The sequence below is a fragment of the Notamacropus eugenii genome, chromosome 6, assembly GCF_028372415.1.
Source record: "Notamacropus eugenii isolate mMacEug1 chromosome 6, mMacEug1.pri_v2, whole genome shotgun sequence".
In the NCBI taxonomy this organism is placed as follows: Eukaryota; Metazoa; Chordata; class Mammalia; order Diprotodontia; family Macropodidae; genus Notamacropus; species Notamacropus eugenii.
The window spans coordinates 303,733,132-303,877,310 of record NC_092877.1 but is presented as its reverse complement, the minus strand read 5'-3'; the positions used below and the strand labels follow the sequence as shown (position 1 = coordinate 303,877,310).

At 38.7% G+C, this 144,179-nt stretch overlaps 2 protein-coding genes across 10 annotated transcripts; one reads left to right on the top strand and one right to left on the bottom strand.

Moving 5' to 3' along the window:
- Positions 1-81,692: 81,692 nt before the first annotated feature.
- On the bottom strand, positions 81,693-111,281 carry FASTKD2 (FAST kinase domains 2). Of its 3 annotated transcripts, none has more exons than XM_072617380.1 (13): positions 110,682-111,281; positions 106,157-106,206; positions 105,097-105,934; positions 102,225-102,328; positions 101,512-101,620; positions 100,773-100,896; positions 100,385-100,524; positions 94,518-94,690; positions 91,760-91,923; positions 87,633-87,851; positions 86,535-86,622; positions 83,817-83,931; positions 81,693-82,062 (listed from the first exon to the last, which is right to left on the bottom strand). In XM_072617380.1, the coding sequence occupies exons 3-13, from the start codon at positions 105,847-105,849 to the stop codon at positions 81,952-81,954; spliced, it is 2,100 nt and encodes a 699-aa protein (XP_072473481.1). In that variant the 5' UTR covers positions 105,850-105,934; positions 106,157-106,206; positions 110,682-111,281; the 3' UTR covers positions 81,693-81,951. The 3 variants fall into 3 exon arrangements, with proteins under 3 accessions (XP_072473481.1, XP_072473482.1, XP_072473483.1); XM_072617381.1 differs by having other exon boundaries at positions 110,569-110,692; XM_072617382.1 differs by lacking the exon at positions 106,157-106,206 and having other exon boundaries at positions 110,682-111,277.
- Positions 111,282-111,534: 253 nt separating this feature from the next.
- On the top strand, positions 111,535-143,684 carry MDH1B (malate dehydrogenase 1B). 7 transcript variants are annotated; one of them, XM_072617386.1, is made up of 12 exons: positions 111,535-111,683; positions 116,852-116,964; positions 123,747-123,881; positions 124,798-124,940; positions 125,856-126,355; positions 128,765-128,906; positions 130,141-130,304; positions 133,975-134,114; positions 136,778-136,829; positions 138,109-138,189; positions 141,340-141,402; positions 143,414-143,684. In XM_072617386.1, the coding sequence occupies exons 1-12, from the start codon at positions 111,662-111,664 to the stop codon at positions 143,440-143,442; spliced, it is 1,584 nt and encodes a 527-aa protein (XP_072473487.1). In that variant the 5' UTR covers positions 111,535-111,661; the 3' UTR covers positions 143,443-143,684. The 7 variants fall into 7 exon arrangements, with proteins under 7 accessions (XP_072473487.1, XP_072473484.1, XP_072473486.1 ...); XM_072617383.1 differs by having other exon boundaries at positions 111,563-111,683; positions 138,109-138,186; positions 143,414-143,568; XM_072617385.1 differs by lacking the exon at positions 141,340-141,402 and having other exon boundaries at positions 111,563-111,683; positions 138,109-138,186.
- The last annotated feature ends 495 nt before the right edge of the window (positions 143,685-144,179 follow it).

The window sequence follows — 144,179 nt, the reverse complement described above, 5'->3', positions numbered from 1 at the left end:
GGCAGGGCAGAATCTTGACTTGTGTCAGGAACTTGGTGGGTAGGAGAATGTGACACAGAAGAGGATGGACTAGGAACACACTGGAAACAATGTAATATATACATATATTCATATACATATGTATACATATACATATATACACACATATGGATACATATTATATATAACATACATATATACATCAATACATTTTCCCAAAGGGAAAAGAACTACACCTTATGAGTAAGAAGCATTTTTTTTTTCTCTAAGGAATGGTAATGTGAATTCACAGGTAAAGTCAGGTCAGAGTAGTGTCAATGTGAGTCCTGACTGAGAGCTATGGAAGTAGCTATTTGTCAGCTTGATAACAACAATAGAAAACTCTCTTGTGTTGTCGTATATGAATATAATGAAATATTGTTGTGCTATAAGAAATGATGAGTAAGTGGATTTCAGAAGTGGAAAATCTTATATGAACTGATGCTGAGTGAAGCGAGCAGAACCAGGAGAACACGGTACAAAAGCAAAAGCAACATTATGTGATGACCAGCTGTGGTAGACTTAGCTCTTCTCAGAAATACAAAAATCCAAGACAATTCCAAGAGATTCATGATGGGAAATATTATCCACAACCAGAGAAAGAACTGATGGAGTCTGAATGCAGATTGAAGCATACTATTTTCACTTCCTTTGGTTTGTGTTGTGTGTGTGTGTGTGTGTGGTTTTATTTTTTGTTCTGTGTCTTCTTTCACAACATGACTAATGTGAAAATATGTGTAACATGATTACACCTGCATAACCTATATCAGATGGCTTGCCATCTTGGGGAGGGGGGAGGAAGAAAGGGAAAAAAATTTGGATCTCCAAATCTTATCAATAATGAATGCCGAAAATCATCTTTACATGTCACTGGACAAAATAAAATACTATTTACATAAAAATAATTTTTAAAGAGGCTTCTAACAAAGGAAAAAGAAAGAAACTCTCTTGTGTTCCTAGTTTACGTATCTAGAATGTGACAGAGAGGCCCTTCTCTAATTCTTTTGAATCTTACTCCAGCCCCGGAATTCACCCAGAGGAACTATTCCCTTTCAACTTCTCCCTCTCATTTGATGGCTCTTCCCAGAATCTCCATTTATGGAGGGCACTGAGACTAGTCATGTCTCATTCAAAATATTCTTCTCCAGGCTGCCCTCTGGACTTAGTCTCCCATATCCCCATCCTGGGTACTTCTATCTTACCCCCTACTTTCTAGCTTCTTTTTTGAGTTGTCTTCCCTCATCAGAATGCAAGGTCCTTGAGAGCAGGGACAGTCTTTCTATTTGCATTTTCATTGCTTAGCATACTGCCTGACACTTAATAAAGGCTGACGGTTGATCTTCTGGTATTAGGTGAATACCAAAATATATGGATCCGTTACTCCTTACTTTCATTTTCTAAACACACATATCTCAATAAATCAATAAGCATTTATTAAGTGCCTACTATGTTCTAAGCACTGTGTGAAGTTCTGGGAATACAAAAAGAGGCAAAAGACAGTCCCTGACCTCCAGGAGTTTTAAAATCTAACCAGGGAGACAAGATGCAAACAAAGCAAGCTATATACAGGATAAAGAGAAAATAATTAATAGAAGGAAAGCACTAGAATTAAGAAGTGTTGGGAAATGTTTCCCGTAAAATTTGGGATTTAAGTTGGGACTTAGAGCAATCCAGGGAAGCCAGTAGGCATAGTTGATGAAGGAGAGCATTCCAGGTATGAGAGACAGCTGGAGAAAATGCCCAGAGTTCGGAGGTAGAGTGTCTTGTTCATGGAACGTCCAACAGACCAGTATCACTGGATGAAAGAGATCATGATGGGAGTATGAAGACTGGAAAGGTAGGAAGGGGATAGGTTATAAAAGGTTTTAATGCCAAGCAGAGGACTTTGTATTTGACCCTAGAAGCAATAGGAAGCTACTGGTGTTTATTAAGCAGTGGGGGACAGGAGAAAGGGACAGGAGTGTATGTGATATGTTGGACCTTAGTTTTAGGAACATCATTTTAGTGACTGAATGGAGGATGGATTGGAGTGGAGAGAAACTTGAGGCAGGCACAACCAACAAGTTGTTGGAATAGTCCAAGTGACAAGTCTGTGTCAGAGTATACATGATTCCTCTGACGATATCTTTATGCCACTTTTTTCTTCACAGCCTTTCATTGGTAATATATTGCAGCACTTTCATAACTGCTATTTTCCTTTGCTTTGGTCATAGGATAACCCATGACTGTAATCCTCAGAGATTTTGGCTTCTATGACTTGAAGTTTCATGGATAATGATGTTAAAAATTGAATCTTTGAGCAAGAAGCTTAGATCCCTTAAGAATACAGCTCAATCTTCCCAAAACAATGCCAAGAGTTTTCCTACTGCCATTTAATTCTGGGCCCATCTGATATCCACCCTTAGACTCTAAGATAGATCTAGCTATATCAATAGCAACAGTGATATAGATATACTTGCTGATATACCAGTTCTAATGAATTGTCCATAGAACTACATATCTATTCTGGACAAGACTTTCATTCACTTAGTTTTACCTCTGTGAATAACTACTTCACTGGAGTAATTATAGATCTCATTTAATAGGTTCTGCAATGTTAAGGGCCTTGATCAATCAGTACAAAGTAAACTGCAACCTGGAACATTTGGAAGACCTTACAATCTCTATGGAACTTCTTTTCCATTTGAACTTTCATTGGACATCCTCTGTGACTGTGTAAAATACCTTTTTCAAACATGTCTCCCTATTTTATGTCTCCCTTGATACAGATAATTAGAGAGTTATTGAATAAAATTTTATGAATTGTGACAACCTGTATTATTTTTATCCATGCTTGGGAGACACCTAGGGATTTGCTAGAGCCTGATTCTATTGGTTCTAGAGAGCTGATTATTAAATTTTCAGTGTGAGCATTTAAACCTCAGAAATTGGCAAATACTACTTTTGCTTGCCTTACTCTTTCATTGATTGTCTAGACTTAGGAAAACAATGGAGAAAATGTCAGTAATGGAGATTAAATTTTTTTTTTGGCAAGGCAATTGGGGTTAAGCAATTGCCTAGGGTCACACAGCTAGTAAGTGTCAAGTATCTAAGGCTGTATTTGAACTCAGGTTCTCCTGACTCCAGGGTCAGTGTTCTATTCACTGTGACACCTAGCTGCCCTAAAACTTTTTAAATTTAAATTTCATCTTTATTTTCAACTCCACATTCCCTCCCCCCACCTCCTCCTCACCCATTGAGAAGTCAAGAAATACAACAGCCATTATGTGTGTATGCATATATTTTATATATACATATATTTATATATACATACTATATATGTGTATATGTATATGTGTGTATGTGTCTATACATATGTATATATGTATACATATATATGCAGTCATGTAAAACATAGTTCCTCATTAGTTGTTGGGAGGGGAAGCAAGAAAAATAAAGGAAAAAGACACGCTCCTCACTGTAAGTTCTTCAATTCTCTATTTGGAGATGGATAGTATTTTATGTACCATGAGTCCTTTATAGTTGTGGTGGATCTGTTGTATTAATTGGTTACTAAGTCTTCCATAGTTGATCGCCCTTACAATATTGTTCTTACTGTCTTAATTGTTTTCCTGGTTCTTCTCACTTCGCTTTGCATCAGTTCATGCCTTCCCAGCTATTTCTGAGAACATCTCCTTCATCATATCTTATAGTACTACTGTGAATTACATGATTTTCACATACTCTAACTCATCCAGTCAATTTCCAATTGATAAACATCCCTTCAGTTTCCAATTCTTCACCACCATGGAAAGAAATGATGCATATTAAACTTAAACTTGAGTTATACACACATATTTTTCTAAAGAGGATCAGTTAAATGTTTACCATCCAGCCATCGGTCCATCCATACACCTTGTTGTATGAGATATTTTAAGGTGTTTTGCCCTACCAAATCAATTGTTTTTAGGGCAAAAGAAAAAAGTACAGTGAAATCTTCTATTCTTTATTCTTTCAGTCAATTATTTTGCTATAAAGATACAATCTGCTATTGAGCATCATTTAGAAAAGCTCCCTTCTTTTATCTTCATTAAGTATTCCCTCAAAATAGGTGTAGGTTCCTCTCATAAAAATTTTGTAGAGATGGAAAAAATCAGCACGTAAGACAGTAATTATTGATGCCTTCTTCACTTTATTTCTATATATTATATATCATATATATAATATATATTATAGTCTATGATTTTTTTCTACATTTATTTTCCTCATCTGTTTCAGACACCTTATTGTACTCAACCTTCAACACAGATTTTGTCTGTGTGTACATAGTCTAATCCAGTGAGTCTTTTCATCTTTGGTTTTTGGTTTGTTTGGTTTTTTTTACTATCATTTCACTGGATCATATCACAACAAAATCTCAGAGTTGAAAGGAACTTTTGTGTACATCTAATCAAATCCAAACTTGAAAAAGAATTCCTTATAGGCATGCCCAGGTCAGCCTTCAGACTGTGAAGACTTTCAATGGGGGATTCCCATTATTTACCATTCCTCTTTTGGATGGTTCCAATTGTTTGGAAGTTTGTCTCTATCCCTCCAAAAAAATCAATCCGAAATATGCCTTTTTCAAACTTCTACCCATTGCTCACATTCTTCCCTATGCTTCCAAAGCATATGTCTAATCACTGTTCTATGAAATGTCCCTTCAGTTACTTAAAGATAGCTACCACACTCTCCCTAAACTGCCTTTCCTCCAGGCTATTCAAACTATGCATAACTTTAATACCCTCCATCATTTTAATTGCCCTTCTATAGACATTTGTATTTCTACTTTTTCATTCATTCATTCACTGTGGATTGTGATGTCTAGAGTTCATTGCCATTGATGGAGAAAAGAGCTTATTGCAGAGCTCTTGAAATGCTTTCAGTTTCTCATCTGCTCATTATCCTTCCAATTTCATCTTCAAAGAAGAGGGGTTAAGGAAGGGAATACCAACTTATATAATTCCTACTATGTGACAGGTATTATTTAGCAATGTTATCACATTTGATTCTCACAACAATACTTCAATGGAGGTGCTATTTTTATCACCGTTTTACAGCTGAGGAAACTTGAGGTAAATAGAGGCTAAGGGACCCACACAGGATCACATAGCTAATAAGGGTCCGAGGTCATATTTGAAATGAGCCCTTTATGACTCCAGACCTAGCACTCTACTGTGCCAACAACTGTCTCTGCTGCTTAAATGACCTTAGGATGATCAAGTTCAGAGGTGTCTGTTGCCAGTTTTCTGGAATTTTTTTCCTCTTGTTATTTCACAAATCAATAAATCCTTCTACCATCACCCTCCCATAAGACATTAAATACAAGCTTCTATTCTAAGTAGTTGTTCCCTTTGGATACCACATTTCTCTGGTTGGAAAGAATATTAAGTATCTACTGGCTGAGATACTTTCTAGTCTCTTTTGGTCTTCTCATAGCAACATTCATTTTATTCTATTAAATTTCCTTAGGAAATAACTACAGTCTGTGCTGAGGTCTGTTCTTTTACCCACTTCTCGTGTGTGTGTGTCTGTGTGTGAATTTGTTTAAATAGATTAGATTGGAATTGCCTTCAGTTAAGCACTATATTACCTTCTCATTATTTTTTCTTCTAATTTGGCATGTTTAATGATTTTTGGGGGGATGATATAAATGATGTGAGAACAGCAGTTATCTCTCAGTGTGTCAGTTTCCCCTGCCCATCCCAGAGAGTAATCCTCATAACAAAGAATAAAAGAAATCCAATAAACTCAACATATTGAAAAAGCAATATTCCCCTTTCATTCCTATAGGGAGATACTATAGGTGACTATGATTTCCTGGAGGAAAATAAGACCAGAGTAGAGGGCAGCCCCCCAAAAGAGGCAAAGCACATTAAGGTACAGATCCCGGAGCACCTGTTCTCTAAACAGACTCCGAGCAAAGTGCCCAAAGGTGACCAACCCCATGGTCCAGAAGTAGTACTTTGTGATCATCCTTGAAAATATTTTTAAAATGTTTGTACAATTTGAATTAATGACCACATGGCTAATAGGTGTCCCAGCTGGGATTTAACTGAGGTCTCTTGACTTTCCAGTCCACTGCTGTACCTTTATGCTGTCCTACCAGCCCCAAAGAGAAAAGCAAGATGTTCTCAACAGAATTTTCCTAGCATGCTCAGCCTTGTGTAAGAAAAATTTCTTGACAATAGAGGGGGGAAAAAGAATACATTTTAATATAGTTAAATTCCCTTCTCCATTTAGTTTGTTTCAAATAACAGCAGATAAACAGAAGTAAAATGCTGTTTAGCGGGAGAGCAGTTAAACTACACTGGAAGACAGACAAGGGAACCTGAATCATTAATCTTTTCCACATGCAAATATAAATGTTCCTTTCCTGGTCATCTCATCAGGCATATGCTAGAGATAATTCTGTAAGTAGCAGCTGTAGTCTAGTGGAACAAGTCCTGACTTTAGAATTTTTTAAAACTTAGTTTTAAGACCTAACTCCTCCATTCACTAACTGTGATCTTGGGCAAATTTCCTGGTCCTCAACTGTCAAATGGGGATAGTACTTGCACTATGAATCTACCTTGAGGGTTTCGAGCATCTGCTCAAAACACTACAGAAATTCTCTCTTGCCTCTAAAATAAAATGGAAACTCTTCATAGGAATTGCCAGTTCCCTTCAAAGCCCAGCTTAGTTGGCACCTCCCAGAAGAAACTTGCAGTAGGTAATGATCTCCCTCCCAGAAATTACTTTGGATCTACTTGTATATATTATGTATTTATTGCTATGTGCACATGTTTTCCCACAAAAAAATGTAAGCTCTTTGAGAGTAGGAATTGCTTCAATTTTTTTCTTTGTATCCCCAACGCTAAGCATAGTAACCAGCGTGTAGGAGGCACCTAATAAATACTTACTGAATAAAAGAATGAATGAATGAATGAATCATATATACACTGTAAGGTATAAATACTATACAAATTTCAATTATTATTTTCTTTCTAATATTTTAGCTCATATTTTCTAGGGGCAGGGGACATATTTTAAGAAGAATGTAAGAAGAATGAAGAATTTAAGAAGAATTGTAAGAAGAATGATAGAATACCTCCAAGTCTAATGTACTAAAAGAAAAAAGAATTAAGATGAAATTCTTGAGTTCTAATTCCTATTCCCAGTTCCTATTCTTTCCTATTCCTATTGCTTATATGATCATTTAACCATATTATGATTCTGGTTTTTCATACATTTAGTGAGAAAAATACATTTTGGCTTGTGCCAGCCTCAGAAATGGATTCTGAGTATTTATCACCATTTCACCTTCAGGTCCTGAAAGAAATGCCCTTAGTTTAAATTGAAGGCTCTCCCATTGGTTGGTTCCTGAAATGCTGTGATTTAAGAAAGTTCATGTGAGGTAAAAGAGAACAAGGAGAAGAAATAGACAGCAAATTAAGACACACTGCCAAACATCTGGAGAAGAGAAGAAAAGAATTATGGGAAACCAGATGGAAAGAGTGCTGGCCAGATAAAAATGACAGCAAAGTTTCTTCAGAATGCATGAGTATCTGATTAGGTAAGAAAATACCATTTAATTGGAAAATGCTAATAAAATATGTGTTCTAAACAGTCTCAATATAGAAACATTCAAAATTTTTTTATCATATGTTTTTTGCCCAGAGTTAAGGTTTTACGATGCTGATTTTCATTTGCTAGCCACTGGGTGTTGTTTTTGGTTTGTTTGTTTGTTTATTATTTCCTGAGAGTTAGCAGCCCCTAGTTAATACTCAAAAGACTTATAGAAAGAGAGATCAATTGACCAACATTTCTGTGCTACTCCCATTAGCTAAAAGAAATCCCTGGTGAAACTACAGTATGAATGAAACATTGGATATATGGATTTCATATGGGTATTTGTCTTGAAACATTGAAAAAAAAAACCTTTTTTGGAATTAGCTGCACCTCTACTACAAAACATTCCTGCCTGGCATAATGCCCTGGGACAGTGAGAAACTCCTCTGAGGCAGCTCCCACAGTCTTCCAACACTGACACCTCCCAAAAAGGAAGCCACATGGATCAGAAGAGCAGCCCATTCTTTTTTTTTTTTTTTTTTGAATGAATTTTCTTGCCAATGGCTTGACATAAGAGCTTTAGGAGAATGAAGTCAGAGAGTCACAGGATCTCAGCTTTGGAAAGAATCTCAGAGGTCATTCAGTTCAACTCATCCTGGGAGCATAATTCTCCCCCCCTCCTATAACAATCCCCCAAATGGTCATCTGGCCTCTGTTTAGGACCTCCAGAAAGGAGACCTCATCTACCTCCCCAAGCAGTCTATTCCATTACTAGATATCTCCATCTACTACTACTATCTACATCCCACTAGATGAGAAAATCTTCCCTTATATTGAACCAAAATCTGAAACTTCAATGGGAGGACCCAAGATGGCAGAGTAGAAAGACACACATATGCTAGCTCCAAACCCACAGCCCATAAAATATCTGTAAAGAAGAACTCCCAACAAATTCTGGAGCAGCAGAAGCCACAGAACAACAGAGCAGGCGAGATTTCTGTTCCAGAGAGACCTGAAAACCTGACGCGAAAGGTCCCTCGTGCACTGGACCCAGAGCAGACCCCAGACCCAGAGCAGAGTGCAGACCTGCCTTGGATGCGTGGCACTGAGAGGAGAAGATCCAAGCAGGCTTCAGGGACAGAATCTCCAGCAGCCTGCAGGTCCCTCCACCCACAGGTGACAAGGGTCAGTGAGAGGGTCTCTTTGGCTAGTTGAGAAGGGAGTGGGATGTCCCCATAACTCAGGCCCCCTCGGGAGGCAGCAGCAGAGGTGGGAGCAGACAAGGGCTCCCCAAGCAGGCAGGAGTCCAGATCCATTGTTGAAGGTCTCTGCATAAACACCCTGAGGGAAATGAGCCCTGTGTGGTGGCCCTGCTCCCACCTGAGCACCTGAACTTAATCTCACACTGAATAGCAGCCCCACCCCCACCCAAAGCCCTGAGGCTAGGAAGCAGCATTTGAATCTCAGACCCCAAGCACTGGCTGGGCAGATCTGGAGGAGTGGTGGATGTGGAAAGAAAACTCAGAAGTCAAGTCACTGGCTGGGAAAATGCCCAGAAAAGGGGAAAAAAAATAAGACTATAGAAGGTTACTTTCTTGGTGAACAGATAATTCCTCCCTTCCTTTCTGATGAGGAAGAACAATGCTTACCATCAGGGAAAGACACAGAAGTCAAGGTTTCTGTATCCCACACATCCAAAATAAATATTCAATGGGCTCAGGCCATGGAAGAGCTCAAAAAGGATTTTGAAAATCAAGTTAGAGAGGTGGAGGAAAAACTGGGAAGAGAAATGAGAGACATGCAAGAAAAGCATGAAAAGCAGGTCAACACCTTGCTAAAGGAGACCCAAAAAATGCTGAAGAAAATAACACCTTAAAAAATAGGCTAACTCAACTGGCAAAAGAGGTTCAAAAAGCCAATGAGGAGAAGAATGCTTTCAAAAGCACAATTAACCAGATGGAAAAGGAGGTCAAAAACCTCACTGAAGAAAATAATTCTTTCAAAATTAGAATGGAACAGATGGAGGCTAATGACTTTATGAGAAACCAAGAAATCACAAAACAAAACCAAAAGAATGAAAAAAATGGAAGATAATGTGAAATATCTCATTGGAAAAACAACGGACCTGGAAAATAGATCCAGGAAAGACAATTTAAAAATGATGGGCCTACCTGAAAGCCATGATCAAAAAAAGAGCCTAGACATCATCTTTCATGAAATTATCAAGGAAAACTGCCCTGAGATTCTAGAACCAGAGGGCAAAATAAGTATTCAAGGAATCTACTGATCACCACCTGAAAGAGATCCAAAAAGAGAAACTCCTAGGAACATTGTGGCCAAATTCCAGAGTTCCCTGGTCAAGGAGAAAATATTGCAAGCAGCTAGAAAGAAACAATTCAAGTATTGTGGAAATACAATCAGTATAACACAAGATCTAGCAGCTTCTACATTAAGGGATCGAAGGGCGTGGAATAGGATATTCCAGAAGTCAAAGGAACTAGGACTAAAACCAAGAATCACCTACCCAGCAAAACTGAGTATAATACTTCAGGGGAAAAAATGGTCTTTCAAAATCTGAAACTTCCATTTACTAGCTCTGCCCCCACCCCACCCTCCTCACCCTCATTCCACTTCTGACTCTTTGGACTTCATCACCATACCTCAGGTGCTTTCTCACTTTAAAATATTTCTCTACCCCTTTTTGCTTCTCCAATTGGCCAGTTCTTCCCAGGACCTCCATTTTGGGAAGAGTCCAAGGCTGTGCTTTTGTTTTTCTTAATTTAGCCATAATTCCCCTTCATGAGTGCCTCCCCCACCCCTCCTATTTCAGCTCTTTTCTGTCTTCCCCCATTAGAATGTAAATTTGCTGAAGGCAGGAACCATCTTTTTTAAAAATAGTATTTGTGTCTCTAGCACTTAACACCAAGCCTAGCACAGAGTAGGTGCTTAAAAATTACTTGTTACCCACCTGCCTCTGGGGCTAACCAGAGTCTAATCTCTTTTCTACATGATATTATTTCAAAGACAGTAATCATAGGATCATAGATTTGGACTTCTACTTTAGAGAACACTTTAGAGGTGCTCTAATATAATGCCATCATTTTACAAAGGAAGAAACTGAGGCCCAAAAAAGTCATACAGGTAAGTAGAAAAGTCAGAGATTAAAATCCAAGTCTTTTGATTATGAATCTAGTATTTCCATGGCACTAACTTTGATTCTCTAAGTTAAACATTCCCAGTTTTGTTTTGTTGTATTTTAAATTTTTCTATTAACTCTCTTGAATGGCATAGTATTGAGGTCTTTTGATATTGTCTTCCTTAATTTCCTCTTCCAGATGCATCATATCTTTTTGATGTCTTTTCTAAAGTCTGGCACCTGGGATTTAACATAGGACTTAATTCTAGATAGTTCTGATGAAGGTAGATGACAATGGGATTATCATATCCCTTGTTTTGAACAAGATAATAGTAGGTGGTGTTTTTTTCTGGGGGAGAGATGGGAGGAGGAGAGGGACAGGGAAGAAGCTTGCCACATAACACTAGTGAAATCACATAGTGAACTCATAATACATTAAAGCCTCCAGATCCATCTTATACAGACTGTTATCTTGCCATATCTCTCTCACCCCATACTTACAAAATTGATTTTTTAACTCAAGTTCAAGACTTTGTATTTATCACTCCTCAATTTCTGGATTTGATCCATTATTCCAACTTGTCAAGCTCTTTGGAATCTCAATTCTGACATGCAACATGTGAACTGTGCCTCCCAGCTTCATGTCATCTGTCAGTTTGACAAACATACAATTCTATGCCTTCATTCAAGCCATTGATTAAAATGTTGAACAGAAGAGAACCCTGAAGCATTTCACTGTATTCAGGAGCTACTTCCCTCCAGGTAAAGTAAGGACATTGACCCATTAATCACAATGCTTTGGTCTGACCATTCAGCCAGTTGTGTATCCTTACAACTGTATTTCAGCCAATTCATATATTTCCATTTAGTCCACAAAGATATGCAACATTTGCCAAATATCTGCTAAAATACATCCACATACCATGTCTACAACATTCTCTTTAACTACCCATATAGTTATTCTACTAGCAAAGGGAATGGTGTTAGTCAGTAATGATTGTTCTTAATGGAATCATATTGGCTTGATGTGTTTGCCATTTCCTTTCCTGAATGCTCTTGAACACTTCCTTTCATAAAGTATTTTAGAAAATTCTAGAATGTTCTAGAATATCAAACTCACCAACCCATACTGTGAAGAATCATACAGTCATGGATACATACAGTCACAGGCTGTATCATACAGTCACAGGCTGGAAAAGAGATTTGAGGACACCAAATCCAACCTCCTCATTTGCAGAGGAGAAAACTGAGATGCAGAGATGGTCAATGGTCCAAGATTATCTAGAAAGCAGCAACAGTAGATAGAAGGGCTGAGACTGAATCTGATTCCAGATCCACCTTCTTCTTTTTAAAATCCAATCCATTTTCCTTTCTCCTCTCCAACAACACTCTTCCCTTCTTCGTAGTTTTGCAAAGATCCTAAAAAGCTTGAGCTTTTGCACCAAAAATTCTATTGGTACCTTGGGTCAGGGAATTTAAGCTCAGCTAGAAGCTCTATTACCATATCTTCATATCTTCATACCATAACTTTTCAATTCTCTGATAATGATTTTTGTTCTGTCCTTGTTGTTGTGTTTGTCCTTCATTGTCATCAGAGAAATGATGACATGACTTGCACTTGACTTTGTTTTGAGTAAGGGAGGCTGTGCAGGTCACCAGCCTCACTTCTCCTCCAGAGCCATCTGGATCCAGTGACCAGATATTCATCAGGATGACTGGAGATGTTCTGTCCTTAGGCTGAAGCTATAAGCAGAGACTTTGACAACAAAGAAACATCTTTGAATAGAGACTACATTTCATGTGGACAGCAGCAGAACTGGGTTGGGGTGAAGAAGTCTGGTGGCAGCAGCATAATGACACCTCCAGAAGACAGCCCTGGTCTCAGAGCATCACAGTTCCCTGTTAAGTCAAGTCAAATCAACAAACATTTATTAAGCACCTATTATGTGCCAGATCATGTGCTAAGCATAGGGGATGCAAAGAAAGGCAAAACAAAACAAAGAAACATACAAAAATGAAAACAGTCCCTGATCTCAAAAATCCCATGGTCTATTAAGGGAGAGAACATGCAAATACCTATTTTAAAACAAGATACAACTTTATCTTGGTTTTACAACTTAAAAAGCACTAACACCTTTGGGACACTCTGTATATATAGGATAAATCATAAAATCACTTCAGAAGGATGGGACTAAGATTAAGGAGGATTGGAAAAAGACTTCTTGCAGAAGGTTGGACTTTAGCTGAAACTTCAAGAAAGCCAAGAGGAGGAGATGAGGAGGGAGAGATTTCAAGACATGGAGGACAGCCAGTGAAAAGGCCCAGAGTCTGGGAATGGAGTATTTTGTGTGAGGTCAATGTCACTGGTAGGGAATAAGGTATAAGAAGACCAGAAAGATAGTGAGAGCCAGGATTAGGGGAGGGAAACCTGCACCCTCGAGGCTCATGTGGCCTTCTGGTTCCTTAAGTGTGGCCCTTTGACTGAATCCAATGAAGTTTGGACTGAAGTCCAATAGGAGAGAAGACTACATGATTCAGGTGCTAGCTCAATAATGATAGGGACTAGATCTGTGAGTTCACTGATCTAGGGAACTCCTCAATAAGGAAGGTCCTCTACCAAAGAAAACTGGCATCTTCTCTGCAACTTTAAGTCTTAAAGAGTTGTGTGGTGAATCAGAAGGTTATATGCTGGCGAAGGGCTGGGGAGGGCACTCCAAATGCTGCTTCAATTGTGTGTTTAAATACCAAAATATTAAATCAGGCTTTTCTTCCTGTAAAGTTGTAATGGTAGTTAAAAATCTTCCCCTCCTATTGATAGACCTCAGGTGGGGCTATTGAGGGAGGCTCGATTAGGGGAGGCTTGTTTCCTATGAAGGCCTGCACCTTTTGCTGATTGCTAATGAGACACTAGGTCATGAGGGGTCATGCCCTCTGGTTCTGAAAAGAGTATATATACTCTGACGGGAGGTTTTGCTTTGGGGTTAGTTTTGGAGGAAGGTTTGTATGACAGGTGAGACTCTGGGAAGTCACTAAGCAGCCCCCTGGTTTTGAAAACACAGATGTTGGTGCTTTCCCCTTTAGTAACTATGTATCTATGTAATTGTCTGACAAGTGGAAGCCTGTCTGTTAAATGTAATTAAAGTGTTTTTTGCCCCCTCAAAAGTTGCCTTTCCTTTTATAAATGCAGATCTGTGATAGCAGGCCCTCCCTGTGTATGTTGGGGTACTTACTGATACAAAAGTACACCCATATTAACTCCAGTTTTCAATGATGAGTTAGAATTAATAGAATAGATGAAATTATAACTCAAACCATTGAATATATACTGAGTGTTCATAACTTACATAAGTATTCCAAATAACAGTAGCCATGTTCTCTTCAAAGATAGGTTAGATAAGCATATCTGCAGATCTGATGATACATAAACTAAAAAATGAATAGCTAGTATTTTTGAAATTACTACAATCTGTGTTAAATGGTACTCAGAATAATGGAAAAATTACAGTTTTTCATAACGGTTAATTTAGATTTGATGTGTAAGTTTTTGCATACAATTTAAAATATGTACATGATAACACTATTTAAAATTCAGTTCTCGTATCTTGGGGCAAGAATACTACCTTGCTTTATATATCTTTAGATTATTGTAAGTCCTTTGCCGTTAATGGCTGTATTAATTGACAATGACTTTATGTAGAGAATTTAAGTAGTAAAAGCTGCGATTATATTGACTGTACAACCGACATAATACGCATGCCTTCTAACAAGTTAGTTGTATGCATAAAACTCAAAAAAAAATCCCTCAGTATAGAAAAACACATGTATGTATAACACATGTTCATATGTGTGCATGTGTGTCTATATCTGCATGTTATATATACATATAGGTATGTGTGAGTGTATCTCTGCAATAGACCAAACGTGCAGGAGAAATTCACTTGCGCCATGAGCTCACTCCCACTGAGTTGTGTCCTACTTTAAGTTCCTGCCTTGCTTTGCTTTCAGTGAATTTGCTGAAACTTGAATCTGCCAGGGTGAAATGAAAACAGGACTGCATAATTACCCAAGAGAATTTGGAGGTTAGATAAAGGAATATGTGCAGCTAAGTATAGGATGCATATTCATTCACTTTTAAAGTCTGCACCCCCCCCCCCAACTACAAACATTCTCCCCATTCCTCTCCAATTATCTCTATTCTCCCAATACCTCTAGGCCCAGCTCAAGTCCCACTTTCTCTGTGAGATCCTTCCCTGAACACCTCAGGTCATGGTCATCTCTCTCTGCTGTAATTGTCCATGACACTTATTGTCTTTACTATGCATGTGGTACAATAGTAAGACTACAGAATGGGGAGGTAAAGGGCCTAGGTTAAATCCCAGCTACTCTCTGGGATTACTATCTCTATAACTTTGGACAAATCACTTAACCTCACCTGTAAAATAAGGAGGTTGCGCTAGTTGACCTCCAACATCCTATCTAGCTCTTCTGCCTCTAAATCTATAACCCTATAGTTCCATGCTAACCTTGTCGTGTCTCAACTACATCTGAGACTTCATGAGGGAAGAGGCCATAGGCTGACCTTGTCAGTATCTCTTAAAAGGAATCATGCAGAATTTTACCCACAGCAGGTATTCAAGTGATTGTTGGTTGACAGATGGATATTTCCAGTTTAGGGAAGGTTTTGTTGCCCAATCTGACAAAAGAACTCAGCATCATAGCAGAGTTTATATTTAAATACACTCTTCATGATTTCATGATAGTAAAATAAATTACATTTATATAACTTCTTAAGATTTGCAAAACATTTTTTTTGCAACATCCCCAAGAGATTTTTATTCCATTTTATTTATTAGAAAACTGAGGCAACAGAGAGGTGTAGTGACATGGTTACATAGTTACATGTTTACATACAGCCTGTGAAATCTGAAACCAGCTCATAGAACTGATGAATGTTGAACTGTCCAAACAATCCCCCTTTATTTTACAGTTGAGGTACTGGTATTCAGAGATGTTAAAAGGAGCTTGTCCTGGCTCATACAATCCTATTAAATATCAAAGGATCCAAGTCAACACTCAAACTCAGGTCTTCTGACTCTAAATTCAGTGTACCCCCCACTACTGAATCAATGGGATGAATCTTTATTCTAAAGCTTCTTCTGCTGAACTCAAGATTTCAGAAGAAATATTCACTATTCATCAACTTGCACATTTACAATGAGCTTCACAACTGCTCAGCAGCATGTGGCAGTTGCCAGGAGTGGCAGCTGAAGACATACTGAAATCAGCAGTCACCTTGAACAATTTAAATTGGCCACGAAAAGAAAACGAGAAAAAATCCTTTTTCGTTTTGCTTTTAAAGCTTTGTTTTCTATTCTCCACTCCTTAAAGAGGTTGAGGCTGGAATGATTTTGGGGACAGTCAACTGTACTTTGAGTCAGCAGAGACCTGAGTGCATAGCCTGAAGCTTCTACCCACTATCTGAGTAACCACTTAACCTCTGCTTTCTGAGACTGCCCATCTTAAAAATGTGGCTAATGATTCTAATACATCCTGCTTTACAAGAGAGTCATGGGGATCAAATCAAACAACCTATATAAAATCCTTTGCAAACCATAAAGTCTGAGTTATCATTGTGATCCTTCTTTATTTATACATGATTCTTATAAAGACAAATTATTGATTTGTGATTTGAGAAGTTGAGCATTGTAAAGAAGAAATACTTACACTTTAGAAGAGGAAAATCATCGAAATTCTCTCATTTTTCAAGTTGGTTTGCTTTCATTCTCGTCGTTCCTTTAGCCTGCTGAGTTTGATTGCCAGCTGAAGAGCTGAAATGAACCTTAAAAAGTCCTTTACCTCTTTACCTGCAAGATCTAATCTCTTTTGCTTCAAAGTCAATAGCTGAGTGGAGACTAACCTGGCCACTCTAACAAATACATTACCAGATCTAACAAATGTAACCCTTCCCCTTTCCCTATTCACACATTTATAGACTTTCTGATGGATGCAAGAAAGAGTAAAGGTGTAAAGAGAGGACCAAAGTCCAACCAAGTGAAAGGCTGGTAATGGCCTCTTTTGGAAATAAATTCTGTTATGGAGAATAAGCTAGCGATCAGTCAACTCTTTGACCTTTAGCTTGTAATCTCCTTACCTGTCCTACTTTGACATTTTATTCTTTTCCCTCCTTTGTCATGACCAAATGGCACAGTGGGAAGAGAAATGAACAAAAGCAGAACTGGATTACAGATCTTTACTAGCTATATGACCAAGGGCTAGTTACTGAACTTCCCCGTCCCTCAGGTGCCTAATCTGTATAATGGGAATAATAAATGTTTGCCCTACCAACCTGAGGTAATTGTTATGAGAATCAGAAGAGGTAATGTATATGACAGAATCTTGTGACCATAAAGTGCTATGAAAATAATACTAGAATAATCCAGCACCTAGGACAGCACTTTATGCTTTAGTAGTGGCTTTAAAAATGTTTAGTAAGTTGAACAAATTATAAATTGTCAGATGGACTTCTGTGATTCTGGAGAAATCTTCTGTCATGGTCATCTTTAAAATCATCATCAACTTCATAGAAATTTTAATTGAGCACCTAACTACATTTAGGATTGTGCAAATGCTGAGTAAGGAGAATTACCCAGACATGGTCCCTATGTTTCAAGAGTTTGTAGTGAATACTAAACACACAGGCACAAATGAAAATGTAAAAGACCTAATGACAGCTTGGGGTAGTAGAGGGAAGCATTAAAACAATATACACAGTAGATGAAGTCTTAGATCTTTCCTTCTTTCCTTTCTTTCTTTCTTCCTTTCTTCTCCTCCTCCTTCTTCCTCTCTCTCTCTCTCTCTCTCTCTCTCTCTCTCTCTCTCTCTCTCTCTCTCTCTCTCTCTCTCTCTCTCTCTCCCCCACCCTCCCCATCCCTTCTTCTTTCCCTCTCTCCAACTTCCTCTCATTGTTACCTTTGAGGGAAAAACAAAATGAGTCTAATTTCTCTCCTTGAATACTCTTCAGGTATTTGAAGATAGACAGCACTTCCTCCACAAGTTTGCTCTTCTCCAAGCTAAATACCTCTAGTTTCTCTAATCAGTCTTGAATGGTGAAGACTGCCATCTCCTTATCCTTTTGGTCACTCTCTATTGAGTTGGTAATGACTTTCCTAATTGAACACAATAATTCAGATGTGTCCTGATCAGAGCAAAACACAGTGGACTGTTACCTATGTTATTGTGTTTGTTAGGTCTCTATAAATGTCGCCTAACATTACAATGGCTTTTTTGGCCACCATATCACACTATTAAATACTCATATTGTGCGCAAAATCTACAAAAATGACCACATCTTTTTCCAAAAGCATTGTTAAACTCTGTCAACCTATCCTGAATTTATACAGCTCATTTTTAACCCAAATCAAGACTATATTTACTCCCATTAAATTTCAGCTTGTCAGATTTTACCTCATGTTCTGGGCTAATGAAATCTTTTGGGCTCCTGATTCTATTACCTAATATGATGGCCATCCACAAATATTGTATCAAAAATAAGTTTGAGAAACTTGGCAGAGTGGATAGAGTACTAGACTTGGAGTTTGAATGATCTAGGTTCCAATATCACCTGCTTTAACTAATCTCATAGGATAAAGATGCTAATCTTTCCTGGTTACTCCCTTTAACCTCTCTGAGACTCAGTTTTGTCATCTGTAAAATGGCAATATTAATGCCCATGTCACAAAGCTTTTTCTTTCTTCCTTTCTTCTTCTTTTTCTCTTTCTCCTCCTCCTCCAACTCTTCCTACTTCTCCTTCCCCTCCTCTTCATCTGTCCCAGGGAAGGCTTAAATGAGATAATATATAGAAAGTGTTTTGTAAAGTTTAAAATACTAAATATCAGCTATTGTTATCATTTATCTATTTTGTATATATACCATGTCTACTTATCAGGAAACATGTATCCATTTTGGGATGGGGAGGGGACTTCTATTCCTAAGAAAACATTTAAATCATGTGATAGCTGCTTGTAGAAAACTCCTACAATTGTTATATTTTACATACCGAGCCTTGCTTACCCTTCCACACATTTACTGTCATCTCTGCAACTCTACTCTGACAATTTGAACTGAAGGAGCAGATCCATGGTGATCCAAATTGACAACACCCAAGAGAAGCGATCCCCTCTCAAGCAAGCCAGCACCTTTCAAGGAGTTAACATTCTGGGCCCAGTGACATACCTATCAATGCTTTCAAGGTGCTGGCAAGGTCTGTATCTTGCCACCTCTTGACGCATAATCATGCAGTACCACATTCACAGAGACACATGAACACCTGCTGTTCTGTTCCAGTATTGCTGGGCCTGCTACCTTACTAACTTGGAAATTAAGCCTTGAAAAATGTTGTCAAGGTTGTTTCTATTTTGGGACAGCAGTCTGTTCCTGTGGTGTTACAGGAAAATGGGCCAATGGAGTGCTGAAAACAGCTGAGGGGATCGGTAGGGCTTGCTAACGAGAAGAGAGGAAGCACATAGACATTACAGCTGTCAGAGGAAATTCAAAACAAAGAGAAAATGAGGAGATTTTCTTCTTCCTTCCAAAAATCTCCTTTGTAGTTATTTAGGCTGGGAGTGAAAGTTGTGTAACCAAGTCATACGGGGTAGAGAATCCAGGGGTTGAATGATTGTGCAGCCAGAAGGTACAAAGTATCAGCCTTACTGCCTTGCAATGAGTAAGCAAAAGTTTTGACTTTCATTGCTTCAACACAACGCTCCTGTATCGTAGGTGCTCATCCAATAGTTAGCTGCTCAACAATGTCTTAGAACTATAGTTATTAAAATTACCATTTCCTTCCAAGAGGCACCAACTCAAAATATTAACAAAAGCTCCCGAGTCGCTGAAGCACACTGACATGGGAAGATTGAATTATTCCATTAGTCATTGGGGGTATTACAGAGTTTTGAGGAAACAAGGTCCCTGTCTGGGCATCTGATCAGGATTCTTCTATTATCTCGTGCAATGCTGGATACTCCCATACTTCAGAAGACACATGATTTCTTTGGGATGCTGATACATCCCTTCCCAATACAGATCCTTGCTATTCCCTCAGGAGACAGGTTTGAGAGCTTTTGTGTTAAAAAAAAAAAAATCAACTCATGATCACCTATGTGGTCATGAGCCTTTCCATGCATAACTAGCCCAGAATTTAGATAAAAGACATTTCATTGTTAGGTCCAGGTTCATACTTGAAACTTTTCCAGCTTGTTAAAACTTGCTAAAATTTTCATTCCCCTGGCAATCTTAACCCAGGGTCACTAATGAGCCATTGAACTAGTTCTTAAGTGAAGGATGGATGGATAGATGTATGAATAAATGAATGAATGAGGGAAAACACATTTATTAAGTGTTTACTATGCTCAAGGCACTGTGCTAAGTACTGGGGATGCATTATTTAATTGTTTTTTATACCAACCATAGAAGCAGAAAGACCTGGGTTTAAATCTTGCCTCTGACACTTAGTTACCATGTAACTGAACAAGACTTTTAACCTCTCTAAGACTTGCTTACTGAGTCCTAAATGGGTCATAATTCATGTCAGTGGAGGGAATTCCCTACAGTGACAAAATCACAGTGTTCCCCCCACCCCCATTTGAAATATTTGTGTCCTAGAATCTGAAACTCAAACCTGGAATGGATCTCAGGGATCATTCTAGTGCACTTCCTCTTCCTGAAACCTGTCTCCTTCAAAAACATCCAGACAGTGGCTACCTACCTTTTTCTTAGACCTCTCTAGCCATTTTTTTTTTTCAGATTTATATCTCTCCCAGTAGAGATGCTATACTCTGACCTTCTCTTCTTCCCAAGCATGACCTAAAGATTAATGAGGTAGCTCCTTTTAAGTATATGCAGAGGGATAGGGAAAGTATTGCTGATCAGATTTGGTATTTAATGGGTGTGCCTTAGTGATATCTCTAATGAGTATCTTTCTACAGAGCTATTATAAACACAGTTATGATTGCCTTTGCTGTTACTGATGTCGCAAAGGTGTCTGTGCTTACAAAAGAGCTGAAGACTAAAATATAATTGTAGGAAAATATACACAAAGTAGAATTTGCCTTGATCTTCTCCTAAAAGTAGAAAAGACATAAACCAGAAATCTTAGAGATCATAATCCAGTGGCTTCATTTTCTAGTTATGGAGGTTGACATTTTCTCAAGGTCCTTTAACAGCTAGCCAATGGTAGACATGAGACTAGAGTTCTTGTCTCTTGATGTCTTGGAGAATATTTTTTTTCTACTACACCATTCTATCACTCTAATAGATAATGGATGGAAATGACTCCAAGGTGCAAGAAGAAACATTCTCTCTGACAAATTCCATTCGGACTTGTAGTTTTGTTTTGTTTTCATTTTTGGCTCTCAAATTCAAGTTATATACTTCCAGCCTTTGGATGGCACCTTCCTTTTCCTTTTATTCCACTAATTTCACCAGTCTGGCGTAAGTACATTCTAATACCCCTATCAAATTCTCCATTTGTGTGTGTTTGTCCTTCATTGCCAAAGAAGACCACACCATCAGAGAAATAATGACATGACTTGCACTTGACTTTGTTTTGAGTGAGGGAGGGCTGTGCAGGTCACCAGCCTCACTTCTCCTCCAGAGCCATCTGAATCCAGTGACCAGATATTCATCAGGATGACTAGAGATGACCCAGGATGAGGCAGTTGGGGTTGTGACTTGCCCAAGGTCATACAGCTAGTGAGTGTCAAGTGTCTGAGGTGAGATTTGAACTCAGGTCCTCCTGACTCCTGCACTGGTGCTGTAGCCACTGAACCACCTAGCTGCCCAACAATTCTCCCATTCTAAGCATGGATACTCCCTTTCTTGTTCAACCAAGACCTTAGATAGATTTTCTAAAAGGGGCTTTGCTAACAAAGAAGGGAAAGGTGGAACATGAACAGCAGGGCAAGTATTAGGAAGACCTTTGCACCTGAACCTTAGAGGCCTGGCTTTGAGTCCTGTCTCTGTCATTTTCTAGCTATATGTGACTTTGAGAGTCACTGAGTTTATCTGTGCCTCACTTTGATCATCTGCAAAATTGGCTTTATAATGTTTGCACTGCCTGTATCAAAAGATGGCTGTGAAGAAAGTACTCTATAAACCAATAAAGAGTTATGTAAATGGAAGCTCTAATGACTTCAGGGCTTCAACTATCTGTGATTGCTACACATAGTGTACGCTCCACAAGTGCAGATCACAACACCTCTCTGCCCTGGGAGACCATCTATGTGAGTTAACAACAACAAAACAACAAAATCCCAACCATTTGTCACTTGATAACCAACCCTACAGTGATGAATCTTTATATGCTTAGTTAAACTAGTCCTCAGATGACACAAAAACAGTCTGTCATCAAGCCTAGATATGAAACAGTTCCATTTGTCAGGACCTGCCAGAGCTTACATTTGTCTGTGACTCACAATCACATTCTCAAGACTATGAGACATTGGAATATTGATAAGGAGGAGGATAATAATGTAATATTTTACAGAGTATAGATTTAAATAATTTCAGAGTATTGACATTTTAGACAGATAGCCAAGACACTCCTGGGGCTATACCTGGTTTATCTCAAACTATTTTTAAAGTACCTACTATGCTCCAGGCACTATATTAAGCACTAAAGATATTAAGAGAAAAGTAAATGGTCCCTACCCTCAATGACAGAACGTTTAGATACTATCAGATCTAAGCTTGGTCTCACCATTTGACCAACTGCAATGCATCCATAGGAGAGGAACTTCCCTGTCATTGACAGTGATTTGTTATTGCTAGGTCATTTCAGTCATGTCTGACTCTTTGTGACCCCATTTGGGATCTTCTTGTCAAATATACTGGAGTGGTTCGTCATTTCCTTCTCCAGCTCATTTTACAGATGAGGAACTGACTTACCTGGGCTTACATAAGTGTCCAAGGACAGATTTAAACTCACAAAAATGAGTCTTCCTGATTCTAAGCCCACTGTTCTATCCACTGGGCTACCTAGCTGCTCCTCATTGACACTGTATCTACTATTAACTAGCTATTAATGACAGCTGTCAACACTGTCCTTACTAAAGCCAAAACCTACCTTTTGTTTCCTTTTATTAGATAACAAGATGACCTCCCATTCCTAAGCATTTTCTTTTAGAAAAAAACCTGGAAATGAATTCAGCTATGCCTATGATTTCAACAAATTGTACTCAGCAAAATCTGATTTTAAAACTCTTATGTCTGTTCCTTTTCCATCAGTATGCATGATATGGGCAGTACTAGCTGCCTAGGCTACAAGCCCTATCTATTTGTATATGCCTCGATGATTATTCAGAAGATGTTTCATGGGGTACCAAAGGCTCTGAGCCTCTGCACTTGTCCACCTTCAATCTCTGCTCTCAGGCCTGAAATACACCACTCTGCACCCAAGCTCTTAGCCTTCATCCCCTCAGATCCACACATTCATCACATCAGCTCTCCAAATACACCAAAGCTCTGTGTTTCCCTGCAGATCTCCTATGCTCACAATGAAAGACAGAAATGAACATATTGTCCCTCCAGTCATTCTCCTACATTCAGAGTATCCAGGTCAACTTGTTGCCATCTCCAAATCAAATACACCAGTCTTGGGGCTCCCTTTCCATGCCTCTAAATGCTTGCTCTAGAATTCTAATCACTTGCTTCCCATTCTAGCCTCTCCCATGGATGACAGGTAGAGAAGAAATCTTCCAGTGTAAGTGGGAACACTTGCATTCCTCTTACTTTCTGTCAATCCACTAGTAAATATCTGTTCTGTGTCTACTTCCGCTTTTCACCATTCCTCCTCAAATTCTAAGAGAATTGTGCTAGCTGGTGTCATCAGTCCTCTGAGGAGCTGTAAGGGATCAAATCTGAACTGAGGCAAATTCTCATTCAATACCGTTCCATGCTGCCTTCCCTTAGTATCCGAACACTACTCACTGAACATATTCAAAACAATTGTCGTGCCTCATTTTAACTCTAGTAATAAACTAAACTCTTTTTCCTCACACAGTTATTTTAAAATATGATCTAAGTGCAGCATCCCCTTTGGGGCTCTCTCTCCAAATATGGGTCCTCAGAGTGTGACTGACTACAGCTTATTCATCCAGGGATATAAGAGGTACTAGAGATAACCCTGGGAAGCTGTGGGATTTTCTACTGCTGTCTCTAAGTCCCCATTGTTGTGTTCCCCATTGATTATTAGCAGAGTTAATTAGCTTTTAGAAAGGACATCAATAAGTTTAGCAAGGACAGTTATTACAAAAACATATCCCCAAACGGGCACACTCTCCCCTAGCATTTTGTGGTTGATGTTGCTCAGTTGCTTCAGTGTTTCATGTCCAACTCTTCATACAGCATCTGGGGTTTTCTTGATAAAGACATTGGAATGGTTTACTATTTCCTTCTCTGGCTCATTTTACAGATGAGGAAACTGAGGTAAACAGGGTTAAGTGACTTGCCCAGAGTCACATAGCTAATTAAGTGTCTGAGGCTAGATTTGAACTCAGGAAGAAGTATCTTCCTGACTCCAGGCCCAGCACTCTCTCCATTGTGCCCCCTAGTTGCCCAAATGTTATTGAATAGAGCCCAGTGAGATTTGAATTCATGACCTCTGGTTTACAAGACCCACTGCTATAACCCCCAATCTATGGAACCTGATTGCCCCTGCACACACAAGATCTAAGAAATTTATAGAGCATATGTGGTCAATGGGCAAATTCATAGGTCTGGGTTAGAAGTTTTTTCTCCCCACGCAGAGTTCTCATGAAATCCAGCTCAGGTGCAGTTCTCCGATGAATCAATGTCATCACAATGGTCCTGAAGTTTCCTTTTCTCAGTGTCTAGTTTGTGCTTGATATATTTCTCAGTTCCTGATACACGTAGTACCATCAGTGGCTACTGCTCTGAGGACACTGGTACTAGATTTGGAGGATACAATTCCTAGTCTTTAGAAGGATCCCTGACATTCTAATCAGATTGATATTAATCTAGAGGTTGTTATTTCCTGAACTCGTAGGAAAGTGAGTGTCTTTAAGGGGGCGGAGTGGAAGATCTAGTGTCAGAGAGGAGAGAGAAAGAGAGGAAGGGAGAAAAAGAGAGAAGAAAAAAGAAAATGGGAGGGGGAGAAAAAAGAGAGGGAGAAGGAAAGAAAATAGAAACTCTCTCTTCTCCTCTAGTGATTCCTTCCATCACTAGATTGTCCTACTGCTGGAATGCATAATTCCAAACTGGTTTGCTGTGTTACACCAAAACTCAGATGTGGGTCTGATTCTTTCAGCTAGCCACAAGACATTTCCTATGTGTCATCATACGTCTTTATCCAATGATAAAAACACTTCACTCCTCCAAACTTAATTAAGCGCTTGTTCACATCTAATTTACGCCCTTGTTGGCTGATTCAGTCCAGTTGATGAGTCTTCTATGATTACATTAACTGGGTTGACAGTAGAAACCCACCCTTAATAGAAGTAAGTAGGTATGGGCAGTGTGGTGTGATGGTAAGAGTATGGACTAGGTGTCAGTGGTCCTAGGTTCTAGTCTCACCTTTCTCAGTAACTAGCCATTGGACACTGAACATCTGCTCTCTGGACCTGGTCTTCCTCTATGGTAAATGAGGCTGTTGGATCAGATTTAAAAAAAAAAATTTAGCAAGAACTTATTAAACCCCTGCCAGGCACCGTGCTAAGTACTTTACAAATATGACCTCATTTGATCCTCATAATAGCCCTGGGAAATAGGTGCTATTATTATCCCCATTTGATAGATGAAGAAACTGAGGCAGACATGTCAAGGAGCTTGCCCAGTCAGGGTCAAACAAGTAGTATCTGTGGTCAGAATCAGACTCAGATCTCCCTTACTCAGGTACAGAGCTCTATGCCCTGCACTGTCTACGGATTCTCTACAGTCATTTCCCACCCACTCTCACCTCCACCCCACCCCCTTTCTTGATCTCTCTCTGTCCATCTGCCTCTCTGTCTATATGTGTCTCTGTCTGTAAATGTCTGTCTCTGTCTCTCTGTCTCTCGCTGTCTCTCTCTCTCTCTCTCCCTCTCTCTCTCTCTCTCTCTCTCTCTCTCTCTCTCTCTCTCTCTCTCTCTCTCTCTCTCTCTCTCTCTCTCACACACACACACACACACACACACACCCCTCTAAGATTCTGATACTCTTTCTTCCAAAAGACCTTCCTCCCTTAATTTATAAAAAGGCATATTTCCTCCAATCAAATTGAGCACAGACTTTTTTTGTTTCATTAAGAATAAATTATCTGCCCAATGACCAGCTTGTTTCATTGTGTTCCAAGTGCATTCTCTTTATGAAAGTCCAAAATACAAACATGTGGGAGGATGGAAGAAGATAAGATGCTACTTTAGATGAAGGGATCAAGAGATTAAAACATCTGCAATTAAAATAAGAGTGGTGGAGAAATTATTTATAAACATTAACAGACAGAAAGGAGTCAGAGGGGAAGTGCATGCTCTCCTTATTCATCTCCCCTGTTCCTAATTCACAGAAATGTGAATCAATGCAATTTGTGCCCATCACAATTCAGGGGTACATGCATTTTCTTCGTGTACTCTCTAGCAATTGTTGCCATGATGTCTAGATAACATTCCTACAATTCCTGAGTCATGGTGCTTTATACTAATTTGGGCAAAACATCATATTTCAAAAATTAAATATTTTCATGAGCTTGCTCCAATAATATACTTTTGAGACTGGAATAATTTACTCAGATACAAAATTGGGATTGGTTTGACTCAACAATATAAAGTCTTGGGAGAATGAAAATGTACATTTGAGTTCCATTCAGTTTTATTGAACTAATCAGACCTGTTTTGCCTTTTATTAAATAAGCTAATAAAAAAAACCCAACCTCCCTGAAGTTGGAGGGCATGCAAATAATATTACAGAGGGTTCATTTTCAAATATGAATTACAGATTTATATTTTTAAATAAATAAGGTTACTATGGTGTAACTGAGAAGAAAAACAAATATTTCATTTGGTAAGGCAAGGGGAGGGTTTTTATGGTTTTTATGTTGTCTTGGTAGTTTTCTGGTTCTTATTTGCACTTATTCTTGAGGTTACTTTGAGACTTCATTTGAGGTCAGCTCTGAAATGAGTTTAGTCACTATGTTGCCAACAGGATTTTCTTCAAAGATCATCTCAAACAGAAATGTATATGTTATTGTTATGCCATAGCTACTTGCCAGAATGAATGGTCCCATTTATTTTGTGGATACCATCACACATCTTTTGATTTGAGCTCCCACCTAGAAACTGAGGAAAAACTTCTTCATATTGACTGGCACCAACTCCCCACTTTCACATATCTGGGCTGGAATTTGTTAGAAGGAAGTTTTCAGAAAAGACAAGAAAAATCAAGAATCATTTATTTTTTACTAGGCAAAGTATAGTAACGTAGTGTCCCACAGTGCTTCAATATCACATAGTTAGAATTAAGAAGTTTCTCTTGCTCCAAGTCCTTAGATAAGACATGGGCATCCATAAACTTTTTTTCCACTTTTTTGATAGCTACATTTTAATACAAATTGGTTTCCTTTGTAGTCATATCAATTTTATTTTATGCATTTAAAGATATTCTGAGAAGTGGTCCCAAGAAATACACACAAAAAAGTTAAGAATCTTAGTCTTAGTTAAAAAATCCATTCATACCAAGGATTTCTTGGTTATACTATCCTCTACATGCCTGTCTACATCCTAATCTAGTGTCTTCTGCATGCCTACCTCTATATGTAAATGGTCTGATGCTCTCCTACCTCTCACACCACATAGTAACAGGGGAAATTTTCATAGTCCCCTATTGACCTAGCTAATGTTTTCAGCTGTGCCATCAGACCCCATAGTTCTAGCAATAAGAAAGCATAGCAATCAGGGACTCTTTTTCTTGAGATTTTTCCCTGGGTTTGCAACTCAACTGACTCTGCATTCCATTCACATAGGAGTGAGGGCTACTGTTTGCTCACAGGATCACATTTTCCTCTTCTTTGGAGATGGGTTCCTGCTTTGAGATATAGGAGAGCTATCTGACTCCATTTGTGGGAAGGGCTACAGGAAACCCACCTCAAGCTTGTCAGCTTCTCTGTCTCTTGAAGTTTTTCTGGGTATCCCTTCCCCTTCTGCTCCAGGAACTAAAAAGGAATCCTTGATTTTCCTCCAATTTGCCCTCATTAGACAACAGGTGATATTCAATTCAATCACCAAGAGGCCTAAATGATAAATACTGTGCCATCAACTCGTAAAACATGAGCACTCTGAAATCCCATCAAAAATTTCCTATAATCCATATGAGGAAAGGAAGGGCAAAGTTCAGAAACCTTGCTCTAGCCAAGCAGAGCCCCAAGGAATTTGGAGACTTGCACTATTTCTTTTTTTTTAAGATTTAAAATTATTTATTTTAATTTTCAACATTCATTTCCACAAGATTTTGAGTTCCAAATTTTCTCTCATCTTTCCCCTCCTCTCCACTCCCACATGGCATGCATTCTGATTACCCCTTCCCCCAGTCTGCCCTCCCTTTTATCATCTCCCCCTCTTATCCCTTTCTCCTTTACTTTCTTGAAGGACATAATAGATTTCTATACCCCATTGTCTGTATATCTTATTTCCCAGTTGCATGTAAAGACATTTTTAACATGTTTTTAAAACTTTGAGTTCCAAATTCTCTTCCTTCTTCCCTCCCCACCCACCCCCATTGAGAAGACAAACAATTCAATATAGGTTATAAATGTATAGTTATACAAATTACCTCCACAACAGTCATGCTGTGAAAGACTAACTATATTTCCCTCCATCCTAAACTGCTTCCCAATTATTCTATTTTCTCCTTCAACCTTGTCCCTTTTCTAAAGAGTTTGCTTCTGATTACTCCCTCCCCCAATCTATCCTCCCTTTTATCATCTCCCCATTCTCTTCCCCCACTACTTTCCTGTAGGGTAAAATATCCAAATGAGTGTGTATGCTATTCCTTCCTTAAGCCTAAGCCAATGAGAGTAAAGTTCATTCATTCCTTCTCACCTCCCCCCTCTTCCCTTCTACTGTAAAACCTTTTTCTTGTCTCTTTACGTGAGATAATTTACCCCATTCTACCTCTCCCTTTCTCCTTCTCTCAATATACTCTTCTCTCACCCTTTAATCTTATTTTTTAGATATCATCCCTTCATATTCAACTCACTCTGTGCCATCTATCCATCCATCTATCTATCTATCTACCTATCTCTCTATCTATCATCTATCTATTTTCTCCAACTACCCTAATACTGAGAAAAGACTCATGAGTTACAAATATCATCTTTCCATGTAGGAATGTAAACAGTTCAACTTTAATAAGTCTCATATGATTTCTCTTTCCTGCTTACATTTTCGTACTTCTCTTGACTCTTGTATTTGAAAGTCAAATTTTCTATTCAGCTCTGTTCTTTTCATCAAGAATGCTTGAATGCCCTCTACTTCATTGAATATCCATTTTTTCCCCTGAAGGATTGTACTCAGTTTTGCTAGGTAGGTGATTTCTGGTTTTAATCCGAGCTCCTTTGACCTCTGGAATATCCTATTCCATGCCCTTCAATCCCTTAATGTAGAAGCTGCTAGATCTTGTGTTATCCTGATTGTATTTCCACAATACTAGACTTGTTTCTTTCTGACTGCTTGCAATAGTTTCTCCTTGACCTGGGAACTCTGAAATTTGGCTAAAATATTCCTAAGAGTTTTCCATTTAGGATATCTTTCCAGAAGTGATTGATGTATTCTTTCAATATCTATTGTACCCTCTGATTCTAGAATATTAGGGCAGTTTTCCTTAATAATTTCTTGAAAGATGATATCTAGGCTCTTTTTTTGATCGTGGCTTTCAGGTAGTCCAATAATTTTTAAATTGTCTCTCCTGGATCTGTTTTCCAGGTCAATGACTTTTCCAGTGAGATATTTCACATTATCTCCTATTTTTTTCATTCCTTTGGCTTTGTTTTGTAATTTCTTGCTTTCTCATAAAGTCATTAGCTTCCATTTGCTTCATTCTAATTTTGAAGGAGTTATTTTCTTCAGTGAACTTTTGGACCTCCTTTTCCATTTGGCCAATTCTGCTTTTTAAGGCATTCTTCTCCTCATTGGCTTTTTGGACCTCTTTTGCATTTGGGTTAGTCTATTTTTTAAGGTGTTATTTTCTTCAGTGGTTTTTGGGTTTCCTTTAGCAAGCTATTGACTCATTTTTCATGATTTTCTTTCATCACTCTCATTTCAATTCCAAATTTTTCCTCTACTTCTCTTACTTGATTTTGAAAATCTTTTTTGAGCTCCTCCATGGCCTATGACCAATTCATATTCCTCTTGAACACTTTTGATGTGGAAGCTTTGACTCTGCTGTCCTCTTCTGGTTGTATGCCCTGCTGTTCCTTGTCACTAAAGTCAGATTCTATAGTCCAAGTTCTTTTACAATGTTTACTCATCTTCTCAGCAAACACAAGACTCTGCTTCCAGTGGAGATGGAGGTTGGGGTGGATGTAGTGTCCTAGGCTTCAGGGATTTTGTATCAGTCACTGGATCTCCCACTGTCTGTGGGTCCAGAACACCAGACACAGCCTCTTCTGCTGCCGCTATTGTTGCCTCCAGCTACTACCACCACCACCCACGCTGTTCTGGTTCTGAGGCCTTGTTGTCCTCTTTCACTGAGGTCTCACACAGTTTTCCCACTGACCTTTTTGGTGTTTGTGGATTGAGAAGTCTGGAAACTGCCACAGCTGCCAATGATTCAGTTCCCAGAGGCATGCTCAGGCCTGTCTGTACCAGTGTAGCCCATGCTGGACTGCACTTTGCTCCCTGCCCTGTGTGAAAGACATTCCTGTGAATTTTCCAGGTTGTCTTGGACTGGGGATTTGTTTCACTCTGTCATTTTGTGGGCTATGTAACTCTAGAATTTGTTTAGAGTCATTTTTACAGGTATTTGGAGAGTTTTGTGGGAGAACTCAGGGAAGTCCTTGCTTTTACTCTGCCATCTTAGCCCTGTGCCCCAACTTGTACTCTTTCTTAAGGCAAGTGGTCAAAACTTGAATGCAAATTTTACCTAAACCACATTTCTATTGATAAAGTAGTAAGATGTTTCACTCTCTAGAAAAAATATTCATTTCATTCTTTCATCAATAAATTCAATAAACAATTATTAAATAGCTGTTATGTGCCAGACACTGTACTAGGCCATGGCAGGGGATGGTGGGGTCAGGGAAATACAAATACAATTAATAAAACAATCATTTCTCACCAGGAGCTCCCAACCAGAAATCCAACTGCATGATTATCCTAGAATGTAGAGATCAAAAAGACCAGAGGCTCAGAGAGATATCTAGCCTTGTCTTGCCTACCAAGCTAGGACTTGAGTAGCTTGGTGTAGTAGACATGGAATTTTACCTAAAGTTAAAAAGACCTGAGTTTTCATTCTTTCCTCAGACACTTATTATATGACCCTAGTTAAGCTACCTAACCTCACTAAGGTTTAACTTCCTTATCAGCAAGATGAGAATTAATATAACAATACATATCTCACAAGGTTATTGTAAGGATAGAATGAGATCATAGGTGTAAAGTATTTTATAAATCCAAAATCTCTTTATAAATGTTAACTATTAATATTTCTGTTATTATTGTTATTCAGTTGGTAGAGGCAGGTAAAGACAGGTTCTGAGATATATGAAACTCATATGTACTAACAACATGAACATTAATACCCAACAATAAAGGTCCCAGGTAAGGTGGCATATCTACAGTCTGCCTAATTTGATATAGTCTGACCAGTAGGGAAAGACCTGTGATAGGCAGGAGTCTGATCCACCAGGCAAAGGATGAGGGGGCAGTTCTTTCCCAGGTGATCCTTTACCTGCCCCTACTTCTTATTTCTTAGTTCTCCTTCACTGGGGAGAAAGTGACCATCCTTCCACCCAGTTTAGCACCTTGGACTTCCATGCCGATTATGGCAGAGTACTCTCACAAAAATATATACTGCCAATATAATAATGATATTTTCATAGGGATCCATTATTATTCTGTCAAGATTTACTCTATCATATCACTGCTATTACATATTTCACTTTGAGTAATTTCTTCTTTCTCCAAGAGGAAAAAAAATGTATTTGAGTCTTAAATGGAAACGAAGAACCATTTTTTTCTAATCCTTTCTTAGTCATTCACTCATGAAAGAAGGAAAGTGGTTGGTATACTCACTGCATTTGAAAGCTATATGAAAGAATGCCAATAGAGTACATTTCAAAAAAAAGAAATGGGACCGTTTTAAGTATTATTCTTTGGGAACTTGGGGAAAGCGGAGAAAGGAAGGCCTGAATGAGTACTCTCAATGGTGAGATGTGGAAAAGAAAGCAGGGTAGGGTGGAGCTCTTAGCAATTGGAGGTGAAGGATTAGAGACTGGACATAAGGTGATTTTTTTTTTTTTTTTTAGAATCAGGTGGCAGGTCTTGAGAGGAGACTGTAAGAGCTGAGACTTAGAGATCATGGAAACTATTGAATTATAAGGCATGGAAGACCTTGAACAGTACATTTGAGGTGTAGAAATTCATCCTAAAGGTGGCCTCAGTTGGGAATATCCTCAACTCTTCAGTCTCCCTCAGCCTCTCAATCCAGTAAGTCACCAAATCTTGCTATTTCAAACTCTTCAACAACTTTCCTATCTGATTCCTTCTCTTTAATCCCAGCCACCACCTTAATTCAAACCTTCATCACCTCTCACCTAAATTATTGCAACAGTCTCCCAACTCATCTTCCTGCTTAAAGTTTGAAAAGGTCAAGGTCACCCACTGCATCCTGGGCCACTTCCAGTCATCCTGATCTATACTGGCCACTAGATCCAGATGGCTCCAGAGGGGAAAGTGAGGCTTGTGACTTTGCACAGTCCTTCCTCACTTAAATTCAGTTCACTTGCATGTCATGGCATCATCTTCCTGATGTCATGTCTTCTTCGAGACTGAAGAACAAACAGCAGCAAGCAAACTCCCTATCTCAAGGCTCTTGTACTTCAGAACTGTTCAGTTTGTGCTTCTTTATGACCTTTCTGTTCTTTTCTCAGTGTACACATCCATCCATCCCTCACACTGCCACCAAAGTGACTTTCTTTAAACAGAGATCTGACTATGTCACCCCCTTACTCATACAACTCTGGTGGTTCCCAGTTCACTAGAGAATGAAATGTAAACTCTTCTGTTTAGCTGTTAAAGCCTGCACAACCCAGCCACAAGCTATCTTTCTAGTCTCACTGGATAGTATCCTTCTCCTGCATTCTGTGATCCAGCCAGACTGACCTTCCCTGTTTCACACACACACACACACACACACACACACACACATACACACACACACACACACCCCACTCCATCTCCCATCTCTGTGGGTCTTGTATGGGCTGTCCCCTATAACTAGAATGCAATCCTTCAGCATCAGTTCACAGAACCCACCTCTTCCTTTAAGGTATATCATCTTAAACATGTAGTCTTCCCTTTTTTCCTCTCTCAAACTCCCTTGTAAGCAACTACTTTGTATTTATTCATAGTTATTCTCTTTATGTTTATTTTTAATTTACATGTGTATATATAAATACCTACATGGTCACATGTATATATGTTATACATATATTGAGTATATGGGCACCCACATATGCATATGTCTTTTTTGTATTTCCTGTTAGAATATAAGCTCTCTGAGAGTAGGGACTATTTTCAATCTATTTACATCCTCAGTGCCTGGGGATACAGTGCCTTGCTCATAGTCAGAATTTAATACAAACTTATTGATTGATTGATGGAGCCTGTGAGAAGAAAGTTGTTTGCTGACTTTGGAGAGAATGTTATTTTACCTTGTGCACTGAAAATAACTAATAAACAAAGTCTTGCACCAAGAATCAGGAAACGAGTCCCAGTTCTAGTTCAACCAGTAACTAAGACAGATTTCATGATACAATGAAAAGAGCCAAAACTTTAAAACTGAAGGACCCATATTCAAATACCTTCTCTCTCCCACTGCCTTGTGATCTTGGGAAAGTCACCTACCCTCCCTAGATACTGATTTTCCCTTCTATAAAAGAACTACATTTATGATCCTTTATTATGGGGTAAGTTTCATTCTGGGCAGCTAGATAGAGTACCCTTCAGTCAGAAGAACCTGAGTTAAAATCCAGCCTCAGACATTAACTATGTGACCCTGAGCAAGTCACTTAACCCTGTTTGCCTCCATTTCTCATCTGTAAAAATGCTGGAGAAGGAAGTGGAAAAAACCATTCTAATGTCTTTGCTAAGAGAACTCAAGATGGGTTCACAGAGTCAGACAACTGAAATGTCTCAGCAAGGAGCACCACAAAGTCACAATCTCCTTCCACTTGAGTGTTCTCATCTGTGAAATAGGAAGAATTGACCTGGATTGCCTTTTTTCCTCAAAGGAATCTTGGGAAGAGAAAATGGCAAAGTGCACAAAGTGCTGTGAATGCTTTTTTAAATATTCCAAGCTAGATTATATATTTAAAATGTAAAAATATACCACCATCAATGTTATATATAATCAGCCGACTTCCATGTTTTGTGTATATCATGGTTAAGGACATAAGTAATACCTAAGGCAGGAGAAAAATTTATCACATTTGTTAATTAATATCTTACTTGCACGTCTGTTTATTCTAATCATTTGCTTGAACTTAGCTCTATTGCCATTGGGAGAATCATTAATGGCTATCAGTAAATAATCATGTGTTTGAATTTATGAAAATATCTTTAACTTTCCGAGGCTTACAAAGAACCAGGCTCATTCAATTGATCTCCATAATGGCTCTTGTAATCAAGATGTAGGATATTACTTAAATGGAGAAATTATTATCCTTCACAACAACACTAAATCCCACATCCTAATTAATGAATGTGCTAATTGTTCTTTCCTTTTCCACACATTATCTCCCATTTGGTCTTTAGTCAGTGATCTACCACATGCCATTATCCTCAAATGGAATATGTTGACATTGCTAAAGTGTTTTCCTGTTCTGCATCTAAGGTAATAGAGACAGAACACTACACTGGGCCCTCAGGGATCTTTAGAGCATTGTGAGTACTGGGTGGGAAAGCAATAGAGGAAGCCTAAAGAGCTATAAAGTCTGTGAGCCCCACCAAAGAGATCTCACTCAACAAAAATAAAAGTCCAAGTAGAGAGCCAATTTTGAGATAGAAGTTAGAAAGTTATGCTGGAGATCAAGATAAACGGAAAACCTAACATAGCAGAACTTAGCAAAAATCAACAACAACAAAAAATAAACTCCCTTATCACAAAGTCTAATTCAGTATGGGTTTCTTTTTCAAAACTCCATGTTTCTAGAATGGCCTTGGGACCTCCTTTCTAACATAGCATCATATAATTTCCTTTATCTAGTAAATGATGCTGCAGGTTGAAGAATGAAACAACAAAATATTGAACCCCTAGAACATCAGTTTTGGGGATCATGGGAAGGAGAGCTAGAAGGGATCTCTAACATTTAATTCAAACTTCTCCATAGACAGTTGAGGAAACTGAGGCCTAAAACAGTTAAATCATTTATTCAAAATCACACAAGAAATAAGTAATTAGCCACACTAGATTGCACAGTGAATAGACCACTGGGCCTGGAGTCAAGAAGATTCATCTTCCTGAGTTCAAATCCAGTCTCAGACGCTTAGTAGATATGTGACCCTGGGCAAATCACTTAACCCTGTTTGCCTTGGTTTCTTTATCTGTAAAATGAGCTGGAGAAGGAAATGGCAAACCACTCAAGTATCTTTGCCGAGAAAACTCAAATGAAGTCATGAAGAATCAGGCATAACTGAAAAATCACTAAAGAAAGTCATCAAACTCATATTCTCTGACTCGAAATCCAGAATTAATTCATTTTACTTTTGTAGTCCCTCCTACAAGCGTCATGGACCTCTGAGAGTTATGCTTCAGTTTAATTCAGGAAGCTTTTATTAAGCATCTACTATATAGAAAGATTGTATGACTCTGGAAAAGTCTATCTGACCTCTTGCCACACTTTAAGGTACAGAGAAGGTACTAGCTTGCGTGGACAGTTTTCTCATGTAGAAGTTTGCCTTTATGGATGACATTGCGGCTCCATTCCCTTTCTCTATTTGGAAGGCACTGTGCTCAAGGCTAAGGATTCAGAGACAGAAAAGCAGCCTCTGCCATCTTCTCCATTATGTTGTCCCCTGGGTAAGTAACTGTTTATAAGATACTTCATGGTTTTTATTCATTCCATCACCACTACCACTATCATCGTTGTTATCATCATCATCATCATCATGGCAAACATTTATCAAGCTCTTTAAGGTGTTCAAAATGCCTTCACATACATTATCTCTTGGGATCTTTAGAAAGTCAATGAAAATATAAAACATTTCATAAGCTTTTACCTTTTTGCCAATAATGGCTTTTAAATAGCTGCTGTGATTTCGGTCTAGTTTTGAAGTTATGTATTTCATTTCTGTTTATTATGCTATGGAGGCATCTATTATTTCTTTAGATAATGAGTTTAGGTTAAGTTATAGTGAATGACATGCATTCAGCCCACCATCTGCCTCCTTCATATGGCTATATTTCAGTGCTGGGACTGTTTCCTTTATGTTGGGCCACCAGTACACCTTCACTAGGTATGTAACCTGCTGGAAGTTCCAATAATACCACTCATTCACTTTTCACAGTGCATAAAACGTAATAAGTAGAATAAATACTTACTGATTATTTAATCTTCCCACTGTAGGTTACCTAGAAAAGAAAACCAAAAGAAGCAAATGAGGTTCAGTGGACACTTAGTACTTTTGATCAAATTCCTTTCAAAACAGACTAACTAGATATTCAACTTACCTATGGTGCCATATGTCCTAATAAAATCAGTTGTAATAAAAATCCCCAAGCCCCATCATGGTATGTAGGTGACTGCATTCTCAAAGGCTGGTCCAGTAGAGTACAATTTTTTGCTGATCTTATCAAACAGGGAAGGTTTTTAAAGTCTATGCCTGACCAAATAATAATATTAGCTAACATTTATATGGCACTTTAAGGTTTACAAAGTACTTTACATATAATACCTTGGTTGACCCTCACAACAGTCCTGTGAGGTGGATCTTATTATTCTCCACATTTTACAAATAAGGGGCTGAGAGATGTTAAGTGACTTTCCCAAGGTCACATAACTTAATAAGTATCTGAGCCAGGATTCAAACTCAGGTCTTCTTAACTCCAAATCCAGGATCCAATTCACTACAACTGAATGTCTGTCATCTGAGGATCAGTCTTACTAAGTTGAGAGAGGAGTTGACCCATCACTAATCTGGCCATAGGGACTCACAGTAACTTTCAAAGGCCATGTGATTAGTACAATGGAAAGACCTTTGGATCTGAATTTAGAGAATGTGGGTTTAAATTCCATCTCTGCCATGTACCTGAGTGACCTCAGTGGAACTCAGTTTATTCATCTGCAAGAAGTGTTAATAGCTACTTAAGATAGCCTCTAATGACCAGTTCAAAACTAATGATCCATTGATTCTACCAATTCATGAAGGGGTTTTGATCATAGACAGGGTCAGCACAGTAGCCCACCCAGCTAGCCATTTTGAAGGATATTTTCTTGGCAATACGAGACCAAAAAAGTAATTATGGTAGCTGGGGTAGTATTTCAAGCATCACCTAGTAGTTAACATCATATTTTTTCCTCAAAATATTCTATTTAATAAGACAGGGGAGCATGTAATATGTTTTAGAAATTTTTTCATAAAAATATGGCTCAGATTCACTTTTTGGGTTATCATTCCCAATGATGCCAAATAAATTAGGTGTTTTGTGAAACTTTTCACTCTCTTTAACTTTCTTTCCCTTTACACAGTTCAGAGGTAACACATGTGGGTAGATGATGAAAACTGGTCTTTGGAGAAATGGAAAATATATTCAGATACCTTTTGGTCATGTCCCATTCAAAGAATGATGACCCAGTCAAGGCTATTAGCGCAATAGTACATGTAGTTGTTGAGTACTATACATTTCAATTTCAATTTAATTTTATTATTTTCACTTAACAAAAATCCCACCTCCCCACATTGAAAAAGAAAGAAAAACAAAACCCTTGTAATAGATATACATAGTTAAGCAAAAAAAATTGTCCACATCATCTATGTCCAAAAATATATATCTCAGTCAGCACTGAGTCCATCATCTCTCTCTGTCGGGATAGGTAGCATATTTCATCATGAGTCCTCTGGAATTGCTGGTCATTATATTGATCAGATGAACATCATATATTTCTAAAGCATTTTCATACACATTATCTCAATGGAGTTTCACAATAGCACTGTGAGTTAGATATTCTTTACCCTCATTTGGCAGATGAGAAAACAATAATTTGGAGAATTTAACTTACTTGTCCAAGTTAACTAAGGTACTACTGATTGAGACCATAACCCAGGTCTCTTGACTTCTTGCTTGATCCACTGAACTGCATAGCCTGTTCCATGGGGATAACACTTTGGAAAGGTGCCCTAGTACACTTCGGATGGCTCATAGCCAGTATTGAGCATTACTTCTTGGAAAATGAGGAACAGCATGTGCATTGAAATCATCCTGTATTTCCTGTTAGGCTAAAATTCTCTTTAAATGTGCCAGGGTCACAGAATTTCCAGCTCAAAGCTTTATTTGGCTTTCAGATTGCATTTGATTGGTAATCATATCAAGGGTGGAGCTATAATAGATAGAGATAAAGCTATGCAGCATCCTTCATAGCTCATTTCCAGTGTGCTTGAATATTAGATTAATCCACAGCCAGACGCAAAGAAAAACATGACTAAATTGCTTGGAGGTAGGAGGAAATCTTTTGTTTGTCAAAGATTCTAAATTTTGGGTAATGATATGGAAGCCATAGCTTGATGTAATGAAAAGGTCATTAGCATGGGAGTCTGTGACTTGGGTATAAGCCTTGACTCTGCTACTAACTCCCAGTTCAACCTTCGGCAAATCATTTCATTTTTCTGAGCCTTGTTTTCCCTGAAATGAGTGATTTAGATTAGACAGCCTCCAGGGTCCCTTCTAGCTATAGGATAATATAATTCCAAGTCACTTGCATTTTCCCAAGTCTCAACATCCCTACCTATAAAGTGAGAGGGATAAAACAGATATTCTCCAATATCCTTTCTAGCTCTATCATACTCTGATTAATTATCTCTCCTTTTTTCACAGATCATAGATTGGTGTGATTTTTGCTGTAGTATTATAGCCGAGGCTCCCTGAACAATCTTTGTCTTCTTGGATAACTGATTGGTCTGGGAAGGGTTCAAATCACTAACTTAAAAGATGTATTTTTGGAGGACCTACCATGTACTCAAAGGGATATGTATTATTAGGATTCAGTATATAGACCAGATGACCTTTCAAGATCAAAAAGGTCTCTTCTACAATTCTACATAGCAAGCTTCCAGAATTTACTAGAAGCAACAGAGAAGGGAACTGGACCTGTGCTTTCATTGTTATTGGGAATTCCCAGATGAAGAAACTGCCTCTGACAATGGAGGTTGGCATCTTCTTGGCAAATGGTGGTTAAAGAGAGTTTCATAGCACACTGAGAGGTTAAGTGGCTTGTCTAGAGTCACACAGTCTGTGTGTGAGTCAGGTATCAGAGATGGGACTGAAACTCAGGACACCTTGACTCTGTCTACTACATCATGCTCCCCCTATAGAGAATATCAACATCAACTCATTGTGAAGAGAGGTAAAATAAGACAAACCAGGAAGTATATTGCTCTTCCAAGACAAGGACTGCTTTTGATTTACATCCTTGCTTTGAACAATGTGTGGGGCATCTATTAAGTGCTTAATAAATGCTTTCTGGTTGATCAACTGCTTTGATCTCACAACAGTCCTGTGGGTAAGGGAAGTTAAATGACTTGCCCAAGCTCACATAGCTGGGACACATTAGAAGTAGGATTTGAACTCATGTCTTGCTGGGTCCAAGTCTTACATTCCTTTCCTACACTATGCTACCATGATAATAGGATCATAGGACTATAATGTACTTTAGAGACCATCAGGTCAGACACCCTCATTTTACAGATGAAGAAACAGAAGCCTGTTGACCTTATGTGACTTGCTCTGAACCCTAGTCCTGTCTGTAACAATTGATTTTACTTCCACTCTAAACCCTCTATCTCAAAAACCAGCACTGATTCCACTACATCACCAAAGAGCTTATAGTGCAGTAGGAGCCAAGGGAAGAAGGCAGTTAGGTGGTGCAGTGCATAAGAGTGTTAGATGTGGAGTCAGGAAATACTGAGTTCAAATCGAGCCTCTGATGCTTACTAGCAGTGTGACCCTGGGCAAGTCATTTAATCACTCTGTGCCTCAGTTTCCTCATCTGCAAAATAGAGGTGATAATAATAGCATCTGCCACCCAGGCTTGGTTTGAGGATCAACTGAGATAATATTTGTAAAGTGTTTCATAAACCTTAGAGTACTATGGAAATACTACCTACTCTTATTAGCTATGTTAAGAGGTACAGCATATAAACCAATATTAATAAGTCAAAGTATAAATATGAAAGTTCCATTTAGGAGTATACAAAGAATTAATACAGGCTTAGGTAGGTCAGAAATATAGGAGTTGGATTCACTCCAACTGTGAGGATCCAAGGGGAACAGCTATCTTCAGGGGAAAGATGAGCAAATTAAAAACAAGACCTAAGACAGCAGTAGGTACTGCCTGACTTTCCACTTGTCTATAGAGAACTTTTAACTGAAAGAATATATGCCTGGTTGTTGTTCCCTGATTGCCAGAAAACACTAAAATATTTTCTGTAGAGAAATATGATCCTGTGAAGATGTGGGCAAAGCTCGTGCAAACAAAAGGGAAAGAGGCACAGGGTGGGGATCTCCCCATGTTTTATATGTGCTTGTAAGGATTTAGCTGAATTTGGGAGCAGACTAGGGCACTGCACACCCAGTGATAAACTGAGCTACATCAAATGCTTACATCATGAAATGTACAAGCTGTACATTTGTAGGGGAGGGGCACCGCTTTAGGAGGTGGGCAGCAGGTAGATATGAAAACTAACTCAGAGTACTTCTGACTCAAAATAAGGAAGGTTTCACGGAGAAGAAAACAATCAACTTCCCAAGCACAAGATGGAAGAGGAACGAGTCAACAATTTATCTGAAAATGATCTGGTGGTTTTAGTGAACCTGAACTCAGTATGAGTCATCAGTGTGATGGGGCATCCAAAAAAAATGTTAAGGGGATCTTAGGCTGCACTAAGGAGAGAGTAGCTTTGGGGAATAAGAAGGTAGCAGTCTACCTTTTCTGTGCTCTACCCTGGTCAGAATGCAGCTGGAGCATCATCCTTAGTTCTGAGCACTGTTTTAAGAAGGACATTGATAGCTAGAAACCATTCAGAGGAAGAAAAAACCAATGGAAAAGACTTTGAGGTTAGAGGTTGGGGAGTGTGGTCTTTAAATACTTGAAAGGCTATAATGTGAGAGAAGTATTAAACGTGTTCTACTTGGGCTCCAAAATTAGCAAAATTAGGGTAGAATTTGCAAGTAGGTAAACTGAGGTCTCATACAAGGAAAACCTTCTTCACAAATACAATTATGCCAAAGTGGAACATGTTGCCTTGAGAAGTAATGGGCTCACAGCAACTAGGTAGCACAGTAGATAGATTACCAGTCCAGGATTCAGGAGGACTTGAGTTCAAATCCAATCTCGGATGCTTACTAGCTATGTGAGCCTGGACAATCACTTAACCTTGATTGCATCTCAAAAACAAATAAAAGAGAAGTAGTGAAATTCCCCTTAATGGTGGTCTCCCAGTAATGACTGGATGACTACTTGTTGGATATGTTGCAATGGGGATTCATTCAAAGTATATTCTAATGGTGAAAGTCTGATTCTGTGAACTAGAACTAGAACTAGACACTGAAGGATTGGGAGGAGGATGTGAAATGTGGGTTTGGGGAATTCTAGATGGAGTGAATAACCTGGGGGGAAAAGGCAGAGAAGGTAGAAAGCATGAATATGTTTAGGCTCTGGTAAGTCATCTAGTTTGACTGGTACATAAGGTATATGAAGGGGGCAGTGGCTAATAAGGCTAGAAAGGGAGATTAGGGTCCAACAAGGCAGGCTTTAGGAGCTTGAACTTTCTTTGGTATTGAAAGGCAAACAAATTCTTTTTTTGATCAAGGGAGCGATATGATCAAAGTTGAATTTTAGGATAGCTATACTGGCAGCAGTGTGGGGGGCATCTTTGAGGGGGTAGAAAAGAAAGCAAAACTAGTTCAGATCATAAAACCTGATAACAGTGTCACACCTTCAGAGCTAGAACAGGTTATCCTATTCTTCCAAGGACATCTAATTGAACCTTCTTATTTTACAGATGAAGAAATTAAAAAAATAAAGTGAGTTGACCAAGGTCACACAGGTTATAAGTAACTAGAGCTGGGACCCTAAGACCCCAGATGCTAAATTGTGCTCTGTCTCCACCGTGCTATGGTGGTTTGAATAATGAAGATGACGGAAAGAATGCTGGCCTTGGGATCAGAATCCTAGATCTGATATTCAGTAGCCATGTGACAGACAAATCACTCCAAATGGTTTGAGCCTCAGTTTCTTTTTCTGTAAAATGAAAGAGTTAGAATGGATGCCCTCCATAGTCCCTGATCATTCAACCATTCTCTGCTTTAAAGTTAGTTTTCCAGACAATCCAAAAGCTGGAGTTGCCAATATTTTATCATCAAAGAGAAAATTAGTTATCAGGTAAGAAAAGTGACAGATTTCTAGTGTCTTTCCTTCCCTCTCCTTAGTGGAGAAAAAAATGTGATGAACAGCAAAAGAGCCAAATAGGTACATATAAATCAGAGTGGAAGAGAAGCCTCATTAATCACCAATCTGGATAAACATCTCATGAATTATTATAAGTTATTGAAACAATCAGAAGCCAAATTTCAATGCTTAAGTTTTATTTTTGAAAAAGACATTCTGCATTTTCACATGTCCCACATGGTCATGGTATCGGGCATTTTGGTATATGTAATTTTCTTTGTTAAAGAAAAAGGTTCTGTTTGAAAGGGGAACAAAGGTATTTCCAGAAATGTGATTTAGAAATAAAAAACATCAATAATAATGTATCTTAATAAAAAGAAAAAAATTGCCTTCAAATTGTAGCCAGAATGTCTTAGAGCACTAAAAAGGCCCACCTTCCTTTCTCTTTCCTTAATTCCACACGAGGAATACATTCCAGCTTCACAACAATATAGGAAATAGGGCATCCACATTTCATTAATAGCTCATTGGGAGGACTTTCCAAAGGGCTCTCAGTGAAAGAGTACATTCCCCCAAAGGAAGTACATGTCATTATCTCATTTCTGGCTTACAAATAGGATAATGCTGCAGGAAAGAAAGGGTAGGAACTGTCAAGTCTAAAGAAGATGCTCTCATCTGGTTCCTGTCGACCTCCAACTGAGAAAGGCCATAGAAGGGAGGCAAGCGAGTTCCCCGAAATGGGATTCTTTTTTTTTTTTCTCATCTCTTCTTGTGCTTCAGATACCTGTCAGAGGACAGGTGTGCTCTTACAAGCCTAGGATGTTCTCTAAGACAAAAAAATGCATCATTGTATGGAACCAGGATGCAATGAATAAAATTATTTCACTAGTAGAGCTTCTTATGTAATGGGGGACAGCACATTTCGAGTGGGAAACATCATTTCTTTTTTATTATTATTATTTCAGCCAACATTTATTGAGTATTTATGTTATGTTAGAGGCACTATACTTGGCACTAAGGATGTTCAAATACTAAAATGGACCTCTGATTTTATCGCATGTGGTTATCCCCTCTTACAATACAGATCTTACTTGTAATACCTACAATACAGATCCATTCATGTCTGCCTGTCTTGTGAAATTCTTGTCTGTCTTCCAATAAGTGGGAGCCATCATTTCTACAATGCACCATTTCCTCTGATCAAACTACTGGTAAAGGAGGTAAAGAAAGGATTTTCATTCCCATTTTACAAATAAGGAACCTGAAGCTCAGAGAGATCATGTGACTTGCCCCGGTACACAAAGTTAGTACATTACAGAGCGAGGCTTGGGACTCAAGTCTAATGCTCTATTCACTAGGTCACATTGACCAGGAGATAGGAGACCTAAGTTCTATTCCTGCTCTGTGACCTTGGACCTTTGGGTCTTCTGTCTAATCAGAGAATTGAATTAAATGATCTCTTGAATACATTTCAGCTCTAATATCCTATGACTATTGTTTGATGGGTTCCTCGATGAACTTATCACATTACAATTTGTTTTATAGAGTGTGTGACCATGGGGAGTCTGATCGAAGCTAATCAGATTAAAACATGAGACTTTTGTTCTGGCAAGGAAGGTGTCTCCCTATAGATAGACTAAATATGCCTATTGACATCACATTTTGGATTTTGATGGTATCTCTGTGATATAGTGCCCTAGAGGTCCATTGGTCCATTGACATTTACTTCATTGAGAATCATTGAATCCTAGCAAGCCATATGACCCTGATTCACATCCTTGGAGATGATCACTGAAAAGGAGAGCAGACTCAGAGCTAAGAGAGGAAGAGAAAGGGAGATATAGGTAGTCTGGCTTCAGGATAAAAGACTCCATGTGCCAGAGGTGGTCATGAATCTGGTGGATGAACATATTGCGCAAAGCAGTAGAGCTCTTGCTGGACAAATGAGAAAGTGAAGAAACCAAGCTTCCTAGAGAGAAAAAGAATCCTTGAAAAATGCTGGGCTTCAAGACCTAGTGGAAAAATTTTAAGACCAAGAGGGAGCCAGAAGCAAGGAGCAATGCAGAACAAACAGAGTTGCATGAAGTGGAACCAACCCACACCTTCATTATTACTCATTGGATAATAAACTTAGAGCCAGAAGTCATCTAATCCAACTGTCCTCTTTCTTAAAAGAAAAAACTGAAGCAAACAAATTAAGTGACTTGCCCAAGGTCATACAACTAGTAAATCTTTTAGGCAAGATTTGAATCCAAGCCTTCCTGGCTCTGAGTCTGGCACTGTACAGTACTGATTCTCTCTGAGTTATGTGGACTGAAGCAAGCCTCAGGGAAGGGGAATTGAATCTCTACCAGTCCTAATTGTTCCCCCTTTGCTGTGGGGACTCAGCCCTGGAAGGTTACCAGAATCAATTAACCAACAACTATTTCTTGAGCACCTACACTATATGCCAGTCACTGGGCTAGTATTAGACTGAATGACTATATGCCTATATACAGGGTAATACTTGGGGAAAGTGGGCCTCTGTACATAGTAGGCTTCATAAATATTTTCTTAATTGAATCAAATTAATAATATTAATGGGCAACTAGGTGACACAGTAGGTAGAGCCCCGGATCTGGAGTCAGGAAGACCTGAGTTCAAATCCAACCTCAGACACTTACTAGCTGTGTGACCCTAGGTAAATCACTTAACCTTGTTTGCCTCGGTTTCTTCATCTGTAAAATGAGCTAAAGAAGGAAATGGCAAACCACTATGATATCTCTACCAAGAAAACCCTAAGGAGTTAGACACGACTGAAAATTACTAAACCAAAAAAAAAGTTAATAATAATTAAATATTTTAACTTAAAATAATGCTTACCATCCTATCACCACATTCCTTTCTCTTTTCTTACTTTTAGAGCTGAACTGTGGAAGTATTTGGACATTATTTTTATTGGGTTAGAACTCTTTATTACTCTGATAGAAATTTCATGTAACAATTCCATTTCAGTTAACTAGAAATTCATTATTTTGAGCCTGTTGTTACTTAGAGACAACAACATTCAAAAGGCAAATGTAATAGCTACCAAAGAAAATATAAACACCATTTGTTCTAATGATTTTTTAATAGATTCCCTTTGCAGGAAGGTCTCCAAGGCACCATACCGAAATAAATGTGCAAATATTATTAAATTGTCAAATAATGATAGTATAATATAAGCTTCTCAATAATTAAATCCAAAAACAAAAATTTAATGTGGTACAAGACATAACCAAATCTTAGAAAATAATGGACAGGCATCATGTTATCTCAAAGATTAGGCTAAAAACAAAAATTATAGATCGTAGATTTAGAATTGAAAAGGACCTTAGAAGCCATCTAGCCCGATCCTCTTATTTTACAGATGAGGAAACTAAGTCAAGTAACTTGTTCATGGTTGCACAAATAGTAAGTGTCTGAGCTGGAATTTGAACTCTCCAAGCCCAGGATTCATTGTTTTTCCCTTCACATTCCTAAAAGTTGGATTGCCTCCCTCCTCATCTCTGCCTCTTAGAATCCTCTGTTTCCTTCCAAGATCAGCTCACATGCTACATCCTACATGAGGCTGCTGATGGTTCCCTCCAACTTCTTCTAGTGTTTCATGTTCCACAGTCACCTTGCACTTATCTATATACACCTCCATGTGAATATGTCGTCTCCCTCTATAGAGGTCCTTGAGAGTACCATATTCCATGGTGCACAGTATCTACATAATAAATGCTTGTTGATTAATTTAATGAGGATTTATTTTAATGAGAAAAAGTGCTATTCTGAATATTTGTGTGCATTAGATATTGGAAATATTGGAGCATTTCTTTGACTTGTATAGCAAACAAATTACGTTCCATTATTTCATGCAGAAGATTCAAAGTTTGTCAGCCTCAAACTGACTCCACTCATAGATAAATAAGACATTTATAAAGTGCTGACTCCATGCCAGGCACATCTCTATGCACTAAAGGTTCAATTACAAGCAATCAAGATAATCCCTACCTTCAGGGAATTTATATTCCAATGTGGGGTGGGGGGAAGCTGGAAGAATGGTTCAAGAAGTGTGTCATAGTGTAGAGTTGGCATGGAGGTCTGGTTCTAGGTAAGATAAAGTTAGAATTGGGAACCAAGGTCTAGATGCTGGGAAGATAGACATGATGGCTTGGGCTGAGTGGAGGCAGGCAGGCAAATCCAGTGTGCAGTTGGCCAAGCCCTCTCCCAATCTACCATATTGTCTAAAAGTAATGGATTGCCCCTTCTTGGATTGATCTGTCTTTTTTCTACTTCAATTCACCATCCTAGGGAAGGACTGTGCAGGGCTAAGAGGGAGACATCAGGCAGTGGACAGAAGAAAGTCAACTTTATGTACACAAAGAAGGGGGGAAGGGAGAAGAATGGCTATTTCACAAATTAGATAATTAAGAATCCATTTTCTGAGACCACAGTGTAGAAAAAAAACTTAGCAACTAATCAGCTTTTTCAAAACTTTCCCTATTAAATATGCACTCTACACCCCATAACAGAAAAAGAAAAAATGCTATGGCATTGCGGTATGGATTTATTGGTGAAAAGTCAAGGTAGCCTGAGCCCCCTTATATAGCATAAAGAAAAGAACAATGGGTTTGAATTTGCAAGTCTTAGAGTTCAAGCCTTAAGCTCCATTATTTCCCGTGGGACCTTCAGCAAGCCACAACATCTGTGTACCTCTTCCCTCATCTGTAAAATAAAGAGGTAGGGCTAGATGACTCCTAAAGTCCCTTTCAGCTTTAGATCTATGGTCCTGTAATTCTTTTTTTTTTATTATGATCTCTTTTGATGTCGCCTTCAGGATACAGGAAATGACAAATTAATTCATCCTTAGCTTGCTTCTGGGCTATCATTTTTGCTTCTGGATTCATAATCCTCTAGTTTATAATGCTCTCTCTCTCTGTTCAAATTACATTTAAATGCCTTCATGTTGTTCCCCTAATGGTATACAAGCTCCATGAAAGCAAGGGCTAGTTTTGTTTTATCTTGTATCCCCAGAGACTAGCACAGAAGGAAAGGCTAGCATTGGGATTTCATCTCCAGAATGAGGAAATTCCATTAGAACAGAAGCTCCTTGGAGGAGCAGATAGTATAATGGGTAGAGCACTGGCCCTGGAGTCAGGAGGACATGAGTTCAAATTTAACATCAGACACTTGACACTTGCTAGCTGTGTGACCTTGGGCAAGTCACTTAACCTTGATTGCCTCCCCAAAACAAACAAATGAAAAATGGAAGGAAAGTTGCTTGAGAGCAGAGACTAGATTTTTTTTGCTTGTGTTTGTTTCCTCAGTGCTTAACACAATGCCTGGTTCTTGCTGTTGAGTCATTTCAGTCATGCCCAACTCTTTGAGATCCCATTTGGGATTTTCTTGGCAAAGATACCGGAGTGGTTTTCCATTCCCTTCTCCAGCTCAGTTGACAGATGAGGAACTGAGGCAAACAGGGTTACATGACTTGCCCAGAGTCACAACAGCTTGTGTCTGGGGCTGGATTTGAACTCATGAGGATGATTCCAAGCCCAGTGTACCACCATCCACTGTACCACCTAGCTGCTGGATGCATAATGTTTAAGAAATGCTTGTTGACTGACTACCAGTGTAGACTAGCATCTTCTTTGCAACTTACAGTCTTAGAAAGTTGCCTAGAGCACTGTGAAGTTAAATGATTTGCCCAGGTTCATACAGTCAATTTAAGTGTCTGATGCAAGACTTGGAACACCAGTCTCTCTGACTTGGAGTTTGGTAACTGGTCTACTTAGATCATACTGCCTCATAGCATGCAGGAGCAAGAAGAGAAATAACTTAAATGCCTGTTGAATTGCAAATATTCAAGAAATTTCCATTCTGCTGGACCCTTTCTTGCCTTTGTCTATGGGTGGATGTTTAATATAATTATAGATCTCAAATCTTTTCTTTAGCTCTGCCTTTTCTCTTAGAGGACTATCCAACAGATCCCTCTACATTCTCTTAAGAGTTTGTGAAGAAGAGAAAAGTGAAAACTCCTTCTCAGAATACATTTAGAATGAAAATGTTAATAAATGATAATATTTTCAGACCAGGTTCTTGTCCTATATCAATGTTCCAAGAGTTCTGCCCTTGTGTGTTCTTTGACTGCCTGCTCTCCTCCGTCTCTCCTTAGTCTCTTCTCCCTCTCCCTCTCCCTCTCCCTCTCTCTCTCTCTCTGTCTCTGTCTCTCTCTGTCTCTGTCTCTCTCTCTCTGTCTCTGTCTCTCTCTCTCTCTGTCTCTCTGTCTCTCTCTCTCTCTCTCTCATTGGTGATCACTTGGAAGAGTAAAACCATGGCTTCCCAATCCATCAGAAATTTAGAAATACCTCTTGCACATGCTGAACTGTATATTTTCCTCGCTGGAAGCTAAACGGTCGTGATTAATAGCAATTCCACTTGTGGGGCTGCTGGGCCACTGGCCCCCTGAGGAAAAATGAGAAAATAGAATCAAGCTAAAATGCATTTGTCTTCATTTCAACTGCATGTGCTGCTCACCTCTATTTATTTAACCATGTGATCCCTCTTTCATTCTCAGGGTGAAGAAGAGTGCTTCTCTTCAGCTGCCTTGGGATCCCTGACATCCCAGTGCCCCCTAGGGGATAGAAGAATGTCCAATTAAGCCATTGTGAGATGCAACACCGAATCCCAAGAAAGAGGATTATCACAGCAGACTGCTGGAAAACTCAGGCACACTTGGACCTTTTGGCCATAAATTGAGTCACTCCTTGGTCACTCAGACCTCACCTGGGTGAGGATGTGTTCAGCTCAGTCTACCTGGTGCACTGAATAGGATACTAGACAGGGTGAACTGAGTTGAAAGCCTCCTTCAGATGCCTACTCCTTGTGGAAACCCAAGCAAGTCACTAAAGTTCTCTTTGCTTCAATTTCTTCATCTGTAAAATGAAGGGATTAGCCTCCATGGTATTTGGTGTCCACTCCAGTTCTGTATCTATAGTTCTATGGTCTGGCTCAGTCTCAAGAAGGTTTTCATAGTCCACTTGGTCTTTGGAAGGCCAGATCCATTTCACTCCTCTGGCTGGCCCTCTACAAAGTAAGCTACGAAGAGCTTTAGCTTCCCTTTGGACCAAAATGAGCCTGGACTTCCTAGGATGGTCTTAGAACATAATATATTTCCTGGCTCAGATCTAGATATCCCAGTCATCTCCAACTCACCATGCCCACCATTCTCTTCCCCCTTCAAATTTCCCTAGCAGATTTCCAGCAGGATTATATCCAATAGGATATAGCATTTGTACTATATCCCTATGACTGGGCACAGAGTAGGCACTTAGTGAATGCTTAATGATTGTTTGAGGGCCACCAGCTACCATACTTCAAGTTATTCAGAATCACAAACTTAGAGTCATCCTAGACTTTTCTTTCTCACTTGCTCCTACTATATCTAGCCAGTTGTCAAATCTTATCAATTCTGGCTCTGCATCCTTGCAAACATTTATCCTTTTGTCTCCACTCAAACAGTCACCACCCTCATTCATAGCTCCATCATCTCTCATATGGAGGGTGATAACAACAGCATGCTACTTGGATTCCCAGTTTCTAGTTCCTCTTCCTTCCAATCCATCCTACACAACTGCCAAAATAAATTTCCTAAAGCATATATCTGACCATGACATTCCTTGGTTCAAGAGATTTCAGTGGTTCCCTATTGATCCTAGGGCAGGGGTGGGGAACCTACAGCCTTGAGGTCACATGTAACCTTATAAATTCTTATGACCTTTTGAATGAGTCCAAGTTTTACAGAACAAATCCTTTTATTAAGGACTATTAATATATATAATTATATTTTATATAATAAATGATAATAATATTATTTGTTCTTTGAAGTTTGATTCAGTTAAAGGGACCCGCTTGAGGACCTAAAGGGCCACATGTGGCCTTGAGGTTGCAGGTTCTCCACCCCTGCAGCCTAGGATAAAATGTCATTTAGAACCTTCACAATCTGGATCCTTACTACATCTGTTGGGCTTGTGGCAAATCACTTGCCTCCATATAGTCTATAGTTCAGCAAGCTGGGCTTCTGACTGTCCCCTGCACTTGGCATTGCATCTCCAATCCCCATGACTTTGCCCAAGCTGTCTTTGCTTGGAATATATCCACATCTTAAGATTTCTAGCTTTCTTCGTGTCTCCGTTCGTATCCCATCACCTATAGAAACCTTGCCTGATTTCCTTAGTTTTTAGTGCTCTCTCCCTCCTCAAATTATTATGTATATGTTCCTCAATGTATATGTTTTATCCCAGACTGGAATGCAAACTCCTTGAAAGCAGGGACTGGTCTTCATATTATCTTTTCATCCCCAAATCATATTTCAATGACTGGCACTTAGAGGCACTTACTTAGTCAAGGCTTATTGGATTAGATTGGATTAAACTGAGAAAGCCCCAGTCAAAAACTAATATCCAATGATAAGAGAAGTAGGTCTGATGGGAGAGGTTGATCTGGAACTGATTGCAAAAGGTTTTGAATGAAAAGTTTGGTCAGTTCCTGTAAGACCCTCAGTAATCTGACTGAAACCAATCATGGGTGCTTTATTACACATGGCTTCCTCAAAGCCATTTCCTATTCCAGCCAAACTTCCTTACTAGCTATTTCCTGATCTTACATGGTATTCTCCTACCTCTATGCACTTCCAAGGGCCCTCCTCCAAGCTTAAAATACTGCTCATCCTCATGGCTAGTCAAATCTTCCCCTTCTCTGGATTCACCTTCCCCATGATGCCTTCCTGATTCTTCCTGTTGAAAGCATTCTTTCACTCCTCAGAGTTTTCTAGAGTACTCTATCTGGCTCTAACTCTGGCCCTGTCATGCTCTGCTCTGTATTTACTTATTTGTGTTCATGCCAATAATTCCTGGTAGATTAGAAACTCCATGAAGGAAAGCACTGGATCATTTTTCATCTTCATATTCCCAATGACAATGCCTCATATATAGTAGGCATTTAATAAATGTTTGTGGAATGGAATTGAATCCTTACTGGATATGGAAGGCTGGCTGAATCTCCTTCTAGCTTGGGGAGGATAAATAAACACTAATAAGTGGAGGAGGGGAGGTTCCTAGTATAGATGTAGTCAAATATTGGTTATAGAAATGGGAAAGTTTCTACAAATTAGAGGTTCTTAACTTTTCTTGTGTCCTCAGCCTCTTTGGCAGTCTGCTGAAACCTATGGACCCTTTTCAGAATGGTATATTTAGATACATATTCTCAGAATCATATTTTTAGGTACAAGACACACATTTAGCCTCCTCATCTGGGGTAACTCTACGTCAACCTGGTCTCTAGTGGGTGGTTTTGGCAATTCTGTGTCAAAACTTCTGGTTTGGGGGAATTCAATCAAATCCTTGTAAGTGAAGTTGATATCCTCAGACTTACTAGCCAATGGTCCTAACTCTGGATTTATGGACTGTCCAATATCGATAGCCATTCATGAATTAAGCGCAGAAGAGAAGGAATCTAATCCCCTTCTCACCTGAGATTTTCCCTTCCACCTCCCACATCCCTGTCTATACCCTAATAACACCTAGTGTTTTTTTTCCCACTATTGTCCTCCTCCAACCTGACCCACCCATCCATTGGACCTCATTTCTCTTCTGCCACCCTCTAGCCACCTATCTCATCAGAGAGAGGAGTCACTCTCACCTGTCCCCCTCCCCAATGATCACCAGAATCAGCACTATCTTTCTATTTCACCTAACTGTGTAATTGGGCCCTAGGAAGGGGAGAATGGGAAAGAGCTTTCATGCCCCCTCCAGTACTCTAAATTCATTTGAGGAAGCAAAGAGTAGGAGCTGGAAGTTGCCCCAATGCATCTTTGCTTTTTCAACATGGATGTTCTAACATCTTCAGGCTGACACCTTCACATCCTCCAGGTACTGGAAGCTGAGTTAAGGCAGACTCTGGGATCCTAGTGCACACTTAACTGCAGGCAGTGAAGAACTCTATGAATGAAGATGGAAATGGGATTGATGAGAGGCAGCCCAGTCCTAGAGTCTCCAGACAGAAAGCTAATCGGGAAAGGGGAAGTTGAGCTAACCCTTCCAAACTCCTGGGTCCGGTAGGGAAAAATGACTTCAGGCCACAAATTTTCCCTTTCCCATTCCCAGTACTATCCCTGACCCTTCTTACTGCTGTGTTTGGCTGTGGGAAAGCAACACTAATTACAGTTATTTGCATAAGCTGACTTTCTCATATAGGGTTGTGGAAAGGATGAAATGAGATAATGTCTGTAAAAGCCTTTGTAAACTCTTGAGTACTATCTGGTAATAGGATGATAATGGAGACCATGTAAGCCTAATTAGCATGTAGCATCATAACAATTAAACATACCATTAAATATATGTCAGATGAATGTTAGTTTTATTTGATTTCAATAGTAAACTCTGTTTATGCATGCTCAGCAATCAGAGTGAACTCTTTGCTCAACCCTTTCAACCATAACTTTAAAGAAAATACCTAACCAGAATATGGGTTAAGATTCCCTGGTGTAAGGAACTCTGGTGATAATGATAAAAAAAGTGTTTAAAGACTTAAAGACCTAAGACTCTTGTCTCATCTTGACTAGTCCCAAACTACTTTTGGATAGGTGAATAAAATAACCCAGAGTGATATTCAGACCTGCATTAATGCTGCCCCTCTGGGTCCTTAGTTTAGAAATATGGCTCATTGTCTGTAATGGCAAGAATTTGAAGAGTTCAGGGTTTAGTTAGTTTTAACTTCCCTAACTAATCCTATCAAATCCATCTGAATTCTTCTCTTCTTGTTTCCCTCGGCCCTTAGGTGCTATTTATAACGCATAAGGAAGTAGGTTATTTGATGAAATGGATTTGTGTGTGTGTGTGTGTGTGTGTGTGTATACATTTGTAATACCCTCTCCTTCTTCCTGGGCTACTTCCCCAACTTCCACTGTATTGGGGCACACAACTAGGAGTATCAGGATTCTAGGAGTGGCCCTAAGGAATTGGGATTCATGAACTCCAATGGTGGGCTTCCCATGGAAAATCAGCCAGGCTTAAGTGGCTTTTAGCAAAAGTATTTACTAAGATTGTATAGTAAGACCAATATTGGCTGGTTGTTGTTCTTCGTCTTCAAAGAGGACCAAAATGACATCACCATGATAAAGGGAAGTTTCAGTGTGTCCAACTGTGGCTGATCAGACCAATACGGGCTCAGGATGCTCTACCACAGGTTGGGCACAGATAGTCCATGTGAATATTTGGGGTAGATACCCTCTATTTGTGCATTCCATGTTTACTTTGTGCTGTCTCAATTCTACTTTGCTCATAGAGCCCTTTCTGATGTGGGCATGCCATGCTGAGTGGTCCCGTGCCACTGTCTCTCGTGTTGCACAGTCAAATCCAAAGTTCTTGAGAGAACAAACATAGTAAGGCACATATAGAGAGGCCATATATAGCAAATGGATAACTAATAATTCCTAGTTACTAGAAGCTCTTTTCTCCCCTTGCACTGAAACATCCTTTAAGTATAGTTCTCTACTGGGCTCTATGATTAAATGCTTATGTAGAATCTATATACTTTTCTCTACCATATTGAGCGGAGAGGAGGGGGAGAGAATTTGGGATTTTCCCAAAACAACTTTGCTTCCTTTCCTCAGGGTACTATTCCTCCCAATCAGATGTGTTGTGTTTTCTCCTGCTGGTCTAGTCTCTCTAATTCCTCCTTGATTCACTGTCTACTAGTCTAGTCTATCTGATTACATTGTCAACAAGGGCAGGAGTCTCTCTTCTCTCTCTCTCTCTCTCTCTCTCTCTCTCTCTCTCTCTCTCTCTCTCTCTCTCTCCCTGTTTCTCTCTCTCCTCCCAGTTCCCCAAGAGTAATTCCCTCTTAAAAACTTGACTCCAACTCTTGAATTACAGTCATCTCAATTAGAACCCTGACAGGGCAGCTAGGTGGCTTGGTGGATAGAGTGCCAGACCTGGAATCAGGAAGACCCATCTTTGTGAGTTAGAATCTGACCTCAGACACTTACTTACTACCTGTGTGACCCTGGACAAGTCTCTTAACCCTGTTTGCCTCAGTTTCCTCATCCATAAAACAAGCTGAAGAAGGAAATAGCAAACCCACCCTAGTATGTTTGCCAAAAAAAAACAATTGGAATCATGAAGAGTCCAACACTCCTGAACAACAATGAACTAGAGCTCTTCCCCCATGTCCAAGACTTGACTGACTGATGTTTTTATGCATAGACCCAAAGGTATTCCTGACTCATTCAATCACAAGATGATTCCTTTGTGATATTTTCCATCTTCATCTAGCACATAGTTACAGCACAAAAATCTTCTCAAATTGATTAAGGATTAATTTACACTGCTTATCTTTGATTGAAATTCACATGGTATCTATGTCTTCAGTGATTACTTTCATTGGAGTGGGGTTGGAATCCCACCCTTATCCTTGCAAAGGAATTATCACCACCAGCTGAAACTACAGAGCATGGCCTTGTTTTAGTGGTCTGCCTGATAAGGCTGTAACGTCAAAGTGGGAAGATGATGATCAAAGGATCAAAGCAGTATGACCCAAGGTTTGGTGGAATAGAATGTCAGAGTAATAAAAGTAGAAGTGCATGTAACCACCAAGAGACCTTATAAGATCTGGGGACACCCTTGATAAACACAGGAAGCTATAATAAGCAGGAAGGTTATAGCCTACGAAACAAGAAAAGCAAAGTGGATATGAGAGGAAGTGTTTTAGGGCAGGTTATTAGTAATGATATACAGAGTGTCTGGTTAAGGTGATAGCCAGGTTGACCTGTCAGTAGTGATGAATGAAACAGGGACCATTTTGGCATATAAGGAAGACTGAGATGGGTCCCTTTGGTAATTACTAGGGAGGCTTATATGTTTCAAGAAGGGCACATGCCTATCTAGAATGTCAGCATATCCTAACCCAAGGATGGAGTCTGTCACTGAGTAGCTAATAAAACATCTCGTGTAACTGTCTAAGTAAATTTTCAGTGTCATTACATTTTGGCAAGTCACTTAAGCTTTTTTTGCTTCCTTTCTTATGGCTTAACTGAGGATGACACATTTTCTTCTTTCTGTGTTACCTTGACTGTATAAATATGAAATGACATTTCATGCTGATCCATCAGGGAGATAACCTTTATTGTCTGGACTACTCACTGGGTAATTCATTACACAACAGCTTTCATGACTCCCCTACTATTTTGCCTTTCACTTGTTGGTGCCTTCCCAGCTATAACGAATTCAGGGAAATTGTCCTTTGTGTCTCTGTGGCTTCCATTTGGCCTAGCCCAATCAGTCGATCAATGAACATTTATTAAGTTCCTGCTACATATCAGGCACTATGCTAAGCACTAGGGATACAAAGGAAGGCAAAAACAATCCTTCCTCTCAAGCAGCTCACAATCCAAGATGGGAAGACTACATGATAAAACTAGGTACAAAGAAGACGTGTGTGTGTGTGTGTGTGTGTGTGTGTGTGTGTGTAGGTAGATAGGTATATATGTGTGTATGTATATGTCTACTGTTGCTGTTTACCCTTAGTTCTCATCAGAGAGGTGATGCCATGACATGCAAATTAATTGGATTTAAGTGAGAGAGGGCTGTGCAAAGTTACCAGCCTCACTTTCTTTTCCAGAACCATCTGGGTCCAGTGGCAAGACAGAGATGCGGAAGACTAGAGTTGGCCCTGGATCTGTATGTTGGGAACATGGAGGGGAATGGTGGGGTTTAGCACAATCTAGTGAACCCCTTCTCATGGATAATGGAACTATGAGCCCCTTTATATATATATATATATATATGTATATATATATATATACACATATATATATGTATATATATATGTGTGTGTGTGTGTCTGTGTGTGTGTCTGTGTGTGTGTTTATGTATGTATATATGTGTACATATATATGTATACATATACATATGTACATATATGTATATATCTATATAAAATTAAAAATAACAAAGAGAGACAAGGCACTACTAGTATTAAGAGAGATCAAGAAAGGCTTCTTGCAGGAGACAGGATTTTAACTGACATTTGAAAGAAGTCAGGGAGGCTGAGAGACCTAGGAACAGGAGATAATTCCAAGAATGGGAGATGGCCACTGAAAAAAGCAGAGTCAGAAGATGGAACATCTCATGCAAGGAACAACAAGGAGACCAGGGTTACTAGATTCAAGAGTACATGGATGTACACAAGAGTATGGTGTGAAAAGACTAGAAAAGTAGACCAAGCTATAAAGGGTTTTAAAAGTCAAACAGAAGATGGTCTATTTGATCCTAGAGATGATAGGGAGCCACTGGAATGTATTGAGTAAGATGGTGACATGATCAGACCTGAGTTTTAAGAAAAATCACTTTGATAGCTGAGTGGAAGATGAACTGGAGTAGTGTGAGATAGAAGGAACAACCAGAAAGCTACTGTGTTAGTCTAGGCATGAAGCTCTATACCAGGGTGACATCAGTATTGGGGTGAGATAAATATGAGAGACATAGTAAAAGTAGAACAGACAGGACTGGCAACAGATCGAATATGGAAGTATTAAAGGGAGGGACGATAGTGTGCCCTAACAGTAAAATGAAAATTAGGAAGGAGAGCAGGATTGGGGGTGGGGGTGCAGAGATAATGAGCATAGCTTTTTTACATCTTGAGTTGATGATGTCTATGAGACATGCAGCTTGAGATGTCCAATAGGTAGTTGGAGATGCAAGATAGGAAGTCAGCAGTAGATAAAATAGATCTATGAATCATTGGCATAGAAATGGCAATTAAATCTACAGGAGATGATGGAAAAAAATCAAGCAAGAGAAATAAAGAGAAAGAAGAGAAGAGGACTCAAGACAGAGTCATGTGTAGTAAATATGTCACATGGTGCACCCAACACTAGATCACTTTAGGTATCACCCAACCTGCCCATTCTGTCCCTCTTTATCAGAAATTCAATAGCTCTTGACTTTCGTGGGCACAAGAGGTTCTGCTTCTCATGACTCTAGGGTCTGTTGGGGGTGAGAGTGGCGATGAGACAGGATTTTATGCTTCCACTAATCAGATCACTGGTATCTTTGTCTTCTCCACGTTCTTAGCCCACCCTTTTCATGTCTTATTCAGCTACTTTTAAGTCTCATGTATTAATTTCTCACAATGTCATTAATTTATAAGGCATTTAATCTCAGTACTAAAACAAAGCATGGAGATGAATATCATTATACACAGAATCCTCATTCTTAGGCCATGGTTCTTCTAATTTGCTATTCCCTCAAGTGACCAAGCAAGGCAAAAGCATTGGTGGAGGCGAGTGTCCACCCTGAAGAAAGCTGTTGAAAGGATCCAATGAGATAATAAATGTAGAGTGCTTTGTAAACCTTAAAGATATATTGATATTATTGCAGTAAAACATTTCCTAATTAGAGAAACACCCTTTTATGTAAGTTAAATTTATTTATTTTTAGTTTTCAACATTCACTTCCATAAGTTTTAAATTTTCTCCCTTTCTGTCCCATCCCCCCTCCCCAAGAGGGTGCACAATCCAATACAGGTTCTACCTATACATTCTTATTAAACATATTTTCACATTCATCATGCTGTACAGAAGGATCAAAATGAATAGGAGGAAGCATGAGAAAGAAAAGAAAACAACAAAAAAAGAAAATAGCCTGCTTCACCCTGCATTCAGACTCCACAGTTCTTTCTCTGGATATGGATGGTGCTTTTCAGCATAAGTCTTTTGGAATTGTTTTAGGTCCTAGCATTGCTGAGAAGGGTTAAGTCTCTCAAAGTCAGTCATCACACACTGTGGTTGTTATTGTGTACAACGTTCTCCTCTTTCTGATTCTTTCACTCAGCATCAGTTTATATAAGTCTTCCCAGGCTTTTCTGAAGTTTGCCTGCTCATCATTTCTTATAGCACAATAGTATTCCATTACATTCATATACCACAACTTGTTCAGTCGTTCCCCAATGGATGGGCATCCCCTCAATTTCCAGTTTTTGGCCACCACAAAAAGAACTGCTATAAATATTTTTGTTCATGTGGGTCTTTTTCCCATTTTTATAATCTCTTTAAAACACTTACTTTTCTAAAGGTGAGGAAGAGGAAACTGGATGCTTTAGGCTTTGATAAAGAGGCTTGGGCATCTCCTGCATTTCCATAGGGATCATAGGCTCCAATAGGTCTCCTGCCCTTTAATGTAAAAGCCTGCACTCCAGCAGCTAGCTAGTTATTCAGGCCTGCCCTCAAACCTGGGGAGAGCTAGCTAAGAACCTCTGTCAAGGACCCAAGCAATTATACTCTAACAAGTCCTAAGGAAAGGTACCTAAACACCCCAAAAAAGGAGCAAAACCTAATGCCATTCCATGTATCACATATAAAATGCACCCACAAATCCCCTGGGTAAGCTTAAGCTTTAGTGGGCCAGTGAGGGGGAAAGGCAATGTTGAAGGAGACATCTTTAAAATTCAAATAAGCTTTTCAAACCTTCATGTTCTCAGTTAAACCAGGCAGAAATTTTTGTATTCTGTGTGACCATGGACATTGTCTATTATTTGGTAGCAAATCTTAGCTGCCAAACTCCAGTGACAGCAATTCCGTTAAGAATGATTTGGGGAAGCTGAACATCAGCTCCGTAGCATACAAATAAACCTGGCCTTTCCAGCAAACTGAATGGTCAGCAGTGTGCCCCTGCTTGCTGTAAGAGTTATTAATGCAACATCCTATTTCTCTCATAAACCAAAATGCATAAAGCAAATATATATTTTCTACTGCTGTTTCCATCTCCTGTGTTTTTCCATTATCCATTGAAAGTTCTGCTAAACACTCCTGGAAATGCATTTTTCCCATGAAGTGGAAGCTCTTAGCCGATAAGCCAGTACAAAACATTTCCATTTTTCCTGGAGAGTTAGAGTGGATTCTTTATGATAGGCCTAATAAACAACCATCCCTTTATTGCTTCATTGGCCATTATACAAAATATTCTCCTTGTTACCTATTGAGGCTTATGGAAAATATTTCAATAGAGAAGAGGCTTAGCATTCTAGGAGAAAGTCCCATTTAGGCTCTAAGTACCTTAGCTTCATTAAGAACTCATTTTCCATAAATGTCTGGGCTTGATTTGCTCCTCTTTTATCAGGAGATAAATATCATGTAATGGCCTTCTATAGCAGGGGTTATATCTTTATTACCCTCAGTGAAATAGATGTCAACAAATCAGATCGCAGCCAGATGGCTTACCTGACTTATCAATAAAGCTTGGACTTTATGAAACCTACCACCAGCTAGCTAATTTTGAAATAAAAGCTGTAGCTGTTTGGGTTTCTTACATAGTATGTGAACTCTCCTGGTCCAGAAGTGTCAGTCCTAATGACTCCAAATTGGATGCTGTGTTTTAATAGCAATCTAGAAGGTCTAGAGTACCTCTCTGAAGAGGGCAGGATTTTCAGTCTCCCAGGAGACGGTACAGGGCATCGAGCAAGTGTCCAAATAGAAATGACCCATCTCATCTGTTAAAAAGGATTTGCTGCTTTGAGGCATAAAAATGGAAAACATTGATCATGGCAAACCACAAGTCCCCAGAGACAGGCAGCAAGAATGAATAACCTAAGAATGCATTTCTCTCCATCTTTCTTGGAAGCACAGCTGGGACACAGATGAACTTAGTGAGACAACATGTTGGACAGAAAGGTATTACATGCAAAGGCATTATCATTCCCAGGTGGAACAGTCTGATGACTTTTCACAAAAAAATAAAAAATCCAACTGGTAGGAGTGTAAAGATAAAATTGCTGTAATAATCCAAGTTCTGCAATCAATGGAGGAGACAGCTAGACAGCGCAGTGGCTCAAATTTGGACTGGGAGTCAGGAAGTCCTGAGTTCAAATACTGCCTAAGCCAATTACTAGTTGGATGACCTTAGACAAATCAATTAACCTCTTGGTCTCAGTTTCTGCATCTTTAAAATGATGATAGTGACAGCTCCTACCTCACAAGATATCATGCTGATCAAGACAAATAACATATGTAAAGTGACTTACAGACCTGAAAGCACTATAGAAATGCTAGACGTTATTGTTAACCAGCTTGTCAGGAATCATCCATGGGGTTGCAGCTATCCCTCTGGAGCCTGGTTTTACCATGCAAATGATAAAAACAGTACAGGTGCACCCCTAAATGAAGAGCAATGAAATAAATAATAACCACCATTATTCATGTTCAGATAGGGATTTCTATTTTCCAGAGTTTGTCCCTCACAGCAACCATGAAAAGCAGATAAGTGCAAATATTATTATTTCTGCTTTCCAAGGGAGACACCTGAAGCCCAGAGAGGTTAGTTACTTGACGGAGGTCACACAGCAAATAGGAGAAGGGGCAAAGATTTGAATCCAATGCTCTTTCCACTGTACTATACTGCCTTGTCTGCAATAAGGATTACTTAGAGAAGAAGCAGAAATTACACAAATTTCCCAATTTGTCCTGGAGAGAAGTGATGTAAACACTGGAAAAGATGAGGCAAAATGGATGAACTAACTGCTGTACTATTTGAATAAATAATGGATAAGCTAATGAGGTACAGATGATATTGTTGTACCAACCAAAATAACAAAGCCCACTGCAATCACCTTTGTGGTTGTTCAGTTATATCTGACTCTTCATGATTCCATTTGAGGTTTTCTTGATAAAGATACAGGAGAGGTTTGCTATTTCCTTCTCCAGCTCACTTTACAGATGAGGAAACTGAGGCAAGCAGGGTTAAGTGACTTGCTAATAAGTGTCTGAGGTCAGATCTGAACTCAGGAAGATGAGTCTTCCTGACTCCAGACCCAGTGCCATCTAATTGTCCATACTAAGCGGTCATAATAAATTTCCGTCATCTCAGAAAACTAAGAGAATCTAGATCGTTACAGCTTTCTATAATGATCATTACAGTTTTCTATTCAGTGTTATTTGAAACACCTCATTAGGAGGTATCTCGAAAAGTGGCAAGAAAGGAAGGAAGGAAAGGAAAAGAAACAAACATTTATAAAGTACCTACTGTGCTAAGGGCTTTAGCAATATCTTCATTTGATCCTCTTAATAACCCTGTGCTATAGGTATGGAACTAGTTACACTTTATATAGAAGTCATTTAGAGACTGCCTCCAAGGAGTCATACATCTCTAAAGAAGATATTAAGGATTTACTAGTAGTTTCTACAGCTTTAGGGCTAGGGTCATGGATAGGGTTATATTAAGGATTTACTAACTGTTTCTGTCACTTCCAGAACCAATTTTAAAGCTCATAATGAAGATACGTAATAGCCATTTCTGAAACTCCATGTTGTAGGCACTGCAAAATAATCATTGGTATCCCATATATTAGCTGTATAACACATTGACAAGATCTGGAGAAGAATCATGGGAACAAAAGGAAAATAATAATACAACAAAATGAATAATTGGTTTTACTGCATCTCGTTAGTCACTTCTCGTTCAATGCTTTGTTTTGAAGAAAACCAAGGAAATCATGGGATGATGTCCTGACTTATGCATGAATTGGATTGGCAGAGTTGCAAAAAGTCATTAGCCTCTCTCTATCTTCCAGAGTCATCAAAGTTCAAAGGCAAGTCCAAAGCTGGGACAACTGACAACAGCCAGGGATGCAGTGGCATCTTTTATATCTAAGCATTCCATAGTGCCAGCTTCAGCCACCTTTATGGCCACTGGAACAAATTTTTCTCATCTACCCATTCCACTGAGAGAAATTTTTACATGCTTGGGGTAGAAATCCCACTAACTTGCCAGTGGGTTCTAGAGCAGTTGGTTACCCTCAACCTTGTTTAGCCTGTCTGCCAAAATAGTTTTACTGGGATGTGGCCACAGTGCATGAAGCTTCTTGGAGTCACAGGTTCAAGGTGGGTGAAAGGTGAACATCAAAGGTGGATGAGTAGCCCTGAAAAGGCCTCAGCAGAGGTTAAGTGATTTACCCAGGGTCACACATCTAGTAAATATCTGAAGCCAGATTTGAACTCACAAAGATAAGTCTTTCTGATTCCAAGCCCAGCACTCTAATCACTACACCACCTAGTTGCCCCAACTTTCCTATCACCTCAACTAGACTATAAGCATCATGGGGTCAGGAACACTGTCATATTCATCATTCCAGCTCTCACTTGTGCCCAGTGTAGCTAGGGGCAATAAATACTTACTGGATTCAAAACCATAGCTATATACATACATACACATACACACATATACACACATACGTATCCATATATACATACATCTATACATACGTGTGTGTGTGTGTGTGCATGCAGTTAAAAGCTAGAAGGGACTCAGAGCTGATCTAGTCTCACCCCATCATCTTACAGATAAGGGAATGAAGAGACAGTGTTGTACAAGGGGCAGGCCCCAGAGTCAGAGAACCTGGGTTCAAATCCTGTTCCTCTTGTTTGCCACATGTGCAACCTTAAGTAAGTCATTTAATCATCCTGGGTCTTAGCTTTCTCATCAGTAAAGTGAGGGAGCAGTATCAGATGACTGGTGGGGTCCCTTCCATCTCAATCTCCAGTCCTAAGAGAACGAAAGACTAAAGTGACTTATAAAGAAAGAAGGCTCAGAAAATCATTAGGAACAGTAAGACAATAACAAGAAAGTGCTCCTGTAAACTACATGTACCATGAGATAAACCCTAAGATGTGTTTCATGAAAGTGGCAGCTTTTTGAGATGGTGATTGTAGTTTCCCTTTATCTGGTAGCCTAGAGAAACTGCTAAGGATGATAACCCCATCCATGCTCCAAAACATGGCAGAGTCATAGATGCCAAGGGATAAAGAGAAGGGAAGGGAAAGATGGAGGAGGCAGCTGCTGAATCATGAGACTAGAAGAGATCTTGGGAGGTCACTGAGTCCATCCCCCAAACAGATAAAACAACGTCATTCATTAAAAACCTCCAGAGAAGGAGCACCCATGACATTCCATATTAATATCTTTCTACCTTTACTGCCTACTCAGAAATTCTTCCGCTTGTCTAATGTAACATTCCCTAAAATAGTCCTTCCTCTAGCATGGCAGAATGGCCTAAAAGTGACTCTTGGTTCTTGAAGATGAGGTCAGCAGGACGAAACTGTGTCAGATTTTGCCAGGCTGACAAGACCTTAACTATGGGCCTTACCAAAGACTAGGGATTGGTTGACTGAGCGAGTAACTGAGCTGAGTTTAGAGACTGTCACCATCAGCGGGTTGGCCACTACTTGACGGGTTTTTAGGGTGCTGCCTAAAGTCATGATGGCAAATGATGGCGTCACCGATTCTTTAGGTACTAAAGAATCTAATCTGCAACTTCATGGGCAAATCATTTTCCTTCTAGAAGCCTCAGTTTGCTCATCTGTACATGAGAGGCAAGACTGGATTAGATTTAGCAGTCTGGTGAAGCTTATGGAGCACTTTTTAAAAATTATTTTAAGTGTGTAAAATAAAATACACAGGATTACAAACTGTATTGAAATGCTGTAATCTGTCTACTTATATCTATGTTATAGATGCAGGCAGGAGACAGAGACAGAGAAACAAAGATAGACAGAGACACACGTAGACAAAGAGACAAGAGACACAGAGACACTAAGATCCAAAGACAGACACAGAGAGAGATTTCATTGATCTCCATGTTCCCTCCCAGTTCTAATATTCAGTGGGTCTTTGAATATAAAATAACAACATTCCCTTCCATTCTGTCTGTCCTCACTGTAGCTAGAAAACAATGAGAACTCCTGTCTCTGGCTCACAATCTTTTCAGAGATAAGCCACCAAATTGATGAGCTAGTTTCTGGCATGGTTCCTGAATATGCAAATAGAATGTACATGAAGTAGATGGTATTAAAGTGACACAGCCCCTCACCCCTTCCTGGCAAAATAAGTCCAATCCCTTTGAATCTTTTCGTAAAATGTGCTTTGATAGGATTCAGGGTCTTTAGGGATTAAGATGGGAAAAATAAATGCTAATAAAAAAAATCCTGTTATTAAAAGTACATTAAGCCTATGCCATACCCAGAAATAAACTCTGTCCCAGCAGAGGCAATCCAAGATTAGAATCTCAGTTTACGCATTCTTACCATTCGAGCCATCCAAATCATTTGGGGACAAAGAATTTAGGGCTATTGTCAGCAATCACTGGCCTGGAGGCAACAAGGAATACTGCCCAAAGGTCAACAATTGATGGATGCTGTTGACCTTTGTCCATGAAAAAAATGCTTTGTTGTCAGGATTCTGATAGTGGGAATAGATTTGTTCTGACCCATCCAGACTCCTGCCTGGTCCTCTTTTTAGTCAATAGTAATTTAGGCAGGGTGAGCGATGTATTTGTGATTATGAGACTGACCCAGATAGAAATCAAACCCTGGCTTTGTTAAAGCTGAGTTCCCCACTGCCGCCACCCTAGTTTCAGTCCTCATTATCTCTCATCTAGACTATTGCAAAAGATTCCTAAATAATCTCCATAGTGTAATCCTTTCTCCCTTTCAATCAATCAGTCTATTTACCAATGTCAGATCAGTTTTGAAATGCATACCCCTGATTATATCACATTATACCCTTGCTAAAAAAATTTCCAGTGTTTTCCCCATCGCCTACCATATAGATTCCCAAATCTTCGGCATGTGGGGGTTAGGTGGTTGAGTAGATATCAAGCTAGACTGATAGTCAAGAAGACCTGAGTTCAAATCCTAACACATATACTTATTAGCTATGTGAGCCTGCGCAAATAGTTTGACCTTTCTTATCTACAAAGTGGGGATAACAGCACCTAGCTTTTGTAAGGGTCAAATAAGATAATACACGTAAAGTGCTTTACAAATTTTAAAGCCCCTATATAAATGTTAACTATTAGCCTGATAATCTGAGTCTTCTGTGTTTTAGGACCAATGTAACTTTCGAGTTTATCTCACAATGCACTTTTAAGTACTCTAGCTAAACCAAACTCATAATTATTTTAATACATTTTATTGATTTTTTTAACATTGCTATCACTTCCCAATGACATCCTCCTCCCAAAAGCACAACCCCTTGTTGCAAAAAAAAAAAAAAAAAAGCATAACTGAGCAAACCAAATCAATACATTGGCTACATGTGACAATGTATGCCTCCTTTAGTACCTACATTCTATCACCTGCCTGTCCCCTGAGAGGTGGGTGGCATGTTTCACCATCAATCTTCTCAAGTCATAGACACCTGTTGTTCAGTGATTTTGTTATGTCTCTTTACAAGCTCATTTGGGTTGCTTTTTTTTTGTCAAAGATACTGGAGTGGTTTGCCACTTCCTTCTCCAGCTCATTTTACAGATGAGGAAAATGAGGAAAACAGAGTGAAAAGATTTGCCCAGGGTCACAAAGCTGGTTAAGTGTCTGAAGCCAGATCTGAACTGAGGAAGATGAATCTTCCTGAATTTGGGCTTGATGCGCTATCCATCCCACCACCTTGCTGAACTCTCTATACCTTACAGTCTTAGAAACAGAGAATGCTAGAAAATTAAACTCCTATTTTTACAGCTGAAGAAACTGATACCCAGAAAGGACTGAATCCATTTCCATTTAATTTACTGCATTCTACTCTACAGATCTTTTCAGATCCTACTTCTGTCACTTAATATGACTTATCCCTCCTTACCTTGTGACACATGCCAATTTGAGAAGCATGTCATCTATGACTCCCTCCAAGCCACTGATAAACATTTTGAAAAGTGCAAAACCAAGACAGATCTGTGGGCGGACAGGTCCTCCACTGCTGGTTGAGGTCGACCCACTACCAGCTATTTGAATGCAACTCACTGAGTGCCAGCATTTGTTCCATATCTCTCCATTTTGTTTTTAAGGATAACAAGAGTTTTTCTCAAATGCTTTGCTTGTCTGATAGGAAAACTTTCTCTCCTTTTTGTCACTAATTATTATGCATGGATGTTCCCCTACTGTACCTCTTCATATATTGCTCAGACTTCCAAAGAAATAAATTGCTGCTCTCTCCCACCTCTGAATACATGTTTCTGGGTTACTAAAATGCTAACAAAAAAGGCCACACTCTAATTCCACAGAAAGATTACACACGAAGGGTTGTAATCCGCTGTGCCCTCCCCTTCAGAAAAACACTTTTACAGAACCTAAGTGCAGTTACCATGGCAACCATAATGCAAAATCGGCACCATCTTTATGAATTGCAAATTCCTCTAAGGGTGTTAACTCCCCCCACACTATTTTTTAACTGTCTCATGTACATTATTCCAACAATATGCTTAAACATGAATTTGTTAGGTTTTTTGGGAAACCATGCATCAACTAAGAAATAAGCTTTGTTTTAGAACCCTTAAATCCCATTGTTCCAGCTGAATGGGACTAGATTTAGGAAACTAGCACTATTGTTTTTTTAGCCTAGTCACTGAGTTTTCACACAGCCCTTATCTCATTTCAGGGACACATCTTCCCCTCACTAGGCTCAAAGGTGGTAAATAAAACACTCAACCCTGGATGGCAATAGACAATGGGACAGAGCACAGCTAAAGCTTAGGGAAAGGGAATCAAGAATCTTTGAGCGGGAGGGGGGGGGGGGCGGTTGGTATGCAAAACCAATAGTTTCAACTTCCTCTGCCACTAAGCTTTTGATGAAAATAAGAGTCAGATGGAGGAATTTCATAGTTTTCTATTTCTTTTTTCATCTTTGACTAGACCTATTAGTGAATAGCAAATGAAAAAAGTCGTTCCCGAATACTTCGCAGTGTTTGCTCATCATCAACTATTTGGTATCAGATAGTTCACACAAAGACAGCTTACTCAGCATCAACCTCCTTTGTGGTACTATGTGTCTTCAAAACTCTGAAATTTAGAGCTGAAGAGGTTTTACAATTCTAGTCATAGTGACACAAAATCATAGGACTAGAAGAGAATTCAGAGGTCAACCTGAAGACTCCCCTCTACCATACCCGAAAAGTGGTCATCCAGTTTCTGCTTGGAGACGTTCAACGACGGGACGATATGGGGCAACACACAACCCCCAGAGGTAACCCATCTCACTTTTGGATAGCTCTGATTATAATGAAGCTTTTCAATGCCTCAGGACTAAATTCGTCTCTTGGCAATATCCACCCGTTGCTTTTAGTTCTGCCTTCCTCCAACTCTTTTCCGCATGACAGCCCCTTGAAATACTTGCAAACAACTCTCATATCCCTCCTGTATCTTCCTAGTGATGCCTTTCCTTTTAGTAACTGAGAAAATCGACTTTTTGAATCCAAGTATGGGATGTTACATTTATCCCTAATAGATTTTGTATTGTTACATTTGCCTCAATGTTCTAAACCAGTGATGTCAAAGTCAAAGTAGAAAGGGGGAACACTAAACCATACAGCAACGATCCCAGTGACGTAGAAAAGCCCATCTCTCTTCTCTTCCTCTCCCTTTCTCTCTCTTTTTCTTTCTGTCTCCCTCTACCTCCCTCCCTCCCTCATGCTCCCTCTCTCTCTTCTCTCTTTCTTTCTCTCTCCTCTCTCTTTCTCTCTCTTTTCTCTCTTTATCTCTCTGTGTGTTTATGTACATATATAATACATACTTTTATTATTACTTCTATACATTAAAAGTAAATAGGAATTACATTTTAATCTGGCTTGGGCTGTACATGGGAATGTTATGGGCTTCATGCTGCCTACAGATCACATGTTTTATGCTCTGCTCTAAATTATAAAGATCTTTTTTAATCCATCCAAAATTAGTGATCCCTATCACCTTTACTTTTTCTGCTAATTCCACAAGCAGATCATCCATTTCTTTACCCAAATGGGGTTGTCAGGTAGTATAGAGGATAAAGCGTTCAGATCCGGAATCAGGATAGACCTGAGATCAAATCCTGCCTCAGATACTTACTATCAGTGTGACCCTACACAAGTCACTTCACCTCTGCCTCAGTTTACTCATCTATAAAATGGAGATAATAATAGCACCTACCTCCCAGGGTTGCTTTGAGGATCCAGTGAGATAAAAATTATAAAGGGCTCAACACAGTGCTTGGCACATAGTAGGTGCTATTAATCAGGGCTTCTTAAGCTTTTTCCACACAGGACTCCTTTGGCAGTGTTTGTTGGTATGCATGGCCTGAGGGTATGTGCAATACAAAGTGCACATGCTTTGTGTTCAGAACCAAAGTGGCAAGGAAGCTGTACAATGCAAAATGGGCAAGCTCTGCCAGAAACACCTCTGATTCATTATGACTTTGATTTTTAATTAATATTTGGTTGTTGTGCATTCACAAACCTTTTACTGTTGCCAAATTTTTCCCAACCCCATGCAGGGATGGGGAACCTGTGGCCTTGAGAACACATGTGGCTCTTTAAGTTGTCAAGTGTAGCTCTTTGACTGAGTCCAAGTTTTACAGAATAAATCCTGTTATTAAGGGGATTTGTTCTGTAAAACTTGGGCTTGTTCAAAAAGCCGCACCCAAGGACCTAGAAGGCCACATGTGGTCTTGAAGCAGCAAGTTTCCCAGCTCCATACAGGGTCACAACCCAAAGTTTAAGAAGTGCTGTGCTTTATAAGTGTTAGCTAATCACAGATCTGTAGGGGCACTATACCAGAAATCTTCCAAGTTCATAGAGAAGCATTATCAGTTAGGTACTTTATGAGTACACATATTCAACAAATTCTAAATTCATTCAACTACCTATTGTCAAATGCCCTGCTAAAATCTAGGTAAATATCTAGATAAACTGTGTCTATAGAATCTGCCAGTCTAGTAATCCCAGATTTAGGCATCAGTATAAAATGAAGATGAAAATAACTATCTCATCTTAAAATTTGTGATACAAAAGGCAAGAGAAGTTGGACATTCATGCTATCAAAATATAATTACTGAACTGATAGGTAGATACTAACTGGTCTCCCCGTCCAGCAATCCTGCCCTCTCCTCCCCCAAAAAGTGAGATTAGTCTGTCACTATCTATTCATAATTAAACCATGCTGGAACATCCCATCAAAAATACATTGTGGAACTTTGCCTGGAAACAATGTTGGCCTTTAGTTTGTAGATCCCTCTTTTATTCCCCTCACCCCTTCATTATTTTTTTTACATTTGTCACCCCTTCATCCCGTGGTAGCTCTTTCTCCACAATTTCTTTTAAATCTCCCGCAGTAGAATGCAGGTTTCTCAAAGGCAGGGCTTATTTTAGTTTTGTCTTTATATACTTAACATCTTACACAGTGCCTTCCACACAGAAGGTACTCAATAAGCATTTGCTGAATTGAATTGAATTCAACTGTCAAAGTGATTTTCCTAAAGCAGATATCTGACACCATCACTCCCATCCCCACTCCATAAAGTCCAGTGGCTCCCTATTATCTCCAGGATCAAATACAAAATCCTCTGCCATTTAAAACTCTTCACAAGCTCCTTTCTACTTTTCCATTCTCCTAACTCTAACACGACTTTCCTCCATGCACTCCACAGTCCTAGCCTATTTGGTATTCCTTGTATACAACTGTGCCCCATGCCTAGATGCTCTCCCTCCTCGTTTCTACCTCTTGGTTGCCTTGGCTTCCTTCAGGATTCAGCTTAAATCTCTTCTTCTGCAGGAAACCTTTCCTACTAGCACCCCCTTCCCCAGTGCCTCCCTTCTGAGAACACTTTCTCTTTACATTGGATATGTTTTGGATGCACTTTTTTTTCACCAGTCATCTCCCCCAACAGAAAATAAGCTCCTTGAGAGCAGGGGACATATGTTTACTTTTCGTTGTATTTCCAAAGAATAGCGCAGTGCCTGACACAAAGCAAGCTCTTACTAAATGCTTATTATTTTTTTGTTTCATTTTTATTACTAAATGCTTATTGACCAGCTTCTTAACCAGTCATCTCGATTAACACACTGGGTCTCTGAGCCCCCGGGGTCACCTTGCCTGCCTTGTTTTTATTAGTACTCAAATGTAGGAGAAGATTCTGAGCGGTGGGCAAGAAGCCAAAATCTGGTGAACTCCACACACAGCATATGATTGCTATCAACTACCAAGTGAGGAAAAGTTTGGGAGAAAACAAAATCTTCTCTCAGGGGAAAAGCAGGCAGAAAATAGGGCACTTCTACCTTTCCAACCTTGGAGTCATAACAAGAACCTGGTATGTTCCCTTTACTCTTGAGTAACTCGCACCAGATGTTAGCAGCTTCTCAGAACCACTTGAGGGCTATAGAACCAAGTGACTCATTTACTTAAGGATGTCAAGCCTATGGAGCTCACCAGGCCCCCTGCTCCAAAATGTTAACTGGTTGGCATTTGTTTGCGTGTGCAACGGAAGGTAGTAAGCTAAAGGTGCAAGTCATTGTCCAGAAAGGAAGCCAAGGTCTCTGTTAGCTGGGACAGTGGTTTGCAACAATGAAGCAGCTCTGCTGAAGCTGGTATGACAATTCCAGAAGTGATAATGTCCTCGCTGTTCAAATGAGAGCTGGATTGTCTTTAACATGTAGCTCGGAGGTGGGAAATGGCTCTCTTCCGTCTGTCTGTGTGTTTACTATCCCTCCACACCCAAGTTGAGAAATTAGAGCTATTTAGGGCCAGGCAATGTTATATGCCTGTAAGTAATGAGACTGATTTGGAAAAGGAATGGCAAAATCAAATGTATGCTGCCCCCCAAAGCCTGAGGGAAAGGTAGAAAGAGGGAAGGGAAGAAACCTTTACCTAACACCTATTATGTGTCATGCTCAGTGTTGTGTTTTTTATAATCTCATTTTGATCCTTACCACAACCCTGGGAGGTAGACGCTATTATTACCTACATTTCAAAGTTGAGAAAACTGAGGTAGACACAGAGGTTAAGTGACTTGCCCAGGGTCACACTGATAGGGTCTGAGGTACAATTTGAACCCAGGTCTTCCTGATTCTAGGCTCAGCACTCTGTGCACTGTGGCACCATCTAGCTGCTTAGGGAGACTTTAATTCTATTGCTCAAAACAATGTCTCTTTTGCAGTTGCCTTTAGGGATCAGGATGGAAGTCACCCAAGAAAATCATTTTACATTTCATTTTGGCTTTTTACCAATGAGGGCGTCATGATATGGTGGAAAACCTGGTATACAGTGGGTATTTATAAATAGTTGTTGGTTGACTGACTTATTGAATGGACTTGTAACAAAATCCTGTGTAACCTTGGCAAAAAAACTTAATCTCTCAGGCAATCAGTTTTCAGGTCTGTGAAATGGGAATAACGACTCACTATATTTTCTGCCTCAAAGGTTTATTGAGAGGAAAGTAAATCTTAAAATGGCACCTGGATGTGACATTACTACAAATAAATTTTAAAGGAGATGCTGGTATTGTGATTACCCAGATCCTAGTTGTGCAGGAGGTGGGAGTATGTACATGCTGGCGATCAAATTCTCCTCTCGTCAAATAGAGGCACAGATTCTTAAATAGCAAAGGGCAGTGGTTCTTAAAAGTAACGGCAAATGACTTCTGGAAAATACTAAGAGACATCTGGTATTAGGGATCAACCCAGGCACCACAGGAGGATGAGAAAGAAAAACAGATCCTTCAGAAATGTCTCCCTTTGCCTGATAATGCACAATAGTCCTTGTGAGAGGAATTAGAAGAGTAAGAGTGACAGACAGATGCCCCACTCTCATCCCTACCTCGCACAGAATGCCAGATGTCCCCTACCTTCTATCCTCACCAGTCACCATACTTCCCCCTGACCTTCCTTCCACTTCTCCCAACTCCCACACTCCCCAGAGCAACAGCACAAAGCATCCCCTCACCCCCGCCCAAGAAAAAGTCTTGGAAGTCTCAAAAGCTGCACGGAGGCAAATCCTCCCCCAACACACACACACACACACGCACACACACACACACACACAGAGATATCTTTCCCTCCAACATTTCCTTGCTGTTGTCATCACAGCCCTCACCCTGCACAAGTGTTTAATCATGACTACACTACTAAACAAAGGAAAATCCTCTCCCCAGTAAGCACAAATGATCGCAAATGAAGACACTGTAACACAGCACCATGTAACATTATATGCTATTATGTGTCATATTAGAGGATGCTTTATTGCGGCAGAGACTTTTGCTAATGAGAATGTTTACCCTCCTCAGATCCAAAACCCATCACACAAGCCTAACGAGGTTACCTGGGGTGGGGGAAAGGGGGCGGAGGGAAAGGAGGCGGGAGAGCAGCAGCAGACTGTTGCCTGTAATTTGTGAAAGAAGAGCCCTCCTTCCCTTTGCCATAACCCAAAGGGATTCAATCTGGGGAACGAACAATGCTGGGAATTAGAAGAGTCTGACCAGTTGGGGAGAGAGAAAGCATGGGTGGAGGAAGGAAGGTGTGTCTGGGGCCTCAAGCCAAGGAAAGAGACTTCTCTTACGCCAGACTTATTGACATTTTGCATCTCTCCTGGCACGGAGTAGGGCTGGCTGCCCATTACAAGGACCCCAATTTAAGAATACTGTGAAGAATCAAGCTGTGTCTCTTTATGTCAATGCATTTTTTAATCCATGAGGTAAAGAAAAGAGATAGTAGAATGGCAACTTTATTTCAAAATAAAATTATAATATTTACCTTGTAATTATTTGTATTTAAAATACACAGATAGGGGAAATTACACTAAAATTATTATTTTTATCCGTGTCAATTGACATACCTGATGTTTCTCATGTTAACAAATACTTGCTGAATTGTTTTTGGAAACATTTCTTCTCTTTTTTTCATAGGAGGAGACATAAGTTCTCTTCTTGTCAATCATCAAAATAGCATAGAGGGTGGGGTATTGGACTTGAAACCAACAAGACCTGACTTTATCATGTACTTCCTTCCTGAGGATGAGCAAGTGACTTCACCTCTCCAAGAATCAGTTTCCTTGTCTGTAAAACAGATAAAATGCTGCCTGTGGCACTTAACTTCACCAAGTTGTGTGAAGATTAAATGTGATAACATAAACAGTGTTTTGCTGATTTTAAGGTACTATATGCTCATTATTATTCAGTTTCTGTATGTAAAATCGGAATAACAATACTCTTTTCTAATTCCCTGGAGATAATTCAGAGGATTAATCAAGTTCTAAATTTTTCAAATGAAGAATGTTATGATAACTTGTGAAGCAATGTAATGCAATGGAAAGTACCTTGGACTTTGAGTCAAAAGCCCTGGGTTCTAGGCCCAGTTCTTTCACTGACTAGCTAAGGCAAATTTCAGCAAGTCAGTTCAAGTTTCAATTGTACTCATTCATGTCCAACTATTAGTGGCCCAATGTGGGGTTATGAGAGACAGCAAGCCTGTTCCTAACAGGATTTTCTTGGCAAAGATGTTGGTGTAGTTTGCCATTTCCTTCTCCAACTCATTTTACAGATGAGGAAACTGAAGCAAAGAGGGTTACGTGACTTGCCCAGGGTCATACAGCCAGTAAGTGTCTGAGGCCGAATTTGAACTTAGGAAGATGAGCCTTCCTGACTCTAGGCCTGGTGCTCTATTCACTGAGTGGCCTAGCCAATTCCTCACTTGTAAAATGGGATGCATGGTACAAGCAGTACCTTCCTCATAGGGTTGTTTTCAGGGAACTTCTTTATAAGTCATAAAGCCCCACAAAAAGCTTTGATAGTAGGAGCGTTGGATTTGGAGTGAGAGGACCTGAGTTCAAGCTTCAGCTCTAATACTTTCTACCTGTCTGATCTTGGGCAAGCCACTCTGGGCTTTAGTTTCCTGCTCTATAAAATAAGGAGGCTGCCCTAAATAATTTGGAAGGACACGTCTAAATCACAAATCTAGGAATTCATTGTCAGATCACCTATTGCTTAGCTCTATGTCCATTCCAAATTGGTTTCAAATCTGAGACTCCATAAATATAAGGAGGAAAGAAAGGAGGGGAAGGCAGTTTTTAAAGTCACTATGAGTCCCTTTAAAGCTTTGAGAGGTTTTTAAAATAGAAGAATCTTCCCTTTTAGAAACAAATGCCAAATCCTCCCCAAAACATAAATGAAGTCAAAGATTTGTGTTTCAGTGAAGGTGCACTCTTGGCCCAATACCTTCTTCCTGTCCTCCCTGTCTCCCAGGAGCTCAAGGGCAGGCCAAGCTGGCTCTTTCCGAGCCCCGAGTTGGGAACTGCCCAATGGCACACTCAGGATATAGCCATCCTGTACCGGGTTTGTTGCCAGTTAGCATCTGGGCAGTATATTGACTCAGTATCTTAACTCAGGCATTTTCTTCGGCAAACAGAAGATAGGGTGCGTGGCACTGCAAGCTGACAAACCTCAAGTCTTTCAGAGGAAATACAAGGCAAGATGAGAAACAAAGAAGTCTGTTGCTATTTATAGTGCCAAAATTTGCAAATTCATTCTGTACTGTGAGTGCTCACGTCCCCAAGTACGCAGGCAACAAAAGCCAGCTGTAGTGTGGCGGGAGGAGAGGAAAGGGGGGTCACGGGGGGGTGTGTGACCTCTAGGTAGGTGCTGCTGCTGTGTCCTTCAATGCTAACGCGTGGCTTTTAGCGTATTGGAGCAAACACAATAAAATCTACGATTGGGGAAGGGGGAGCATGGAGGACCATCGCAAACGTCAAATCCTTGATAGGGCTACGATGTTTCTAGCTAAGCTGAACCAGATGGACTTCCCACGATCATGAACCCTACAGAAACTTCTCTAGCAAATTTGATTCTCAATCCATACTCAGGACACTCTTTCTTTCCCCTGGTCATCCCTTATAACACGGAATTCTATGCAAGAGATCAATGCTGGATCATTTAGAATTCAAACAGATTCAGCCGAAGAAAAGCCCTCTCTTAAAATAGATTTCCCCCATGCACTTTCACAATGATTTAGCACCACCTAGGGGATATTTCAGCTCACTTCTTGGTTTGTTGCTAGTTTTTTGTTTGGTTGGTTGGTTCAGTTTTCCTGGGCATAACCTCTCTTTAAAATAACACAAAAGAAATTAATAAGACATCCTCTGCTTCCTCTTCACCAATCCACATATCCCTTCAAAACCTGGGCTGACAAGAAGTGTCCAATTCACCCACTGATCTCAGAATCAACTGTTCCCCTTTCTAATTAATTGTACTTTTATCACATCAAAGGCACACTGGTATAGTGGACAGAGAACCGGTCTTGGATTTGGAAAGACCTGTATTCCAGCCCAGCTCTCCACCTCACATCTTTCCCTACTCTAATTTGTCCTTCATACAGCTGCCAAAGTGATTTTACTAAATTATGGGTCTAATCATGTCAACCTCCCACTTACTAGACTCCAGTGGCTCCCAATTACATCTATGATCAAATAGAAACTCCTCTGCTGGGCATTTAAAGCTTTTCAAAACTTGGCCCATTCCCACTTTTCAATCTTCTTACCTCTTATTCACCTTGATGTACTCTACCTTCCAATCATTTTGGCCAGTTTTTCTATTCCTCCCACACACTGTTCTATCTCTGGTTTCTGTGCCTTTGTACCAGCTTTCTCCTCTTCTTCAGCCTGAAGATGACCAGTTTCTCCAAATGATACTCATACGATGCTGAACCTCAAACCCTTGAGAATATAGTAGGATCCTCCAAAACACTGGTTCTATTTCTAGCCCATGCCCTGCAGCCATCACTGGGGTGAGAAATCATCATGGAGGAGGAGACTACCTTCCTCCACACCAACTGCTACCAATGGGCAGGTAAGCCCAAAAGTCTTGGGACTGGCATCACTACTTAGGTTCCACTTTCAGCCCAATCCACCATAGTCATCAGATCTGTCCTGGTAACTCTTTCTGTGGATGCTGCAGCCACAGTTACTGAACTCTTAGAGAAGAGAGTTCTTGCTTTTGAGTCCTTTGGATTGTTAAATGGTTCAACATTAGAAACTAACTTTAGTATAAGCTTTATTTTCCACTGCCTAAGAACCATGAGACCTTCGTATAACTTGCAGCTGAAACCTATACGTTTTCTTTCCTACCCCCAAACCCTTAACATTAGAATGAGAACTCCTTAAGAGCATGGGCCACCATGCAAGATTTGGTGGTGAACCCAGAGCTCAGTGCATCATGGTGGAGCCCTCAGGTCCTAGAGCATCTTCCTCATAACAGAATGTGATCATCATAGTTTGGGGGTCCCTGGGAAGTCCCATAAATCAGGTGCAAACCTGCCTAGGATGCTTATCCACCAGCTCCATGTCAGACATTTGCTTACAGTCCCTTGATTTATCTTTTATATGAGATGTAGGGATAAATGAGCAGCTTTTTGACAGACATGCCAACATTTATACAATGAAATGAATGTTGTCCTTCAAGGTACCTTGAAAGAGTAAATGTTTGCTCCGTCTATGCTGCCATTGCTCAATCTATTTTTGATTCTCCTCTTCTGAATTACCTTACTGGTAATTTTCCAAGCCACACATGAAATTCAGCCTTCCGTGATTTGACCAAAAATAGTATTCTGCAGCTCACTTATCCACCTTAGTCCCCAGATTCAGCTCTGAACGATTTCTGGCTCTTCTATAAATCAACCCCATCCCCCCCACAAAAGACAAAGACTTGTCACCATTAAGGATATTCAGAATGTACTATAGGCTCTGAAGGCAATTCTAAAATAAATTTAGGGTCCTTGCCCTCAAGGAGCTTGGAATCTATGTGAGCAGAGAAAATGAACAGCTGAGGTATTACATGATAATACTCTAAGGCTGTAAGTGATGTGACAGATTTTTATATAGTCATATTTGAAAGGATCCATCTATAACAGAGTTCTTAATCCCTTAGGGCTCCATGGATAGATTCAGGTCTGTGAACCTGGGTAGGGGAAAAAAAGTCATCTTTATTTTCACTAAGCTTTTACTGAAATTTAGCATTTTCTTTAATTATTTAAAACTATTATTCTGAACAGTATTGAGGTTTTACCAGACTGCCAAAGTAGATCTGTGACACAAAGGTTCAGAACGCCTGATACACATAAATGGTTTTCTTTCCCCATCCAAACTGTCATCTAGGATGACTCTACAGTTAGTCCAACTTTGCTGTCATTGCTTTAAAAATTTCTAGCGTCCCCCTTTCATATTCTTTGACATATCCTTAGTGAGAACAAATCTTTGTCACTAAAGGGTGGATTTGATTAACTAGATTATAAAATTCTTTTTCAGTGTACCACCTACAATACCTAACATGGTATTGTGCATATATTTGGCATTTAATCAATGTCTATCGAATTATGTTAGAAGAAACTTTTATGAATGGATTATCTATCTTCCCAAGGAAAAGCTGGCCCATACTTTTTCTGAGTACTAAGAAACCATGAGGATGGTGAGTTATTTATAAGTGTCTTGAGGTCCTCAAACAAATAGTACCATCGGACAAGTATTGAGCACTTCTTTTGTGCAAGACATTAGTACAGGCATAGAAAGGCAACATGTCAAAGTGAATAGAGTCCTGGGCTTGGAATCAGGAAGTCCTGGATTCAGATCTGAACACTTACTAGACGTGTAAGCCCGAGTAAGTCCCTTAATTTGGTTAACCTCAGTTTCCTCACCCCTAAAATGAGGATAAAAGCCATAAAGCATTTATTCCATACTTTGCTGTTTTGAGGATGAAATAAGATAATATATGAAAGTGCTTTGGGAACCTTAAAGTGCTATATGGCAGTTATGATTAGTAGTATTAATGTTATTTGTGTTATCACTGTATCAGAGATGCCCAGAACACAAACCCAGAGGAAGAGAATTATTCCAAAACATGTATAAGGAAAGACTCAAAGAAAAACACATCTTGGACACAATTTCAACTAGAATTCCTAGGAAACTAACCATGGGATAGCCCTTCCCCACAAGTTTGTCAGATAATAGTTGATGTGGAAATGCACACTGGCAGGGACCACAGCTCTCAGGCTGAAGAAGGAAGTAAACAAAGTTGCCACTTTTTTAAAAGGGGAGCCTAAAAGTTATTTTATTAACAAAATGAGATCACTAAAGTAAAGAATTAGAAAAGAATTAAGAGCTAGGCCAGAAAGACTTGGAAGGGAACTAATAGCTGACCACAAGGTAGAAAACACTACCCAAGCAACAAACATCCTGAAAATTAGAATGTGCCAAATAAGTCCAGATTGTGAGACAACAAATATTAAAATAAAATCAAAACTGAACAATAGAATAAAATATATCATATAAAAACAAATGATTTGGAAAATAGATCAAGGAGGAATAATTTACACATCACTGAATTGTGAAATATGATGTTTAATTTCAAGATATCATAAAAAAGGCTGCTCATGTTTGTTATAACTAGAAAGGCAAAGTGAAATAAAAATAATCCACGAGTCACCTCCTGAAACAAATCTGAAAATGAAAAAATCTCAGTAATATCTAAGCAAAAATCCAGAAATTCCACGTTAAGGAAAAATTACTGTAAGCAGCCAGAAAAAAAAGGTTTTAGGTACTGAGGAGTCACAGTCAATATTAAATAAGATCCAGCAGCCACCACTACAAAGGAGTGAAAGGTTTAGAATATTATGTGTGTATAAATATATACATATCTATACATATATATGCACATATATACATATATATAATTTTAAAAGATAGTAGGTATAAACAAGAATCTCATATCTGGCAAAACAGTATACTACTTGAGAGGTAAAAATGAGTCTTCAACTAAGTAAAGGACTTCTAAGTATTCTTGTCAGAGCTGAGTAGATACTTTGAAATATAAACACAGGAGTTAAGAGGAAAAAATGTGAGCAAGTAATGATGAGACTACACAAGGGATACCATATAAGTAGGTTCAGAGGTCACAGGAGGAAAATAAGAAAGATGGGCAAGAATATTCTGGGCATCTTCTTTTAAAGAAGAGAGCAAAAAGAGGGAGGAAGGAACACACTAGATGGGAAAAAGGGGCTGGATAGGGGAAATTATTTCACATAACTGGAATGTGTAAGTGGGGGGAGAAGGGGGGAACATTTGAACCTCACTTGCATCTTAACTGGTCAAAGGAGGGTGCGCACACACACGCACACCCCAAACTAACCATGGGAGAGCCTTTCCCCACAAGATGGTCAGATAATATTTAATGTAGAAATGCGCACTGGCAGAAACCACAGCTCTCAGGCCGAAAAAGGAAGTAAAGAAAGGCTCTGATGGAAAGGGAGCTCTGGGCCCTTTCAAGAACCTCAGAAATTGGAAGCACTGGTTCTTTACTGTGATTTGAAACTTTTAACAGCTTTACTTTCTTGTCTCCTCCTATATATATATATATATATATATATATATATATATATATATATATATATATATATATATATATATGTGTGTATATATATATATATATATATATGTATATATATATATACATATATATATATATGTATGTATGTATATTTTAATCTTGAAAACTCACAGCTCCAATAATGGTACATTAGGGCAAGCCTCCAAAGCTCTTTGATCATATATCCACATCAATAAAAAAAAGTTTGGGCATGTACTCTGTAATATGAATATATTTACTTATTTGTAAATACATATATACTATTCTAATATATATTATAAAACTGACAAAAATAGAATTAAGAACAATTACAATTGTTATCGCCCCAGGGCTTGCAAAGTGCTTGACATGTAGTATCTCCATTTTACAGAGGAGGAAACTGAGGTGAAGAAGTTAGGGGCTTGTTTCAAGTTATGTAGACTGAGATTTATGAGATAAAGATCTTAAATCAATGTCACTGCAATTTAGTGAGGGTTAGTGACATGGTCAAACCTGTGTTTTTGGAAAATCATTTTGGTGGCTTTGGGTAGAGTGGAGAGGGGAGATTTAAGGAAGAACAATTAGGAAGCTATTGCAATAGTCCAAGCAAAAGGCAATGAGGGCTTGCTGTGTGACTAGGGAGATGGGGAAAGAGGAGAGAGAAACTGTTCAAGTAGAAGTGACAAGATTTGGCAAGTTTGGATATGTGGGTGAGAGAGAATAACGAGCTGAAGATGACACTTGGGTTTGTAAACCTTGGTGGCTGAAATGATGAGGATCTGGACAGAGTAGGGAAATTTGAAAGAGGGGCATTTTTCTGGGGAATAGTATCAGATCTGTGATTAAAAATATTCATCCTGTGTCACTCACTTTCTCCCTACCAAGGTGTCACTGTCCTGGGGTGCAGAGTCCACCATCTGATCTCTAAGACTAACTCTATCATCCAGTGTTTGTGCTTCCATTTTGAGGCATATATCCTTCCCACAGGCGTTACCATGAAGCAGGGAACATCGTTGGATTTGAAGTCAGAAAACTTCAGTTTAAATCCTGCTTTAGATGCTTACAACTTCATGGCCCGGGCAAGTCACTTAACCTTCTACCTCTTAAAAATGGTCAGTATTGATCATCTTTTTCTTCTTTTTTTACCCAAAAGACAGGGGCAAAAGTTAGCAACTCCTATTCCATCTGCCTAGAAGCCATCATTAAACTGTCTTAAAAAAAAACTAATCTTTTTTTTATTTATTCTTGTTTTTAAGCTGATGCACGCAAAAATACAGATTATACTCAACCAGGCAAAGAACTTTTTCTCATCAGTGGGAGGCAGCCCTGGCGGGGCTGTTACAGCACATTATGAACCTTTTTTGACTTAGGGGTACAATATAAGTATTTTATAGTGGAAAAACCCAAGTTGGCAGCTAGGTAGTGAGGTGGATAGACTTAAGAACAGCCCCTGTGCCAGTGCTGCTAAGAGGCTCAAATGAAAGAATATTTGTTGCAAAGCACATGGCACTGTGCTTGGCATTTAGTGGGTGCTATGGAAATGGTAGCTATTATTTTTATCATCATCATCATTATTACTACTATTTAAAGCAGCTACTGGCAAGTTGAGCAGTAGATTCCATTAGGAAGCAAACTGGAGGAAGCTCTGTTTCTAATATGCTATACTTGTGGAGAAGAATGAGAGTCAACTTCTAATAGCAAGTATAGGTCAAAATCTGAATTTTTACACTGATAATGCTATACACCTTTAGACCAGGTCTAGTCATGCCCCACAATGGAGTAATTTAACATAACTCAAACAGAGCAGGGCATAACTGTAATTTGTTATACAACCTTGGCATTTTTATGGCACATTAAGTACAAAACATTTTTAATGATATTTTATCTGTTTTGAAATTTTTATTTAAATTAATTAAAAGAAAATTCTTTAGCTAAAATTCTTCCAGTCTGATGTGCTAATTTTTAGCAGTGCACAATTCTAATTACATTATCTGTTTCAATGAGCTCCCAGAAAACCCTCCTTTGGCAGTAGATTTAGGAACAAAAATCAGGCTTTAGTAAATACTACAATCCATCCTCGTGTTCCTTCTCAAAACGGAAACTCATTCCCCGTGAAATCTTCCTTTTATTTTAACATCTTATGTTGCAAACTCTGGAGCAGTGGAGAAAGGTTCTTGTGAGAAGATTTTGTTCTTCAGAAATGTGACTGCAAGGTTCATATCCAATTTCTTAATTTCCCAAGTGTTGACCTTACAAGAGAAATGGGACAAAAGTCAGTTTTTATCAAAAATAGTAACAAGACAACATAAACCAGGTGGCTTAGAGAAAAGGACACGCATGTAAGGACACAACTACAGACACAACTGCTGCTTTCTAAGAACTTATACTAGATCATCAAAAAGGATGTATTTTTTAAGTGACACAAGCTTGCAGTGCCCAATTTGGGGGGAAAACCCCTCCACCAAACAGCAACTTTTAAATGTCTTTTAGGTAACAAGGGGGCCCCCTTTCTTTAGTGGCAGAACATAAGACATGAATAATATCTAAAGCAGAGACATCAAACCCTGACCATTTAAATTCTTTCTGGCCATGCCCTTTACATCTTAACAACAGACTTAGAGCTCCTTCAGGCTCTCTCCAAACCTCGACCAAGTTCAAGTGCACTGTAGCACATAACGTGTGTCATATTGTAAATGTTCTCTAAGGCTATATTTTCAGATTCAGCTTCATTCTAGGCACATGAGCAACAAAGAGCATAGAATTCAGTTGGGGACCAACATGAAACATAAATCTTTCTTGCAAACTTTTTGACAAATTAAAAGCAATCTAGAAAGTTACTATAACACTAGCACACTCAGAATGAAGCTATTAAAGGGTAGCTTGTATAAAGAATACAAGGAAAGATCAGTTTAACTGTGGATATACTTCCCAAAATGTTTCAAAGTCTCCAATAGCTAAGGCAGAAGGGTATCCTAAGAGACAGGAGGGAATGTGCGCCAGATAAGTCACACCATCTTGATCACGATTTCCCCTCAGCTCAGTGACAGGCACATAGTAGGTGCTTAATAAATGCCTGTTCCCTTCCCTTCCCCAGTCCAGGAGGTTAAACACAAAAGCCTTAGGAAAGGTAGAGCTTCCAGTTCAGTGCCCACAGATCATCGTTCTGTGACAAGATGCCACCTGGTAAGCAGTCCTGCACGTGCTATATCCATAGCTTCCAAAGATCCAAAAAAGGAAGTTCCTGCCATCAAGGTTCTTGGTGGTGTTTGATGGCTCAATGTCAGAAACTGATATTATTTTATCAATGGAAACAGCATGAAAGAAGAGACATTACCATCAGTACTGTCGCTGTACCCTAAGGATCATGAAACCTTTCCATCTGTCCTGCAGTCAAAACATTTTACATGGGTTATCTTCTCCAACAGAATACTCGAGCTCCTCAAGAGCAAGGACTGTCTTTGTTTTTCTGTGTCTATCGAGCACTTTGCACAGGGTTTTGTACATATTATGCACACAAAATTGCTTCATTCATTCATAGCTGTCACACTTTTCCTAGGGAAATGTACTCCATAACTGATCCCTATCTCTGTCTCATGAAACAAAACTTCAGTATCGTCACTTCCAGTGGTCATGGACTTGTTTACAATGTGTAGGAAAGAGTTTAACAAAATAAAAAAAAGGTATTCAACTGAAAGGCTACATTACTACTGTTAAAAACAGCCCAGGAAGTTAATCTAATATAGGGGTTCTTAACCTTTTCTGTTACGTGGAACCCTTTGGTAGTCTAGTGAAGCCTATGTCAAAATAATATTTGTAAATACATAAAATATCTTATGTTACAAAAAAATCCAATTGTCCTGAAATGCTGTTATCAGGAAACAAGTTAACTCCAGACGTAATAGTTCCTATCCAAGCCCTCTACAATCCCAGTACCATTTTTTCCTCTTAACTTTATTGGTAGTTGTTATTTTATGTAAGGAGCATCTGAATTTTATCTTCTTACCAAGATCACATGAAAACCCAGGGCTTTTAGGTGACGCATCTTCATTCCCAGCCCTCCTCTGGGGTGAGTGGTGCCAAGACAGAAAGCAGATCTAGGAACACAGAGCAATGCCACTCTGCAAACACAATAAACAAGAAAACAGTCACTGTAAAGATTCTGAGTGTCTGATTTAGAGCTTGAAGAGACCTCGGAGACTCTCTGGTCCAGCTGCCTCATTTTAAAAGGGGAGTTAACTGAGGCTCAGAAGAGAAGTGACTTGTCCAAGGTTATATACTAGTCATTATGAGGAGTGGAGGTTCTTTGGCTTCCAAGTCACTGGCCCTTCCATTACGCTACACTGTCTCTAAAAGACAGTATCATTTTAACTGTCATCATAATAAAAACTACGTTCTGGGAACAATTGAAAATAACACAAATATTAGATTAGTAGTAGTGGGATGGGATGGTGGGACAACGACGTGGGCTAGGAATCAAAGATCACAGTCTTATTCCTAGTCCTGCCTCAAATATCAATTCCTTGTGTAATCCTAAACAAGGCACTGAAATTATGCAAGTCTCTGCTTCTGAGGTTTAAAATGAAATTGGAACAGATGACTACTAAGATAGATTTCAGACACTGGTTTTTTTCATATAAGAGGTTCATTTTAGAGTGTTTACGATAGTATTATACATACAATAGTCACTTCCTAAGTGTTTTTGAGACAGTTTAAAAAAGCTGAGTATATCTATAACTTTTAAAAACTCATTTCCTTTGCTCTATTATCTTTCCTCAAGTGGTCTTTATTCTACAGATGTTCCCAGCTTTAGAAATGTACATATTTTATACACTATTCCAAATGTTCAAAACAGAGAATTAAATAGTTAAGTTACAGGGTAATTATTATAAAAAGAATTTTTCCATTTAAAAAAGGATTCCCTACTCCTTTGAAGTATATAATGCTTTATTTTGCTAACTACATGAGAGGTTTGGAGAAACTAGAAATAACTGTCAATTGAAGACTGAATTAGGAAGGAAAACAGAGCATCTCTGAAATTATAGTGTATGTCATTGGAAAAACAGGATTAGTTACAAAAACTCCACTTACAACTTTGCAAAAAGTGTTCTACCAGCAGGAGGCAAACTTTCACAGGAAGCTAAAAAAGGGGGTAAGTATGGCTGTACCAGAGTGTCACTGAAACCTGGTCTGAATATCAACTTTGGCAGGTGTGGCAAACAAAGGCTAGTAATTCTCTAATAGACCACAATGATCTCCACCATGAGTGAGAAGCATGAGCATGCACAATGCTGAACAGTCCTCCCTCAATGTCACTCTTCCACCCCAAATACAAGAGGACAAAATAGTAAAAGCTTTGAGGAAAATTCCAGGGAGATGTCTAAATGATCCCCCTTTTAATTCCTTATCATGAACTGGCAGGCAGCAGTGTAAGAGTTTGGAAAAGGTACATTTGTTTGATTGGCCAAGAAAAAAAAAAACAAAAGGTGGGCTGATTTTCCCTCACTTTTCATCACTAGTTTCCATGTTACACATTCTGAAATGCCAAGCTCAGTGACGAAATAAAAGCAATCATCACTGCTCTCATCTGTTAGAGTGGAGCTGCTGATAACCTGGAAGAGTACAGCAGGGCTTTTTTGCCCCCATTCAGCTCTATGCCAAATCAATCTCTTCCTCTTTCTAACCTTTACTGCTAACAGTTGATTTTCCCATTAGTCCAGTAATTACTAGATCATGACGGCAGCTAGGTGGCCAAGTGCATACAGCACTGGACCCAGGGTCAGGAAGATCTGAGCTCAAACTCGACCTCATTCAGGTGCTCACTGTGTGATCCTGGGAAAGGCATTTTATCTCTGTCTGCCTCAGTTTCCTCAACTGTAAAATGGGAATAATAACAGCATCTACCTCCCAAGGCGATGGTGTGAGGATAAAATGAAATCACATTTGTAAAGTGCTTCACAAACTGCAAAGCACGATCTAAATGCTAGCTTACTGTTGTTATAATCCACAGTAATGCAGTGAAGAAGAAAGCCAATGAATCTGTGTGAGAATGCAGGAAAGAAGGTTTCCTTGAGAAAAGAGAAGGTTCATTCAAGAACAGGAGGCAGCAATTGCAAAAAATAGCAAAAAATCTTGCTAGGTTTTAATGTCTATATATATTTCAAAGGGAAAAGTTGTCTCACAATGGAGGGCATCTTCTCCCAGAACAAATGTACTCCATGTTCTATAAGGAAGGTATAAATATGAAGGAACAGACATAAGTTGTAGTTTCCTAACTTCCAAAATATGATACAGTATGACTTCATTTATAAAAATTAAAGCCCATCTATCTTTCGTCATACCTTAGTAAAGTCAAATACATGGTGCACATGTGACAAGACATTTCTGAAGAGGGTTATTTTATAATCTCAAAGAGCTCAGGGGGTTTCTCATAGAAGTTGGCACAATTCCTGTTCACAATAGTCACTCAATCACTATCAATGCAATGTAGTGGAAAGAACATTGAAACCAGTCAGGCAACCTGGGTTCTAGTCCTGGCTCTGCCATTAACCATAAAACCTCCTAGCCTCTAAGTCAAACATGAAACCCCGACTAGATCAGACCCCTTTCTATTCTAAATTCTATGAACTGATGAATTATCATCATTACTGCAAGTAATGTGGAGCACTCTGATATTAGACTAAGAATACAGAGAGTATAGCAATAAAGAGCATAACCCAGTGACCTGAGAATATCTGGTTCAGTCGTGAACTCATCTGCTTCAGATATTGGAAGTATTTGGCTTCTCTTAGAATCCATTCTCAATTCAAAATCTGAAAGAAAAGCATTCAGATAATTAACTTGTCAAGCATTAACCAAAATGAAAACCTAGAGAAAATCCCTAAATCTTTTACTTGTGACCTACATCAGTTCTGAGAAGGTGCTAGTTGTTGGGTCCTGGGGCCAGGATGAAGAGAAGAATGTTAAAGATAAATGGAGGAAGAATGAAAACAGTAAAAACATGGGCAGTTTGTTCTAAGTACTATATAAAAAGCTCACATGCTGCTCAACAGTGAAAATTAGGCACAAAATTTTAAGTTCCTATTTAATGTTAAGCTCTGGTCAAATGAAAAAAAAAAAGATATTAAACAAATGGATCCCCACCTCACAAACTAGTTTTTAGGTAAGTTTGAAAAACCTCAAAGTAGACTGACCAAGAACAGAGAGTCTGATACTTTGTTTCATATGTTGCCTCTCAGAATTTTCCTGTAACTGATACTGAATTAAAGCACTTTTACAATATGGAGTTGTTTATTTCACAAGAAAATTATGGACAAGCACTACTAATACAAGCTACCGTTTCACATGTGTATACATGTACATGCTTTTAAAAAACCCATCAGTTGAACCTACTTTAGATGTCAGTGACCGAAGTCAAGAATTCCTTTGTATTAGTGAGCTGTAAAAAGCACTCTCCATAAACTTTTAAGTGCTAAGAGGCTGTAAAGATAAGCTATTGTTACTCTGCCATAAATTTGGTATAGGATTATTTCATTTTCCTGCTTTATAAGTATCCCTACCCTTTTAAATGATAACTGTTTGTTACATTTTAGAATGTTATACATTATGTTTTAAGTCCAAAGTGCAAGGGTAGGCACGAGTATCTTCTGTTATGTTGTGCCTTGTATAGCCAGGAAAAAATAAAAGTCACTTAATGAACAAAATTAATTAGGAAGCTTACAAGACCACTGGCTAACAGAGGCTATCAATTTAACAGTACAAATTAACAAGCTCTTCTTTAACTGAGAAAAACATTAACATAAAGAAGTAAAAATTCCCTTACCAACCAGGTAATTATGTGGTAGCTGTACATTTTTTAAAAATAGTCTCTTATTTTCCAAAAGGTTTAACAACACACTTTCAACCTCTTCATTTGAACGAAACGGGGCTGAGGAGCATTCCTTCAATGTTATAGCTGGGGACTTAAGGAATGATGTGTCTTCAAGGTCCAAGCAAGCATTCACCTGATGGAGCATATGCTCAGTCTTCTCATCTTCATTACCTAGAAAACAGAGGAAATCATTTGAAAATATGAAAAGCCTAGAATTTCAAGGAAAATGGGGAGGCAGGGGGAACAGGAGGGCAGAAGCAGGAACAAAGGGGGAAGAACATTTATAGACCTCAAATTATACTAAATAGCAAAAATTATCAAACCATTGAGGTACTGGCTAAAAAACAGTAGATCAGTGAAACGAATCAGATAATAAAGAATCAGATACAACTGAACTCATCCCCAGAACGAATTATTTGAGAAAGGATTCTCTATTTAAAAGAACTACTGGGAAAACTATAAAGCAGCTGTCTTCCCTTTCTCAGACAAACTCCTTGAAAGTACAGCCTATCTTTATGGCCTAAAATCTGGCTTCTGACCTCAACCCTTAAAAGCAACTTTTCTAAGTTACTAAAAGAGCAAATATGTACTTTGAAACACATGAATCTGAAAAGTTGATGCAATGAGAATAAAAAGAAAATTCTTGACTGGAGAAACTATCTGCATCAAATATCTGATATTTGGCCCCAAACACTCTAAAAAGCAATCTGGAAGCACACTAAGAAAATATCTAGAAATGTCCTAGAGATATGACTGCTAGGTATACACACCTGAAAGACGTCAAAGAGAGAAAAGAAAGGTGGGATCCACCCTGACTCTACACACAGTTATTTCACATCTCTCGGACATAAGTGACCCAGACCTCCCCCCCTGTTCTCTTTGATAGTGACTCAAAATCAATGATGTGAATCAAAATCTCTAAGGAGAAAAGTCTTATCTTCCTGTGTCTCATTGTATGTACTCTTATTCCCATCCATAACAGCCTTTCTTTAATGCATTGTACCCTCTGGCCCTCCACACAATTTTCAACAAATTGCAATTTATTAATCTCTTTGCAATTTTTTCATCTTCCTAAACAAACACTTGGCTCAACCTAGTGGATACCACATCGCTAGTAATGGTGCTCCTTTTCTTATGTTCCTGGAAGCACCAGACCAAGTAGAATAGGCATATTCCCACTCTGCCTTATCCCCAGCACTTAATAATCTTTCCTCCTTTGACCTCTGTGTAGCTGTGGATACCACTGCTAATCCTGCTCCAAGATACTCTTCCCCTTGCCCTCTGTTGTACTGCTCCATCTTGGTTTTCTTCCTACCTTTCTGACTCTCCTTTTCAATCTCATTTGATCCCATCAAGTGGGCATCTCATATAGCTTGCTTCTGGCCCTTTCTTTCAATATTGCCCTCTCCCAGTGATCTTAATAGTTCCTATGCAATGAATTATTATCTATGTAAATGACTCTCAGATTTATATGTCTAGAACTAATCTCCCTCCCAAACTAAATTACCAAATGTTTAGTGGACAATGCCACCTGGATGACTTATAGGTGTTTCAAACTCAACATGTCCAAAATGGAGTTTATTATCCCTTTCAAACTTCCCTATTTTTATAGAGGGAAACATAATCCTTCCAGTTACATACATTCACCACAGTGCCATCATCCTTGACTCTTCCCTTTCTCTTAGTCAATCACTTATGTCAATTCTACCTTCATCATGTCTCATGTGTCTCTTCCCTTCATTCATACCACATTTATACTAATTTACATCCCTATCTCCTCATACCCTGAACTACAATATGCCTAATAAGTCTCCCTGGTTCCCATCTCTCCTCTCTCCAATTCCTTCCTGCACAATGCTGTCCAAATGAAATTCCAAAACCACAGTATTGACCATGGCATTCTCCTACTCAAAAATGCTCAATGCCACTTCCTACTGAGTCTCAGATTAAATACAAAATTCTCAGTTTGACTAATTTTTTACTGAACTTAAACACCAAAAAGAGCATTTCTATACACTCAATAAAACACAAAAAGAGGACTCTGTATGAAACTGAATCTCCAGGTCATTTCACTGGATAAAAAAAAAAGTATATAATAAATTCTATGTACTACTTTCAAAATGTTACAATGATTCCCTCCCTCCCCTTTTTGGTATCAATACTGTAAACACTTTCGCCCAACTCCTCTCCCCCTAATAAAAACTGAGAAAAAGAAAAAAAAGTATGATACGTATAATCAAGCAAAATAATTCCACTGCCCATATACAAAAGTGTATGTCTCTATACCTTGTGTCCATCATTTCTGTCAGGAGAAGGCTTATGTGCTTCATCATAGGTCTTATGGAAACACAATTACTCACTGTATTGATCAGAGTTCTTAAATCTTCCCAAGTTATTATTCTTTGCAATGTTATTGTCCTTGTGTAAATTTTTTTTCCTGGTTCTGCTCACTTCTCCTTATGTCAGTTCATTCTACCCAGAATTCTGTGAAATTGTCTGTTTTATTTTTAACTAACAATAATATCCCATTACATTCATATACCATAATCTGTTCAGCCATTCCCCAAATAAAAGGTATTCTAAGATACTGCCTCAGAATCTAGTTTTTGCTTTTCTTTTTTCCCAACTTTTAATCAAGTTCAGTAAATTTGTTTTTGCTTTTGACTATTCCTTCCCCAACATTATCCTCCATCTTATTCACTTCCTACCATCCACCCCGATTGATTCTCTGAGTCTGATGTACTCCTACACCGTACTCTTTGTGTGTATGTGCTCAAGTCTCCTTTGTCCATTCCAGAAAAGAGTGAGGTTCACCTGAGGCATAATCCCCCTACCTTGTCCTCCATACTTTAAACTCTTCTCTGTACCTCATGACAAAAATGAAGTTCTACTTTCTTCCCCCTCTCTTCATTCTTCCTTCTCTTTCTCCTTTTCAAACCCTCAGAACAAAACTAACCCAACCCAAGGGTGATATTTAACTCTCTCAATGCCCTTTGAAGACATGAAGGTTCTGAAAGGATACTTACTTTCCTCCTTTCTAGGATGTTTTGGACTTTTCTTATGTTCGTATTTCAAATTTGCTACTCAGCACTTGTTTCTTCATCAGAAATACTTCAAAGTTCTCTATTCTACTAAATCTCCATTTCCCCCACACTCAGCTTTACAGGATAAACTGCTCTTGATTGTAAACCCCTATCTTCTACCTTTCGGAATGTTACCTTCTAGGATGTCCTCTCATGTATAGTGCAACTGCCAGGTCTCTGGCAGCCTAACTGTAGTCTCTTTTGTAAATGAATTATTTCCTTTTGGATTCTTTCAGAACTTTTCTCTGATGTGAAAGCTCTGAATTTTGGTTATGACATGCCTGGGACTTTTCCTTTGGGGGTTCTCTTTAGGATACGATTGGTGTATTCTTCCCATATTTATTCTGCCCTCTGGCTCCAACAGATCTGGGAATTTTTTGTTTATGACTTCCTGAAATATACGATCCATGATTTTTTGTTAACATTGCTTTCAGGGAATCCAATGATTCTTAACTGTCTTTCCTTGAGTTGATTTCCAGGTCAAATGCTTTGATATCAGTTGCTGTTTTTCTACTTTGTATATTATGGCTTAAAAATAATAGTTTGGTTTCTTTTTCTAGCTGGATGTATTTTAATAAAAAGCCACGAGAAGTCATTAATAAATGAACCTCTCTATTTTTTAACTCTTATAGTATGCATTCCATAATGCTTTGGTATTTAGACTTCTTATACAAAGTACGTATAAATGAATGTTTTTTTGCTTTTTGTAGTTTAGCTATAAATAAAAGAACAAATAATGATTGTGTTCATAATGCTCTGCTGGTGAAATCCTCACACAATAACCAAACTTATCCCTACAGGCTTTTCAGTTAGGAGCAGACTTACTAGTCAGTACTTCAAGATCAGCTCATGAATCTCATTAGCATTTCTGAATTAAACTAGCTTAATCATTCTACAATAAAAGCTGAGAATGCTAAGAAAGTTGTGATCTCTTTGGAGATGGAAGCACATTACTATCACACTTATATCTTACAGTAACAAGTAATGATTTCATACCTGACATCAGCAACTCATTGATGATATTCTCTTGGAAAAGCTGATTAAAAGGCTCCTGGGGAAAATGTTTCAACACACAAAAGCAGTACACTGCCTTCAATAGATTTAAGGATGAAATTTTTGGAAGATAAGTATTCAAAGCTCTTGTGATAACTTCTAAGAACCTTTAAAGAAAGGAAAGACTATAATCAGAAATAAGAAAGAAATAAAATCAGCATAACAAAGTCAAAGGAATTCCAGTCACCTTTTTTAAGCTCAAAGAAAAGGCAAAATGAAAATCACGAATGCAAGTACGTACATCTTTCTCCCTTTCTTTCTCTCTCTCTCTCTCTCTCTCTCTCTGGGGTATGTATACTGATGGGGCCCAGAGTACCTGTGGTGTTTCAAAACATAGCACACCTACCACTTTCCAGTTATTACCCATCACAGTCATTGGATCTACTTACAATGGCTGGTTCCTAATGTTGGACAGGGAATTACATGCATGCTCCTGTCATCCAGTGATGGGAGTTATGTTCCTCCCCACAGGTATTTAAGTGAATATAGAGGTGTTAAGAGCAGAAGAAGGAGATTGAATAGGAAGTGAGAGTAAAATGGAAGAGATGAAAACTGAGTTCTGGTAAAAATCTGTGAGCAAAAGAAACTTTTTTATTTATGTACTAACCTGTGAGATTACAATTTTTTTTTAATTTTGGCTTTCAAAAATAGCAAGGTAGACATCTGAATCTTTTAGAGACTAAAACAAAGGAAGTAAAAACTTTCTGGGTGTGTGTACATACACACATACATATGTACATAGGTACATAAACATTCGTGTGTGTGTTTGTATGTTCAAAAATAATACTGAGTTTTATCTTCTTTATCTGTGCCATTTATTCCACCCAAATTATGATGTTCACAGTCCCTGAAAATACCATGCAATACCACTTTGGTGTCTTCTGATTCAATTCAATTTAACAAGCATTTATTAAGGCCTTGTGCTGAGTACTGGGTAAAAAGAAAACAAAGACAAATGAAAAACAGCCCCTGCCCTCAAGAAGCTTACATTCTACCTAGCATTTACACAGGTAAATATAATTTAAGGAAGCAATGAGCACCAACCAAGCAATGAAGAAGATCAGAAAAAGTTTTCCATAGGAAGGAGTGCCAGAGCCAAGCCCAAAAGAAAGCTAAGAATTCTAAGAAATGAAGGCAAAGAGAGAATGTATACCAAGAAAGAGGAGAGTCTGTGCAAGGTGGAGAGAGAATGCTGACTTTAAGGAACAGAACCCAGGCCAGTCTAGCTAGAATGTAGAGTATGTGAAAAAGTATGAAAAGTAGGGCTAAAAGTAAGACTCAGAAGAGTTTAGACTTTAGTACCAGGACAATAAGGAAGCACTGACGCTTCCTGAGCAATTATATGGTTCAAGAAAATAAATTTAGATGGGAAGGATCTCAGCAACTACTTAGTTCAATCCCTCTCATTTACAAATGGGGAAGCTAAGGCCCAGAAAGGGTAAGTCTCACATTAACAGAGCTGGGATTCAAATACAGATATTTTCATTATACAATCCTGCCTTCTCTCAAGGTAAGACCTGAACTTTAACAAGTTTATTTTGGCATCAGTGTAGAGAACGAATGAAGAAGGGACCACACAGAAATGAGACCAATGAAGAGGCTACTGTAATAGGCCCAGGGCCTGGCCGAGTGAATGAAGAGGACGGGTGGTCAAACTGTCACTCCAGCCCTGAATTCCCACCTCTCCCCTCTCCCTTCTCTAACCTACTTATCTTCCACCTACTTCTCAAAGCCCAGTTCAAATCTTAACTACCATGTGAAGTTTTTCTCATACTGTACTTACTCAATATGAAAGATTTGTCCAACACATATGTTTCTCCGAGTTGTATGGAAGGAAAAAAAATGGGATGATGCTTTCAAATCCTCACTCACCACTGCTCGTTATCCTAATGCCTGCCTTACTAGACTGGTCTATATTCAAACCATTATGACCAGATTTGACTAGTGCCTTAATTCCTTTCTGTCACCATCAGCTGACCCAGCTCAATGACTGCACCCCTCCCATTTCACCTTCTGCTCTCCAGGTACTAGGAAAGCTCACAGACCTGGCTGGCAAGTTTCAATATGACCTGAAGTGAGGTAGGCAGGTAAAACAGAGCCAGCACGCAGCAGATATGTTGATGAACCTCATGGACCCAGGGTACAACACCAGAATGCAAAGGACAGAGAAGTAAAACTACGAACAGGAAAGCAGAAGGAAGTTAAGGAGTGAAGGCCAAGAGGGCTCATGTTTCCAGAATTCAACCACAATGTGGGGCCATTATCAGCAATTACAGTGAATCCTCACCCTTTAAGCTGAAAAGCACAATGAATAGGCTGGAAAAGTAGCCGGTATGAACTGAAGAAGTATTACATGAACAAGAACTAAGTGGCATTCAGACCACACTTTACAGTTTGTAAACCACTCTACGCACATCATTTCATCTGAACCTCAAAAGAACCCAATAAAGTATATAATACAGCTTTTTTACAGCTGAGAAACACTGAGAAAGGTCATGCAGCTAACAAAGACCTGACACAAATGAGGATCTTCACTGTTGTGACTTCAAGTCTAGCAACATGGTACTTCTCATAATCCTAAAGATTAGAGAAAGTAAAAACCTACCTTGAAATTTAAAACTATATTACTGAATACCACAAATTAAAATAAAGAATCTTATAGAAATACCTAAATTAATTAATTTTAAAAAATGGTACTTACCTTAGATTCTCACATTCATCGACGTGGTTAAGAGAGGCATATACATGAAGAATACATAAAATTTCTTTCTGATTTAGAGTCTGAGATACATCTAAAACTCTCTTAAGAAACAAGTTCATCAAAGCAATATGTCTAAATCTCAAGGACTGAAAAGCAAGTAGAAGAGCGAGAACCTAAGGAGAGAAATGAGAAACACTGATAAACATCTCAAAGGATTTAATCAACAGGTCTTTTGTTGTTGTTACAACAAAGAACTAGAAGTAGGGATGTTCATCAAGTGGGAAATGGTTGCGCAAACTATGATATATGAATGTGACTGAAGAAATGACGAAGGGTACGGGTTTAGAGTGAAGTGAGCAGAACCAGGAGAACAGTTTAAACAATACCAGCCACATTATAAAGACAAACGCAGAAAGATGTGAGCACTCTGATCAATCAATGACCATCCATAACCTCAAAAGATAAATGAGGACTGAGGGGCTACCTACTGACTGAGGGGCTGTGGACTCCAAGTCTAGAATGACACACACATTTTTGCATACAGTGACTATCTAAGAGTTTCACTGCTCCTTTTCAAGTGAAGTAAGAAAAGAAGAAGAGGATGTGGTTATTAAAATGTGAAAAAAAGGTAAATAAAGCACCTTTAGATATGTAAGGCATCACAAACAAGCAGCACTGCTCTGAAAGTTAGAGTTTCATGGCTTTTATACTAACAAATCATAAAAAAGGAAAGAAAATGCTTTGTTATTTGTCCCCTTCTAGGCCTAAGCAACGCATTTGGCTTTATCTTCTTTCCTTTTATTCCATTCTTTTAAAATACTTATAGTGGCTTATAATACTTACACTGCCTTTTCTGATTTCCCTCCATATTATCAATTTTTCCTATTTCCTTTCACATTTTATAATCATTTTTTCAGAATCATAACATCCCATTAGAATTTCACAATTTATTCAGTTACTCTCCAATTTTTTGGTCATATAGGCCATTTCTTTTTTTTAATTACTATTACAAAAACCTAGAAATATTTTTTTACAACTAGGTTCTCATTTCCTTTTCGTGAAAATGTTTTTAGAATGGTCATAGCAATGGAATAATTAACACAAAAGGTATGATCAATTTTGAGACTCATAAATTGCCATATGGTTCTATAAAATGGTATTCTAGTGAGTAGAAGGTAATATAAGGTTATCTTGATTTGTCTTTTTCTGATTATAAAGGATTTTATATTTCCTCCTTCAAAAAACTGCCTGTGCATGATCTTTGATCTCAGTTCCACTGGAGGGTATATATAACTGTTACAGATGTGATTTATTTCCTTACACATTCTCCTTGAACAACTTCTGGCACGTTTGTAAATGGTATGATGGTACACTTCGAGAATCCAAGAGAATCAAATAAAAAAACTAGCTGAAATAATTAGCAACTTTGGCAAAGTTGTAGAATATAAAATAAACCCACATAAATCATCAACATTTCAGTATATTGCCATAGCAAGAGACAGAAAGAGAAATTCCATTTAAAATAACTGTAGACAATACAAAATACTTGGGAGTCTACCTGCCAAGGCAAATCCAGGAAATATGAATGCAATTACAAAACACTTTTCATACAAATAAAGTCAGATTTAAACAACTTGACAAATATTAATTGCTCATGGGTAGGCCAAGCCAAAATAATAAAAATGACAAAGCCGTACCAAGCAAACTACCAAAAAATTATTTTACAGAGCTAGAAAAATAAATAACAAAATTCATGTGGAAGAACAAAAAGTCAAGAATACAAAAAGAATTGGTGAAAAGGAACATGAAGGAAGGTGGTCTTGCTGTACTGAATCTCAAACTGTATTATAAAGTAGTAATTATCAAAACAATCTAGTACCGGCTAAGAAATAGAGTGGTGGATCAGTAGAATAGATTAGGTCCACCATACAATCCAGTAAATGACCATAGTAATTTAGTGTTTGGGTACAAGTTTTAGATATAAAGAGTGATATCACAAGCAAATCAGGAGGGCATGGAATAGTTTACTTGTTAGATCTATGGATAAGGGAAGAATTTAAGACCAAACAAGATATAGAGGGCATTACAAAATGTGAAATCAATCATTTTTATTATACAAAATTAAAAAGTTTTTTGCACAAAGAAAACCAATGCAACAAAAATTAGAAGGAAAGCAGAAAATTTGGGAAAAAAAATTTTCAGCAAGTATTTCTAATAAAGGCCTTATTTCTCAAATATATAGAGAAGGGAGTCTAATTTATAAGAATACAAGTCATTCCCCAATTGATAAATGGTCAAAGGATATGAACAGTCAGTTTTCAGAGGAAGAAATCAAAGCTATCTATAGTCATATGAAAAAATGCTCTAAATCACTATTAATTAGAGAAATGCAAATTAAAACAACTCTGAGGTACCACCTCATACCTGTATTGGCTAATATGACAGAAAAGGCTAATGACAAATGTTGGAGGGGGATGTGAGAAAATTAAGACACTAATGCACTATTGGTGAAGTTGTGAACTGATCCAACCATTCTAGGGAGCAATTTGGAACTATGCCCAAAGGGCTATAAAACTGTGCAAACCCTTTGATCCAACAATACCATTATTAGGTCTATATTTCATAGATAACAAAAAAAAAGGGGGAGAAACTTAATTGTACAAAAATATTTATAGTAGTTCTTTTTGCAGTGGCTAAGAATAGGAAAGGGATGCCCATCAACTAAAGTTGCTAAAATGCTAAACAAGCTGTGGTATACGGTTGTAATGGAATGTTATTGTGCTATAAGAAATGACAAGCAGGATGATTTTAGAAAAACCTGGAAAGACTGACATAAATTGATGCTAAGTGAAGTGAGGAGAGCCAGGAGAACATTATACACAGTAACATCAATATGACAGCTATTTTCAGCAATACAGTGATTCAAGAAAATCCGGAAGGACTGATGATAAAATGTTCACCTCCAGAAAAAGAACTGATATTGCTTGAATACAGACTGAAGCATGCTATTTTTCACCTTCTTTCACTCTTTTTTGAGTCTTCTTGTACAAAATGACTAATATGGAAATGTTTTACATGATTTCAGGGAGGGATAGAATTTGGAACTCAAAACTTTTTTTAAAGAAAGTTAAAATGAATTTTTAATATGTAATTGGGGGAAATATATTTTTAAAATACAGGAATAAAAATATTTTTTCATAATTAAAATAAACAAATACTTGTTGACTTGCCCTGTCTCTTCTTTTAATTAGTTTTCTGACTTTTTTAGTATTTTCAATTTTGGCTAAATTTCTTTGATTATTTATTCTCTCAGGGCATCTTCTTTGGTTTCCTTTTCTTGTCTTTATTGATTCTAGTACTTTGGCTAATTCAGTAGTCTACAAGATTCCTAATTATTCAGCATTGTCCTTTGTTCATTTAAAAGTTTTAGCTGGTTCGCCCTTTTTTAGATTCTCTCTCATATTTAATCAGCTGAAAAGTCACGATGACTCTTTCTCTCCGCTGTTTCTCTTGCAAATCCTCTTTTTTGTATTTATGTAGCTACTGCCCTAGTAAAAGGCCCTCGTTGCTTCCGTTAGATTACTACAAATCAGCCTCAAAATCAATCTCCTAGATTTCAGGTTAACTCCTTTCTTATGCTCTCTCCACAAAGCTACTAAACTCATATTCCCAAAAGACAGATTTGATCATGTCCCTACTCTATTAAAAAATCTTCAATGGTTCCCTATTGCCTCTAGGACAGAAATATGGAACCCCTCAACCTGACCTTTTCTTTTATTTCTATTATCCTATTAAAACAAATTTTGGTGGGTATGGGGCATCTTTTCCAATACATTCCATCATGGTTGATAAAGATGTGTTCTAGGTGTCCAAAACGTAATTGGGAAATGTTAAACAAAATAAATAAAAATAAACCAACATGCTGATGTTAATCTGAGGTTTCCTAAGTCAACACTGCCCACAAGATCCAGTCTGACATCACTGTAGGTCTACACTTCGGAGTGCCCTACCTCCCAAGAGCCATCCTTTATAACAAAGAAAAGGGGAAAAACAGCTCTGTAAAATAAAGAACACAGGGGAAAGAAAAAGCCTGACATATTCAGTGTTCTGCATCCATAGTCCCCTACCACTGCAAGAGGAGGTGCCTTCTCACACCTCTTCTTTTGGGTTAGGTGTATTATAATTTCATGGAATTCACTCATTTTTTAAAATTGTTGTTCTGTTTTCCTGGTTCAAACTATTTTACTATAAAGCTACTCTTCCCATGCTTCTCTGCATTTATTGTATTCATCATTTCTTATAGCTCAGTAAAGTTTTATTACATGTGTATATCACAACTTGTTTAGCAATTGTCTAAGCTATTGATATCTACTATGTTTCAGCATTTTGCCAGAACAAGAAGTATTACTATACATGTTTTGGTGTATCACTTACTAGCTACGTGAACCTGGTCCAATCTCTTAACTTGTTTGACTCAGTTTCCTCAACAGTGAAATGGGGATAATACCAGTTATCTACCTCTCAGAACTGTAGTGAGTCTCAAATGAGATAATATTTGAGTGCATGGCAAGTACTTAATAAATGCTCATTTCCTCCCTCCCTTCCTTCATTTTCTGGGTCAAACAGTATTACTATTTTAATAACATTCTTTGCATACTCAGAATGACTTTTTAAGCTCCCTACAATAGGAATTTTATTTCCAAAATTATTCCATTTGTGTGGGGGTTTTTTTTTTTAGCTGCTTCTGTTCTTTTTGGTGTTTCTCTTTGGTATGGTTTTGGTTTTTGTGGGGTAAGTAAGGATTCTGGCTCCTGACCCTGGTTCTCTTGCATCTTCTCAACTCAAAACATCTTAGGTCCACTCATTCTTGAAACATAACCCCTCTACAGACTTAAGGGTAGTAGCCAACTTTTTAACGAAGGAAAACGAAGGGAATAAAGTATTTACTGTATCAGTGAAAAATATAAATCACCTTAAATTAAAGGTCTCTGTCTCAGTCTCTCTCTTGCTTTTCAGAAAATACATATATAAAATATACATAAAAATTAATTTTGGAAAATGTTTCAACAATAAACAAGTCAACTCTAGATTCTGTCTGAACTCTTGCATGAGGGAATGTCTCAACCAATTTCCTTTTCTGAGATTCCTTTTCTCTCAAAATTTAAGGGGTACATGCTCTGGGAATGCCATAAACTTCTGACAGTGAGAACAGAGGTAAATTTCCCAATGTATTTCACATTTTGTTCTTTGATGCTCTTCTTTATTAAATGAATTTTTTTAGATTCAATTTCAGTGTAGGATAAGTTTTATCACTTGCTCTCTTGTCACACAGGCCACTGGAGAAAAAAAACCAAAAGGTTTTAAAAAGCTATAACATTTACCTACTTCTTTATTTCAGAGGGAAATTCTTACTCCATTAATTAATGAACTTAAAGTGAGATTTAAAAAAAAACACAGAACTCTGGAGGTTGTATCAAGTTTTAAGTAACAGGAACTATATTTCTCCTGCAGTTATCTGATCACCAAGTAATAACTAAACTACATTTTACAAAATGAATTCATTGTAAAGCTATCTTAACTGGGCTTAATTTGACCAAAGTAAGTAAAACCATAGCTATAGCATTAAATACCTATGCAAGCTATTAAAGACTACTTAAAAAAATAAACAGAATCATAAACACCTGTGAATGATGCTATTTTGAATTTCTGAGGCTCAGACACTGTAAAAGACAGATGGCACATCAAAAACCACTTGAAGTCATTCTATCTGGCATTTCAATCTTTGTGGTTAAAATTCAAGAAGCACAATACAGAAAATGAATCACTTTTAGCAGCTTTATCCTGTAAAGTCAGTTATGAATACTCACTTGTTTCATTTTCCACATGTCAAAAGTTGTAGTTACATATTCGGCAATTGCTGTAAAGAGGTCCAAGTTTTGGTACTGAAGATCCCTGCAGGACTGCAGGATGCTCATCAACATCCAGAAAGGACATCCATGGATATTAGCTGTCAGAAAGAAGTAAATAAAGAAAAAAGACTCAGTCTGATTACAGAATTCAAGTGTCAGTAAAATGCATACACTTAAAATAAAAAGCTGTCCAAACTAGTGAAATTTGCCAACGCTGAAACTATTTACAACTATAATAAGGATCACCTCCAAACGTTCCTGTTAAGAGTTAAAACAAAAGGCCCTGAACTTGAATCAGGCATCATTTAAGTGATACGGGTACAATGAATGGGAAAATGTCACTTACCAGCAACCATTTTACTGCATTCATTCAGAAGTGTAAGAGAACGGTGGTTCAGGGCGGCCAGGGCACCAAACATGTGCTGGCTATTTACAGGAGAAAATCTATTTAATTCTTTCATGGCTTTTATCTGAAAGACAGTAAAATTGAATTCCTATACTTATATCAAATAAAATAATAAAAACTTAAATTTTCTTACTCCAAGAAATAGAGTGAAAAAGGAGTTTGAATAAGATTATATCAATCCATATGCAATGTAAATTGGCTGTTGTGTTAATGATGACACCAGCAACTACTTAAAGATAGGGCTAATCCCCACAAGGTCTCACTATTACAGTGAAGTCTTTTGTACTGAAGTTTACTGTAAACTGATATAGAAGGAATAACACCACCCTTTGAAGGACCACTGAGCAGAAAGAGGCCCCACTTCTGCTACACATGTATTCACACACACTTGGAGTCTTTAAGTAACTAGCTACCCAGAACTCTAGTAAACTTGATCTTAACAGTCTAGACAGAGAGTAAAGCAAGCATTACATGAAATTCATTTCTTTAGCAGAACAGAGAAAAGGTCTAATTAGTCCTTGCTCCATTTATCAACATTCCTTGTAGGAAAATAATATCATCATTTACCCATTTAGTTACTTACTGTTCAGAAAGGAATTGAGTAAGTTAGTCACAAGCACTTTTCTTTCCAAATACCCAATAGAAAAAAGTCAAATTTAGCTCCTTTTTCTTCCTTTACCTCTATCTTCTTTTTAAGAGGGTATGGGGCATCTTTTCCAATACATTTCATCATGGTTTGTAGAGTAAAGATGTGTTCTAATGTCCAAATTTGCTTATCAACTAACAGCCTATTATGAAAGAAAATAAATCTTAGAATTGTAGAGTTTTAGATCTGGTAATCATTCTTAGAAATTATTATGTCTCCTCTCATCTTTCATTTTACAGATAATAAAAATGAATACCTAAGAAGTAAACGAAATAGTGTTTGGCACCACAGTGACGGCCATGGAACAAGAACCAATGTCTCCAGACTCCTACGTCAGCCACATTCTACTAAGCTACCATGAATGGCATCCACAAAGATAAAGACTTTAGAAGAATAAAGAAATGAAACATCACTGCAATTGGCCTGACAGTGGCTCAGTAAAAGGGCCTCATATTTTTTAAACATATATTAGTAGAATATTTAGAATTTGACTCTCAACATTATCACTTCCTTTTAACAGAGATCTTAATATAAATAATGATTATGTAAGGTTTTTTTTTTTCAATTCAGGGTCAAGATGTTAAACTGGATTGAAAATTTTATTTACAAATAAATGCACTACAAATGCAATAGGCTTCCTGATGACACAGTGCTGGTACAGTGTCTACTTAATAAATATATGTTGAACTAAATTAACTGAAAGAAATAAAAAAAATTCCTTGAAAACTCCAAAGATGTCTCCTTACCGTAATCCTGCACGAAGGGCCTTCACATTTTTGCTTTCCTCCATGGCTTCTAAGGTACGTGATAAAACTGAAAGACACGTCTCATCACATTCATTAATACGTTCCTATTGAAATATATTGACATAAAAAGATTATGGCTAAATATTCTACTTTAGTTCACTTTACTCCAATTTAGTACTGAATCAATATTTTTAATAACTTAATAATTACGAATAACAAAATACATCCATCATCTTCATAAAATGACATATCTCTCATAAATGTCATACTAGAATTTTGAAGGCAAGTGAAGCTTATCCCTTTCAATTGAAAAACTTTTAAGATATTCATTTTTATTGTGAATTTATTTCATACTTCTTTTGCTTCTTACATAGATTAGAACTAACATCCTTTAGACTTTTCTTGATAATTCAGATCACAGTGTAAAGATTAGTAATTGAAACAGACCAGAAAACAGTCATAGAGATATACAATACACAGACACATGTGAGCAGACACGTGCACACACACACACACACACTTACTGCTAAAGCATCAGGTTTCCATCAATTCCAGCTTTCCAAAGATATATTTAAGTAGAGTTGATGGAAGCTAATATTAAGAGTGTTAGACAAATGGACATATTTCCATGTTCACACATAATCAAAAAATCTTCTAGCTTTAGTATGTCTTTGCAGAATATACCTAACAACTCATGTTCACTGTTCATCAAAATGATAATTAGCTCAGTTAGGTAACTGACATTAGTAACTTAATAGCTTTTAATAGTAAATCATACATACATATATACTAATCAAGTAGAAAAGACACATATGCAGAAAGGAGATGAAAAGGTCTAAGGCTCACAGGAGGGAGAAGACATACACTCACATCAACAGAATATTGTGCAGGCAGTAGAGGTTGCAAATTGCACTACAAGTACCTCAGGGAAGATAAGACAGAGCAATAATGATACTTTTATAGGGGGTCCAATGGACCAATCTTGTTGGAGGAAATTTGGGGGTCCTGGTGAGGTATAAGATAAGAGATTTTGGTTTTTTTAAAGATTTAACTCTTTAGGAAGAGAGTGAGCAGAAAAGAACCCGAAATGAGAAAAAACATGGTTGGGATGGGGGATCTGCCTAGGCAAGAAGGAAGTACCTTAGGAGTTCCTCGCCATTTCACAAAGGAAAAATATCTAACATAAAATCCCCCAACCCAAAACAAGTAGCAGGAGGAACATGAAAAAAAACCTAACAAAAAAAAAAAACCTATAATTCAGAAAATGTGTCTGTATGTATATGTATTTTTTCTTCCAAACTGAAGAATACATGGCTCTCACCGGTACTCATCATCCCATACCGAGAAGACAATGGGACCCTGGTGGTCAAAATAGACTACAGTAGCTTTAAAACGAATTTATTCTATGCAGAAGAAAGCACAATTTTAAAAGAACAATCTCAAGAGACTTTTTTGATTTTAAAAACGGTCATTATGATAATATGAATAAAAAGTCTAATTGAAGGAAGTCTAACTTCAGCCCAAGTCAAAACTACAGAGCCACCAAAAAGTAGAACTTAACATTTTGTTTAGGAAATCTTTGTGTAGTTATAAAATTTACAATCTGCATATTATTACAACCCCATTCTCATGTTCCCTCAAGAATCTAGGATACTATTATGATATAAAAGAGTTTTAAGGAAGGATCAAGTAACTACCATTTGTTCAAAAGAATTTCACTAAAGTTTCCATAGTTCCAATAATTATAGTACTTTATTATCTGCATCTATATCTTCAAAGAAAGTTTTCTGTTAAATTAAAACCTATATATTCAAGTTCTGGGCATCAATCAATAGACTGATCATCTGCACCAAACAAAACTACGTTTCTTTCCCAAAACCATCACTTGAGTTTTTGAATAATGGAGTTTTTTCTCACTGTAACAATTTAGCTTACAACATTTAATTTTAACCAACACTGTTTTCTTTGCTCTGTCTGCAGGTTGTGTTTCAGTGGCATTATGTGATCTGTGACAGGGCTACTTTTCATGTGTGCTTCTCCTATAGGCTCTCAAATGTCTTTAGGATAAATTACAATCTCCTCTGTTTAGTTTTTCAAGTTTTTCACAATTTCACACCAAACTATCTTTCCAGCCTCATGATATGCTACTCCCAGCTTTCTCTCTGTTCCACATGACACTCCACTGCTTGTTTCCATGTCTCTGCACTGTCTACCTCTACCCCCTAGGCCCAGAACGCACTCGCTCCTTACCTCTGCACACTGTAATCTTGCTCTACCTCTAAGACACAACTCAAGCACCACTTTCTACATGGTCTTTCCCCCCTCCAACTATTAGTGCCTTCCCTTCCAAACCACCTTGCAGGTTACTACTTTATATCTATTTTATATATGTTTACATATATACCTGTTGTACATCTCCTTAGAACGTGAGCATTCTTCCAAGTAGGGATCCAGGCATTGTATTTGTTTCCTAAGCATTTAACGCAGTGCCTGATATGTATTAGGAACTTAGTCATTGCTGATTCACCTACCCAACAATATTCCTTTTCATACAAGCCTACCCTGCTCTGTCTACCTTTCTCCCCTTGCTTTGTGTATTGCTACTTAAAAGTAAATTTTAAAAAAATCAACCTATTATAGTTTTCACAGTAGAGAAAGATGTTTGGTAGTCAAGATAGGATTTCATTTTTTTAAAAAAGGTTCTATACCACAGGATTAGAGGGCATCACTCCATCGTACATTATCTGTGTAAGTGTAAAAAGACAGCAACATTCCATTGTCCAGAGAGCCTTTCCCAAAAGTACTGAGGAGAAAAAGGAGATGACTGCTAGGCTACACATGTAAGGATTTCACTTCTTCTCTTCTGTCTTACCTGCACCACCCTCAGCAAGACCTGAACTACGTAAGTGTTCTGAGGGATTCCAATCTTGATCAAAGCATACAGAGTGAACATCAACTGTTGAAGCTTTACAGTCTTGGCTTCTTTCATTACTTGGTCACAGAGCTGATTAAAAGCAGGATGTTCATAAAGCAACTGTCTTTCAAAGCGCTTCTGGTCTTCAGACATATTTTTAGCAATTCTCCACATAGTTATAAAATAGTTACAGCTGGAAAACCTAGGAAACTTTGAATACATGTCCAATACATCACTCATGGAATTGCAATGCTTAATGAGGTGTCTGTGTTTGATAAAGTCTAACTGCTTTTCCTTTTGGGAGAGATCATGTTCGGTAGGGATCATCATTTTCTTCATCTCATCAACAGCAAACTGAGGTGTTGTGTCTGACATGAAAAAGCATCGTGAGTCAAAAGACAGTCGTCTGGGGTATAGGAGTTTGCCAAATGAAGTTGATGTTGATGTGCTCAGTCTTCTTTTCTGGATTTCATTGCCCTCCAATTGAAAAACTAGCATATCTTGACAAAAAAATCTAACAGATGATTGAGGTTTTTGAAGAGAGTCAAGGAAAAGAAAATTTTTACATATGCTATTTTGGTAGATAATTTTTGGTTTATGAAGCTCTAAAGGATCTTTCATCGTTCTTCTCACACTTGAGGAACCAAAGGGACAAATGTTTAGATTCGATTGTCTGAGGTTCCGTAAAAAGGAACTTGTTTTTTTATTCATTTTGCTATTGTTTTAGGATTCCTGAATAATCACCAACAGCCATAACTTCTACCAGCCAAATCAGAAAAGGTCCATTATTTTCCCTCTAAAAATAAAACAGGATAGATTAGCAAAGTTTTTGTTAAATCAGGCTGAGAAAAACCTAGAATATCCTCTTCAATCATTAAAGACTTCCATTAAAGAATCCAAACAATTCAATCCTATATCTAGGCACTCACACATTCCTCAAATATAAACATCCTTCTCTTTTAAAATATTTTAATATTATTCCAAGAAACCTGCTATTCCATCAGTTCAGGTACTTTACCTATAGGGGTAGCAACTTCTCCTGTCATAGTAGATCATCTTCAGGGGCTGCTGTGGTTAAAAAAAAAAAAAAAGTATTCAGCAGTGGCCAGCCTTCTGGCAATGAGCCTTTCTCAGCTTTATGAGAAGAGGTGTCCCTTGGATAAACATAAAGCCCAAGGTTTTCATTTGATTTTTATTTGATATATTTCTAGCTTGGAAAGATAGGCTAAAGCTTTGCTGGCAGCACAATCTTCATGGAAATAAGGTTATTTCCATGCCAACAAAAGGCATGAGAACAGGACTTCAATGGATGACGCCTGTAACATTAATTTAAATGTTTGCTGAAAGTAACGAAGTACTATGGTAGTTATGTTTGTGTAACTACAAGATAACAAAATCAATCTTTCATATTCTCTTAAATATAAAAATACTCAAAATACCAACACCAAACCAATTGAGGAAAAACTGCACTTTTAATAGAAATTTGTGTTCAGTGAGATTTCCTCTGAGAAACAAACATCTTTAATAGTAAACTCAACTGTTTTCTTTAATTAAAACAAAGTACAAAGACAATTAGCTAATTCTAGCATAGCAGGATCTACATGGCAACCTGATAACTATTGAAAGAAATTCATCAAAGACTAGAATCATAAAATTTAGAGCTCACAGAGATCTTGGGATCATCTTGTCAAACCCCTTCATTCTACAGATGAAGAAATTGCAGCTCAAAAGGTTAAACAATTTGCTCAAGTTCATATAATAAGTAGCAAAAACAGCATTTGAACCTGGGTCTTCTGACTGCAGATCAACTCCTCTAGTACATCACTTGCTTGGAATTACTTCCTTCATTGAGAAAACAACGAGCAGATGTTCATTTAATGCATTTGCAGGTATGGAAATAAATAAAAAGATGAATCACATAAAGTCCCTATCCACAGGGGACTACATAAAAAGGGAAGATAACGTGTCCAAAAAGAGAACAGGGTTCAAACCTCTGAAGAGTAAGTCTAGGAGAGGTAGAATAATTCTATAATGAAAGCAAACACCAAATGTGACAATGCCTTTGAGCTTATGGGCTTACTGGTGTGTTAATCTGGTTAATTGCTAAATATTTCAGCAGCAACAACCAACACACTGCCTTCACTGTCAGGCTGATCCACCCCAACTAGATTGTAAGGTCTCTGAGGGAACTGTTCACCTATCAAACTTTTTTGAATCCTTCACAAAATCTAGTACAGTACATAGTAGGCCTCAAGTTTTACCAAGTACAACCAAGAAATAAGGACTTCTAATTCTGGTTTAGCCACTGACAACCCTGTTCACATAAGCTATGACAGAATTAACACTTTTAAATACATAGATTTGCTTTTCAAACCTTTTTGGGGTGATCTTTGGATTTCCTTCAAGTAGGAAAGATAAAATGCCTCCAAATAAACTAAGTTGATAACAGAATCACAGAATTTTACATGCTCAAGGGATTTTAGGATCCTAAGTCCACAGATTTCAACCCCATCATTTTACAGATGAGGACAATGAAGTACAAAGGGTTAAGTGATTTGCCCAGAGTTACACTGTGTTCTATCATATTAGAGTGTGAGACAGGTATCACGTCTGAGGTATGATTGAACTCACATCTTCCTGACTTCAAGTCCCTTAGCCCACCACCACACTGATGATCATTTATTCCAAGTTCTCTAATTTTAAATTTAAGCAAAATGGGATCCAGAAGTGAAGCAGCTTACCCTATGTCACAAAGCATTAGCATTCTCAGTAGTAGCAGTAGTACTAGTGCTACTACTAGCTGAATTTTGAGAGCAAATGAAGAATAAAACTGAGAAATACCTTTGCCAAATATTTTAACCAACGTCATAGAAGATGACATGTTTAAGATCCAAAGAAAATTTAAAATATATTTATTAAAAGACTACTATGCAGCACAGAGTTTCTTAACCTTTTGTGTATTACGAACTCCACTGACAATCTGGTGAAGTTTATGGATCCTCTGTCAGAATAATGCAAGCAACTGCATTTTTTAAAAACCCAATTATATTGAAATACAATTATCAAATTTTTTTTTCCAAAATAACATTCACAAACCCTAAGTTGAGAACCCCTGTTTATAGAGACTTTTTTCTCATAATGGCAAGATTTTACAAATGCTCTTAATTGCAGATGACATATTAATTGCATCATGTCACAGAACAAGTACAAAGCCTCCTCACTGAATTCCACAGTAGTTCAAAAGAAATTGGTTTAATTATTTGTATTGGAGAAAAAAAAATGTGTACTAAAAATGTTTATTTCGGAGTTTATGATAACCAGCTGTTTGATCAGCACATCCTGGACATAAGATAACTAAATCATAATCCAACCCAAAAAGCAACAGAAAGTGGATGATGGGAATATGTAAGCCCTAATCATTATTAATGACGTCTTACAATAAGAAGGGAAGTAAAAAATGTCATCTAAGGCAGCGCTTCTTAAGCTGTGGGTTTATGGGGTTTTGATCCACAGCTTAAGAAGTGCTGAAGGGGTCAGGAAACGGAAAAGTTTAACAAACACTGATCTAATGTATAAGTATCACTGGAAAAAAAAAAGAAGGCTGGTAGGTTATGTAACAAGAACGAGTTAATAAATGGACAGCTCAGTTGGTATTCTGGGATCAACAAGAATTTATTAAGCACCTACCATATGCCAGAAAATGTGCTAGGTACATGAAAATAGTCCCTGCCCTCAAGGAACTTACATTCTGTAGCAGAAGACAAAAATGTACATATTAAATACATCCATGCATATACACACATATAAATATAGACAAAATATATACAAGGTAATTTGGGGAGGACTATCAGTTTGAGTGATCATGAAAGGTTCCATGTAGGATGTGGCCCTTGAACTGAACTTTGAAAAAAAATAAGGGAGTCTAAGAGTTAGAAATGATGGGGTATATATATTCCAGGTATGGGGGACATACCTGTAAAAGGCATGCAAATGAAAGATGGATAAACAAGAGTTTGCTTGTTCTTGGTACATAATCAGACCTACGCTTTAGGATTATCACTTTGACATGTATGTCAAGTATGGACTAGAGAAAGGGAATAGGAGGCAGACAGAAAGTAGGAGGTAAGTTGATTGTTCAGGTAGGAGGAACCAGGCCTTAAACTGGTAGTTATCCAGGGGAATGGAGAGGAAATAGAAATTGTGGACACAGTATTACAACCGATTGCATAGGTAGGGCGAGAGTTGGAGAAAAGGGAGGATGACTCAGAGGGTGTGAATCTGCTGACTGGAAGGATCCTGCTGACAGAAAGGGGTAAGTTTAGAAGAAAGGTGGATTTTTTTGTCCAAGGTTCTGTGGTGGGTATATTAACTTTCAGATGCCTATGGGACATACAGTTCAGAATGTCTAATAATACCAGACTGGAGCTTATAAATAAGACTGTTGTGTTTGTCCTTCATTCTCGAAGAGGACCGTGACATCATGATGATGACATGAATTGTGGCTTACTCTGATTTGAGTGAGGGAGGGCTGTGCAAGGCCACCAGCCCCACTTTCTTCTCCTGAGCCATCTGGGTCCAGTGGCCCGATATACATAAGGATAGCTAGAGATGCCCCAGGATGCACCGTGGGACCCTGGCCCTTTCAGGCCTGGGTCTCATAGCATTCTCACTTTGAGTGAGACACACCCCCTCAATGAATAGGCTTCTTTAAGTAGTTTCTAGGGTTAAACGCAAAGATCAGGGACGGTCTGCAGAGAGATCATAACTAACATATGAGAGCTGATGGGCGTAGAGAGAAAAAAGGGCTCAGGACAGAGCTCGGTCACAGTTAACAGACAGCGGATGTTCCACTAGAAGAGACAAGAGAAACACTGCAAAGCAGAGAACGAAAGAAGTCAGAGCAACGCTGTGAAAGCTGAAGAAGAAACAGTATCTAAGAGCAAAGGCTGGTTACTGTATCAAGCGTTCCCAAAAGGTCACGCAGGATGAAGCCCGAAGTGCCGGCCGCTTGGTACCCAAGAAATACCAAGGATAACATGAGTGTAATAAATGGTGGGAGGGGGGAAATTGCTGCAAAGGGGAAACAGAAGCCTGGATGTTTCCTCAAGTCGCTTCCACGGAAACATGCTCTAGGAAGGAGGGGCGAAGGCGGCGAGAAGGGCTCCGGACCGAGCCACAGGTAGGGGCCGAAGGGATGAACGAACCAGCCGGAATCCCCCGGGGGCCTCCCGCGCCTGAAGGAGGAAAGCACGCGGTCGGAGCGCCCCGCGCCCCCAGCTTCCGGCCCCACTTGGGGTGGGGCCAAGGTTAGCTCCGCAGCCACGAGCTCGGCCTGGGACCCGCAGCCCCCAAGCAGGTCTCCCCGGGGGAGGCTCCGGCTTTGCCCGCCGGACTCAGCTCGGAGAAGTCCGGCACGAAACCCTGCCCTACCCCGCTCTCTCCACTCCAGAATGAACCGGGAATCTCACGTCCCAAGAGAAAGCCAGGTTGTGGTTCTCCGCGGAGACGGAAGCCCAAGCTCAACCGCTTCAACTTCCACTCACCTTAGCGTGTCACGCGAAGAGATTCTGGAGGCCACCATGACACTTCCTCATCCCGCATGGCGAGTCTCGCGAGACTTACGGGCTCCTCCGAGGGTCAAAAAGCGTCCGTTATCAGAAACTCAGCCAAAGAGGGATATTGACGAGGGATTGCAAGTTGGAGATATTTCTGTGGTCGTGAGATGTTACATTTTATAGCAGAGGCCCCTGAGGCCCGTGGAGGTTGAGTGGTGACGTGCCCAAAGTTACTCAAGTAGCAATTATCGCCCCCTCCTCTTCAAATTACTTTGTATCCACTTCGTATTTACTGTCCTGTGTCAGGATCTTCCTCTCTCTGGCTCCTCTGATGGTAGGGAAACTCCTCCAGCGCAGAGGCCCAGGCATCCACCAGAATGTTCGGGAGCATAATAGGCGCTTCGTAAATTGCTTGTTGAATGAAGTGGCGGGATCCAGATTCGAACCTAGGTTTTTATTTATTTATTTTTTTTTTATGTCAAAGTCATTTCAAAAAGGCGTTTTATTGATGGGAAAGACGCTATCTCAACAATAATGACCAGGACAAGGAAGACGAGGGACGTCGGCCCCGGAAATGCGTGTGTGTGTGTGTGTGTGTGTGTGTGTGTGTGTGTGTGTGTGTGTGTGTGTGTGTGTGTGTGTGTGTGTGTGTGTGTGTGTGTGTCACAACGATAGTGAGGGAGAGGAAAGAGAGGGGAGGGGACAGGGGGCAATAGAAGGGACAGAGGGGCGACACAGGGGCTGAGAGGTGGGGGGGGAGGGAAGAAGGGAGGGAGAGAGGAGAAAGAGAGAGACAGAGGAGAAAGAGACAGAGACAGAATTTCTTTCCCTTCTTCTAGAACGCGTCGTATGGGCGTTCCTTAGCAACGAATCAGTTCCCTACGTACGGTTGCTTGGAGACGACGTCGCGTCTATCTCCTCCAGCCTTCCCCTTTCTCTCCCAATCCCGGCTGTTTCCTACAGTGGTCATGGCCAAGTTCGTTATTGCGGGTAAGTGACCCCCACCCCCTACACACCCACACCTGCCCAACACCTCCTCAGGGATCCCTCAGTTTCTGTCGCACTGACCCGCTGCGTGTAGCCCGACTCCTCAAAGCCTTTCTCTTCGGAAAAAAAAGGGAAGTAGGGCTTGTTCCTTGGAGAAGGACCGAAGAAATCCACCTTGTTCTGCCCCTTGCGAGCTGCGTCACTCCGAGTTAGAACCTCTCTGAACCTCAGTTTCCCCGTCGGTACCCATTCATTTGTATTTAAGCCATGCTCTTGTCTCTTATGGCAGAGATCTTTGAATGATGGGAAAAACACTAGATTCTTGAGTCAGAGAATTTATTTCATTTAGAGGGAGAAGCAGTCTTACTAGTCATCTAAGACATTCCCTTCACTTTACGTATGAGGAGACTGACATCCAAAATTAGTTAAATAATTTGTCCAAGTTTACCCTGGTGGCAAAGCCAGGAAACAAATTTAATATTCTTCCACAGGACCTAGATTTGCGTCTCAGTTCTACTTTTTACTACTTGTGTGGCCTAACTCATTTTCCCGTCTTTGTGCCTCAGTTTCCTCATATGTAAATGAGAGTGGATGGATCTCTAAGTCATCATCTCGTTTCTAGATTTCAGACCTCTTTCTTCTGCTCCACTCCTTTATTTTCAGCTGTCAAGTCTAATGAATGACATCCAGAAGTCTATATCTAAAGTTGTATTTGTAATCTTTGTCCTTAAACTTATTTACCTTTCTAAATAATTCCCCTTCCCCTAGTTTCCCAGGCTTTTAGACTAGGAATTGTTTTCAACTCTTTCTTCTTTATCATACTTGTATCTAATTTGTCACAAAGTCCAGTTTTTTATTTCATAGAAATTTTTTGTTAAATTATCCCTTCTTCTCTACATTCACTGTCTATTATAGCTGCTGTCCCTGACTCCCTTTTCTCCTTGCTACTTGTCTGCCTCAAATACCACCATTAGAGTAATCTTCCTGAAGCACTGCTTCCATCATGCCAGGCTCAAGAACCTTCCATGACTCCCTGTTGTCCATTTCCTCAAGTACAAATTCCTTGGTCCATAATTTTATCCTACACTCCTTATACAATCTGATTGTCAGCTCCCCTCCAGGCAGTAGTCTTGCTCAGCATCTTCCACACATGTTAATACCTATGCCATTGCTTATGCTGTATTGTAGTTATCGTTCATTCGTTTCAGTCATGTCCGACTCTTTGTAACTCCTTTTGGAGTTTTCTTGCCAAAGATACTAAAGTGGTTTGCCATTTCCTTCTCTAGATCCTTTTACAGATGAGAAAACTGAGGCAAATAGGGTTAAGTGACTTGCTCAGGGTCCTGATTCCATGCCTAGTGCTATATCCCCTACTCCACCTAGCTGCCCCCTGCTTATGCCCTACCTCTTCCCTTTTCTGCTTTTCCGAAATCCTAGACATTCTTCAAGGTCCAATTAAAGTCTCATTTTCTCCAGGAAGAATTATTTTACTGCTTCAGCAACATCACTATCTTCCCCTACTCTGATTCTCTCTCTCTCTCTCTCTCAATCTCTCTCTCTCTCTCTCTCTCTCTCTCTCTCTCTCTCTCTCTCTCTCTCTCTCTCTCTCTCTCTCTCTCTCTCTCTCTCTCTCTCTCTCTCTCTCTCCCTCTCCCTCTCCCTCCCTCCCTCCTTCCCTTCCTCCTTCTTTTTACTCTTTACTCAAATACTCATATTACTGAAATATTCATTATCACACAACTTATCACTCTTTATCCTCTAAGTGTTTCGAGCATATTTTATATTCCCAACTACATTATAAACTCCTTCAGAACAGACTCTGGCTCTTGTTTTTCTTTTATATTCCCCATTGCACCTAATTGTTACATAGTATGTGTACAATACTTGTTGACTGTTGAATACATGTGCATATCAAACATGTTCACATGTAAACATATCTAAACAAGGATTCACAGACATGCTTACATAGAAGGGTAACATCTGGCAGAATCTGGACAAGAATGGTGTCACAGATGTTTTCCCTTCCTTCCTGCTTTTATAGCCATAGCCCTTATTACCTTTTCCCAAGCCACTGACAGCTATAAATACCTTATTCCCCTCTCACATCTCTTTACACCAATCAGGTTGGCTGCTGCAGCTAAAAAGTAAACCTACCTGGAGTTAAGTTGAGTAGTAGGAGTGCCTGGAAAACAACAAACTTCCCCCAAAGGAGAAGCAATATCTTCTACAATCCAATTGTTTTGCCTTCTTCAGCTTTAACTAAACATTTGCCACCTTCTACTTCAAGAATTATCTGCTCATGAAGGACAGGTTAAAAGGTCATAGAAGAAGGGTGAAGCTCAAAATGAGCACTTGATCCACAGGGAACAAAAACCTAATTGGTTCCTTTTCCAATAGGCAAAACTTCCCTTTTGCTTTAAAGTCAAATCTAATTGAACTTTCCTATGCTCCCAGAGGTTCCCAAGGTGGGCGATACTGCAGCCTGAGGGGCACTGGAACCTTGGAACCTGGAACTGAGTGGTAGCTTTGGGTACACTTGTGGTATTGAATAAAAGTAAGGAGGTGGTGGAAGCATAAGGAAGAAAAGAATAAAATTTGAAAAAACCATTCATGCATGTTTCATCTGTTGTGTAAAAGAATTAAAGTTGTAGTGATTACATTATTTTCCAAATAAGTCCATAAAATGTAAGTTATAACCCATCAGTGGTCAAGTCCGACACAGGTCTTAACAAACAAGTCTGCATTGTTGGGAAGTCCAACAAGTGCATATAATGACATAATTGCAGTACAATACTATATGGTTACATGATGGAATTGCATCATCAACATTTCAATGCAGGAAAAACCCCACAAATTTACAATAAATTATTAAATTCAAGACATGGCATTTTTTTAAAAAATTACCTTTCTTGAAATGATGCAATTTTAAAAAACCATTAAAAGGTTCAAGAAAATAGATTTCCAGCAGGGCTCTGAGAAATTTTTTTTTTTTTTTGAAAAGGGGATGGTAGAGAGTGATCAAAAAAATTCAGCCTTTTGCCATGTCTTCAAATTTAGCTAGCTTGGTCCTCAAGTGAAAGGAATGCAAGCTATCATCAGGCCTGTTCTTGAAGCCCTTCCAGTCTAGTGGGACAAGGTGGGGCTTGTACTCTGGGGGTATGAATGTAGTGATAAGGGTTGTGTCATAGGCGATACATCTTTCCTACAGATAGATAATCAATCAACAAACATTTATTAAGTGGCTACTTTGTTCCAGGCACTGTGCTAAATGCTGGGGAATATAAAAAGAGGCAAAGGACAGTCCCTGACCTCAAGGAGCTCACAGTCTAAGGCGGGAGATGACATGCAGACAAATATATACAAAGCAAGCTATATACAGAGTAAATAGGAAATAATTAACAAAGGGAAGGCACTAGGGTTAGGAAGGGTTGGAAAAGGTTCTCTGTAAAAGATGCTATGTTAGCTGGAATTTAAAGGAAGCTAGGGAATCGAGTGGGTGGAAATGAGGAGAGAGAGAACATTCCAGGGATGGGGGACAGCCAGAGGAAATTCTTGGAACCAAAAGACAGAGTGTCTTGTTCATGGAACAGAATACCATTTAGTCCAACACATTTTACAGATGAAGGCCCAGAATGGAAGAGTAAATCATTAGCTAGTTAGTGGCAGAGCAGATCTTTTAACTTCACAATGTTTCCTCTATACCTCTCTCTCATATGCTGTCTCTCATATAGGAAGTCATTATTTTAGCATTAGCACCTTGGAGCAAAGGTTATCAAATGTGTGGCTCACAACACTCCTGAGTTTGATTGGTACCACATTCAAATGTAATTGGCAAATATTTCACAAAGCAAATAAAAATATGATAGAACACAGTGTTCTATAATATTATTTTCTAAGTCAATATGCTGTGAGCAGGGATCTTTATGTACTGTTTAATGGTCCCATTTCATGTTTGAGTTTGACACCTCTGCCTTACAGACTATCTTGTCCAACCATTTTATATTAAGAAAAAGAGGGAGACTGAGGAACAAAGTGACATATCTGAGAAAGCCAATACCCCAGAAACCTCTCTGACTGTGGAAGGTCACTACAATCCTAGACTTCACAGATTGGAAATATTTACCTCCACCCCTCTAGCCCCTCCTGATTGGCTGGTTCTTCCTAGAACCTCCATTTTAAAGACCATACCCAGGCCACCCAAGGCTTCATTCTTTTCCAGTTTGCATTCCTGACTCTCCCCCCAGGCCCCTTAAGGCCTAGACTTTCTCTATCAGCTTCTCTGACCTGATATCTTCAAGCACAGTTGGTGCTATCTAGCTTCCTTTTTCACATTTAGTCTTCCCAGTTTGAATGTAAACTCCTTGAGCCCAAGGTTGTCTTTCTTCTTGGATTTGTGCTAAATACAACATGGTTGGTTGTTGTCCTCAGTTCTTGAAGAGGACCAAAATGGCATCACCATGATAAAGTGAAGTTTCAGTGTGTACGACTGATGTGACTGATCAGACCTACATGAGCTCGGAATGATCTACTACAGATTAGGCACAGATTACTCCAGTCACAACATAAGCACTTAATAAATACTTGTTGGTGTGACTTAAAAGGAATTCCCTAGAGCTATTCAGTCCTTGAGGCTGGAATATCAATTGGTAGGAATTCAATAGAAAAGGAGTTGAAAACTAGAGAGCTTGTCTCTGAAATGTATTCTTTTGTTTCACTGATTCATCTCTATTCAAAAAGCCCATTTTTACCTTCCTTGCACACACACAGATTATTCCCTCTGCCTGGAGTGTGCACTTTCCACATCTGTGCCTTTCAGAGACCTAGTCTTCTTTCAAGGCTCAACTCAGGTGCTCTCCATAAAGCCTCTCTTGATTTAATGCTCTAATATTACATTGTATTACACTTATTTGTACTTATTTTTGTACATCCTGCATTCTTCATACTGCCAACCAAGAAAATGGATGCTCTTTGAACACAGACACATTTTCTTTTTGTTTTTATATCCTTATAAGCACCTTATCCAGGTGCTTAATAAATAGTTAAATTCAATTGAATTCTATCTGATTTGTATGTACGTAAGTACAAAAATGGGATACACAGCCTGTGGATAACAATGTATAATACCAACACAAGAGAATCTAAACTGTTCTCCCACTGATTTGACTTCTTAGGCAGTGCAGCTTGCCCATACTTTGCTAAGGCAGAACTTCTGGCAGATTATCTGCAGAAAAATCTACCTGATTTCCAGATACACAAAATTACTCAACGCCCTGATGTTTGGGAGGTAAGAAACTGTTACAGTCTGTTAGATTCGCTCAAAGTCATGATTATAATTGTTAACTATTTCAGATTACTTTTCTGTAATAAAGTTGTACTTATTTGTGTAGTATGAACAAGTGGTCATTTTTCATCCTAATCTCTTCAGATCAACTTTTATATCCCAATTTAAATGTTTTTATATGATTCATGGAAATAAATGTAGTTTCCAATTGGTAAGGATAACAAATTTAATTTTCCCTAAGAATTCAGTATTTATCACTTCTGTTAGCATTTTTTAATACTTGTCTTCCTTCAGAAGTCTTCAGGTTTTATTTGAATGTCTTTTGTGGAAACCAGTTGTTATCTGTGAAAGTGCTACCTTTTCTGTGCATGTTTGAAACCTCTTTAAACTATTATTTTCTAGAGACCAGAACTTAGTTTAAGGTGGATGTGCCTTAAAGCACAGTCTAACAGAGTTTAGTTGTTGGTCATCCATTGTTTTCAAAGAAGACCAGTGACCCCACAGTGCTGGAATCAGGGTACAGTGTGTTCTGCAAAGGTACTACCATAAATCAGGCACAAGGGATCCATTAGAACATTTAGAATGGAAGTGGCTCTGGATTTCCATACCTCACATTTCCTTTGTACTTCTATGATTCTACTTTGTTCATGGAGTACAGTGCCCTCTTTGAAGCAGACATGCCTCACTGGACGGTTGAGTGGCAGTGTTTCCCATGTCTCATAGTCAATATTAAAGTTCTTCAGAGAGACCTTGAGAGTGTCCTTATACTGCTTCTTCTGACCACCATGTGAGCAGTTACCTTGTGCAAGTGCTCTGTAAAATAGTCTTTTGGGTAAGCATCAACATTCATACACTGTGGCCAACTCATTAGATTTGTGCTCTCTCCAGTAGAGTTTGAATGTTTGACTGTTCAGCTTGAGAAAGGACCTCAGTGTCTGGTATCTTATCCTGCCAGGTGATCTTCAGAGTCTTCCTAAGACAATTCAAATGGAAGTGAATCTGTTTCCTGGCATGATGCTGGTATACTGCCCAGGTTTCAGGCATACAACAATGAGGTCAGCACAATAGCTCTGTAGACCTTCAGTCTGGTAGGCTATCTAACACCTCTTCTCTCCCATACTTTCCTTTGGAGCCTCCCAAACACTGAGTTACCTCTGTCAATATATGTGCCAACCTCATCATCTATGTGAAAAGTATACTGCTAAGGTAAGTGAACTTATCCACAGCATTCAAAATTTATCCATTTGCTGTAACTATTGGTTTCATGGAAGGATGGTATGGTACTGGCTGGTGGAGAACCTATGTGTTCTTGGTGTTAATTGTTAGGCCAAAATTAGCACAAGCAGCAGAGAATCAATCCATACTCTGTTGAATCTTGGCCTCAGAGGCTGCATTGAGTGTACAATCATCTACTAACAAAAAGTCATGCACCAGCTCCCCTTTCACTTTGGTCTTGGCTTGAAGCCTTTCCAAGTTAAATAGTTTACTATTAGTCCAGAAGCCAATCTTGATGCCATTTTCATCCTTGTTGAAAACATCTTACAATATCACACAAAACATCATACTGAAGAGCACGGGAGCAAGCACATAACCTAGTGACTGGGAAAGAATGAGAGCATCATCCTTCATCCAGAACCCATGTGAGCAGGTCATCATGAAACTGGAGTACAATGCTGATGAACTTCTCTGAGCAACCCAATTTTTACCACCCTCAAGAGCATCTCTCTGATCTTTTGCTGTTTTTATTTTAGTATAATCAAATGCCTCTGATTGAATAATGTGATTAAAGAAGATCTTCCCCACTAATTAATGGGCCTGGAAAGATTTGTAGGAAGGCTTAGGAGGCGTTCTCTCATTCTCAAGGGTTGTGATGCCCTCTGGCTCTAAAAAGTGTTTAAAGACTCTGAGGTGCAGTTTTACTTTGGGGCTTTGGAAGTTTTTGAAGTTTTTGGAAGAAGCTTTTTGTGCCAGATGAGACTCTGGGAAGCCACTAAGCAGCCCCCCTCAACTTTGAAACCCAGATGTTGGTGCTTCCCTCTCTGGTAACTATGTAGGTATGTAATGGTCAGACAGTTGGAAGCATGTCTGTTGATTTAGATTTCTCTGTATTTCCCTGAAGTTCATTCAGGGTGCTGATTTTTTTCCCCTAAACTAAGTGAATGATGCAAGAGCTTGATTAAAGTGATTGTTGACCCCGGAAAGTTGCCTTTCCTTTTTAGAAAAGCAAATCTAAGAACTGTGATAGTAGGCCCCCCTGTGTATGTTGGGGTGCTTGCTTTTATAGGAGGAAAAGTTGATTTAGCACATAGCAGCAGTGGAGCAGAAGAGGAGTGGACAACTTTCAGAGACTTGGTGTACAACACTACATTTTCTCATCTTGGTATAAACATCAAGATTGGTTTGACAAAATTGATGAGGAAATTCAGAAGCTGCTAAATGAGAAACAAGAACTCCACAAGGTTTCACACTGGAGTCACACTGATCAGTGACAAGGACATGATCCTAGAGAGATGGGTTGAACATTTAGATAGTGTTCTTAACAGACCATCACAAATTAATGCCAAAGCCACCAATCATATGCCTCAGGTTCTAATCAGTTCCTCTCTAGTTGACCCTCCAGTTGAAGGAGAGGCACTGAATGCCATCAGGCTCCTCTTGAGTGAGCAGCAAAACACCTGGTGCTGATTCCATCCCAACAGAGATCTATGAGGCAAGGGAGTACATCGTTTATATGGAAGCTGGCTGAAGTTTTCCAGGTTATATGGCAAGAGGAAGTCCTCCCCCAGCAACTTAAGGATGATTGCAATTGTTCATCTCTATAGAGGAAAAGAAAACAGGCTGTCCTATGACAACCACAGGGGGATCGCTTTCCTAGTCATTGCTGGCAAGATCCTTGTCAGAATCCTCCTTAATTGATTGATTAATTACTCATGAGAAAGATGGTCACCTTCCTGAAAATCATCATGGCTTTAGAAAGGACCATGGAACAGTTGACGTGGTATTAGTGGTCGGACAACCCCAAGAGTAATGCCAGAAGCAGAACAGAGTTCTGTATATAGTGTTTATCAGACTGATCAAGGTCTTTGATACTGAGTCATGAGGGCTTATGGAAGATGATGGCAACATTGGGTAGGAATTTGGTCACTCAAATATCAAAAGGACTGAATCATAATATATAACTCTTCAGAGCAGTTATTTTAAAGACACCAAGTGTACTATATCCAGATGAACATTGAACCATTCCTCTTACCTTACAATTTGGCTTTTAGAGACAGGGGTCACACAAACCTGATAATTTTATTTATTTTTAAATAAGCATGAGTTGGATTCACCAAATAATGACCATCTAATCTCCACATTACTTTTGACTTTCTGAACCTGATAAAGCTCAACACTCCCACTAAACTGAGACAAGCAGCTTTTCTTAAAAATCTGAGCAAAAGCAAGGGGCAAATAAGCTCATGAAATTACTGCATTGTTTTAAAAAATATTTATATTTCTTTTTAAACATAACACTTAAGGTAGAAAATGAAGTTCTCTTCTGTAGTCTCCTTTTTTTATTAATTTATTTAACTTTTAACATTCATTATTACAAAATTTTGGGTTCCTAATTTTCTCCCCATTTGTCCCCTCCCCCCACCCCAAAACACTGAGCCCCTATCACCAATCTGCTCTCTCTTCTATCATCCTTCCCTTCCCTTGTCCCCATCTTCTCTTTTGTCCTGTAGGGCCAGGTAACTTTCTATACCCCTTTACCTGTATTTCTTATATCCTAGTAGCAAGAACAGTACTCGACAGTTGATCCTAAAACTTTGAGTTCCAACTTCTCTTCATCCCTCCCTCCCCACCCATTCCCTTTGGAAGGCAAGCAATTCAATATAGGCCATATCTGTGTAGTTTTGCAAATGACTTCCATAATAGTCATGTTGTGTAAAACTAACTATATTTCCCTCCATCCCATTCCTTCTATTCTCTCTTTTGATCCTGTCCCTCCCCAAGAATGTTGACTTCAAATTGCTCCCTCCTCCCCATGCCCTCCCTTCCATCCCCCCCCCCACCCTGCTTATCCCCTTCTCCCCCACTTTCCTGTATTGTAAGATAGGTTTTCATACCAAAATGAGTGTGCATTTTATTCCTTCCTTTAGTGGATTGTGATGAGAGTAAACTTCATGTTTTTCGCTCACCTCCCTTCTTTTTCCCTCCACTGAAAAGTCTTTTGCTTGCCTCTTTTATGAGAGATAATTTGCCCCATTCCATTTCTCCCTTTCTCCTCCCAATATATTTCTTTCTCACCCCTTAATTTCATTTTTTTAAGATATGATCCCATCCTATTCAATTCACTCTGTGCTCTCTGTCTCTGTGTGTGTGTGTGTGTGTGTGTGTGTGTGTGTGTGTGTGTGTGTGTGTGTAATCCTACCCACTACCCAGATACTGAAAAGTTTCAAGAGTTACAAATATTGTCTTTCCATGTAGGAATGTAAACAGTTCAACTTTTGTAAGTCCCTTGTGACTTCTCTTTGCTGTTTACCTTTTCATGCTTCTCTTCATTCTTATGTTTGAAAGTCAAATTTTCTTTTCAGCTCTGGTCTTTTCATCAAGAATGCTTGAAAGTCCCCAATTTCGTTGAAAGACCATTTTTTTCCCCTTAAGTATTATACTCAGTTTTGCTGGGTAGGTGATTCTTGGTTTTAGTCCTAGTTCCTTTGACTTCTGGAATATCCTATTCCACGCCCTTCGATCCCTTAATGTAGAAGCTGCTAGGTCTTGTGTCATCCTGATTGTATTTCCACAATACTTGAATTGTTTCTTTCTAGCTGCTTGCAATATTTTCTCCTTGACCAGGGAACTCTGGAATTTGGCCACAATGTTCCTAGGAGTTTCTCTTTTTGGGTCTCTTTTAGGCGGTGATCTGTGGATTCCTCGAATACTTAATTTGCCCTCTGGTTCTAGAATCTCAGGGCAGTTTTCCTTGATAATTTCATGAAAGATGATGTCTAGGCTCTTTTTTTGATCATGGTTTTCAGGTAGTCCCATCATTTTTAAATTGTCTCTCCTGGATCTATTTTCCAGGTCAGTTGTTTTTCCAATGAGATATTTCACATTATCTTCCATTTTTTTCATTCTTTTGGTTTTCTTTTGTGATTTCTTGGTTTCTCACAAAGTCATTAACCTCCATCTGTTCCATTCTAATTTTGAAAGAACTATTTTCTTCAGTGAGCTTTTGAACCTCCTTTTCCATTTGGCTAATTCTGCTTTTGAAAGCATTCTTCTCCTCATTGGCTTTTTGAACCTCTTTTGCCAATTGAGTTAGCCTATTTTTCAAGGTGTTATTTTCTTCAGCATTTTTTGGGGGTCTCCTTTAGCAAGGTGTTGACCTGCTTCTCATGCTTTTCTTGCATCTCTCTCATTTCTCTTCCCAGTTTTTCCTCCACCTCTCTTACTTGATTTTCAAAATCCCTTTTGAGCTCTTCCATGGCCTGAGCCGATGGTATATTTTTTTTGGATGTGTGGGATACAGAAGCCTTGACTTCTGTGTCTTTCCCTGATGGTAAGCATTGTTCTTCCTCATCGTAAAGGAAGGGAGGAATTATCTGTTCATCAAGAAAGTAACCTTCTGTAGTCTTATTTTTTTTTTCCCCTTTTCTGGGCATTTTCCCAGCCAGTGACTTGACTTCTGAGTTTTCTTTCCACCCCCACCTCGCCTCCAGATCCTCCCAGCCAGTGCTTGGGGTCTGAGATTCAAATGCTACTTCCCAGCCTCAGGGCTTTGGGCGGGACAGGGCTGCTATTCAGTGTAAGATTAAGTTCAGGTGCTCAGGTGGGGGCAGGGCCGCCACACAGGGCTCATTTCCCTCAGGGGGTTTATGCAGAGACCTTCAACAATGGATCTGAGCTCCTGCCTGCTTTGGGAGTCCCTGTCTGCTGCCACCCCCTCTGCTGCCTCCCGAGGGGGCCTGAGTTATGGAGACACCCCGCTCCCCTCTCGGCAAGCCAAAAAGACTCTCTCACTCACCCCAGGGCCCGTGGGTGGAGGGACCTGTGTGGCTGCTGGAGATTCTGTCCCTGAAGCCTGCTGGGATCTGCCCCTCTTGGTGCTGCACGTGGCCAAGGCAGTGCTGGGCTCCGCTCTGGGTCCGGTGCGTGTCGGACCTTTTGGGTCAGGTTTTCAGGTCTCTCTGGAACAGAAATCTTGTCTGCTCTGTTGTTCTGTGGCTTCCACTGCTCCAGAATTTGTTGGGAGTTCTTCTTTACAGATATTTTATAGGCTGTGGGTTCGAAGCTAACATATGTGTGTCTTTCTACTCCTCCATCTTGGCTCCTCCCCCTATCGTCTCCTTTTTAAAAATATAGTATCTCTTGACATTTTAATTCTGCTGACCAATTTGAACAACTACTGGTTTGGTAAATAAAGGATAATTTTACTTTCTTTTTCTTGCCTTTTTGTGCCTAATGTGGAACTATGTTTTGTATGACTTGATATGTATAACGAGTATCATATTTCTTGCCTTCTCAGTGGGTGAGGGAGGGGGTGAAGTAAGGAAGAGAATGTGGAATTGAAAAGAAAATATTTTTAAAAAAAAAATTTTTAGAGATAAATGTAAAGTATATTTTACTTTTTTACCTAATTTGCTAATTTGTAATTCGTTTAAAAATTTAAGGTATACATTTTAAAGAACACTAAGACATCTTATGTAAGTTGGAAAGGGTGGCATTTAAACTTATAAAATCTAAATTTTCAGTGGATTTCATTACATTAAAACTTCTTTGGAATACTTTCTCAACAGCAATGGCTGAAAGATCTGTGTTGGAAGAATCGTTGGCGTCACAAACGTTCTCCTATAGTTTGGAGAGAATTAGTGGACCGTGGGGGAAAGGGTCTTCTTCTGGGAGGATTTAATGAGTTCTTGGAGCATGCCCAGGTAATAAGCTTGTTAAGACAATTAACATCTGTTTGAAACATTGTCTGTTCTGCCTCACACTATTACATTTATTTTGAAAATAGTTGATTTTTACAAGTTCTCTTGTCTCTTATTTCTTCTTCATGTAGCCAATGTATATAGTTCTGGAGGTCACTCTTTCAACTCCAACTCCACTGACAAGTTGGATCTCTTTCCCCTCAGAGGTTTAAGGGGAACTCATTTCTGGTGGTGAGCAGCCTTCAGAGGTGTTGCTCCCTTGCTTGAGGGCACAGCATTTTGACTGGGTCAATCTGATAATGCTGGGTTGGGTCAAGCAGCTTGCTTCCCATGGCTGGCACCTTGTTTGTTGCCAGCAAACTCTGTTATATACTCTAACTTCTGGTCCTCTAGTGGCATATCTGATTTTCTGAAGCTCACAAGGTAGCCTATCTTTGGTCTCCTACACCTGAGAACAGAAATGAGAAAAAGAAATAGGCAAAGAAACTGAGGCACCATGAATCCATGGACATATGCCAGCTTTTATAGGGCAAGTAAGCCACTGGTGCTACCTCTCTCCTCACTAGGAGGCTTACAGCATTTCTTTCTCACTTGTAACCAAGAAAAAGATCATGATTTGGCCTGTGCATGCTTTTTGTATATGTACTCAGTTCTAGCTTGGTATCAGATAAAGACTTTTCATCACAGTTAACAGATGGGAAACTGTCATAAAATACTTAACCATGTTCTGAATTAGGGGCAGGTCCCCTCTATTACTCATGATCATGACTTTCCAAAAGCAGGTTCACCACATCCCTCAGATGTTATGGCAGCAGACAGAGTACACTGTGAATGGGGCCCCCATTCCATTGAAACAAAATGAATCTTTCTTTGTATCTGTATGTCTTCTTGTGCTAACTTAGGTCTTCTCTCTGTCTAGCTTTACTATGGCATCACCTCAAAGATGCTGACTCCCGAGATGCTGCTGATTGCTGGCGAGAACTTGGAGACACATATAGAAATTGCACAGGAGGAAAAAGAGATTAAACAAAAGATCAATCCACTAAAGGTCTGGATCGCCGGGTAGGAAAATAGAGCCAGGCTATTCATTGAAATTCTTCTTTTTCATAGTGCATGGTTAATTCCAGTTTAGGCAAATAATCACTTTTGAGATTTATTTCAGTGACTTATTTAAAATGCACATAAATGAAAATTTACTGCCAAGGTAGCACCATTTAGGAGTGTTCAACATTTCTTTGCTTCCTGAAAATCAATATTCTCACAAAGCATTTTGTTTGTTCAGTAACCTTTACAAAGAAATAGCTTCCTGTTCCCCATGTCTAGATTATTGTAAGTTTTAAAATATTTTACTTATTTTTATGATTTAAAATCCAAATTCTATAATGTACTAGTGAATTTAGGTCTTGATTGAATTTTGGGTTGTTTTAAAAAATGTATTTCTTAGTAAGTAATTTTTTTCCAAAAATTTTCCATAACTTTTCATGAACAATAGTTAAGAGAGATTTGCTCATTTTTTATTTTCACATGAGAAAATTTAAAAGGACATCCAAAGCAAAATGCTTGTTTATTCAGAATAGCTCCTTCCAAACAAGAATTTTTATTTCAGTCATTTGAAAAGATGTAGTATCTGTTATTTTGAGTCTATCTTCTCTTGACCAGGGCAAGGTAGGAGTCAGCACTTCTTAATTCTTATTTAAAAAAACTCTAACCAAAAACAGATCGCCCAAAGCCTAGGTATATGTTTGTCCACTTAATATGTGCAGTCTTACTGTCTTTAGAGAATAGTATGGGTATTTAAAAAACCCAAATTAAAATGTTAAAAACAAAATGTTGAAAATGTAAAGAATGTAAAACATAAAATGTTTATATATATATATATATAGTCTTACTGTATATATAGAATCGTATGATGGGAGTAAAGGTTTAAGGGAAAGCATCTTTTTATCATTTATAATGAAGTTATCAAATTTTCATCAGTGCATCTTGTCCTACATGCTACAACCTGATTCCAATACTAGTCAATGGAGAAGTGTTCAGTATGGATGAAGAAATTAGTATCCATCTCCTAAACAATAACTTTGAAGAAGACTCTCTCAGTGCCCTTGTGATGGAGGGCCAAGACCTGGCAGCACCTCTTCTGCGGGCAATCTCTGTGTGCACAGTAATAGAAGAGGCCTTTTTAGGAGCTGAGGTTATCATCATACTTAACGATGATATTGATAATGAATCTGAGTCTCTAGAAAATAGAATCAAAGCTAGACTTCCTCTGTGTCAGTCCTTTGGATTCCTGATTGAGAAAAATGCGCATCAATCCGTGAAAGTTATTGTGGCAGGAAAGACCTTTCTAAATCTCACCACCAGTTTGCTCATCACATATGCACCATCTATTAACCCACGGAACATCATTGCTCTGGCGACGGTGGTCGAAAATGAAGCAAAAGCCATTTTGGCCAGAAAATTGAAAACAACAGCATCCGGTAAGTCATTTGTATTTTTAATTGATGGTGTTTTTGTCTTCAAAGCAGATAAAACTCTGTCCCCCGAGGTAGGAGTAGAAAACTGGCAATTGTACAGTAAACAGGAGGCATGGTCTTGGTTGTGGGCCCAATAAGGGAACTTTGGGGTATATACTTTAATTTTGCTGAGCCTCCACTGCCACATGAGAGAAGTGGCCTAGATTATTACAGGGTCATGGATTGAGAGGTAGAAGTGGCCTTCACACCAATCCTTCATTTTACAGATGAGAAAACAGAAATGGAGCAGTGGAGATGTTCACAGCATTAGCAACAAAGTTGCTGCCAGCTGTAGCATTTGCAATTCTGGGATTTTAGTGTATAATCTGATTAGTTTGCAAACCCCAGTTTGTGTATGTTTAATTAATTTTTATGGCTAATTTATTTTAATTAACATGAGAAAAGATAAAGGGATATAGACTATATGTTTACCGTATGAAATAATTAGGTATGGATGAATAACTAGGAATGATGTGATTCATTAGAACGTAAGCATTCTGAGGGCAGGGTAGACCTTCTGTTTTTTGCCTGTCTTCCCAGAATTAGTATAACACTCCCACCTGGAAGAATTAGAGTTTAATAGACTTATGGTTAGAAGGACCCTTGGGTTACATCCAGTCTATACCTTCTCTTTACACATTGAATACACTGACAGGCAGAGAGGTTAAGTGACTTAGCCAAGCCCACACAGGTCAAGGGACATTTATGAAATCCCCCAAATGTAGTGCTACCTCCCCTGTGCTGTGGTGCTAAATAAATGTTCATTGATTAATAATAAGAACTACTGACCATTTATATTATATTAATCAATATCTTAAAGTACCTTATACTACGTCACATTTGAAAACAACCTTATGAAATTGGTATTAGAAATGCTGCTGTCCCTATTTTACAGAAGTAACATCTGAGGCCTTGATATATAAAGTAACTTGCCCATGATCACATAGCTACTAAGTGTCAAAGATAGGGTTTGAATACAGTTCTTCCTAATTCAAGTCCAGTACACTGTCTGTTACACAATATAAAATCGAATTGAATTAAATTTTCCTAAATCATCATATATCATAATTTTAAATATTCTAATGCATTATCTTAGAATGTTGATACTAAGATTTTAAAAATAATTCAATACTTTGATTTTCAGATATATAAAGTTTGTAGACCATGTCACAAAGTCTGCATAGACCCAGTGCATATGATTCATGTGCCCTTTCCTCATTTTAAATACTTTGAATCTAATTCCTTAAGTCCCCTAAATTCCCACTTTGTGTATATCTAATTTATTCAATTCAACAAACGTTTGCTGGGCATCTCCCATGAGCAAAGCACTGTTCTGGATGCTGGAGCTGCTACAAAAATAAATGGTCATTTTCTCATAGAGCTCATAATCTATTGACAAGAAGTGATGTGTGCATATATAACTATAATACAAAACTAAATATGAGTAAGTACAACATTCAACAAATGCTTTAGGGAAGGCATAATGGAATGTAGAAAATTAATGACTTGTCGAGTAGGTAAGGAGCAGCTAGCATGCAGCCTTTCATGTAATAGGCACTTGATGAATAAAAGGATAGTTTATGGTGTGCAGTGGGTCTTGAAATGTTTTTTTGCTGTTATCAGCCATCACCCTTACTAGTTATTGAAATGGCAAGTTAAGTGGGTGCATGAGTAGATTGGAAGACAAGAGTATGACAAGTGGCAACAAGGTGCAGTATGAAAAATGCTGGGTTTGGATTCAGAAGCTATGGGAAAGATTCATATCCTGCCTTTTTCACTCACTACCCGGATTAATTGATCTCCATCATTCAGACAGAATATGAGCAAGCCAGGTTCTTAGGGGAAGGAGAAACAACAGTGACCAGTGGGCATTCAAGGATACGAAAAGCATTGTTTCAGGCAAAATGAACAAAACTATAAAATATGGGCTTGTCCTGTACCACTGGAACTGATAGACTCTGAATCCCTTAACAAATGACAATAAAAGCTGCATCTGTTACTTTAACAAGAAAGTTCTAGAAAGTAATATTTCTATTCTATCCAATCTAAAATGTCAGCATAATTTTTGTTGTTCAGTCATGTCTCATTCTTCATGACACTATTTGGGGTTTTCTTGGCAAAGGTACCGGAATGGTTTGCCATTTTCTTCTCCTCATTTTACAGATGAAGAAGATATAGTAACACAATTCATTAATAAAACTTCTTTTTTAAAAAAGAAGACTGTACCGGGAAATAAAAGACTAGCAGGATCGTCCCATATATTTTAAAGAGCAATTTCCCTAGGTTAAGATCCCAATTAAGCAGCTCTCAGGTGGTATATTTTCTATGTTTACATATATTGTTATTTCTGTTAATTGAATCCTTTTGTTCTAGACATCAAAGATGTGATAATTTGGGGTAATATTACTGGCTCTCGCTACATTGACCTGAAGAAAGCAAAAGTTTTCAGATATGACAGTGCTATTTGGGGACCTCCAAGTTATTCCCGATACCTATTAAACTTGATATTTGATAGGTATGGTATATTTTAAATATTGTATACTAATCATTATATATTAATAGATGATAAAATTATCAGAGCCTTTAAGATAATTTTCAAATATCTTTAGTTCTGCAGAAATGTGATTTAACAAGCCAACTTCTCCATATTTACCATGCTACCAATTAAAGTGAATAGATAGATATATCCATATGGATCAAAAGTCTGGTCACTGTAGTTTTTATATTTAACTCTGAACCATATTCATGTATTAAGTGTGTGTGTGTGTGTGTATAATTTTCTAAAACTTCTCACTAAAAATATTTTCAATCATATGTAATTGTTTTAGGATTAAGAGGAAACAGAAAAAGATCACAAAAAATGTTTGGATTTTTTATCCAGTCCATTTGACTCCTTTTTTTTGACCTGGGAGAAGTTCTTCCTGGGATACATTTTTAAAAAATTATCCATAGTTATGTCTTTCTATTCTAATCCTAGGACAGGTGGAATCTAACCCCACACAGCAGTCACAGGCAATGATAAATGATATCTGTGACCGCACAGAATCAATTTTGTGACTGCTTTCTGTAGGACTGCAGGATTACCCTGTGTGCACTGCATACTTGAACGTATTCGGATAGAGATGTAAAACTGTGACCTGGAATGTGTATGATTTTAAAACATATACATGCATGTGTGTGTGTGTATGTGTGCGTGCGTGTGTATTTGGTTAGGTGGATGACAGAGTCACTAATTTCATGGTCATATCACTCTTAAAGAACATCTACTTATTTATATCAATAAAGAGAATGTCCAGAGTGACAAAATGTATATTCTTGGATTATTGAGGAAGGCAGCAATAGACAAAAATATATTCCATAGTGTGTATTTTTCCATAATGTGGTGGAAAACACACTGATTAAGTAAAAACTTATTCTGCCTACAGACTTATTTAACACTTTTCTATCAATCATTCAACAACTATTTATTATTTGTACACTCTGAAAAAAAAATTTGCATTCTACCAGAGAAAATACAAAGGAACTAAGGCATATTTCTTGTCCTTGTGTAACTTATAATCTACATACACAGAGAATATAAAGCTAGTGCATGGCAGATCTCTTAGGGTAGAGGTAGTGTGTGATTGTACTTAGGTTTATGGTTCAGTTTTCCAGACTTTTGAATTGGACTTTACTTCCCACTTTTTTGTTTCTTTTGATTTTAAAGGAGCATTGTATTCTAGTAAAATGATCGCTTTCTCTTCTTGCAGTGAGTGGCTTAGCAAAGAATTTGGAAACTCCCTCAATGCATGGAGTTTGAAAGGATATTTCCGAAGGGGTATTTCTTCAGCACACTGTATAGCCACCATACTGAAGTTCTGGTACCACGATTCCCCTCCCGGAGAGATATTTTCTCTAGGAATAATGAGCGAAGGTGAATCTTTGTTTCTCACTATAATAAGATTTTTTCTTTCTTTTTCCTGTGCAGGGGATAGCCAGAATAATCGTGTATACTCCCTTCTTTTACACTGGAACAAAGCTCCTTCAGGTGTCTGATTCTTATCCTTGTTTAACTTCCCCAATCTAGAATTTGGTGAAGGAAAAGATACAAAGGCCTCCTGTTACCTAGTTTTCCCTGAATTCGATCTGGAAAGATCTGAGCGTGTTGGCCCTCTTGAATGTCTCCATCTTCCTTTCTCCCTGGACCTCTCATGTAGGCGTAGGTTGTTTAGTCCAGTAGTATCAAACTCAAATAGAAATGAATCACAGTGGGTCACACATTGACTTAGAAAACACATTACCTGTTTCATATTCTATTTTTGGCAGCTAGGTAGCAAATTGGATAGAGCACCAGACTTGACATCAGGTAGACTCAGCTTCCTGAGTTCAAATCTGGTTTCAGACACTAGTTTGGTGACCTTGGGTAAGTCATTTTACCCTCTTTGCCTCAGTTTCCTATCTATAAAATAAGCTGGAGGAAGGAATGGTAAACTACTCCAACATTTTTGCCAAGGAAACCCCAAATGAGGTCACAAAGAGTCAAGACACAATTGAAGAACAAAAATTTTATTTTTATTTATTTTGTTAACCATTTCCCAATTACATTTTGATCTAGTTCTGGCTGCATGCAAGGGCCAGGGTCGCACTGAGTTTCCTATCTTTAGTTTAGCTCTTTAAATTTTATAGAGATAGAAAATAAATGGTTATTAGTGAACTTACTTTCTGTGAAAACCATCCTCCCCCTGCCTCCCTAAGAAAACAGCTGTCATTCTGAATATTAGATTACTGACTTTGTAAATAATTTTAGAACACAACTTACTATAAATTGAAGACTCCCTAAGTTATATACTTTTATATATTAAAAAATACTTTTGTATTTTTATTTTAGGGATATAAATAAAAGATAAAGTTTTACTGAATATATAATTTGCTCATTAATATGATAAAGAGTGTTGTGCTAGATGATTGATCAAAATTCTTAGCTTTATCAGGAACTGTTGTAGAGCAAAGGCTCATAGGACTTTGAACTGAGAGAATTACAGAATCTCACTTGGACTGGACCCCAGAAGCCTTTGGTTCAGCCCTTACCTGAACAAGGATAACCTCTAAAACATACCTGGAAAAAAATCATTCGGCCATGCCTTCAGGACCTTGAGTGAAGGGGAACTCACTACCTCCTGAGGGAAGCCATTCTGCCTTTTTTTTCTTTTTTTTTTTTGTAGACAACCCTATTTGTTACTAAAGGGCAGCTAGATAGCACAGTGGATAGAGTACCAGGGTCTGGAGTCATGTAGACTCATCTTCCTAAGTTCAAATCCAGGCTCAGATACTTACTAGCTGTGTGACCCTGGACAAGTCACTAACCATATTCACTTCAGTTTCCTCATCCTTAAAATGAGTGGCGAGGGAAATGAGACACTACTCCAGTGTATTTTTCAAGAACACCCCATATGGGGTAACAAAGGGTCAGACATAACTGACAATGCCTAAATAACAACAATTGTTAGGAAGTTCTTCCTTACCTCAAGCCTAAATCTGCCTCTGCAGCTTCTAACCATCTCTTTAGGTTTTCATTTCTGGTGCCAAAGAGAGCCAGTGCAATGCCCCTTCCATATAACAGCTTTTGAAATACTTCAAAACAACTATCACCATTCACCCTGCTGCCAATGAAGAGCTATAACTTGTTTAGGGGGATAAGGGATTTTTTCCAGACTACCCAATCTCTAGGATATCTTTGGTCCACCTTGCTCCATCTCCTGGCAGTGACTTCTCAGCAGCAGCTTCAGTGCATCAAGGGGTTTCTTCCCTGACATAGGGTGGCATCTTGTGTTCTTTCCCCACGATAGGGCCTTGGGTCCCAAGGAGGCATATCCCTAAGGTGTCTCCCCAAGATTTCTCCGAGTCTACCACTTGCTCTTGAAAAATGGTTAGCTACAGTTTTCTCCTTAAAGCCTTCTTTCCAACAAAGTAGATACCCCCAGTTCCTTCAGCAGAGCCTCTTCTGGCATGATCTTGAAGGCTTTGCCCATTCTAATTGTCTTCTTTGGGAGATGATCTGGTCCAGTGCACTTATGTTATAGATGAGGTTACTAGGTTCTACAGAAATTAAGTGACCTGTCTGAAGTAACCTAGATAGCAAGAGCAGACCTTATTCCAAATCTGGTACCCTTTCTAGTGCACCTTACTTCTTGGTGATATCTTATTTTTGTCATTTGTCATTCACTCATTGTCAATAGAATGTAGATAATTGTAAGAGAGTGGCTAATACCCCCTAGGAATTTCCTCCCAGCAGGAGTTCCATCTGAGTATGGGATACAGGATCTGGAACCACTCCCAGTAGGCAGAATGTTGAAGTAGGTCCAAGTCTGGCACCCTCAGCTTTCCTTTTCTCCATTCTGGTGTCCTCTCTCTTATCTCTTTCAGATCCCTAGGGACTTTGTTCTGTAATTCCCCTATCAATACCTACTCTTATGAAAGGATCTAATATCAGTAATTTACAAATGAGTGTGAATGTGTCATTGAGTTCCATTTTATGCTTTAAGTCTCTAACTGTAAAAAGAATGACTTTGTATCCTCTTAAAGGGATTCCAAGTATCAATAAGGAGGTGAGACTGATATATGAGGCATTTTGGCACTTTCTCAGAAAAATCAGAGTGATTAAAGCATAGAGATGAGAGGCTGTCTTAAGGAAGCATTTGAGGTTGTGGGAAATTCCAGTATATTCTACTCTTTTAGATGTATGTCTCCTTAATGAAGTCCTCCTATTTATCCTAGTGGATAAGAACAAGAATGATTCATAGAAAGTTAAAATTGGAAGCCACCTTGAAAAGCATCGAGTGCAACCCTCCCACTCCCACCCAGCCTCATATTAAAAAATCAGAGGAAAAACCACCTGCCTAACTTAGGGCATACGAGTACTGCCTTTGGCAGAAGAGCAGTGGTTAAAATCCAGGTTTGTTCATTCACAAGGCTTTTTCCATTGCGCAACACTGCTGGGAAGCCAGCCACAGTTTTTTGTTTGACAAACAAAAAGTATTCTACATGAAAGGAGCCAATGTAGTTGAATGTTGAGTGCCTACTACCAATAACTTTCCCATCACCTACCATAGCCAGGTTGTAATGATTGTTTGAATGAGCTTTCAGCATTTAGCTGGAAAATCCACCAAGCCTGTAGTCCCTGTTCCTTCCTTTTAACATCATATCATTTGGCCCATAGATAATATAAAACTACCTTATGGGTTAGAATATGGGCAAAGAATGTAAACAGACAGAGCTTCATGAGAGATGACATGGGGAACCTAGGCTATCAGCTCAGGAAATGTGGGCAAGGGAAAATGGTCATGGGGCCAGCTAGTTAGCAGGTCCCAGAGCCCACCATTTCTACTGTCACTAAATCTACACATGCATAATCCAGGAATAGACGATCAAGAACTGACTGGGTTCCAGGAGAACTAAATGATAAACATAAAGCTGATAGAAAAGACTACCTTCTGATAATTCAGCAATATCATCAGCAGTAATTTTATAATTTTGCATATTCATAGGGCAGTGACAAGAAACAACTCATTGCACTTATTATTCACTCTCTTGTGGGGACTCTCCAGGTGAATTTGGCATACCTGAGGGGATTGTGTATTCCATGCCAGTAAAATGCGTGAATGGAGTATGGTTTCCTCGAACCGATTTGACTGATACTGACTTAACTGAAGATATTAAGGGGGCAATAATCCATGATCTCGAACAGGTAATTTCAGAAAAGATACAAGGAAATCAATTTTGCTAATGTAATTGGAAGGGATGGAAGAGGTAGAATTTGATTCTACACATATCCGTGCTCAAATGATGTCACAGATGACAAGGTGTTGATGTAGTTACAAAGGCAATATCCCGTGATCCCTTTACAAGGTATGAAATTCCCTTCCCCCCAATTCTGATGGATTCAGAAGGGGCAGTGGAGTTGGTTGGGTTATAAGTTGGCCATACCCTTGCAAAGTCTTAAATAGCTAAGCCTTGGAGGCAGATGACACATTTCTAGGATCTGCCAGTCAGGGGAAAACTCAGTTTTTTAGCATTAAGACAGAGCCTCTGTTCCAGCATTGCTCATGTCTGATTGGCTCAAACAACCTCACTGTCAATGCTGGCTGGCTCCTCTGTGGCATCTTCCTCTGCCTATGTATTCATTCTCAGCTCCACATAATTTCTGACAGCCTCCTCTTCTCCATATCTTGTGTTATGAGAGAAATTAATCAGATTGCTCTCAGCCCTCAAGGCACATGCTCATTAGGACCTCACCCAACTTGGAGACCTAATTTCTGTTTAGAGTATAAACAGAATACTGTCTGGGGGAAGACCCCCTGTCCTCCATCCCCTCCATTAGAGTTTACCCAACAATGATCAAGCCATGCACTTAGCAGGAGGAGCTGAAGACTTTTAGCCTACCATCTCATTATATACCCATCAATCAGGGTTTTACTTGTTAGGGAAGTTCCCTTTAAGAAGAGATTTGAGGCATTTCAGAGTCTCTCTTGGGATCTTTGGTTACCAAGAGAAACCACTGACCAATGTATTGATTATAAGCTAGCCTAATGAATAAATTGATTATATTATCCAGAAATTCTGTCTCTAAGGATTTTTGTTTGTCACAGTTTTCTAAGTCTCTTGCAGAGCTGGTTTCTTCATCAAGTCTGACCTCCTGCTCTTATCTAACTAATCTTCAGTTAGGTCCCCAGGAGTGTGACCCATAAATTTTCCAACAATGATGTTGCTTCCTTTCTTATCCACTCAAGGGATTTGTATGTACCTCAAAAAGGGATCCCCTGGTATGGAAGCAATTTTACAGTTAGCTTAATACCTTATTATCAGCTCCTTTTGGGTGATAAGATCCTGAGTTTTCAAAAACAGTTCCCTTGTATTCTCTATCTAGTGAAGAGAGAAATTTATTTTTGATCCTAAATGTAACAGAGTCACTATAGTTTGTTGAGTATGATTAGACCTGTACTTTAGGAAAATCACTTAGCTTTGTGGAAAATGTTGGTGAAGGAAGAGACATAAGACAAAGAGACCAAATTATAAGATATGATCAAACTGTAAGATATCTCAAATTATGTGATAAATTATTAACAGTTTGGTGACAGGTGATAAGGGCTTGAATTTAGCTCTATTGGTATTGCACTAAGTTAAAATAGTCTCAGTATCCAGTTTATTTCTTCCTAGCAAAGATTTTTGTTGTTGTTTTGATCTGTACCTACGATTTCAATCATATGGGGAACTCCCAGTGTGGAAACTCCTTCTGCTGATGTAAATTAGCAACTTATCTGCAACTTTAGAGTCTTAAAGTCATCTGATAATTGGCCCAAGGTTACACAAGCTCTATGTGTCAGGGGTGGAACTTTAACCCAAGTCATCCTGACTCTAAGTACAGCCTTTTCGGAGGGAACATGGTATACAGACAATGCTGTTTTTGGAATTGGATAATCTAGGTTCAAATCCCACCTCTGAAGTTTTGATACCTTGGACTAACCCCTTTGTGCCTCAGTTTCTTCTTCAACAAAATAGAGGAGTTGGACTAGATGAACTTGGAGGCCTCCTCTAATTCTGGAGCTGCGATTCCCAATGTCCTCTACTATGATGCCTCTTGAATTGACAGTTTCATAAACACGTCATTGTTCCCCTAAAGGATCTTCATTGTAATATGAGACATAAGATATACAGAAATAGAAAATGCTAAATGTACAAGAGATGCACAGATGACATGCAAAGAAAAATACAAGGCCAGAGAGATTGCTTCCAGCTGAGAACTTGGAAAAAGCTTCATAGAATTCTCTCTGAAGGCAGTCTTGAAGGTGATCCCAATGCTCTCTGAGCAACACTCCTGGAACTGTGCCACCTGCCTCCAAGGAACTGGTGTGCAGCCTCCAAGGAACTGGTGTGCAGCCTCCCAGAGGGATGACTTTGAATGACACCAATTATTCCAATTCCATAGATTGTTTGTGAAGAAACGTTTGATTACTTTATAATCACACTTCGAATTATCTTAATGCCATTTATTTGCTCTGTGTTTATTTAAAATAGTAAGTAAAATCTTTCATTTTAAAAAATAATTACATTAATAAGAGTGATCATTAAGGGGTAACATGGCATGATGTATAGAGAGCCAACTCTTCTGATAAGAAGGGCTAGGATTCAAGCTTTGCCTCTTGTACATAGTAGCTGCATGATCATGTACATATCATTTAAGCTCTACAAGCCTCAGACAACATGAGTTGCGAACCATTGAACATCTCATTGGCAAAGGGACTTTCCATACCTGCAATTGCGTACTAAGGAAATCTGCCGTTGGGACCAAAAAATTAGTGATCACTGATTATAGCATTTGTGCTGTAATCATGTCTTTTTTTTTTTTTACAGGAAAAACTAGTTGCCCTTGGAGAAGTATTAACGTATGAGCCATACATTCCAGGTAAAATTTTAGGTGGAATTAAAAAAATAAGTCACAAAAGAAATGATCATAAGAGATGTTTAAAATATATATTCCCCAGCTAAATTCTGTTATTTTTAAAACTTAATTCACTACAGATCTACTCTGATAGCTCATAACAATAATAATGACAGCAGCAGTAGCAGTAATTTTATAGCACTCTAAGGTGTGGTGGTGATCCTGTGCTCTCAGAGTCTTTGCCAGCGTGGCACAAGCTCTGATAAGCTAGAAGGTTTTTTTTTACATGAGACCCTTGAATAATTCTAAGACTATGGGGGTAAGTCTATTGAAGGGTAATGAACTGAATGAATAATTAAAGTTAACCACTATGTGTCTTAGAGTTTGCTGCCTTGAATTTTTTTTTTGGTGGAAGCGATTTGTGAATTCTTTCTCTTGAATTTCATTTTCTTTGTACAGAAGTTCTGGGCTATTCTCTTCTATTATTTCCTTCATTATGGTGTTAAGGTTTTTTTGTCTTGTCGTGTTCTTATGGGAGATCTATGAACTTTAGGTTGTCTGTGCATGCTGTCTTCAAAATCAGTGTGTTTTGCTTACATAGCAAGCATGTTTTCTTCTGTTATTGTTTCTTGCTTCCCTTCTTTAAATTATCCTTCATTTCTAATATATTTGCATTCTTGATCTTTAGTCTTCTCTTTATTTCTTTGGTGAGATTTGCCATCAGAGATTACCATTTTTCTATTCTGTCCATTATTTTTGCTGTGCAGACCATAAAATCTGCTCTCATAATTCTCGTTTCTCTTTTGAACAACTCAGAAACAGCATACTGGAGTTCCATGTTCTCCTCAAATTTCAGAGTTCTCTGTCTCATTAAGTTGTAGGTCATTGTCCCTTGTTTTGTGGTCTTCATTTGTATTTGTATTTATTTGTAAATTCCTGTACTCTAGAGGCCATATTTCCTTCTGTTGTTACTGTTTTTCCTGTTGACTTATATATTTATCTTCATGGTCTTTGACTTTTCTTCTTTCTGAAATCGTTAGTAATTTTAGTCTCCCTACACCTCCCCCGCTTAATTTCCCTATCACTCACTTTCTAACTTCTTCCCCTCTAAGTGTAATTTCCTGGGGGGTGAGGATGGGGGGGGGGGGGGTGTTGCATCTCAAAGTATCCCAGCTTCCTCCCACTCTGGACAATTGACAGCAAACCCACAAAATTAAAAGATCAGTATTGTAAAGTATAAAGAATATGATGATTTGTTCATCTTTTTTAAACTTTTCATTTTTATTTAATTTATATATTTTAGTAGCTGAACTGATACCACGTGAAAACAGAGTCAGAATCCAAATTGATGAAAACCAGGAAGAAGATCAAAAGGAGCAAAGTGGTAGTAATTGATTTAATTAAAAATTACCCATTTTCATCCCCAAATACTAAAATTCAGTCTTGTGGAAATAAGTATGCAAATTTATTGCATGTTCATAAAATGGGATCAAAGAATATCCCTCTCTGATCCTTCTTTTAGTAATGAGAAGATATATTTGAAATATTTTTCATTCTTTAGAAGAAAAGCACTGTTGAAGAAAACATTGTCATTGATTTCGTGCCTACTATGTGCAAGGCTTTGTAGGGAATACCAAGAAGGGATATCCCAAGGTCTTAGCTCAGTTTCCAACTTTAATTGTTTTAATAGTTTGAAACTGCACTAAGATGTTTGGGACAACCTTGTATTTAGTGCAGCTTTAAGCTTTAAAAGCTTTAATAGCTATAATTGTATTAAGACTTTTGCAAAACCCTGTATATCTTAGATTTGGTTTCTACTTTTGAGAAGCTTATCCTAAACAAGTGAGAAAAATAAGACCTAAACATATGAAAAATTAAATGACAGTATGATATTACTACTAAACGTAGTAACATCAAAAGCATGTATGAGTTGCTAAGTGAATGGTGCAGGCAGTAGGGGTTCAGAGGAGGGAGAAACCAATGTCATATGGTGCAGTCTGTCAAGGTTGCCTTTTCCGAGGGATTGAACTGAGTCCCAAAAGCAGAGAGAATAAAAGAGAAGGGAGGTGGCGTTTTAGAGGGAGACGTGTCCAAACTCATGGGAATGGCAAGGTATCATTCATACTTTGGGGAGCAACGAACAAGCTATTTTTGCCAGTGCTGAAGGTTGGAGAAAATGAATTAGTTGAAGGTAAAACTGAAAACATAAACAGATTGTGGAAGTCCAGGTTAAGGAGTTTGGCCTTGGTAAGTGTTTAGGAGCCATGGATATTTAAAATGGGAACTGATATAATTGAAATGGTTTAGAAAAATTTATCTCATTACTGTTCATAAGATGAATAGGAATAGGGAAAGATTGGAGCAGGAAGAGTATGGAGGATACCATTATAGTCGTTCAGGGATGGCTGGACTAGGGTCTGAGGGAGGGTGAAAAGAAGTGGAGATATAAGAGATTCTTTGAAGGAAAAATCCACTGACTTTAATGGCATTGGATATGAGGGAGACACCAGAGCAACTGCCCAGAGAAATCAAAGTGAGTCCTATGTTTTAAGCCTGGATGGCTGGAGCAGTGCTTATACCATGAATAAAAGGGAGAAAGAAGTTAAAAAGTAGAGTGGTTTGAGGAAAAAGGTAAAGAAATTGAATAAGCAGTTATATGGTACCTACTGCATACCAGGCTTTGGGCTAAGCTTACAAATATTATTTCATACTGATATTGAGATCATATTGATCCTAACACCAACTCTGCAAGGCAGGGGCTATTATTAGCCCCATTTTACAACTGAGAAAACAGAGATTGAGTGACTTTCCTGGAGTCATACCTAGTAAGTGACTGAGGCCAGATTTGAACTCAGGTCTTCAGACTCCAGGCTCAGTGCTTCAACTGCTGTGCCTCCAGTTGCCTCAAATAAAAAGGTTAGTTTAAAACATAGGTTTGAAATGATGCTGGGAAGTGGTATTGATGTCTGTCAGCCAATCAGAAATTCAGAATTGAAAGATCCAGATTTTTAAGTCTTTCACATAGAATTGATCATTGAAACTATGTGTGAATGCATGAGCTCTCCAAGCGAGAGAGAAAACTTGAAGATAAAGAGGAGTATGAACATTTCTGGGGTGGAAGAACAGAGAGAAGCTTGAAAATGTGATGTCAAAGAGGTCAGAGGGGGAATAAATGAATATAAAACAACAGGATTCCAGGGAGAAGAGAGTTTTCAGAAAGGCTGGGGTGATCAACACAAAGCAGCATTCTACCAAGAAGTCAAGAACCAGAAAGACTGAGAAAAAAGCCATTGGATTTACTGATTTAGACGTCATTGGTGACGTCAGGTAATAGTTTCAGGAGAATGAAGGGAATTTACTCAGTATGGTAGAAGGTCAAGGATATAGTTGATGATGAAGAACATGAGTAGTGAGTTTAAATCCAAATTATTAATATGAATATTATTTTCTGAACACCTGAACCATGTGATTTCTTTATATATGTGGCATCTGTATGTGTACACATAACCACATTTACATATCAGATAAGTGGCACAGTGGATAGAGCCCCAGACCTGGAGTCAGGAAGACCTGAGTTCAAATCAGGCCCCAGACAATTTATAGCTGTGTGATCCTGGGCAAGTTACTTAACTCTTTTTGCCTCAGTTTCCTCATTTGCAAAACGAGAAGGATTAGAAAATGGCAAACCACTCCAGTATCTTTGCCAAGAAAACCCCAAAAGGGGTCACAAAGAATCAAACACAAGTGAAACAACTGAACAAAAAACAACATACACACCCACACACACACACACACACACACACACATATATATCAACATTTATTAAGCTTCTACTATGTGCTGGGCACTGTTCTAAGTTCTAATATGGGGAGAGTGGAGAGAGAGAGAGGGAAAGGGAGAGAAAGAGGAGACAGAGAGAGGGAGAAAGAGAGAGAATTATCTAGTTTTTCACTTCTCTTTTGACAAATTAACTTTTGTTTATCTAAGGAGAAAGGGATACTGAATTTGAGCTAATCAGTTTTAAAACTGATTTCATGTAACTATGAAAATATTTCTGTGTATTATAATTAATGCCATGCTTACATAATTAGTTTCTTACCCCTTAAAATTATATATCAAAAAATTATTTGAATGGCCCTCAGTTTTCTCAATTATAAAATAAGGAGGTTAAACTGGATACTCTCTCAGGGCCCTCGCACTCTGAATCTCGGATCCTTGGTTCTTCTCCTGCTACTGCATTTCCCGAGACTCCTTGAATCATGAGTAGAGCATGGAGGGAATGAATCCCAATGATTGCCGCTTAGGATATTTTTCCAGCTCCCTGTATCCTGCCATTGCTTAGGGGCAGGAGACAGTACTAAAGCCACTTGCTTCGGAGGATGTGACTTATCTGGAACATCTGTGATTCCTAAAAAAGGCCATAGAACATCAAAAGAAGGGGAGAAAATCATGGGGAATGAGGGTGTATTCAAATAATGATTAATTGTAAATGTTGAGTTTATTCTTTTCATCGCAATTTTTTTTTTTGCCTTAGAATTTTTCAGCACAGGTTCTCTAGAAACCTCAGATGCTCAGAATAGCCAAGAACCCTTAGAAGGTAGGTGATAGACATAATTGAAGCTGATATTGAGAGATGGCCTGCTGGGATCTCTGTTAATTGCTGTTTGGAAAAGTGGCCCAATGGACTCAAGTTGTCAAGAATGAAGCTCTAAACCTTGAGAGCAGAAAGCAGCGGTAGGGTCCTTCCTACCAAGTCTCTCAGGTCTGTCTGTTGGCCCCGAGAAGGAAATATAGTACATGAATGTGATGGACCTGACCAATGGAAGATGAGGAAAGAGGGAGGGAGGTGTTGTTGACTCTGAGACCAACTTCACATTAATAAAGTCTAGCTAACAGCAGTGAGAAGCCAAATTAGAGTTAATAAATTAGAAAAGGAATCCATTATTACTTGCAGAGAAGCCTAGATCCTAGGTTACATATTCTGAAGCTTTTCTATGTAATAAATTTCCGTATGTGTAAGATTCCACTCAAGAAACTTCATTGTATAAGGGATCATAGATGATTCTGTGGTCATATCCAGATCCTCACATGTAATCTGTGATCTCTTCAGATGATCATTAAGAATTTTCATTTCTGTTGCCATCCAGACCCTAAACAGTGCTAGCCAGGAGCCAGAAATTCTTTTATCTGTCACGGACTATTAATTAACTTGTAGGAAAAAATCAGTTAGGAACCATAAAAAGCCCCAAATGAATTAGAAAATTAGTAGTACATAGCAATGTTAGGGTAAAAATTATCCAAAGATCCATTGTATCAGAATATGATGCAATCAACAAGTATTTATTAAACACCATAGTATATATCAGACAATGTCTTAGGAAACACAAATACAAAGACAAAAATGAGACAGTTCCTGCCCTCAAGGCATTAATGTTTGAAGGAGACAGCATGCTTATGAATATATACAAAAGAAGTACAAGGCAGTAACATTATGGGAGAAGCTAGGTGGCCCAGTACAGAGAATATCAGGTCTGGAGTCAGGAAGACCTGAGTGCAAATCCGGTCTCCCACACTTACTTAGCTGTGTGACCCTGAGCAAGTCACTTTACCCTGTTTGCCTCAGTTTCCTCATCTGTAAAATGAGCTGGAGAAGGAAATGGCAAACCACTGTAGTATCTTTGCCAAGAAAACCCCAAAATGGGGTCATGAAGAGTTAGACACGACTGAAAATGACAACATTATGATATCATATGCATTAAAATTTCTTTCTTGAAATAGATTAAAGAGCTTCCATTATAAGCCAGTTTTTAAAAAATGTATGTTTTCCTTGGGGTAGATGAAATTAAGCAGTAGGCTGAGGCAAAGCCCTACACTCTAGATTCCTAGTTCTAGACCAGCCAAATAACACCCTACATGCCAGTAGACATTTGAATAACTGACTCTCTAGGGAACTTATCATCCCCCCCTTCCCAGGTTTCTCTTCCTCCATATGTTCTTGCAGTTTACCTCTGTGTCAAAACTGACCACTTTGGGATTATGATTAGTGCTGCAGATTGAAACAGATAGCAGGGTAGATCCAGAACAGAGAATGAAATTAACTACAAAACTAAGAGTGGGAACCAATCAAAGTGCGGTTCACATCTTAGCCTAGAAATTAATTGTTGGGTTCTGGAAGGTTTGGACTTGGTCTTTAGAGCAGTACTCTGTCTTACATACTAAGAGCTAATCACACTAATGTAATAAAACAGAAATGCCGGATTTGGAGTCAGGAGACACTTGAGTTTGAATCCTAACCTTGACAGTTACAAGCTCCATGACATTGGGCAAGTCCTTTAACCTCCCTAAGCCTCAGTTTTTCTATCTGTAAAATGGGGAGAAAAGTATTATCTGCCATGCCTACCTTACTGGGTTGTTGTGAAGATAAAATGAGATAATGTATATAAAATTCTTTGTAAATCTTAAAATGCTCTATAGACATCACGTGTTGATAGAGCATCAGCTAACAGACTAGAATCCATAGAACAGAAAGTTAAGCCAGAGCATAGGTAACCAAACAAGTACTTAAACTGCTTATAGGTACTTAAATTGACTCATTCTTGTCTCCTCAGGAACTGAAAATGAATCCCTGGATAACTAAGAGAAAAATGCAGGCGAAGAATTTCATTGTTTGGAAACAAGATATGATGTAGCAGGGGGTTACCTATATCTACATTTGGGAATAATACTGGGATAAGAGATTTAGATGAGTTTTAGAATATTTCAATAGGTAACTACATGAGTGGCAACATTAATTCATTTGTAAGTAGTAGTGTAGTATTTATTTTCAAATTAATTACATGTATATTTTGAAACGAAAATATAATAGTATAACCTACTTGAGACTGTTGCCATACTTTCATTAACTAAGTGCTGCAGAAGGCAAATCAAGATCCACATAAAATTTAAAAGAAGCTTAATAATTCTTTTTAAAGTGTCAATTAAGAACTTCCCCATCCCCACTCACTGATTATTTTAAATCTTCTAACGTCTGGTCCCTTTTGAATATTTTGTAAATGGCTGTTAGGGTGTATGCATCCCTCTGAAAGTCTTAATTAAAGGAGACAATCTCAGAGATTTATGTTACTTCCCAGATGTAGTGGAATGTAGCATTTCTAAAACACAGCAGAGTCTAGTTACTTTCTTTTTACAGCAAGCATTCTTAATATTTTTGCAAACAAATAATTAATGCCTATTTCCCAGCGTTATTGCTGACAGTGCATTTCTCATAACAGTATAGCGTGACAGAAACTCTGCCAGAAAAACTGATGAACAAGCCCATTTCCAACCATATGCCTCCTTCACTTACCCTCTCCTTGATACTATCCTCAGTGTCTA

Bases quoted from the DNA above. Each gene is read 5' to 3' on its own strand.
- FASTKD2 (XM_072617380.1), bottom strand. From the start codon at position 105,849: ATGAATAAAAAAACAAGTTCCTTTTTACGGAACCTCAGACAATCGAAT. The intron at 100,525-100,772 runs GTAAGTGACATT...TCTTTCTGACAG, and splicing joins ATGCAGTAAAATGGTTGCTG to CTAATATCCATGGATGTCCT. The intron at 91,924-94,517 runs GTAAGTACCATT...CTTTCTTTAAAG, and splicing joins GATGAATGTGAGAATCTAAG to GTTCTTAGAAGTTATCACAA.
- MDH1B (XM_072617386.1), top strand. From the start codon at position 111,662: ATGGCCAAGTTCGTTATTGCGG. The intron at 128,907-130,140 runs GTATGGTATATT...CTCTTCTTGCAG, and splicing joins TTAAACTTGATATTTGATAG to TGAGTGGCTTAGCAAAGAAT. The intron at 141,403-143,413 runs GTAGGTGATAGA...TTGTCTCCTCAG, and splicing joins TAGCCAAGAACCCTTAGAAG to GAACTGAAAATGAATCCCTG.